Consider the following 128927-nt stretch of genomic DNA (forward strand, 5'->3'; position numbering starts at 1 on the left):
TAAAGGCCACTTTAGCCCAATCGGAAGGAAAATAGAGAGGGTAGGCCTTAAAGTGTAGCATGCATTGCTCCACAAATGCACGACACTGTCTTGGATCCCCATAGTAACGTGGCGGATCCGCAGGAACGAGAGCAGATAGATCCATCTGGACGGGTGCGTAATTCGCCTGGAACTCAGCTAAAGGGGGAAAAAAATTTATTTATTTTATTTTAATGCATGTATTCGCTGGAAAAACTTCTCAAAGAGCGAAGGCCGTGGGGCTCAACGGGAACCATGGCCTGAGCATGCTGTTATGCACACGCCCGGGCTAAGCGGCGTGTGCGTGTGATTGGTAGTGATTCCACTGGACCGTGCCGGAGAGTGAATGCCTGGAGGGGCGTGACTAAGTATTCACCCGATCCGACCAGGGTCGCACGACGGCATACGACGCCAGTGCACCAAGGAGGAACCGAGCAGAGGGACCAGGTGCTACTCCAGGACAGACCCCGGACACGGCTGTTGACCCACACAGGGGAATACAGGAACAGGCTGGTAGGCTGGCACACAGACTGGTGGGTATAGGCAGGCACGACTGGTATGCAGGCAGGCGGGTATGCAGGCAGGGGGGTAAAGGCAAGCACAGCTAGAGTGCAGACAGGGAGGCACTAGCAGGTAGGAACACAGGCGGGATAGGACCCAGTACACACCGGGACTCAGGAACAATACAGGCAGAGGGTTACAGGCAAGCACGGCTAGAGTGCAGACAAGGCTGAGCAGGGAGGACAGGGCTCTGTTCACACGGAACAGACAGGAAGGGAAAGACAGAGCCAGACACCCACAGGGTACTTGCAGTGAAGTAGCGAGTGGACCACAAACTCACAAACGGGAGTACAGAGACAACTGGCAGGAGTTAGGTACGAGTTCAGACTCTGCAGAAAAAGGAAGGGAACGGACATAGAGGCAAAACAGGTAAAGGATAGGAGAGAGTTCAGACTGGAACTGAGTGTACGGAGGAGACCGACACTGCAGCGGGATACAGGAGCGGGTCTGGGAATACTGCCCCCAGAGAGGCAGGACGAACAGGCAAGGAGCGTGTTCAGACAGGACAGACAAGATACAGGAGCGGGTCTAGGTAATCGGCCCCTAGAAGGCGGGAGGAACAGGCTAGGAGCGTGTTCAGACAGGACAGACAAGAGAACACAGAAAGGACTCAGTACAGACACGGGAACTAATACCGAAAAGCAGGAGACATACAGGACTCAGTTCAGACACGGGAGCTGATACCGCAAAGCAGGAGACATACAGGACTCAGTTCAGACACGGGAGCTGATACCGCAAAGCAGGAGACATACAGGACACAGTTCAGACACGGGAACTGATACAAAAAGCAGGAGACAAGAGACGGGACCTGGCACCTTCAGAGTGCAAGCACACACTGAAGGAAACACTATGCTCAGGCAGGGATAGAAGGGAGCTGCTGAGCTATATACCAAGTGACAGACAGCAATAGGCTGAGGACGCACAAGGGGTGTGACCCACAGCAGGTACAAAAGGCAGGAAGTGATCGGGCGCCGCCCTTAAGCAGCAGAAACAGACACAAACAGACAGCATGGAGGGAAGCCAGAGAGACATTCTGGACAGGAGATCAAGTGCGCCCTCTTGCACAGTGGGAGATGGACCACCATGCAAGGATGCCGCCAGGTATGTTACACCATGCTCCTGAACTGCCTGGGGTTTACCGAGCCCCTCACCTGGTGGACGCAGCACGGCTCGGGCGGTCATTGCTGACAGAAGTGACCCAGAGTACATGAACTGTGAGTAAAAGACATTGGACTGCAGTACGTTGTCTGTGTACTCTTTCGCTCCTCCAGCACTAACGGCACTGGGACTCTCTGCACCATCACCCCCACCATCCACTACACTGCCCTGGGGCTGCACTCTTCCCGTGGGGAGTCACACTACCTCAGCTGCATACATCATCAGCCCCAGCGGTCTGCCTTGCAGCGGCGGTTCATAATAACCGCAATCCACGGGTGGCGTAGTCGGACATCACTTAGGACTGCTAAAGGACTACCACTGGTCTGACCACCCTGAGCCACGGAACCGAGTCGCCACTACTACCCCCACCGTCTCCCTATTGCCCGGCTCCGAGTGCCCCACGGCCCAGGGGCGAGTCAAACACCCTTTAAAAAAATTATGTGGGTGTTGCATCATGGACCACGGTCACCCTGGTGATATGGTGGTGGAGGATGAGGAGAAGGAGGAGGACAAGAGCAAATAGCCAAAATCAGGAAGCGTATACCCATGTTTGGGTGTGAAAAGGTGCATGGGAATACACGCTGGCGGCAGGGCAGGGCAGGACATCCAAGGCATAGAGAGCCAGTTCATTCCACATATCTAGCTTGGATACCCAATATTTATAAGGCACAGAGGAATCACGGAGGACGTTGGTACGGTACGGCAAGGTACTCCCTCAGCATCTTCCCAAACTTTGCACTCCTTGTGAGTCAGAGCCTGTGCGATGGGAGGGTCTGAGAAAACTCTCCCAGAACTTTGACAGTGTTCCCCTGCCTCTGCTGGATTGAAGTTGTGTCTCTCTCGCCTGTACTCCTTGGTTGTCGAACGAAGTGTGCCCTCTGCCTCCAGCGTTTTCAGATGGGAATTTTTTTAATAGTTCTGCAACAAGGGCCTTCTGGTACTGCCTCATTTTTGTACACCTGTCCGCCTCAGGAATAAGAGATATAAAGTTCTCCTTGTAGAGTGGGTCTAGAAGTGTCACCAACCAGTAATGACCTAAAATTTTGAGAATGCGAGGGTCATGGGAAAGGCAGCATAACATAAACTCAGCCATGCGTGCCAAACTACTAACAGGCAAGACTTCCGTGTCCTCACCAAGAGGATGACTGACCATGCTCTCCTCCTCCTCCTCTCTGTCCTCTGGCCATCCACGCTGAACAGACGGTATGACAGCTGTGCAGATAGCACCGTCTATAGTGCATGAAACTAGTTCCTGTCCCTTCTCCTCCTCCTCTTCCTCATTGTCACCCAATCCACGTTGGGATGAGATGAGGCTTGGCTGTGTGTAATCACCCTGTATGGTTAATTGCTCCATCTTATCGTGCTCCGCCTGCAATGCATCATCTTTGATTGTGAGCAGACAGCGTTTCAGAAGACAGAGAAGCGGGATGGTGACGCTAATTATGGCGTCATTGCCGCTCACCATCTTGGTGGAGTCCTCAAAGTTTTGGAGGATGGTACATATGTCTGACATCCACGTCCACTACTGAGGTCTTATGTGTGGAGTCTGAACTGAATACCGATAGCCTTTTTGATGCTGGTACTCAACAACTGCCCTCTTCTGCTCACAAATCCTTCCCAACATCTGCAATGTAGAGTTCCAACGTGTGGGGACATCACACAACAGTCTGTAAGCCAGAAGCTGCAAACGCTGCTGAAACACTGCAAGGGCGGCGGAAGCTGTAGCTGACTTTCTAAAATGGGCACACAGGCGGCATACTTTAACAAGCAGATCCGGCTGCTCCGGGTAGGATTTGAGTAACCACTGAACCACAAGGTTAAGCACATGGGCCAGGCATGGTACGTGTGTGAGCTTGCCTCGCCTCAGAGCCGCCACCAGGTTCCGGCCATTGTCACACACGACCATGCCTGGCTGTAGGTTCAGCGGTTTGAGCCACAGATCTGCCTGCTCTTTCAGAGCTGTCCATAACTCTTCAGCATTGTGTGTTTTTTCACCTAAGCATATTAGCTTCAGCACAGCCTGTGTCACGCTGTCTCTGTATACTGGAGGTAGGGGGCCTAAGCTGACCCTAAGCTGGGGCCCTGACTAATCCCTCAACCTGGAGGTACTGTTAAAGGTACAGAGGTCCAGGCCGCCAGCGTAACCCCTACCTCCTGAGGATCCCTGCACCTAAGTAATCTAGTCCTGAGAAGGACCCCGATCACAACAAAAGAGGACAAGTAATAATATGCCCACACACAGTACTTAGACGAACGAGACAGTACAAGGGAAAAACCAAAACCACCTTGCATACAAAAACTACACAACTACAACAGAGGGAACACCAACGGGAAAGGAGATAAATGATAAAGCGAGGAAGGGAAAAAACACTCCAAATACACTTATCTCAGAAACTCCAAATACCACGATCCGCTCTGTAAGTCTGTATGAAATGCTTTCACCGACACTTCCCAAACAGACCAGCAGGCATTTGAAGGAGACTCACTACAGCAGCATTGATTGCAGCTGGGCGAGGCTGGACCTCGTCAAGCACAGAGAGAGAGAGAATTAACTCCCTCACTGCCGAAAACACAAAGCACCAAAAAGTCAGCTGCGAGAAGTCAGGCTGTGTAATCGTGACGATCTTCGTGGCGACACACCCGTGACAGTACCCCCCCTTCTACGAGGGGCCTCCGGACCCTCAGGGCCAGGTTTATCCGGGTGAGTCGTGTGGAAGGCCCGAACTAATCGGTCTGCGTTAATATCCGACGCAGGAACCCACATCCTCTCCTCAGGACCATACCCTTTCCAATGAACCAGGTACTGAAGGGACCGGCGATTAAAACGTGAATCGATGACCCTTGATACCTGGAACTCCAAGTTACCATTGACCACCACTGGAGGGGGAGGTAAAGGTGACGGTACCACCGGCGCCACATACCTCTTAAGCAACGATCTGTGGAACACGTTATGAATTTTAAACGTAGGGGGGAGGTCAAGACGGAATGCCACTGGATTAATAATAGAACTGATTCTGTACGGCCCGATGAACCTGGGACCCAGTTTCCAGGAGGGAACCTTAAGTTTAATATTCCTGGTAGACAACCATACCCGATCGTTCACACTTAGGTCCGGACTAGACACTCTCCTCCTATCAGCCATACGTATGTATCGGTTCCCCATAGTATTCAGATTCTTCAGCACCCCTCTCCATACTGAAGCGAGTGATGAGGAAAATCGTTCCTCCTCAGGAACCCCCGAAGAGCCCCCCCTACTGAAAGTACAAAACTGGGGGTGAAAACCATATGCCCCAAAAAACGGGGACTTACCAGTGGACTCGCTCCGCCTATTATTAAGAGCAAACTCTGCCAGAGGTAAGAAAGAAGCCCAGTCCTCCTGGTTCTCTGACACAAAACACCGGAGATATGTCTCCAAGCTCTGGTTCATACGTTCCGTCTGACCATTGGTCTGAGGGTGAAAAGCCGATGAGAATGACAAATGCATCCCCCGCTGTGCACAAAACGCCTTCCAGAACTTGGACACAAACTGAGACCCCCGATCAGACACCACATCGGAGGGTACCCCGTGAAGCCTCACAATCTCCCCAATGAACACCTGCGCAAGAGTTTTAGCATTAGGGAGAGCCGGAAGAGCGATAAAATGTGCCATCTTGCTGAACCTGTCCACTACAACGAGTATGACCGTTTTACCCGAAGACGGAGGGAGGTCCGTAATAAAGTCCATAGACAGATGAGTCCAAGGACGCTCCGGGATCTTCAAAGGTAAGAGGGCCCCAGACGGACGGGTATGTGAGGTCTTAGAGCGCGCACAAACCCCACAGGACGCGACAAAAGTTACCACCTCCTTATGTAAGTTAGGCCACCAAAACCGACGCGAGAGGAGATCCACAGTTGCTTTACTCCCCGGGTGTCCTGCCAAAACTGAGTTATGGTGTGCCTCGATCACCTTTTGTCGCAACTGATCTGGAACAAACAGTCTCCCCGGAGGTCCAACAGGGGCGTCCCCCTGAGCCTCCAATACCTCCTCCTCCAGCTCAGAGCAAACTGCCGAAACCACCACCCCCTCCTGAAGGATAGGAATCGGGTCGTCCGTATTCCCGGCCCCAGGGAAACTACGAGATAAGGCATCCGCCTTTACATTTTTTGACCCAGGACGATATGTAACGACAAAATTAAACCTGGTAAAAAACAATGACCACCTAGCTTGTCTGGGATTCAGACGTTTCGCGGACTCCAGATATAGCAGGTTCTTGTAATCGGTGATGACGGTGACCGGATGGACTGCCCCCTCCAAAAAATGGCGCCACTCCTCAAAAGCTAACTTAATGGCCAAGAGTTCCCTATTGCCGACATCGTAATTCCTCTCAGCGGACGACAATTTTTTAGAGAAAAAGGCGCACGGATGCCACTTACCAGGGGACGAACCTTGTGACAATACTGCTCCCACCCCTACCTCGGAAGCGTCTACCTCTACAATGAATGGCTGTGACGCATCAGGTTGAATGAGTATGGGTGCCGAGGCAAAACATTTTTTCAAGCAGGAGAATGCTTGACAAGCCTTGTCAGACCACCTAGAAAAATCCGTCCCCTTTTTAGTCATGTCTGTGAGAGGCTTAACCATGGACGAGAAATTACGAATGAACTTCCGGTAATAATTAGCAAACCCCAGGAAACGTTGTAGTGCCTTAAGATTCTCTGGCCGATCCCACTCAAGAACTGCCCGCACTTTCCCAGGGTCCATACGAAAACCGGACGCTGAAACCAGGAAGCCTAAAAACTGGAGTTCCTGTACGGCGAACACAGACTTTTCCCATTTGTCATACAGTTTATTATCCCGCAAGATCTGTAACACCTGCCTAACGTGCTCCTGATGAGACACCAGATCCGGCGAGTAAATTAAGATATCATCCAGATATATGACAACAAACTGTCCCACCAGGCGGCGAAAAATGTCATTAACAAAGTGTTGGAACACCGCCGGGGCATTAGTCAGACCGAATGGCATGACAAGGTTCTCATAATGCCCCTCCGGAGTGTTAAACGCCGTCTTCCACTCATCCCCCTCCTTCATCCTAATCAGATTGTACGCCCCCCTGAGATCCAACTTAGAGAACCATTTGGCGCCCACGATCTGATTAAAGAGATCGGGAATAAGTGGGAGTGGATACGGATCTCGGACCGTAATCCGATTAAGTTCACGGAAATCCAGGCAAGGGCGTAGGCCTCCATCTTTCTTCTTAACAAAGAAGAACCCCGTAGCCACCGGTGAAGATGAAGGTCTAATATGCCCCTTAGCCAGACTTTCTGAAATATAATCCTTCATGGCCTGCCTCTCAGGACCAGAAAGGTTATACAACCTAGCTTTAGGTAACTTGGCCTCAGGGAGCAGTTTTACAGAACAGTCATACTCGCGATGAGGAGGTAGTTCCTGACACCCTTTCTCCGAGAATACATCCTCAAAGTCCGCCAGAAATGGAGGTAAGACCCAAGGAGTAACCGCACAGATGACCGTGTTCATGCAGTTTTTATTACAGAATTTACTCCATTGGCTTATCTCTCTGGTTTGCCAATTAATAACCGGGTTATGCTTAGTTAACCAAGGAAGGCCCAACACTATAGGAGTGGGAAGACCCTCCAACACGTAGCAAGACAACAGTTCTTTATGTATCGCCCCCACTTGAAGTTTTACGTCATGCACAGCTTGCAAAAAACTTCCCTGACCGAGAGGCCTGGCATCGATCGAGAATATGGGGATGGGTTTAGCCAACTCACTCAATCGCATACCTTGAACCCGGGCAAACTGAGCATCAACCAGATTAGCCCCGGCCCCACTATCCAGAAGAACAGATATCCTCTCAGTTCTCGTACCCACCACCACCTCCGCCGGTACGAGAAACTGAGACGAACCTAGGGACAAAATACCTACTCCCAGATTGCCGTCCACCACACAACCTGGGATCAACAGTTTTCCGACGACTCTTCACTCTGCAAGGGACGGGATGGACACCCCCCAATAAAATGTCCCTTTCTCCCGCAGAAGAAACACCTTCCTGTCTTATGGCGCACCACCGGTCCCCTCCCCCGAAATGATGTCCCTCCTAATTGCATAGGCTCCTCTGGACTGACCAGGGGAACCACCATATGAGGGGACCTTGTAGGAGGTGGAGTCATCACAGGGGGTCGAGTTATCCCGCACCTCTCCCGAAGCCGTCTGTCAACGCGAATAGCCAGGGCCATAGCGGCTTCCAGTGACGCGGGAGAGTCATACTGTGCCAACACATCCTGTAATTTGTCGGATAAACCTTGACAAAACTGGCTCCTAAGAGCCGGGTCATTCCACTGGGTGTCCGTGGCCCACCTACGGAACTCCGAACAGAATTCCTCCGCCGGACGATCTCCCTGCTGGATCCTACGTAACTTAGACTCAGCAAGGGAGATCCGATCTGGGTCATCATATACGAGTCCCAGAGCAGCAAAAAACCTATCCACTGACTGGAGAGCCGGGGAGCCCGGGGGAAGAGAGAACGCCCAAGATTGTGGGTCCCCTTGTAGGAGCGAGATGACAATTCCCACCCTTTGTTCTTCACTCCCCGATGACCGAGGCCGCAGCCGAAAGTACAATTTGCATGCCTCCCGGAAAACAAAAAACTTGTCCCGCCCCCCAGTGAACCTGTCAGGGAGAGCTACTTTAGGTTCTGGTCCGGCTTGCTCCTGAGGATGCAAAACCTTGGACCTAACGTCCGCCAGCTCCATGGACAAACTCTGCAACTGCCGAGCTAGACCGGCTACTGGATCCATGGTAGCTGGAGAAAAACTAAGTGGGTCGGTGAAAATGTCACGCTGTCTCTGTATACTGGAGGTAGGGGGCCTAAGCTGACCCTAAGCTGGGGCCCTGACTAATCCCTCAACCTGGAGGTACTGTTAAAGGTACAGAGGTCCAGGCCGCCAGCGTAACCCCTACCTCCTGAGGATCCCTGCACCTAAGTAATCTAGTCCTGAGAAGGACCCCGATCACAACAAAAGAGGACAAGTAATAATATGCCCACACACAGTACAGTAAAAATTATTATTATTTTTTTATATAATCTAAAATATAGGGTGGTAGATGACAATATATCCTATGAAGTATTAAGATTATAGGATTCACAAGTTGTTGTTTTTTTACAGCGAATCCTTTTTATAAGAACCCTATATGCTTCATTAGGCATTATTTTATAACAATCCTTTTTACTCTATTGAGCATATATGAACTCAAGGGGTTAATATAGAGGTATTACTCTGTATCTGGCCCCGCCCCTTTTAAGTAATTGTATACCTAGTCAAATGTATATAAGGATCAATTGTTTGCTGCTTGTCACACCTGATGAAGGTGGCTGTGTCCACCGAAACGCGTTGTGTGTATATTAATAAATCAGTCCTTTTAATATTTTTGCCCTGTTATTGGCGCTCTGGTACCGCTATTCATATCCATTTATTGTCCCTTTCCCCCTGTTGGGGTGCGGTAGAGCTGCCTTTAACTTATTGTTCTTTCACCTGTGGGAGGAATTTAATTAGAATCACTACCCTGGTTTTCCAAGCTGCGCTGCCCTAACCCCTCCGGAACGCTGCCGGGGGGTTGGTGAAGCTGGGCGTCCATCTCGGCGTTACATGCAACTAACCTGACCACGTGATCCACCACCGAGAGATCAGGATCTGTGAACGCCGCTGGAAATAGATGACAGCCACCAACAGAGCGGAGCTTGTGGAGCTTTACACTGGGGTTGTGCAGAGGTGCACAACTTCATAAGGTTAGTAGCCATCCTGACACCCCTCTAACAATTGCAATACTGAGTCACCCATTGCGCCTTGTTCTCTCCTCTCTTTACAAGCTGCGAGAAGTCAGGCTGTGTAATCGTGACGATCTTCGTGGCGACACACCCGTGACAGCCTGTTGTCACTTGGCCGAGGCAGTGCTGCAGTGCTTCCAGCTTGTGACTGATGTGGTCATTTCGGAGATGGAGGCTGAGGAGGAGGAGGAGGCTGAGGAGCATGAGGTTCAGGAGCTGTAGACCGTGGGGGCAACCCTGATTGACCTAGGGCCTGCAATCCTTGGCGTCGGGAGGACGTGTTCCGTCCCAAGGTCCGACTGGGTCCCGGCTTCCACTATGTTAACCCAGTGTGCCATCAGCGAGATGTACCGTCCCTGCCCACAAGCACTTGTCCACGTGTCTGTGGTTAGGTGGATTTTACCGGTAACTGCGTTGTTGAGGGCACGGCTAATGTTTTGGGACACGTGCTTGTGTAATGCGGGGACGGCACACTGGGAGAAATAGTGGCGGCTGGGGACAGAGTACCGAGGGACGGCCGCCGCCATCAGGTTGCGGAATGCTTCTGTCTCCACAAGCCTAAAAGGCAATATTTCGAGCCAAGCAGTCGTGAATTGTGAGAATTTAGTAGTGTGACCTGTGGGACGTTGGCTGCATATTTGCGCTTGCATTCCAAGGACTGGAGTATGAACAACTGAACGCTGCGCTGGGACAAGGACATGGACGTGCTTCCTGATGCTGCTACTTGAGAGTGTGCAATGACAGGTGCAGGGCAGGAGGCATCTTTGCATGCATTATGGACAGGGGATTGACTTGCATGCACAACAGCAGAAGAAGCAATGGTGCCATCTGTAGACACTGTTCCTGGACCCTGGTGTTCGGCCCACAAAGTCGAGTATTTTGCTGCCATGTGCCTGATCATGCTGGTGGTGGTCAGGCTGGTCGTTTTGCCACCCCTGCTGATGCTGGTCTGGCTCGTGATGAAAATGGCCTTTTTGGAGTTATCGGCAGAGTCTTTAAAAAACAACCAGACTCGGGAAGACCTAACAGTTGTAGTGGCAACTTCCTTCGTGTTGGTGTTACGGGAAACGGTAGCCTGCCTTCTGTCTGCGGCCACCACACTGCTTCTTCCTGCCTGTTGGGGTGCTCTGCCTCCCTCCCCCTGTGTGCTGCTGTCCTTGCTCTGCATGTCCTCCTGCCAGGTTGGGTCAGTTACTATATCATCCACCACCTCGTCTCCCACTTCTGCACCCTGGTACTATTCCTGACTTTCTGCCAATTGTGTCTCATCATCGTCCACCTCTTGTGACAGTTTCCCACCGTCGCCTTCGTGTGACCGTGGCTGCTCAAATATTTGGGCATCGCTACACGTGATCTCCTCTTGCCCCGCTTCAAGTGGACCGGGCGAGAGGCCCGAATCTATAAATGGAAAAGTGAACAGCTCTTCAGATTGTCCAAGTGTGGGATCAGTTGTCTCTGGGTATTCGGCATGGTGGGAGGAAGGAGGATCAGGGTGAGGAATATGAGGTCCAGACTCATGGCTACTGAGACTTGACCGTGTGGAAGACAGGGTGGTGGTGGTGGTGGCTAAGTGACTGGAAGCATTATCCGCTATCCAACCAACAACCTTTTGACACTGATCTGGGTTCAATAGTGGTGTGCTGCGGTCCCCTAGAAATTGGGACAGGAAGGTCAGGCGAGAAGATGTGGGTGTTTGTTGTGGCACAATTTCGGCTTGCCCACGGCCTTGTCCTCGGCCTCTGCATGTACCATTACCATCACGTCTAGTTCCCCGTCCCTTGCCACGTGCCTTGCCCATTTTAAATGGAGGATAGTATCTTCCACGCTCACTACAAATGACTGAGTTTGAAGCGAAGTTATATGTGATCGGTGTGATGGAGAAAACAGAGTTTTAAATACCTGGCCTGTAGGTAAGTAGTGTGAACAGCAAACTGCTGTGAATTGCTTCACTGACACACTGAAAAAATGGAGGCCAGAAATGGCAGTATTTTCTGACAACGTATATGTGATCCGTGTGACGGAGAAAACACAGTTTTAAATAGCTGGATTTCTAGCGCTCTAATATGGAAAGGACCTGGCTGTATTCTGCAGTGCCAACAAGCAAATGGCGCCGAAAAACGGTGTTCTCTGGATTGCTTTATAAGCAAATAATGAGGATTAAGATCCAAAGAAAAGTATTCCTGGCCCCTGAGACCTGGGCCTTTGTATAGAAATATCTAACAGCAGCAGAAGGCAGAATTGGAATGGAGCCTCTTGTGCTATATGCACTGCAGTCTGCTATATACCCTGCCTGCCTATATACACTGCCTGCCTGATATCTCTGCAGATGGATTAGTCCTCAGAAGAACTGTTTGTTAGGATGGATATGTGTAATGTGCTGTTTTTCTCCCTACACTACCTAATGCACGATCAAATCTCTCCCTAACGCAGCAGCAGCTCTCCCTACACTGTCTGATCCGGAGTGACTGTGATGAGCATGGCGGCGCCAGGTCAGATATAGACCTGATGACGCTGTGCGGCCAGCCAATCACTGTAATGCCCACAACCCGCCCGACCAACCCGGAAATACTCGGTGAGCGCAGAACATCTCGAGCAGTGAGATACTCGGGCAAGCACCGAGCAGTAGCGAGCATGCTCACTCATCACTAGTTGTCATTAAGATTTAAAAAGAGAAAACACAGAAATGTGACAGTAAATGGCTTCACCCAACCAATAACCATGAGTGGAGAAAAAGTGTTTTTGTTATCATTCATTTTCTCTGAAACAAGGCCAAGAAAGGAAAAATTCTGCCGGGGTATGTAAACTTTTGAGAACTGTATATGCGCCAGCCCCAGTGTCTCCTATTATAAATACTCCAGCCCCAGTGTCTCCTATTCTATATACTCCAGCTTCTTCTGTGATGTATATGCTCTAGCCCCAATGTATCCTGTGATGAATATACGCCAGCCCCAGTGTCTCCTATTCTATATACTCCAGCTCCAGTGTCTTCTGTGACGTAGCTAATATAGCCCTAATGTCTCTTATGCAGAGGCGTCGCATGATAAAGCAGTGAGACACAAGCTCCCTGCCCTATCACTATCTCTTTCATATGCCACAGATCGCCATAGGCCTGTGGTTAACGAGATGTCAGCATACTCACGCAGGTGGCTCAGTGACATCATTGCATCGCTCTGCTCTGCTGTCCCGCCATGGAAGAGGAGACAGAGGCCGTGATGTAGGGAATCAGGATTAAGTGAGAATAAACTTTATTTTTTTAAATGATCGGGCAGTGGAGCCATCCTACTATATATCTGGAGTAGTGGGTCCATCATACTACATATGGAGTAGTGGGGCCATTATACTATAAGTATGTGGGGCAGTGGGAACATCATAGTATATACAGGTGCATCTCACTAAATTAGAATATCTTCAAAAAGTTAATTTATTCCAGTTCTTCAATACTGTTTCAGTATGCTCCACAATCATGAGGAAGACTGCTGACTTGACAGATGTCCAGAAGGCAGTCATTGACACACTCCACAAGGTCCTAGAGTTCCAATTTTCATTTGGAAATCAAGGTCCCAGAGTCTGGAGGAAGAGTGGAGAGTCCACAATCCAAGCTGCTTGAGGTCTAGTGTGAAGGCTCCACAATCAGTGATGGTTTGGGGGGCCATGTCATCTGCTGGTGTAGGTCCACTGGGTTTTATCAAGACCAAAGTCAGCACAGCCGGCTACCAGGACATTTTACAGCACTTCATGCTTCCCTCTGCCGACAAGCTTTTTGGAGATGGAAATGTCATTCTCCAGCAGGACTTGGCCCCTGTCCACACGGCCAAAAGTACCAATACCTGGTTTACACATAACAGTATCACTGTGCTTGATTGGCAGCAAACTCGCCTGACCTTAACCCCATAGAGAATCTATTATAGAGAATCTATGGGGTATTGTCAAGAGAAAGATGAGAGACACCAGACCCAACAATGCAGATGAGCTGAAAGACAGCTTTTGTATTGAAGAACTGAAATAAATTAACTTTTTGATGATATTCTAATTTAGTGAGATGCACCTGTATATGGAGCAGTGGGACCATCATGCTATATATATGGAGGAGTGGGGGCATCCTACTAAATATAGAGCAGTGTGTGTGTGTCACCCCAGGCCTGGATGCCACAAACAATAATCTGTTTCTGAAAGCAGGAGGGAGGTCCCCTGGTTAGGGACAATTAGCGCACAGCACCTCCTGTCCCAGGCCAGCAGGGGGAGCTGGCTGCCCCTATAAAAGCTGGAACTGGGGGCAGGGTTAGAGAAAACTGGACGACCTAGCTCAGGAGTGAGACTAGTCCCAGAGAAGGAGGGACAGTTCAGCTGTAGCTGAGGAGTCCGTGAGGCAGAGGAGAAACTGCAAGCCAGGGACAGAGGCGACGAGAGCCGGTCCTGGCAGAGAACCAATCTACCGGACATTGGGGTCCGAGGCTGTCAGGGTTACAAGCCCAGCAGCAGAGAACCAACCTGCGAGGGATTTCAGGTCCCTTGGCCTAAGAAGCCTGGAGGCTCCGCCACACAGAGGGACCAGTACATCGAGGAGCAAGCAACAGGTACCCAAGGCCTGAGTCGCAAGCCATACAGGAGAGAAGTACACGGCCAGTTCAGGGACGTGGGCTATTACACCACGAAAAGGGGGATAGTCAGAAAGAGCATAGAGAGAACGATAGGCCTACACACTCACCCTGACCAGTGGGGCTCGCCCGAATGCTCTCAGACACCCAGGTCCATTCCTAACCGGTACTGTTGGGTCATTAATAATATCTATAATAAAACCCTGAACTGTTTGAAGCGGACTCTGAACTCTTACTATTGCGACCTGCACTATCACCCCAAACATCCACCTACACTGCCCTGAGGCTACACTCTTCCCGTGGGGAGTTATCCTACCCCTGTGCTGCACACCAACACCAGCCTCAGCGGTCTGCCTTGCAGCGGCGGTTATCTCCAACCGTAATCCACGGGTGGCGTAGTCGGACATTCAAAACACTGATAAATAGACTGCCACCATTTGGTCTGACCACCCTGAGCCACGGGATCGGGTTGCCACTACTACCCCCATCAGCACCGTACACTAGAAGGCCCGGTTCCGGGTACCCCATGGCCCAGGGGGCGAGTCAGCTTTGGCATAGTCGGCAGAATTGTGACCAACCCGCCACAAACGGGTATTGCGTGCCTGGAAAAGACTCTATACATATCTGAGTGAAGTTTCCCGCCATTCGGGGCCATTTCCCGCCAATCGGAGCCGTTTCCCGCCATCGGGCGCCATCTTCGGGACGCCGCGCGGGAAGAAGAGGGGCGTGGATGTCCAAAAACGCGCGAGACCTGAAGCCCCGCCCTACGCTGAGACGCTGCGCAAGGTCCTGGAAGGAGATCCAGCGGATGCCGACGTCATCACCGAGCAACGCAAGGTCCTCGCCCAGAGCATCGCGAGCGGAGCCGCGGCCTACAGAAGAGGATCGCCAGAAGGTAGGCCACGGTTAACTAGGGGGGAGGAAGATGTCGGACGCGGAGGGACCCTCTACCACCAGCGTAGCCGCTGCAGCTGTGATGCCGTTTTCCATGCCCTATATTCATAGGCGGATTATAATGAGGGCAATCCGGGCGACCGCCCAGGGCCCCGAGCCTGCAGGGGGCCCGCGGCTCCAGGCGGGGTGTCTAATGCCGGATTGCCCTCATTATATGTGCAGGCCGCCGCGGCACATAGCGGTAGCAGTGGCGGGAGGGGGGGGCCCGGACTGCTCCCCTAGCAGCGGCCGCCGCTACTTCTTCATCGGCCGGGCCAGCACTGCAGCAGTTAACTTCCCTGTGCTGGCCCGGCCGCGTCACTGCTAGGAGACACGGCCCTGTGCGCGGCTGTGTCTCCTAGCTGTGACGTCATGCAGTGCTCCCCGGCCTGCAGTGCTGCACCGGAAAAGAGAGAGAGCAGGCAGGAGGAATTGAGCCGGGGGATGGTGAGTGTGTGTGTGTGTGGTCAGATGTGTGTGTGGGCAGGTGTGTGTGTGTTTGTGGGCAGGTGTCTGTGGGGGAAGGTGTCTGTGTGGGCAGGTGTGTGTGTGTGTGTGTATATATGTGTGTGTGTATATGTGTGTGTGTGTGTGTGGCGGGGGGGGGGGTGCAGAAATTCAATGAACAACTCAGGTAGCTAACAACTTTTATCTTGTATTTCTCTGCAGGATGTTTTGCTGATCTAACCATGGCCTCTACATCTCGCAGAAGACAGTGCTCAAATGATCCAAATATTTTTTGTTACATCTGTGGAAACTTTACTGTGAAGACTCAGAGGCGCAACATTACTGACTTTGTTAAGAGGGTGTATTTTGGGAACTTCAAAGTAAAACTTGGAGACCAAGACAAGCATTGGGCTCCTCACAAAGTGTGTAAAACCTGTATTGAGAGCTTGAGATCATGGTCTCAAGGAAAGAATGCTAAACTTCAGTTTGGAGTTCCTATGGTTTGGAGAGAACCAAGCAATCATTTAGAAGACTGCTATTTCTGCCTTGTTGATGTAAAAGGTTTCAATAAGAAAAACAAGCAATATTTGCAATACCCAAGTATGTCTTCAGCTATTCGACCAGTTGCCCATAGTGAAGACATACTTGTTCCAAAATTTACTGCGCTTCCAGAAAACGTTGACACAGATCGCTCCTCACATTGTTATACTGATGAAGAAGACAGTCCAGATATTTTTCAGCCATGTGATGAAGATTGTGACAAACCAATTCTGTTTACTCAGTCTGCTTTGAATGATCTGGTTAGAGATCTTTATCTACCAAAAGAGTCTGCTGAACTATTGGCTTCAAGACTACAAGAGAATCGAATGTTGAAACCTGGTACAAGTGTCTCATTTTATCGCAACAGGGAAGCAGAACTGCGGAAGTCCTTCCATTCAGATGGCCAGCTTGTCTATTGTACTGATGTTGAAGGGCTACTTCTCTTTATGGGACTTCCAGCATATGATTCAAGGGATTGGAGGCTTTTTATTGATAGTTCCAAAAGAAGTTTAAAATGTGTTCTGTTACACAATGGAAATAAGTATGGCTCTGTACCAATAGGTCATTCTGTAAAACGTAAAGAAGAATATAAAAACATCAAGATTATTCTAGAAAGGTTACAATATAATGTTCATGGGTGTTTAATTTGTGTTGATTTGGAAATGGTTAACTTTCTTTTGGGTCTGCAAGGAGGGTACACAAAACACCCTTGTTTTTTTGTGCTACTGGGACAGTAGAGCTACAGCAGAGCATTGGGTGAAAACTGAATGGCCTCAGCGACAGAGTTTGGCATCTGGCGATAAGCATGTCATCCATGATCCTCTAGTGGATAGGAAGAACATTGTCTTTCCTCCCTTGCACATAAAACTTGGATTGATGAAGCAGTTTGTCAAAGCTCTCAATCACAGTGGAGAATGCTTTAACTATATACGTTCAAGTTTTCCTGGTCTTAGTGAAGAGAAGAAAAAGGCTGGAATATTTGATGGACCTCAAATAAGAACACTTATGAGAGACCCAAATTTTATCACATCAATGAATGAGACAGAAGAAAGAGCTTGGAACGCATTTTGTAATGTGGTGCAGAATTTTCTAGGGAATAAGAAAGCAGACAACTATGAAGAGATTGTGGAAGAGCTACTAATGAGTCTGCGAAATCTTGGATGTAGAATGAGTATCAAGATTCACTATTTACACAGCCATTTGGACTTTTTTCCAGAGAAGCTTGGGGATGTGAGCGAGGAACAAGGTGAGCGTTTTCATCAGGACATTAAAACAATGGAAGAACGGTATCAAGGCCGGTGGGACTCACATATGATGGCTGACTATTGCTGGAGCTTGATGAGAGACAACCCAGAAGCTGTACATCACAGATCAGCCAAGATAGAAAGTTCAAATAACTGCCATTTGCCATTCATCTGTGTGCCATATATATGTGTTTTTATATTTTGTAGCTTCATTCTGTAAGTATATTTGATTTGCTGTACATAGACTTTGTAATCTTTGTTATTCCTTGATTAAAAATATACAAAATGTAGTACCAAAAATCACGTGTTTTTATCAAAAAACATTCAATAGGAGTAATTTTCATCAAAAATTGAAAATATCTCGAAATCCTGATGTGATAGCCAAAAACGGAGTTCGTATTCGTAATCAGCAGCCAAAATTGACTTAAAATAGGTTTTAAAACCTTTTGCCAGAAAAATTGCGTTGACCAGTGAATCAGTTATTTTTTTTATTACATTTTTTAAAGGGAAATTACAATAAAATGTCCCCAATCCCTTTTTCCCTTCTCCCAATCCATAATGCTGGGGTAAGATTATCTCTACAAAGACCCCTGTACAGGAATATTAGGGCTCCAGCGACATCACATCTATTATACAGAGAATAGCGCTATCTCCATAGCTCTGTACACAAGGACATAGAGACCAGACAAAGTCCTCATATTCAGGCAGCTTCTATTTTACTCCAACCCTCTTTATAAGAACAAGATCAGAGTCTCATTATACCGAGCAGAGAAGCTCCAGGGACAAAGACCCCGTCTGCTCCTAACACGCCGGGGGTCCGGAGTATCCAGCCACGGGGCCCGGATTCTCTCATTTGTGGCCCCAGCGTTTCTTGTAGAATAAATCCCTTTCTCATACAGTCCTGTAGTAATGACTTTGTTATCAGGTTTTGTAGGAGGGTTCGTCTGACTCCATCTTATGTTATCAATATCTGTGCGAGAAACAAGAGACGTCCGAGTGCAGTTTTACCGAGTGTCCAGTGTCAGTTTTTCTACATCTGATAAAGAGCCGCGGGGTCTCCCACCGAACCTAGGAGTATACAGCTGTATACAGCGTACACACACGGCTCCGCTCCATACACACGGCTCCGCTCCATACATACCCGGCTCTGTACACACACAGCTCCGCTCCGTACACACACGGCTCCGCTCCGTACACCTCATACACACAAGACTCCATATACACACGGCTCAGTACACACGCGGCTCCGCTCCGTACGCCTCGCACACACACGGCTCTGCTCCGTACGCCTCGTAAACACACGCGGCTCCGCTCCGTACGCCTCGTAAACACACGCGGCTCCGCTCCGTACGCCTCGTAAACACACGCGGCTCCGCTCCGTACACGCGCGGCTCCGCTCCGTACGCCTCGTACACGCGCGGCTCCGCTCCGTACGCCTCGTACACGCGCGGCTCCGCTCCGCACGCCTCGTACACGCGCGGCTCCGCTCCGCACGCCTCGTACACGCGCGGCTCCGCTCCGCACGCCTCGTACACGCGCGGCTCCGCTCCGCACGCCTCGTACACGCGCGGCTCCGCTCCGCACGCCTCGTACACGCGCGGCTCCGCTCCGCACGCCTCGTACACGCGCGGCTCCGCTCCGTACGCCTCGTACACGCGCGGCTCCGCTCCGTACGCCTCGTACACGCGCGGCTCCGCTCCGTACGCCTCGTACACGCGCGGCTCCGCTCCGCACGCCTCGTACACGCGCGGCTCCGCTCCGCACGCCTCGTACACGCGCGGCTCCGCTCCGCACGCCTCGTACACGCGCGGCTCCGCTCCGCACGCCTCGTACACGCGCGGCTCCGCTCCGTACGCCTCGTACACGCGCGGCTCCGCTCCGTACACCTCGTACACACGCGGCTCTGCTCCGTACACCTCGTACACACGCGGCTCTGCTCCGTACACCTCGTACACACGCGGCTCTGCTCCGTACACCTCGTACACACGCGGCTCTGCTACATCCACACTGTAAACCCCTCCTGACCCCACACATAAACTTCAGCTCATCCAGCACCATGACAACCAGCACAGCAGAGTCCTGCATCCACTGAGGCCCCTGATCATGTGACCCCTGACTCCTCCCCTCCTGTGACCTCATCACAGCTCCTGTGCGCACAGAGCAGCCATATATGTGGTGGCGGCTCTGCAGGTGGAGGTATGTGGAGGCCCCCATTACTGGGCGCAGGGGGCATTAACCCCTTCAGCACCGAGACTCTTTTGGGGTCTTGTGTTTTCCCTTTATAAGAATCATAAGGTTTTTGTTCTGTTTCCTGTAATAGATACATACGACCCAACTATGGAGACAGGAAGGAGGAAACGTATTGTTCTCATAGTACAGGACCCCTTTACTGCCCCCACAGTGTAATGCCCCCATTATGCCCCTTATGCAGGATGTATGATGCCCCCCACAGTGTAATGCCCCCATTATGCCCCTTATGCAGTATGTATGATGCCCCCACAGTGTAATGCCCCCATTATGCCCCTTATGCAGGATGTATGATGCCCCCCACAGTGTAATGCCCCCATTATGCCCCTTATGCAGTATGTATGATGCCCCCACAGTGTAATGCCCCCATTATGCCCCTTATGCAGGATGTATGATGCCCCCACACAGTGTAATGCCCCCATTATGCCCCTTATGCAGGATGTATGATGCCCCCACACAGTGTAATGCCCCCATTATGCCCCTTATGCAGGATGTATGATGCCCCCACAGTGTAATGCCCCCATTATGCCCCTTATGCAGGATGTATGATGCCCCCCACAGTGTAATGCCCCCATTATGCCCCTTATGCAGTATGTATGATGCCCCCACAGTGTAATGCCCCCATTATGCCCCTTATGCAGGATGTATGATGCCCCCCACAGTGTAATGCCCCCATTATGCCCCTTATGCAGGATGTATGATGCCCCCCACAGTGTAATGCCCCCATTATGCCCCTTATGCAGGATAGAGCCTAGAGAAAATGGAGTAGGACACCCAAACAATCAGAAACAAGGAAAAACTTATTTCAATTTAAAAACACTTTTATTAGATAGAAAAATTAAAAGAGTTTCCTTTTCAATATATATATGTGACACTAATAGAAAGAGGTCATACAGGGTAAGAGAAACACACATAGCAGTTACGGCAACTCGTTTGTGGGTCCCCCGGGAGAATAATGCAAAAAAACCCCGTCAAAGGGTACAAGATAGCATAGTGTGTATGCAATGTATACCATTATAGGGCGTAAGTAAGAGTTCAGAGTCAAAAAACAGGAGAAAAATGGCCACCACTCAGATAAGAGAAATAATGGCCAGGATACAGAGACAATGCATAGTATAGGACTCACCCATGGGGACTAGGGTAACCACGTGGCCGTACTGCAGCCCCGACGCGCGTTTCGCGTGGCTTCCTCGGGGGGCTGTGGTTGTGGATGGGGTGGGCACCTTTAAATATACCTCAGGATGCAGCGCTGATTAGTGCAGCGCATGTGGAGCGACAACATCCCCCCATACCGCGTCACGTCCGGCCAATTTCCCGGGGAAGCGCGGGCAGCGACATACTAAAATGACGTCACCGCCCACACCTCCCACGTACGGAAGCCCGACGGGACGCGACCAAGGGAGGGCGGCGCTGCACATGCGCGGCTCAGCCGCCGCCATGGCGGGTGAGGGCAAAGAAAAGGGCAAAAAACATACATTGCTGCGAGTTGGATGTGGGACAAGATATGGACACGGTGAGTGTCCCATTCATGCCTAAACAGCACAATAATATCACCATAAGTATGCATCAGTGTGAATAAAACAGGGAGCATATTTGCCCATACATAGCGCAGCAGTGGTTATCACATTTACACAGAACGACAGGGACAGGCAAGTTTAAATGTATAGTGTAGTATATATTGCCAAATTGAAGGCATGTGGAGAATCCAGTAGTTGCACAGTTGTCACCATTCACGGGAATCGTGTCATCAAGAGCTGGGGTGCATGATAAGTAACAATAAATTGGCTCCTAAAAATTATTTGTAACGATAAATATTCATAAGCACTATAGGTGCCCATCCCACATTCGTCCGAAACTCATCCTAAATAGTGCGGAGGTATAGATGGTGGTGCCTAAATATGAAGAAATGATAAAGAGAACAGAAAAATAAATAAAAAAATAGAAACATATATAATACTAAAATGAAAATCCACATTTAAAAACGAAGGAGAGGAGAACTCACAAGAATGAAGAGAAACTGTTGTATTCATTGAGACCGCCAGGGGTCACCGTATCCAAAATCGCAATCCAGCGGCACTCCAACTGCGCCAAGATGCGTTTGTAATCGCCTCCCCTAGTACCCAAATGTACCATATCGATACCAATAAACTTAAGGAGGGAGGGGTCGCAGTTATGGCGCAGTCTGAAGTGCCGCGGGACAGTCTTAAGTGTTGACACATCCAACACATCCTTTGCGGCCACCACATCCCTAACGTGTTCCCTAACACGAACCCGGAATTCACGAGACGTGAGTCCCACATAGTTCAAATTACATGGACAAGTGGCCATATAAATAACGTGTGTAGAACTGCAAGAGATGTGATGGGTGATTTTAAATTCCCTGCCATGATTGGTGGAAAAAGATTTAGCCCTAGTGATATTACGACAGGCCATGCATGATCCACAAGGATAACATCCCCATCGCGATTTAGTTATCCCAAATGGGGTTGGCGTAGGGACCACATAGTGGCTCCTGACTAGTGAGTCCTTCAAACTTTTTCCTCTTCTGGCTGTCATTAAAGGTCTGTCAGGTAGGATCCTGCCAAGCACCGGTTCCGTTTTGAGGATGGACCAGTGCTTCTCAAGGATCCCCCGAATGGTCTGCCAGTGGCTGTTATACGTTGATATAAATCTTAATGGAGGATCTCTTTCATACGATCTACCAACACTAGTCAAGAGGAGATCACGTGGGGTCCCCTTATCACGTCTGTAGCCTCTCTTAATGCTCCGTGCACTGTAGCCCCGTTCCTGAAATCTTTGGCGCAGGTCCCGAGACTGAGACTCAAACGCCATATCGGTAGAACAAATGCGTTTGGTTCTAAGATACTGTCCAACAGGAATGGCCCGAATAGTAGCCGGTGTATGGGCTGATGTTGCATGCAAAAGTGCATTGACCGATGTTTTCTTACGAAACACGTCGGTCTGAAGTAGGCCATCCTGCTGGACAGTAATACCGATATCCAAAAAGTCTATGTGGGTAGAGTTCCATGTATACGTAAGTCTGATGTTCATTTGATTAATATTAAGAAAAGTAATGAAGTTGTGAAGCTCAGCCTCGGAACCCTGCCAAATAATAAAAATGTCGTCTATGTATCTATACCAGCACTGCGCATGGGAGGCGGCGCACGCGCCATCGCCGAGAGCCTCCCTCTCCCAAAAACCGAGAAAGAGGTTGGCGTAAGATGGCGCACATGCCGCACCCATCGCAGTGCCACGTTTCTGAAGAAAAAAACGGTCTTTAAATGTGAAAAAGTTGTGGGTAAGTATGAATTCCAGTAGTTCAAGGACCAGTGCACGAAGTGAGGCATCCAGACTGCTAGTCTCAAGAAAAAAACTTTCTGCACGCAATCCATCTGGGTGGCCAATGCTGGTATATAATGATTCAACGTCAACAGCCACCAGCAGACTACCCGGATCAAGATATACACCATCAATTTTACCGAGGACATCTCCAGTGTCCCTGACATAGGAGGGCAACGTCTCCACAAGTGGATGTAAATAATGCTCAATAAATTTACAGATAGGGTCACATAGCCCTCCAATGCCAGAGACAATGGGACGTCCCGGTGGGTCCAAGAGATTTTTATGAACCTTAGGGAGTAGGTAGAACGTGGGAACTATTGGGTGTTTGGTACAAAGGCCATCAAAAACTTTTTTAGGGATAATGCCCTGTTCATATGCCCGCTCCAAAATGTCGAGAAGGTCGGCACTGAAGGATATCATGGGATTATTAGGTAAAGTATCATAGGACGCACGGTCCCTAAGGAGTTTGAAGGCCTCCTTTTCATACTTCACAACCGGCCAGATCACAACATTTCCCCCCTTGTCCGCAGGTTTAAAAACTACATCTTTAAAAGATTGTAGTTCTTTCAAAGCTTCTTTCTGTTGGATTGTAAGGTTGTGGTGTTTGGGTCCACCCGATAGGGCCCTAAGGTCCCTACTAACCAATTTATTAAATATCTCCACCTGTGGGCAGAGGGAGAAGGGGGGAAATGTGGTAGATCTGGCAAGAATAGAACACGGGAAAGTACCTGTGTTAACGGAGTTGCCCTCTCCCTCTAGCTCTTCCAGAGCCGATAGAGCCTCTCTCTCCAGGGTCGTGTCAGGATTCATATCAAACGTTGGTTTCATGTGTAATCTACGTAGAATTACTTTTCTAAGGAAAAGCTGTAAGTCCTTCAATACTGTGAAGAAATTATAACCGTTAGTCGGAACAAAAGTCAATCCCAAAGAGAGTACTTCAATCTGGCAGTCAGAAAGAGTGTGTGTGGACAAATTAATTACCTCTAATTTATTTGGTTTTGATTTTTTCTCCAGAGAGTGGGGGGGTGTCAATTTACGTTTTGAGTAGGTTTTACCCCTTAATTGTCCATGCTGTTTGTCATTCACAAATTTAGTGCCACCGACATTGGATTGATTACTTGTGGAGGTCCCTTCATCCATAGAGGATAATGATGACACTGAGTTCCACCGATTCTCCCTTGTTTGTCTATTGGGGCCCTTGTGTCCTCTCCACTTGTAGACCCGTTTGGAATTAAAATCAGAGAGATCCCTCTGATATTTTTTGGTTTTGGTAGCCACTATTTCCTTTTCCCACTTCACAAAATCAGAATCCAAATCAGTATTGAATTTATTCCATCCCTCAGGGGTCAATTTAGTAGATATCAAATTTTGGAGACGATCAATCTCTGTCTCAATAATTTGTAAAGAAGACTCATTAGATTTGATCAAAAGCTCCATAAAGCCCTTGGAGCATACCGAGGACAGTTTTTCCCATTGGGTCTTTAGTGCATCATCATCAAAGTTATGTGCTGGAAAAACCTGGATCCGTAGACCCCTGGGGATCAGTCCCCTAATGATGTAGCGCTCAAGAAACGCTTTGTTCCACCAAAGGCGGATTTTTTTGTTATACAGGGTTCTCAATTCATCAAGTAAGTCCTCATTCTCCCTCGTATTTAAAACCACGGTGGTTTCCTCCCCGAAGACCTTATTAAGTTGCGTGAGCCACGTCTGCTCACGTATTTTGTGATCCATCTGTTCAGATCCACACGCTGTGAAAAGACACAGTATCAGCAAATGACAAAAAATCCTGAGGTATATTTAAAGGTGCCCACCCCATCCACAACCACAGCCCCCCGAGGAAGCCACGCGAAACGCGCGTCGGGGCTGCAGTACGGCCACGTGGTTACCCTAGTCCCCATGGGTGAGTCCTATACTATGCATTGTCTCTGTATCCTGGCCATTATTTCTCTTATCTGAGTGGTGGCCATTTTTCTCCTGTTTTTTGACTCTGAACTCTTACTTACGCCCTATAATGGTATACATTGCATACACACTATGCTATCTTGTACCCTTTGACGGGGTTTTTTTGCATTATTCTCCCGGGGGACCCACAAACGAGTTGCCGTAACTGCTATGTGTGTTTCTCTTACCCTGTATGACCTCTTTCTATTAGTGTCACATATATATATTGAAAAGGAAACTCTTTTAATTTTTCTATCTAATAAAAGTGTTTTTAAATTGAAATAAGTTTTTCCTTGTTTCTGATTGTTTGGGTGTCCTACTCCATTTTCTCTAGGCTCTATGTTCGATTAAGGAGTACCCTGTTTATTGTACTATGCATCATGGTGTTTGATCCAATTTTTTGCCCTTATGCAGGATGTATGATGCCCCCACAGTGTAATGCCCCCATTATGCCCCTTATACAGGATGTATGATGCCCCCACACAGTGTAATGCCCCCATTATGCCCCTTATGCAGGATGTATGATGCTCCCACACAGTGTAATGCCCCCATTATGCCCCTCATGTAGGATGTATGATCCCCCCACACAGTGTAATGCCCCCATTATGCTTCTTATGTATTATGTATGATGCCCCCATTATGCCCCTCACAATGTGATGCCCCCATTATGCCCCTTATGCAGTATGTATGATTCCCCCCCACACAGTGTAATGCCACCATTATGCCCCTCACACAGTGTGATGCCTCCATTATGCCCCTTATACAGTACTAGATGGTGGCCCGATTCTAATGCATCGGGTATTCTAGAATAGGTATGCGGCCGACCGGGCGCAGTCAGCAGAGCTGTGTTTAAATTTTGAGCCAAAATCGCTGATTGGTCGAGGCCGGCAACCGTGACCAATCAACAAAGCGGTGTTAAAATTTGGCGCCTATATCGCTGATTGGTCGAGGCCGGCGGCCGCGACTAATCAGGAGAGCGGGATTTAAATTTGGCGCCAATAATGCTGATTGGTCGCGGCCAGTAAACGTGACCAATGAGCAGAGTGGTATTTAAATTTGGCGCCAATTATGGTGATTGGTCTCGGCCGAGACCAATTAGCACAGCGGTGTTTAAATTTGGCACTAGTAATGCTGATTATTCGAGACCGGTAACCGCGACCAATCAGCAGAGCGGTGTTTAAATTTGGCGCCAATTTCGCTGCTTGGTCGCGGCCGGCCACCGCGACCAATCATCGAAGCGGTGTTTAAATTTGGCACCAATATGGCTGATTGGTCACGGCCGGTGGTTGCGACCAATCAGCAGAGCGGTGTTTAAATTTTGCGCCAATACTGCTGATTGATCTCGGCCGGCGTCCTCGACCAATCAGCAGAGCGTTGCTTAAATTTGGCGCCAAAATCGCTGATTGGTCAAGGCCGCCGTCCGCGACCAATCAGCAATTTTGGCGCAAAATTTAAACAACGCTCTGCTGATTGATCGCGTCCGTCAGCCGCGACTAATCCACGATTTTGGGGCCAAATTTAAATTGGGCGCCAATAATGCTGATGGGTCGCGGCCGGCGACCGCGACCAATCAGCAGAGCGTTGTTTAAATTTGGCACAAAAAACGCAGATTGGTCACGGCCGGTGGTTGCGACCGATCAGCAGAGTGAGGTTTAAATTTGGCGCCAATACTGCTGATTGATCTCGGCCAGCGACCGCAATCGATCAACAGAGCGGTGTTTAAATTTGGGGCCAATCTCGCTGATTGGACGCGTCTGGCGTCCGCGACCAATCAGCAGAGCGTTGTTTACATTTTGCACCAATACTGCTGATTGATCTCGGCCAGCGACCGCAATCAATCAGCAGAGCGGTGTTTAAATTTGTCGCCAAAATCGCTGATTGGTCACAGCTGGAGTCCACGACCAATCAGCAGAGCGTTGTTTAAATTTGGCGCCAATCTCGCTAATTGGTCGCGGATGGTGTCCGCGACCAATCAGCAGAGCGTTGTTTAAATTTTGCGCCAAGCTCGCTGATTGGTCGCGGCTGGCGTCCGCGACCAATTAGCACAGCAGTGTTTAAATGTGGCGGTAAGATTGGTGATTGGTCGCGGCCGCTATTTAAATGTAGCGCCCAAATCGGTGATTGGTCGCGGGCAGCGGCCGCGACCAATCAGCAGAGCGGTGTTTAACTTAAGCGCCAAGATCCCTGATTGGTCGCGCTCTCCGCACGCGACCAATCCGCGAATCGTATTGGTGAGGAGCAGGGAGCGGAATCGTATTAGTGAGGACCGGGGAGCGCCGCTGCCTGTGCGGGTACTTCCGCTGCGAGAACCCGGGACATGAGCGGGCGCTCGGAGCAGAAGTATCCCGACCCGCAGCGCCGCTCCCCGGTACTCTCTTCACACCCTAGCCGCTGATGTCCCCACAGTATCCTCATGGTGTTACAAAGGTCCGGACATTTGTTTTAAAAATCGGTGATTGGTCGCGGGCGCTACCCGCGACCAATCACCGATTTGGGCGCCAAATTTAAATATCGGCCGCGACCAATCAGCACAGCGGTGTTTAAATGTGGAGCCAAGATCGGTGATTGGTCGCGGCCGATATTTAAATTTAGCGCCCAAATCGGTGATTGGTCGCGGGCCAAGACAGCGACCAATCACCGATTTGTGCGGCAGATTTAAATAGCGGCCGCTCCCCGGTCCTCCCTTCACACCCTAGCCGCCTGGATGTCAGCGGCGCTGCCTGTGCGGATACTTCCACTCCGAGAACCCGGGACATGAGCGAGCGCTCGGAGCAGAAGTATCCCGACCCGCAGCGCCGCTCCCCGGTCCTCCCTTCACGCCCTAGCCGCTGATGTCCCCACAGTATCCGCATGGTGTTACAAAGGTCCGGACATTTGTGTTAAAAATCGCTGATTGGTCGCAGGCGCTGCCCGCGACCAATCACCGATTTGGGCGCTAAATTTAAATATCGGCCGCGACCAATCGCTGATCTTGGCTCCACATTTAAACACCGCTGTGCTGATTGGTCGCCGACGCTGTGCGCGACCAATCACCGATTTTGGCGGCACATTTAAATAGCGTCTGCGACCAATCATTACAGCGGTGTTTAAATCTGGAGCCAAGATCGGTGATTGGTCGCGGCCGATATTTAAATTTGGCGCCCAAATCGGTGATTGGTCGCGGCCGATATTTAAAGTTAAGCACCCCTGTGCTGATTGGTCGCCGACGCTGCCCGCGACCAATCACCGATCTTGGCTCCACATTTAAACACCGCTGTGCTGATTGGTTGCGGCCGATATTTAAATTTGGCGCCCAAATCGGTGATTGGTCACGGGCAGCGTCGGCGACCAATCTGCACAGCGGTGCTTAACTCAGTGATTGGTCGGGTCCGAAGACCGCGACCAATCATCGAATCGTCTTGGTGAGGACCGGGGAGCGGCGCTGCCTGTGCGGCTACTTACGCTGCAAGAACCCGGGACATAGCGGGCGCTCGCAGCAGAAGTATCCTGACCCGCAGCGGCGGGTCAGCGGCGCCGGCGGTCCTTCTGCTGCTACCGGCCGGGAGATGAGCGCCTCGCAGCGCTCATCTCCCGGCTGCATCTCCGTCCCGCAGATGGGTCCAGCGGTCGGGTTCCTTCTGCTGTTGCCGGCCGGGAGATGAGCTCCTCGCGCCGGTCATCTCCCGGCTGCATCGCCGCTCAGCTCCGTCCCGCAGATGAGCCACTAACGGCCGCCATCTTTTTTCAGAAATCCCGCGGCGCTGATTGGCCGCTGGCGGACCAATGAGCGACGCGGGATTTCCTGGACAGACAGACAGACACACAGACAGACAGACGGGATAAGACAATTATATAGTAGATGTATGATGCACCCACACAGTGTAATGCCCCCATTATGCCCCTTATGCAGTATCTATGATGCCCCCACACAGTGTAATGCCCCCATTATGCCCTTTATGCAGTATGTATGATGTCCCCACACAGAGTAATGTTCCTATAGTACCACCTTCCCCCCACACACACAGTATAATGTTCCCATAATATCGCCTGAGGTCCTGCAGTTGGAATAAGTCCTGAGGTCCTGCACGTGGAATGATTCCTCTGGGATTGGTTTTCCCTTTGCCTGCTCCCCTACATGTAAACCCTCAAGCATGTATGCATGCATGTAGGGGAGCAGGCCTTACCAGATATCGAGGCTTTGTACAGTAATATACCGCATGAGGATGGTATCAGAGGAGTAAGACATTTCTTGAAATCGAGATCAATAGAGTGTAGCAGACATAATGACTTCATGGAGGATCTTTTAAAATTCACTCTTGTTCATAACTTCTTTCTTTTTGACAGGAAGTTATTCACTAGCTCAGGGGTACTGCGATGGGGAGCCCCTGTGCCCCCTCATATGCTAACCTAGTTTTGAGCTGGTGGGAGAAAACCACAATATTCTGGGATGATCATAAGTGGTGGCAACCATATATTGGGGTATGGTATAGATATATTCACGACATTTTTATCATCTGGTCAGGGACGAGTGAACAATTTCTTGAATTTGTCAAGGAACTCAATGTCAATAGCGATGGCCTTAGAGGTACATCAGAGGTTAATTATAACCAGTTGCTTTTCCTGGATGTACTAATCAAGAAAGAACTGGATGGGACCCTAGGGACATTCATCTACCATAAACCGACAAGCACTAATGGTCTATGGAAGTGGGATAGCCACCGCTCCATCCCCCTAAAAAAAGGAATACCCAAGGGCCAATTTTTACAGTTGAGAAGGCACTGTACTAATGTCACAGATATTAATATACAGGCAATAGACATGAACACCAAATTCAAGGAAAAAGGTACCCACAGTACATTTTGGATTTCACACAATTGTTTGCAGAAAATTGGGAGAGACAGACACTCCTCCATACCTAACCAAGAGACCAAGAAAAATTTAGGATAACACAATTAATAGGAAGTTGTGACAATCAGAGTGACCATATCTTTAACCCCTTAACAACATTAGACGTACTAATACGCATCTGTGCCCTGGGACTTAAGAGCCAGACCCCTATTAGTACGTCATCGCGATCACGCGCGCACACAGGCTGTGCGGGCGCGATCGCCGCTTGGTGTCAGCTGACACCCGGTACTATGTGCAGGGAGCGGTCCCGCACCGCTCCCAGCACATTAACCCCCGCAATGCTGCGATCGAAGTCAATCGCAGCATTGCGGTGGCAAGGGGAGGTGATCGCAGATACTCACCTCCTCTTCCGGCCTCCAGCTCTGTCTGCCGTGGCTTCCAGGATGTTGCCATGACGACCCGATGACAACATCCGGGTCACCAGACAACAGGAAGATTGTTTGGACATGCGCAGTGCATCTCCAAACTATCTTCTCCCTGTCCAGCGCTGACAGCCTGCATAGCACAGGGATGGTGCTGCATTCCTGTGCCATGCAGGCGATCAGAATGAAAAAAGTGAAAGTCCCAGAGTGGGACAAAGTAATAAAGTATAAAAACTATCAGAAAGTGAAAAAAAAAATAAAAAAAAATTGTAAAAATATATAAAAAAAAAATCCACCAAAAATAAAAATAGAATGTACCCATCAATAAATGTTATTATAAAAATAAAAAAAACAATAAAAGTACACATATTTGGTATTGCCGCGTCCGGAACAACCTGACCTATAAAACTTTCCCACTAGTTAACCCCTTCAGTGAACAAGGGAAAAAAAATAAATAAAAATGAAGCAAAAAACAATGCTTTATCATCATACCGCCAAACAAAAAATGGAATAACACGTAATCAAAAAGACGAATATAAATAAAAATGGTACCGCTGAAAACATCATCTCGTCCCGCAAAAAACAAGCCACCATACAGCTCCATCAGCCGAAAAATAAAAAAGTTATAGCTCTCAGAATAAAGCTATGCTAAAAAATATTTTTTTCTATAAAATTGCTTTTATTATGTAAAAGTGCAAAACATAGAAAAACGATATAAATGTGGTACAGCTGTAAACGTACTGACCCAAAGAATAAATCTACCTTATCAATTTTACCACACGCGGAACAGAATAAAAAAAAAAACAATTCCTGAATTGTTGGTTTTTGTTTGTTCTGCCTCCCAAAAATCGGAATAGAAAGCGATCAAAAAATGTCACGTGCCTGAAAATGGCACCAATAACAACGTCAACTCATCCCGCAAAAAACAAGCCGTCACATGACTGTCTGCCAAAATCTGGGAAAAATTATAGCTCTCAAAATATGGCGATGCAAAAACTAGATTTTACAAAAAATGCGTCTTTTAGTGTGTGACAGCTGTCAGTCATAAAAACTCCATATGATTCTGGTATCACTGTAATCGCACGGACCCGAAGAATAAAGTCGTCTAATCACTTATACCGCATGAAGAACGGCGTAAAAAATAAACTCTCGGGTTAGTGTTGGGCTAGGGTTAGGGCTGGGTTTGGGGTTAGGGTTGTGATGGGGTTGGGATTTTTTTCAAAAGTAAGAAAAAAAGATGACGATATGGCGACTAGTGTTGAGCTCAAGTGCTCGCTACTTGAGTTTGCATCGGGTGCTCGGGTATGCATTGAGTATCGTGGGTATTTGAGTGACATGCTCGAGTCTCCGCCCCATATGCTTCGCGGCCAAAAAAACTTCGTGGGGATTGCCTGCCATGCACGAGCGATCCCCGCATGTTTTTTTTTTGGGTGTCTAATAACATTGAAACATGCGGGGCAGGGACTCGAGCATGTCACTCGAGCACACACAGTACATGGTGCATACCTGAGTACCCGATGCAAACTCAAGTAGCGAGCACTTGCGCTCAAGACTAATGACAACTTATTCAATATGATGACCTAATGTTATCAAATTCTGTGTCGTACCTCTGGGTTCAAAATGTTCACTATACACCTTAACAAAATCCTTGAGGGGTATAGTTTCCAAAATGGGGTCACTTGGGGGGGAGCTCCACTGTTTAGTCACATCAGGGGCTCTCCAAACGCGACATGGTGTCCGCTAACAAATTGAATGGAAAATCGGCTCAAATTGTTAGCGGACACCATGTTGCGTTTGGAGAGCCCCTGTGTGCCCAAACATTGGAGCTCCCCCACAAGTGACCCCATTTTGGAAACTAGACCCCCCAAGGCACCTATCTAGATGCATAGTGAGCACTTGGAACCCCCAGGTGCTTCACAAATTGATTCGTAAAAATGAAAAAGTGAAAAAAAAACACTTTTTCATTTTTACGAATCAATTTGTAAAGCACCTGGGGGTTCCAAGTGCTCACTATGCATCTAGATAGGTGCCTTTGGGGGTCTAGTTTCCAAAATGGGGTCACTTGTGGGGGAGCTCCAATGTTTAGGCACATCAGGGGCTCTCCAAACGCAACATGGCGTCCGCTAATTATTCAAGCAAATTTTACAATCAAAAAGTCAAATGGCGCTCCTTCCCTTCCGAGCCCTGCCGAGCGCCCAAACAGTGTTTTTTCCCCACATATGGGGTATCTGCGTGCCCAGGGGAAATTGCACAACAAATTTTGGGGTCCATTTTTTCTTGTTACCCCTGTGAAAATAAAAAAAATTGGGTCTAAAGTAACATTTTTGTGAAAAAAGTTAAATGTTCATTTTTTTCTTCCACATTCCAAAAATTCCTGTGAAGCACCTGAAGGGTTAATAAAGTTCTTGAATGTGGTTTTGGGCACCTTGAGGGGAGCAGTTTTTAGAATGGTGTCACTTTTGGGTATTTTCTGTCATAAAGACCTCTCAAAGTGACCTCAAATGTGATGTGGTCCCTAAAATAAATGGTTTTGTAAATTTTGTTGGAAAAATGAGAAATCGCTGGTCAACTTTTAACCCTTTTAGCTCCCTAAGAAAAAAAAATTTTGTTTCCAAAATTGTGCTGATGTAAAGTAGACATGTGGGAAATGTTATTTATTAACTCTTTTGCGTGACATATCTCTCTGATTTAAGGGCATAAAAATTCAAAGTTTGAAAATTGCAAAATTTTCAAAATTTTTGCCAAATTTCCGTTTTTTTCACAAATAAACGCAAGTGATATCGAAGAAATTTTTCCACAATCATGAAGTACAATATGTCACGAAAAAACAGTCTCAGAATCAGGGGGATCCGTTGAAGCGTTCCAAAGTAATTACCGCATAAAGTGACAGTGGTCAGAATTGTAAAAATTGGCCTGGTCATTAACGTGCAAACCACCCTCGGGGGTTAAGTGGTTAATATCCTCAGAAAACACTGCTATATACTTGTGGTCGACCCGGACCTGAGGGTGCTGTGGGATGTACTGTCAAAACAACTTTCAGAAAGGGTCGTTTAATTAGGGACCGTTTAGTGCATAGTTTCTATAAAAAAAAACTCCACCGAAGGGGACTTGGCTAGATAGAACAGTTTGCGGTTTCTTTAGATGTGGAGAACGTTGTACATGTAATTGGATGAGACCATGTAAATCTTTCTCGAGCTCCTCCACGGGTAAAACCTTTTTTCAGAGGGATTATTCCAACTGTAAAACGTCAGGACTTATATATATGGCCACATGCACTTGCCCCCTAGATTATGTATGCAGGACCAAGAGGGAGTCTAGGAGGAGGGTGGGGGAGGGGGAATTTGGGTGATATACACCATGGTCGGGACACTCCATTAGTGAGACATATGAACAGTGTACATCGATGTGAAACCGGAGACATCTTATGTATCATTGAGATGGTTAAACCTAATGTGAGAGGAGGTGATCACAATAGATGTATCCTCAAAAGGGAAAGTGAATTTTTAGATGTTATTCACTAGCCACTCAATGAGCAAATTCCCTATGCCTGTTTTGTATGAATACAGCCCCATTCCGGATTACATTTTTGGATTTTATAGTCTACCCATTGCTACTCCGTTCCCTGTGAATGGGGTTCACATATTGTTGTACTTCATCGAGATATTTGAGCTTTTATATAAGAATTATTTCTTATCAGTTATATCACACACATATACTATTTAGTAACTAACAAGTGTGGTGTTCCTTGTGTATCTCTAATTATACAATAGGGATCAAATTTGACCATTTAGGAATATACTGTGGTCCATCATCCCTATTTTATGCAGTGATATTGTAGATCTACATGCTTATTGCATGATGGGAGGATGAGCTATTCTTGTTTTTAGTCTCCTATCATGCTGATCTCAGAGACAGGACTTTTCTATATTGCTGGAACGCAATCCAAATTCATTATGCACTCCAGCATGGAACTCATGCACAGTCATACATAGGAGACTGTAATGCTCTCCAGCATAGAATACACACATCCAGGCATGCGCAATCGCTGACAATGACCCTAGATGCGCTCTGGCATGCGCTCTGGCATGGAGTGCATAACTACGGCCATGCGCAGTGTTAGACGTCAGGCGTTTGCTGGATCTGAAATTGGGTCAGAATCATCAGTGGATTCTGTGGTCTCCCATTCTGGTCCAGCCAGGGCAGATGCTGCTCAGCATCACCATCAGTCCCAACACCTAGCTAGTGCACGAGATGTACAAGCTGTCTCTCGGGTCTTTGTTCCTAGTAGTGTTAAGAATAGGTTGCGGAGGGGAACATGGCTGCTACAGCCTAAGTCCAGGGTGCACTGCACTGAGCATGCCCGTGACATGGCTTACTGTGATTGGTGGTTGGATGTCAGGTGATCCGGTGACCTGGCACCGCCTGATTGGTCGCGGGTGACGTCATCAGTAGTGCGACCAATAATACGACTGTGGGCAGGGCTTAGTCTTTAAATAGCCCGACCACAAACATGGTGCGCTCTGATCATTCCATTTAGGTTGTGCTCTTGTGTGGACACTTGTCTGTTTGGGCTCCACGTGCTCCCTAGCTGCTCTCTCCGTGACCTTCCGATGCCAGAGTTCGCTCGGCTGATTAGCACAGGTCGCTTAGGCAGGCTTAGCTGTGTTTAGGGAGGTAGTTCCCGTTTGGCATTCTGGCTCCGGCAAGGGGGTTGCTATACACCCCGAGCAGACTGCGGGGTCCGTATCCCTGGCACTGCCTGCTAGCCACTTGGAGAGTTAATCCGCAGGCTGGTCACACACCGGCTGGGAGCACGTACACTCCGGCGTGAGTCATACACACCTCCTAGCGCCTGCTGCGTAGCCTCTGTGCAGTCAACAGAGCTACGGCTACGTTATTTGTCGCACATCTATCGTGCAGTTAACGGAGATAGTGCGAATCCCTTTTCCCGTCCCGGTGTGTAGTAACACTGGAGGGATTTATACTTTAGTTGGTTGTTTTACATTCTTACCCGGTAGGTGTTCGGCTGCAGTCTTCTAGGCTGCATCGCGGACCCCGGGTTCGGTTGCTTTCCATTTTAATAAAGTTGTTGCAACCGTCCCCTTAACATGCAGTCCCAGGTACGAGTGGCACGGAGGCAATCAGTTTATCTGGCGTTTCAGTGTAAAGTGCGTCACTTCCGGACATGAACACTAGGGGATGGACATTATCAGACCTCTAGCTCATGAGAAGTAGCGCAGGCGCTGTACATTATTGTAGACAGACTCCATTCTATATATCCTATGACAATTCACCTCTAGGAATGGGAATGGGTCTCCTAGTCTGGGGAGGGGTTTTGGATGAAGTGGGATATTTATACATGGACATATGGCTATTAGGCACACTATGCTGAACATCATGAATTATCATCCCTGTATCAAGCCTCCTGATGAAACTAGTGGGGAAATGCATCGAGGCGGATTATTGAAACATTCTCTGATGAGTATCATACCATTTCCATTTATATATAGCTTGAGACATATCTGATCCTATTTAATGTATCAGTGTATTTTTTATATATATCAGGGTTAACTAGGGCTTCTGAGGTACAGCCACCAGTGAGCAGAGGTGCCATTGTCGTTCCTTAGAGTGCCAACCTCCGTGGCTAGGCAGTATCAGCTTTGTTTGGGTACAGGATAGGGTAAGGTAGTGACTGTATCAATTATTCAGCAGCATCATTGCTTACATCTGTTTATATAGATCCACAACAGTATCTCGGACCTCCCTCTCCTTCCCCATCATCACAGTTTCAGCGAGATCCACATTCCCGTGACGGTGATACCATTGAATAGAATAGTGAATCAGGAGTTGAAAGCTCCCTGATCCACCATTCAGCATTTGTCTGTGAGTCTGAGACTCCGTGCACTGCAGCCACAAACACGTCACTACATCACGGCTGTATTGTGGAGACTCAGTTTGACCAAGGTTTCTGACCTTAATTAGCCGTTGTGTTTTTGCTGCCAAGAGATTCAGAAATGTTGCCGACATTTCTGCACCAAATACTCAATGTGCACACATACCTTAGGGTTATGGCTTGTTCACTATCATCATAAGGAAAGACCAGGTGATGCAAATTTCCCAGATTTATAAAAAGCCAGCCTCCTCTAACCTTGTGCCCAAAAAAACGCAGCCATGGGTTCTTCTAAGCAGCTGCCGAGCACTCTGAAAATGAAAATGGTGGAGGCCACAAAGCAGGAGAAGACCATAAGAAGATAGCAAAGCTTTTTCAATTTACCCTTTGTTACAGGGCGGTATTCCGTATATTAATTATTAATGCCGGCCTTGGCTATCAATAACCAATATCCGGCTAATACCTCACATGTTACGTACACTGATTCACATGCTATAAACTATACTGAACGGCGACTAACTGAGAAGAAACCGTGTATCAATGAAAGATATTTATTACACACAAGTCTTCAGTTATTATACTACTAATTACCGCACTAACACAGTACAAATAATAATATATAATTAGCCCCACAGTACCCTAATTATACTTCCCACCCACTTACCTAAAAACATACATACATTAATAAGAGTCCACCGCCCATCACTAACTATTCCTACAGAGAACAAGGGGTTAATAGCAGCGATATTTAACAGAGTCCAGGTACTGTGAGGCTGAAGATCCTGCTTGAGGGTGACCACAGTTGCTTGATGGTAGGAGAGTGGGTGCTGCAGCCTGAAGGAACGCTGGGGTCATGTGGGGTGAAGAGAGGCAGAAGATCAGGTCAGAAGGTGATCAGCAGAGTGTGACAGGCTGCCCGCTGCGGCACACAGGGGGGCCATGGATGAAGGGGCTGCTGCAGAGTACAGTGCAGGACGGGAGCAGGGCTGAGGCTGGAGAGCAGAGGAGATGAAGGGACTGCGGGCAGAGGATGACACAGAGAGGAGGAGGGGGCCATGGATGAAGGGGCTGCTGCAGAGTACAGTGCAGGATGGGAGCAGAGCTGAGTCTGCTGAGCAGAGGAGATGAAGGGACTGCGGGCAAAGGATGACACAGAGAGGAGGAGGGGGCCATGGATGAAGGGGCTGCTGCAGAGTACAGTGCAGGATGGGTGCAGGGCTGAGGCTGGAGAGCAGAGGAGATGAAGGGACTGCGGGCAAAGGATGACACAGAGAGGAGGAGGAGGCCATGGATGAAGGGGCTGCTGCAGAGTACAGTGCAGGATGGGAGCAGAGCTGAGTCTGCTGAGCAGAGGAGATGAAGGGACTGCGGGCAGAGGATGACACAGAGGAGGAGGGGGCTATTGATGAAGGGGCTGCTGCGGAGTACAGTGCAGGACGGGAGCAGGGCTGAGACTGGAGAGCAGAGGAGATAAAGGGACTGCAGGCAAAGGATGACACAGAGAGGAGGAGGGGGCCATGGATGAAGGGTCTGCTGCGGAGTACAGTGCAGGACGGGAGCAGGGCTGAGGCTGGAGAGCAGAGGAGATGAAGGGACTGCGGGCAGAGGATGACACAGAGGAGGAGGGGGCCATGGATGAAGGGTCTGCTGCGGAGTACAGTGCAGGACGGGAGCAGGGCTGAGGCTGGAGAGCAGAGGAGATGAAGGGACTGCGGGCAAAGGATGACACAGAGAGGAGGAGTGGGCCATGGATGAAGGGGCTGCTGTGGAGTACGGTGCAGGACGGGAGCAGGGCTGAGGCTGGAGAGCAGAGGAGATGAAGGGACTGCGGGCAGAGGATGACACAGAGAGGAGGAGTGGGCCATGGATGAAGGAGCTGCTGCGGAGTACGGTGCAGGACGGGAGCAGGGCTGAGGCTGGAGAGCAGAGGAGATAAAGGGACTGCAGGCAAAGGATGACACAGAGAGGAGGAGGGGGCCATGGATGAAGGGTCTGCTGCGGAGTACAGTGCAGGACGGGAGTAGGGCTGAGGCTGGAGAGCAGAGGAGATGAAGGGACTGCGGGCAGAGGATGACACAGAGAGGAGGAGGGGGCCATGGATGAAGGAGCTGCTGCGGAGTACAGTGCAGGACGGGAGCAGGGCTGAGGCTGGAGAGCAGAGGAGATGAAGGGACTGCGGGCAAAGGATGACACAGAGAGGAGGAGGGGGCCATGGATGAAGGGGCTGCTGCGGAGTACAGTGCAGGATGGGAGCAGGGCTGAGGCTGGAGAGCAGAGGAGATGAAGGGACTGCGGGCAGAGGATGACACAGAGAGGAGGAGGGGGCCATGGATGAAGGGTCTGCTGCGGAGTACAGTGCAGGATGGGAGCAGGGCTGAGGCTGGAGAGCAGAGGAGATGAAGCGACTGCAGGCAAAGGATGACACAGAGAGGAGGAGGAGGCCATGGATGAAGGGGCTGCTGCAGAGTACAGTGCAGGATGGGAGCAGAGCTGAGTCTGCTGAGCAGAGGAGATGAAGGGACTGCGGGCAGAGGATGACACAGAGAGGAGGAGGGGGCTATTGATGAAGGGGCTGCTGCGGAGTACAGTGCAGGACGGCAGCAGGGCTGAGGCTGGAGAGCAGAGGAGATAAAGGGACTGCAAGCAGAGGATGACACAGAGAGGAGGAGGGGGCCATGGATGAAGGGGCTGCTGCGGAGTACAGTGCAGGATGGGAGCAGGGCTGAGACTGGAGAGCAGAGGAGATGAAGGGACTGCGGGCAGAGGATGACACAGAGAGGAGGGGGCCATGGATGAAGGGGCTGCTGCGGAGTACAGTGCAGGATGGGAGCAGGGCTGAGGCTGGAGAGCAGAGGAGATGAAGGGACTGCGGGCAGAGGATGACACAGAGGAGGAGGGGGCCATGGATGAAGGGTCTGCTGCGGAGTACAGTGCAGGACGGGAGCAGGGCTGAGGCTGGAGAGCAGAGGAGATAAAGGGACTGCGGGCAGAGGATGACACAGAGAGGAGGAGTGGGCCATGGATGAAGGGGCTGCTGTGGAGTACAGTGCAGGACGGGAGCAGGGCTGAGGCTGGAGAGCAGAGGAGATGAAGGGACTGCGGGCAGAGGATGACACAGAGAGGAGGAGGGGGCCATGGATGAAGGAGCTGCTGCGGAGTACGGTGCAGGACGGGAGCAGGGCTGAGGCTGGAGAGCAGAGGAGATAAATGGACTGCAGGCAAAGGATGACACAGAGAGGAGGAGGAGGCCATGGATGAAGGGGCTGCTGCGGAGTACGGTGCAGGACGGGAGCAGGGCTGAGACTGGAGAGCAGAGGAGATGAAGGGACTGCGGGCAAAGGATGAGACAGAGAGGAGGAGGGGGCCATGGATGAAGGGGCTGCTGCGGAGTACAGTGCAGGACAGGAGCAGGGCTGAGGCTGGAGAGCAGAGGAGATGAAGGGACTGCGGGCAAAGGATGACACAGAGAGGAGAAGGGGGCCATGGATGAAGGGGCTGCTGCAGAGTACAGTGCAGGATGGGAGCAGAGCTGAGGCTGGAGAGCAGAGGAGATGAAGGGACTGCGGGCAGAGGATGACACAGAGAGGAGGAGGGGGACATGGATGAAGGGGCTGCTGCGGAGTACAGTGCAGGACGGGAGCAGGGCTGAGACTGGAGAGCAGAGGAGATGAAGGGACTGCGGGCAAAGGATGACACAGAGAGGAGGAGGGGGCCATGGATGAAGGGGCTGCTGTGGAGTACAGTGCAGGACAGGAGCAGGGCTGAGGCTGGAGAGCAGAGGAGATGAAGGGACTGCAAGCAGAGGATGACACAGAGAGGAGGAGGGGGCCATGGATGAAGGGGCTGCTGCGGAGTACAGTGCTGGATGGGAGCAGGGCTGAGGCTGGAGAGCAGAGGAGATGAAGGGACTGCGGGCAAAGGATTACACAGAGAGGAGGAGGGGGCCATGGATGAAGGGGCTGCTGCGGAGTACAGTGCAGGACGGGAGCAGGGCTGAGGCTGGAGAGCAGAGGAGATGAAGGGACTGCGGGCAGAGGATGACACAGAGGAGGAGGGGGCCACGGATGAAGGGGCTGCTGCGGAGTACAGTGCAGGACGGGAGCAGGGCTGAGGCTGGAGAGCAGAGGAGATGAAGGGACTGCGGGCAAAGGATGACAGAGAGGAGGAGGGGGCCATGGATGAAGGGGCTGCTGCGGAGTACAGTGCAGGACGGGAGCAGGGCTGAGGCTGGAGAGCAGAGGAGATGAAGGGACTGCAAGCAGAGGATGACACAGAGAGGAGGAGGGGGCCATGGATGAAGGGGCTGCTGCGGAGTACAGTGCAGGACGGGAGCAGAGCTGAGGCTGGAGAGCAGAGGAGATGAAGGGACTGCGGGCAAAGGATGACACAGAGAGGAGGAGGGGGCCATGGATGAAGGGGCTGCTGCGGAGTACAGTGCAGGATGGGAGCTTGGCTGAGGCTGGAGAGCAGAGGAGATGAAGGGACTGCAGGCAGAGGATGACACAGAGAGGAGGAGGAGGCCATGGATGAAGGGGCTGCTGCGGAGTACAGTGCAGGACGGGAGCAGGGCTGAGGCTGGAGAGCAGAGGAGATGAAGGGACAGCGGGCAGAGGATGACACAGAGAGGAGGAGGAGGCCATGGATGAAGGGGCTGCTGTGGAGTACAGTGCAGGGCGGGAGCAGGGCTGAGGCTGGAGAGCAGAGGAGATGAAGGGACTGCGGGCAAAGGATGACACAGAGAGGAGGAGGGGGCCATGGATGAAGGGGCTGCTGCGGAGTACAGTGCAGGACGGGAGCAGGGCTGAGGCTGGAGAGCAGAGGAGATGAAGGGACTGCGGGCAAAGGATGACACGTGGAGCTAGAGAGGAGGGGAACAGCGGCAGGTCAGGTGGAGGCAGGCAGGGAAGTAGAAGAGTAGAGCGTGCAAGCACTGCCATTTTGCGATGACCTCCGCCCTCCTCCTGCTATGCATGCTGGACACGAGTGCCAGCATGGCGTTATGATGACATTGCATGCACAGGCATCCCTGTATGCACCTGTGCGCACCCGGCAGGGTTCTTTGAAGTGCGGGGCGCCCACACTGATGTGATTATATCAGTGCTGGCGTCTGGACCCCTGCAGGCAGCGGCTATTGCCAGGACAAGGATCTCTTTGATCCTTTTATCCTAGCAGTGTGACTCTCTACTGACATGGTAATTAACCATGTCAGCCTATAGTCACAGGCAATAGATGGACATCTGTCCATCTTCTTTTGACATGCCCAGACTTTTCTTGTCCTGGGCATATCTGAACAGTGGGGGGATTATTATAAAGGGGGCCAACTATGTATGTGTGGAGGCACAATTATATTTATGTGCATGTGGACATATATAAGTGTGGGGACACATGGGGACATAGGCACATAAGGCAATACACTGTGTGCCAAATTATTAGGCAAATGAGTATTTTGATCACATGATATTTTTTATACATGTTGTTCTACTCCAAGCTGCATGGGCTTGAGAGCCAACTACCAATTAAGTAAATCTGGTGATGTGCATCTCTCTAATGAGGAGGGGTGTTGACTAATGACATCAACACCCTATATAAGGTGTGCTTAATTATTAGGCAACTTCCTTTCCTTTGGCAAAATGGGTCAGAAGAGAGATTTGACGGGCTCTGAAAAGTCCAAAATTGTGAGATGTCTTGCAGAGGGATGCAGCAGTCTTGAAATTTCCAAACTTTTGAAGCGTGATAACCGAACAATCATGGGTTTCATGGCAAATAGCCAACAGGGTCGCAAGAAGCGTGTTGGCCAAAAAAGGCGCAAAATAACTGCCCATGAATTGAGGAAAATCAAGCGTGAAGCTGCCAAGATGCCATTCGCCACCAGTTTTGCCATATTTCAGAGCTGCAACGTGTGCGATACTCAGGGACATGGCCACGGTAAGGAAGGCTGAAAAACGACCACTTTTGAACAAGAAACATAAGATAAAATGTCAAGAATGGGCAAAGAAATATCTTGACTGATCTTTCAAAGGTTTTATGGACTGATGAAATGAGAGTGACTCTGGATGGGCCAGAGGCTGGATCAGTAAAGGGCAAAGAACTCCACTCCGACTCAGACACCAGAAAGGTGTAGGTTGGGTACTGGTATGGGCTGGTATCATCAAAGATGAACTTGCGGGACCTTTTCGGGTTGAGGATGGAGTGAAGCTCAACTCCCAGACCTACTGCCAGTTTCTGGAAGACAACTTCTTCAAGCAGTGGTACAGGAAGAAGTCGGTATCGTTCAAGAAAAACATGATTTTCATGCAGGACAATGCTCCATCACATGCATCCAACTACTCCACGACGTGGCTGGCCAGTAAAGGTCTAAAAAAAGAAAAAATAATGACATGGCCCCCTTGTTCACCTGATCTGAACCCCATAGAGAACCTGTGGTCCATCATAAAATGTGAGATCTACAGGGAGGGAAAACAGTACACCTCTCGGAACAGTGTCTGGGAGGCTGTGGTGGCTGCTGCATGCAATGTTGATCGAAAACAGATCAAGCAACTGACAGAATCTATGGATGGAAGGCTGTTGAGTGTCATCATAAAGAAAGGTGGCTATACTGATCACTATTTTTTTGTTTTTGCATGTCAGAAATGTTTATTTCTAAATTTTGTGCACTGATATTGGTTTTCCTGGTGAAAATAAACAAGTGAGGTGGGATTATATTTGGTTTTTATTAAGTTTCCTAATAATTCTGCACAGTAATAGTTACTTGCACAAACAGATATCCTCCTAAGATAGCCAAATCTAAAAAAAAAACCACTCCAACTTCCAAAAATATTAAGCTTGGATATTTGAGTCTTTTGGGTTGATTGAGAACATAGTTGTTGATCAATAATAAAAATAATCCTCTAAAATACAACTTGCCTAATAATTCGGCACGCAGTGTATATGCACATGCATATACAGGTACTTCTCACTAAATTAGAATATCAAAAAGTTACTTTATTTCAGTTCTTCAATACAAAAAGTGAAACTCATATTATATAGCGTCATTACAAACAGAGTGATCTATTTCAAATGTTTATTTCAGTTAAGGTTGATTATGGCTTACAGCCAATGAAAACACACAAGTCATTATCTCAGTAAATTAGAATATTTTATAACACCAGCTTGAAAAATTATTTTAAAATCTGAATTGTTGGCCTACTGAAATGTATGTTCAGTAAATGCACTCAATACTTGGTCGGGGCTCCTTTTGCATCAATGCGGCGTGGCATGGAGGCGATCAACTGTGACACTGCTGAGGTGTTATGGAAGCCCAAGTTGCTTTGATAGCAGCCTTCAGCTCATCTGCATTGTTGCGTCTGGGGTCTTTCATCTTCTTCTTGACAATACCCCATAGATTCTCTATAGGGTTAAGGTCAGAAGAGTTTGCTGACCAATCAAGCCCAGTGATACTGTTGTTTGTGAACCAGGTATTGGTACTTTTGGCAGTGTGGACAGTTACCAAATCCTGCTGGAGAATGAAATTTCGATCTCCAAAAAGCTTGTCAGCGGAGGGAAGCTTGAACTGCTCTAAAATGTCCTGGTAGACGGCTGCGCTGACTTTGGTCTTGATAAAACACAGTGGACCTTCGCCAGCAGATGACATGGCTCCCCAAACCATCACTAATTGTGGAAACTTCACACTAGACCTCAAGCAGCTTGGATTGTGACCTCTCCATTCTTCCTCCAGACTCTGGGACCTTGATTTCCAACACCTTGGAACACTGAGCAAAAGTCCAGGTCTTTTTCTCCTTGGCCCAGGTAAGACGCTTCTGGCGTTGTCTGTTGGTCATGAGTGGCTTGACACAAGGAATGCGACACTTGTAGCCCATGTCCTGGATACGTTTGTGTGTGGTGGCTCTTGAAACAATGACTCCAGCAGCAGTCCACTCCTTGGGAATCTCCCCCACATTTTTGAATGGCCTTTTCTCAACAATCCTTTCAAAGTTGTGGTTATCCCGGTTGCTTGTGCACCTTTTTCTACCACACTTTTTCCTTCCACTCAACTTTCCATTAATATGCTTGGATACAGCACTCTGTGAACAGCCAGCTTCTTTAGCAATGGCCTTTTGTGGCTTAGCCTCCTTGTGTGGTGTGTCAATGACTGCCTTCTGGACATCTGTCAAGTCAGAAGTTTTCCCCATGATTGTGGAGCCTACTGAAACAGACTAAGGGACCTTTTTAAATGCTTAGGAAGCCTTTGCAGATGTTTTTTTGTTAATTATTCTAATTTTCTGAGATAATGACTATTTTTGTGTTTTCATTGGCTTTAAGCCATAATCATCAACATTAACAGAACTAAACAATTGAAATAGATCACCCTGTTTGTAATGACTCTATATAATGAGTTTCCTTTTTTTTTTATTGAAGAACTGAAATAAATTGACTTTTTGATGATATTCTAGTGAGATGCACCTGTGTATATATATGAATTCGCATACATGGTAGTATGAAAAAACATACAGTACAGACCAAAAGTTTGGACACACCTTCTCATTTAAATATTTTTCTGTATTTTCATGACTATGAAAATTGTACATTCACACTGAAGGCATCAAAACTATGAATTAACACATGTGGAATTATATACTTAACAAAAAAGTGTGAAACAACTGAAAATATGTCTTATATTCTAGGTTCTTCAAAGTACCCACCTTTTGCTTTCATGACTGCTTTGCACACTCTTGGCATTCTCTTGATGATCTTCAAGAGGTAGTCACCGGAAATGGTTTTCACTTCACAGGTGTGCACTGTCAGGTTTAATAAGTGGGATTTCTTGCCTTATAAATGGGGTTGGGACCATCAGTTGTGTTGTGCAGAAGTCTGGTGGATACACAGCTGATAGTCCTACTGAATAGACTGTTAGAATTTGTATTATGGCAAGAAAAAAGCAGCTAAGTAAAGAAAAACGATTGGCCATCATTACTTTAAGAAATGAAGGTCAGTCAGTGTGAAAAATTGGGCAAACTTTGAAAGTGTCCCCAAGTGCAGTTGCAAAAACCATCAAGCGCTACAAAGAAACTGGCTCACATGAGGACCGCCCCAGGAAAGGAAGACCAAGAGTCACCTCTGCTTCTGAGGATAAGTTTATCCGAGTCACCAGCCTCAGAAATCGCAGGTTAACAGCAGCTCAGGTTAGAGACCAGGTCAATGCCACACAGAGTTCTAGCAGCAGACACACCTCTTCAACAACTGTTAAGAGGAGACTTTGTGCAGCAGGCCTTCATGGTAAAATAGCTGCTAGGAAACCACTGCTAAGGACAGGCAACAAGCAGAAGAGACTTGTTTGGGCTAAAGAACACAAGGAATGGACATTAGACCAGTGGAAATCTGTGCTTTGGTCTGATGAGTTCAAATTTGAGATCTTTGGTTCCAACCACCGTGTGTTTGTGCGATGCAGAAAAGGTGAATGGATGGACTCTACATGCCTGGTTCCCACCGTGAGGCATGGAGGAGGAGGTGTGATGGTGTGGGGGTGCTTTGCTGGTGACACTGTTGGAGATTTATTCAAAATTGAAGGAATACTGAACCAGCATGGCTACCACAGCATCTTGCAGCGGCATGCTCTTCCATCCGGTTTGCGTTTAGTTGGACCATCATTCATTTTTCAACAGACAATGACCCCAAACACACCTCCAGGCTGTGTAAGGGCTATTTGACCAAGAAGGAGAGTGATGGGGTGCTACGCCAGATGACCTGGCCTCCACAGTCACCAGACCTGAACCCAATCGAGATGGATTGGGGTGAGCTGGACCGCAGAGTGAAGGCAACAGGGCAAACAAGTGCTAAGCACATCTGGGCACTCCTTCAAGATTGTTGGAAGACCATTTCTGGTGACTACCTCTTGAAGCTCATCAAGAGAATGCCAAGAGGGTGCAAAGCAGTCATCAAAGCAAAGGGTGGCTACTTTGAAGAACCTAGAATATAAGACATATTTTCAGTTGTTTCACACTTTTTTGTTAAGTATATAATTCCACATGTGTTAATTCATAGTTTTGATGCCTTCAGTGTGAATGTACAATTTTCATAGCATAGTCATGAAAATACGGAAAATCTTTAAATGAGAAGGTGTGTCCAAACTTTTGGTCTAATATATATATATATATATATATATGTGCATACATATTTTAGGACACTTATCTTTACACTCTTTCCTCAGTTCGAAATGTAATTAAGAAATGGCAGTTAACAGCAACAGCAAGGAAGACCAAGCTAAATTTCAGTGAGAGCTGCTCGTAGGATTGCTGGAGAGGCAAATCAGAAACCCCCCTTTACTGCAAAAGACCTTCAGAAAGATATAGAAGATTCTTTAGTTGTTGCACATTTTTCAACTGTTCAGAGACACCTGCTCAAATATGGCCTTCATGAAAGAGTCATCAGAAGAAAACCTCTCCTGAGTCCTCACCATAAAATTCTGTGTCAGAAGTATGCAAAACAACATCTAAATAAGCCTGATGCATTTTGGAAACATGTTCTGTGGACTGATGAGGTTAAAATAAAACTCTTTGGCCACAATGATCAAAGGTATATGTGGAGAAAAAAGGGCACAGAATTTCAAGAAAAGAACACCTTGCCAACCATTAAGCCTGGAGGTGGATCAATCATGCTTTAGGGTTGTGTTGCAGCCAATGGCATGGGATTATTTCATGGGTAGAGAGAAGAATGGATTCAATGAAGTTTCAACAAATTCTTAATGCAATAACACCATCTGTAAAAAAAGCTGATGTTGAAAAGAGGATGGCTTCTTCAAATGGATAATGGATTCTAAACACATTTCAAAATCCACAATAGACAACCTCAAAGGCACAAGATGAAGGTTTTACAATGGCCCTTGCAGTCCTCTGATCTGAACATCATTGAAAATCTGTGGCTAGACGTCAAAATAGCAGTGCATGCAAGACGACCCAGGAATCTCACAAAACTGGAAGAATTTTCCAAGGAAGAATGGATGAAAATCCCTCAAACAAGAATTTAAAACCTCTTGTCTGGTTACAAAAAGCGTTTACAAGCTGTGATGCTTGCAAAAGGTGGTGCTACTAGGTACTAACCAATCAGGGTGTCCAAACTTTTGCATCGGCCCATTTTCCGTTTTGTAATTTTGACCATGGATGTTTCAACCTTTACATGCCACTGTGAGTAAAGGGAATTAAGGAAGGATTCCTTATCTTAGACAAACAAGGGCTGTAACGACACATCTCAACCTGTATGGTCCTCACAGGGATGATGGACCTTCCCATAATGGCTTGCTATACTGTTGTAGCTTTTAACAAAAGTTATGTAACGCCACATGTAACCATAAAGTTCTTGACTGCATAATTCAGGAGAAACATTCATAAAGTGTTGTGCCTGTTATCTGATATATATACTTGTCATCAAGTTCTTGTTAAGTAAAGTAAAGTTTATTTTTGGACTTTGGTCTCCTTCATTTATCTCCATACCATCTGGACTGGGCCTGCCAAGTACAGTGGCAGCATACGGTCTTCAGAGTCGGGAAATATGACTCCACCAAATTAAAGTCTGTGTTGCAATGCGGCATTGGTGGATGGAACAAGACATGATGTCTCAGATGTGCTCGATTGGATTCAGGTCTGGGGAATGGACAGGCCATTCCAAAGCATCAATGCCTTCATCATGCAGGAACTGCTGACACACTCCAGCCACATGAGGTCTGGCATTGTCCTGCATTAGGAGGAATCCAGGGCCAACCGGACCAGCATATGGTCTCACAAGGGGTCTGAGGATCTCATCTCGGTAACTAATGGCAGTCAGGCTACCTCTGGCGAGCACATAGAAGGCTGTGTGGCCCTACAAGGAAATGCTTCCCCACACCATTATTGACTCACTGCCAAACCGGTCATGCTGGAGAACGTTCTCCACAGCATCTCCAGACTCTGTCACGTCTGTCACATGTGTGCAGTGTGAACCTGCTCTCATCCGTGAAGAACACAAGACGTCAATGTGGAATCTGCCAATCTTGGTGTTCTCTGGCAAATGCCAATGACCCTTTACCATGTTGTACTATAAGCACAACACCTACTTGTGGACTTCAAGCCTTCATACCACCCTCATGGAATCTGTTTCTGACAGTTTGAGCTGACAAATGTTAGTGGCCTGTTGAAGGTCATTTTGCAGGGATCTTCCACTGCTCCTCCTGTTCCTCCTTGCACAAAGGAGGAGGTAGCGGTCCTGATGCTGGGTTGTTGCCCTCCTACGGCCCCCTCCACATCTCCTCGTGTACTGACCTGTCTCCTGGTACAGTATATGCTCCATGCTTTGGACACTGTGCTGACACACAGTTACCCTTCTTGCCACAGCTCTCATTAATGTGCCATCCTGGATGAGCTGCACTACATGAGCAACTTCTGTGGGTTGTAGACACCGCCTCATGCTACTGTACCTCTAGGGGTGAGAGCAATGATAAAATGCAAAAGTGACCAAAACAGCCAAAAAGGATGAGAACAGAGAAATGTTTTGCAGAACCACTCCTTTATTGGGGGTATCTTGCTAATTGCCTATCATTTCTACCAGTTGTCTGTTCCATTTACACAACAGCAGGAGAAATTGATTCACAATCAGTGTTGCTTCATAACTGGACAGGTTGATTTCACAGAAGTGTGATTGACTTGGAGTTACATTGTGATGTTTAAGTGTTCCCTTTACATTTTTGAGTAGTGTACTTAACAGCCCCATACATGTGATAAGTGTTGGCTGAACGGTCATTTGGCAGATGGCTATTTTTCCCGACTCCCCCATACACACAAATATTCCAGCTTTCTTGGGGTCTGTATGAGAGAGTCACCTCCAGACTCCTCTAGCGGAGGATTATCTACAGGAAAAACAAACAATTAGCCTCCAAAATTGAGGATGCCAGATCCTTCTCTGCCCTGACATCATCTGTCGCGAGGCCCCCAAATACATTATATAGTCAGCCAACCCCCAATTCATTACATGCAACTTTAGTCTAATGTATATGGGGGCTTTAAAATGTAACTCATTTGACGCTGCCTCTGTCCCGGCCTAATAGACTTTCGTACATTGCAGGTTAAGACACCATTATTAGGTATTTAAGTATCATAGTAACTAGGCAGCCTTATACTATCGAGTACTTGGGGGAGGAGGGGCATTCAGCTGAACTCTGTCACACCTTCCGAGATGCCATGTTTGCTTTTGACAGCAGCAAGTGGTTAAACTGCCAGGGTTGGTGTAGCAGCCGTACCTGTGCCATCACTTCGGTGAACATCTATGTTCTGCTGCTCAAAGGATTTAATTATTTTAAAACAAATGTTTAATGTGTTAGAAAATAACAAAATTTGTCTTATGCTGTTTGCTTGTTTTTTCTTTTTATAAAAATTGTTGGTGCCAATTTTCTTTTGAAAAATTTTAATTTCTGCTTTTTTTCTGGTGTTTTTCTTGTAATATAGGAAAGCCTAAGGCCAGAAATAAACCCCATAAAAAACTGTACATGGAGACTTTGGTATCAAATAATTTCTGTCCGCAATATTTGTGTAAACAAAAAAGGTTTTCTAAATACATCAAACTTCTGTGTGTGAATCAGACATGAGATCTAACGTGATAGAAGATTACAGTCTGGGGAAGACGGGAAACATTCATATAGACGGCCGGTGGTGATGTAGTCAGTGACGGACTCTGGCCAAATATGTTTCTGGAGCCGTAGTAGAAGATGAAGATGTCGTCATCATCATGAAGTAGTTATTTCTCATGTCACGTGTAATGAATATCTCCTGCAGTATTGCTAATGCCGATTCCAGTGTCCGTAAATGAGATGACAATTAGCAATAAGGAAGATGAGTCTATAAGAAACGTGTTCAGCTGCAGACTCCGAGGAAGAAACTGCTTGTTGGCTGTGTTCTAAAATATATTTGTTTTATTAGCAGATATAAAGAAGAAAACTAAATAGTGTAAAATAATAAATCTCCTCATATGTTTCCCTAATTATCTCCAGTAATTGTATTATTAAACAGGATTTTTATGATGTTACATCTACTTATCTTCTTTTCATTCAGGTCTCTACAATATTCGATCTGCTTAGTGACAATCTTCTATATAAGAGAATTTTCCTTATGGACCCATCAAAACTGGATATGGATAAGGACAAGATGGCAGAGAAAATATTACACCTCACCCTAGAGATCCTCTTCCGGCTTACTGGAGAGGTGAGAGATTCTGATGACGTCACATTACATCATTCTTATCTATGGGAATAACAGATGGACAGAACTGGAGAGGTGAGGACTCTGGAAATGTCTGGAGGGAGATTTATTAATGTGTGTCTCCATAATCAGGATTACACAGTAGTGAAGAAGACCTCTAGTGAGCGCTGTCAGGACCCTGTGTCTGAGGAGTGGGCGAGACCCCTGAGCCCAATCACAGGACCTCCATCTCACCCCCTGATACATGAGGTCATCAATGACCAGAAGATCCTAGAACTCACCTACAAGATGATTGAGCTACTGACTGGAGAGGTGACACTGCTGGGACATTATACAGTAACGCTATGAAGGGATTGCAGTGATGACATTATTATTGTATGTGTCAGGTTCCTATAAGGTGTCAGGACGTCACCATCTATTTCTCTATGGAGGAGTGGGAGTATTTAGAGGGACACAAAAATCTGTACAAAGACATCATGATGGAGGTTCCCCAGCCCCTCACATCTCCAGGTAATAGACAGGACTAAATACACACGGCCTATAATTATCTGTATGTAAAGAATGAATTCAGTCCCTGTATGTGTTTCCTCCAGATCTATCCATTAAGAGGACAACACCAGAGAGATGTCCCCGTCCTCTTCTTCCACAGGACTGTAAACAAGAAGATCCCAATGTTCCTCAGGATCATCAGGTAGATGGAGAGAAGGTGTCATGAGATCTCCCCTATGATGTGTAGACGGCTGTGAAGGTCTTGTGCTCAGTCTTGTTTTATCCACCAGTATTATATGCAGGGCCGGCGTCAGCACCCAGCACACCCAGGCAAATGCCGGGGCCCTGAGCAGGCGGAGGGACCCACTCGCCGTCGGGCTCCCCGCTGCCCTATGGGAGCCGTGAACGGAGGAGAACGGTGTCAGCGCCTGCTCTCCCCCCGCTTGCTCAGGGCCCCGGCACAATACTTACCCCTCCCCTTGCCTCCGCAGCAGCTCCTGCATCCTCCGCAGCTGCTGCACTGTGGCGTCTCAGGTCAGAGGGCGCGGTGATGTCTCAGGTCAGAGGGCCCGGTGACATCTTTACACCGCACTCTCTCCTGCGCAGTCACAGCGCAGAGCGGGATGAGGCCGCTGACACTGGAGTCCGAAGCAGCGGCCGCAGGTGAGGAGTGAGGTGTGTATTTGATTTTTTTTTTTAATTGAATGGAGGCCTGTGGCAGTATAAGGGAGGGGGGTGAGGTGGGGGTGTGTGACATCCTGCATGGGGCATTATATGGGGAGGGTGAGGTGGGGGTGTGTGACATCCTGCATGGGGCATTATATGGGGAGGGTGAGGTGGGGGTGTGTGACATCCTGCATGGGGCATTATATGGGGGGGTGAGGTGGGGGTGTGTGACATCCTGCATGGGGCATTATATGGGGGACTGAGGTGGGTGTGTGTGACATCCTGCATGGGGCATTATATGAGGAGGGTGAGGTGGGGGTGTGTGACATCCTGCATGGGGCATTATGTGGGGGGGGGTGAGGTGGGGGTGTGTGACAACCTGCATGAGGCATTATATGGGGGGGTGTGGTGGGGGTGTGTGACATCCTGCATGGGGCATTATATGGGGGGGTGAGGTGGGGGTGTGTGACATCCTACATGGGGCAATATATAGGGGGGTGAGGTGGGGCTGTGTGACATCCTGCATGGGGCATTATATGGGGGGGTGAGGTGGGTGTGTGTGACATCCTGCATGGGGCATTATATGGGGAGGGTGAGGTGGGGGTGTGTGACATCCTGCATGGGGCATTATATGGGGGGGGTGAGGTGGGGGGGTGACATCCTGCATGGGGCATTATATGGGGAGGGTGAGGTGGGGGTGTGTGACATCCTGCATGGGGCATTATATGGGGGGGTGAGGTGGGGGTGTGTGACGTCCTGCATGGGGCATTATGTGGGGGGGGGGTGAAATGGGGGGGTCTGACATCCTGCATGGGGCATTATGTGGGGGGGGTGAGGTGGGGGGGTCTGACATCCTGCATGGGGCATTATATGGGGGGGTGAGGTGGGTGTGTGTGACATCCTACATGGGGCATTATATGGGGGGGGTGAGGTGGGTGTGTGTGACATCCTGCATGGGGCATTATAAGGGAGGGGGGTTGTGACAGCATGCATGGGGCATTATAAGAGAGGGGGTGTGTGTGACATCCTGCATGGGGCATTATAAGCGAGAGGGGTGTGTGACATCCTGCATGGAACATTATAAGGGAGGGGGGGTCTGACATCCTGCATGGGGCATTGTAAGCGAGGGGGGGTGACATCCTGCATGGGGCATTATAAGGGAGAGGGGGTGTGACATCCTGCATGGGGCATTATAAGGGAGGGGGGTGTATGACATCCTGCATGGGGCATTATAAGGGAGGGGGGGTGTATGACATCTTGCATGGGGCATTGTAAGGGAGGGGGTCTGTGTGACATCCTGCATGGGGTATTATAAGGGGGGGGTGACATTCTACATGGGGAATTATGTGGGGGGAACGGCCTGCGTGGGGCATTATATGGGGGGAACAGCCTGCATGGAGTGTTATATCGGGGCCAGTATTCTGTATGGAGCGTTATATGGGGGCCAGTATCCTGCATGGAGCGTTTCATGGGGGCCAGTATTCTGTATGGAGCATTTTATGGGGGCCAGTATGGAGCATTATATGGGGGCCAGTATTCTGTATGGAGCGTTATATAGGGGCCAGTATCCTGTATGGAGCGTTATATGGGGGCCAGTATCCTGTATGGAGCGTTGTATGGGGGCCAGTATTCTGTATGGAGCGTTATATAGGGGCCAGTATCCTGTATGGAGCGTTATATGGGGGCCAGTATCCTGTATGGAGCGTTGTATGGGGGCCAGTATTCTGTATGGAGCGTTATATGGGGACCAGTACCTGTATGGAGGGTTATATGGGCGCCAGTATTCCGTATGGAGCGTTATATGGGGACCAGTATTCCGTATGGAGCTTTATATGGGGGCCAGAATTCTGTATAGAGCATTTTATGGGGGCCAGTATTCTGTATGGAGCATTATATGGGGGCCAGTATTCTGTATGGAGCGTTATATGGGGGCCAGTATCCTGTATGGAGGGTTATATGGGCGCCAGTATTCCGTATGGAGCGTTATATGGGGACCAGTATTCTGTATGGAGTGTTATATGGGGGCCAGTATTCCTTATAGAGCTTTATATGGGGCCAGTATTCTGTATGGAGCATTTTATGGGGGCCAGTATTCTGTATGGAGCGTTATATGGGGGTCAGTATCCTGTATGGAGCGTTATATGGGGGCCAGTATCCTGTATGGAGCATTTTATGGGGGCCAGTATACTGTGTGGAGAGATTCACTGTTTTCTGAGCTATTGTGGAATTTACAATAGATATCACTCATGTAATGTAAGAAGTGAAATCTTCGGCATTGTACTATATATATATTTCTCTGCGGTATCTGTGCATCATGAATCGTGGTATGTATTAAAGGGGCCCACTGAGACTCTTTCCCCCGGGGCCCAGAAAAACCTGGAGCCGGCCCTGATTATATGTTTTATACTTGTGTAATGAGAACGGTGGAGATGGCAGGATTAGAGCTGATCATAGATGTGACTTCTCATCTGTCTGTGACTTTTACAATATTTGTTTTCAGGGTGAAGATCTGACCCATATTAATACTACAGAGACATATGTGAGGGGTGATGAGCGGTGTAAAGAGGAGATTCCTACATATGACTACACAGGTGAGTAGTAACCACTAAATGCAGAGAAGTCACAGTTTTATCTCAGTCACCGGCTGTGGCTGCTTTATCGGTGGTGTAGTCCGACCGTATCACAATCGTGTGATCACCATTCTTCCTCTAGACCACAACATTCTCCCCTACACAAAACTGTTAACCCCTTTCTGACATTGTCCTTAAGGTCCCTGTGCCCTGGACCTTATGGACCAGGTACGTATTATTACTACATGGCCATCGCACCCGCACACAGGCTGTGCGGGTGCAATCTCCGCCCGTGTCAGCTGATTCTGACAGCTGACACTCGGCACGCAGTGCCCGCACCGCTCCCAGCACTTTAACCCCCTAAATGCTGCAATCGATGTGATTGCAGCATTTAGCGAGTGAGCAGAGGGACAGCAGCGGGGTCACAACATCCGGGTCATGACAACATCCGGGTCACCAGCCCCAGCAAGTTAGTTTGATCATGCGCAGTGCATGATCAAAGTAACTTGTGTCTGCAGAGCTGACAGTTTATTAGTTATAGCAGTGATCCTGCACTGCTATGTCTTATAACTGCGATCAGCCTGTTGTAAAAATATATTTAAAAAATATATTTTTGCAACATATATTAAAAATAATATATGAAAAAAACCAAAACAATAAAAGCACACATATTTGGTATTTCAGCGTCCAGACGACCTGACCTATAAAGCTGTCCCACTAGTTAACCCCTTTAGTGAACACCGTAAAAGAAAAAAAAATAAGCAAAAAACGGTGCTTTATCATCATATTGCCAAACAAAAAATGGAATAAAACGCGATAAAAAAGCCGCCATACAGCTCCATCAGACGAAAAATAAAAAAGTTATAGCTCTCAGAATAAAGCGATGCAAAAAAAAAATCATTTTTATTGTGTAACAGCGCCAAAACCTAAAAAACAATATAAATGTAGTGCGGCTGTAAACGTACTGACCCGAATAATAATGCGATCTTATAAATTTTTCCACACGTGGAACGGCATAAAAAGAACTCCAATAAAACAATTCCCGAATTGGTGTTTTTTGTTTATTCTGCCTCCCAAAAATCGGAATAGAAAGCGATCAAAAAATGTCACGTGCCCAAAAATGGTACCAATAAAAACATCAACTTGTCCCGCAAAAAACAAGCCATCACATGACTCTGTTGGCCGAACTATGGAAAAATTATAGCTCTCAAAATATGGCGATGCAAAAACTTTCTGTGCTGCTGAATGTCCTCATATGGTCCCTACAAGACCAGGTCCAGTCTTTCTGGCCAAACTTCACATTTATGATCTACAACATTAAATGTGCAGTGACGGCCAACTACACAAAAAACATTACACCTGTGCCATGATATATCTCTAAGCTGTGCGTGGCTGATGGCTGTAATATACATTTATTCACGCCTGCAGGAGATGTGTTGGCTCCAGCCCTGGTTTCATGGATTCACTCCACATCATAAATTCCATTATGTTTCAATCCTAAGGAATTCAGATTACTGCACAATCTCTCCTGAAATGGGGGCGCTAATACTTTCTCTACTCTCCTGGTCAGGACTCATAGTAGCTCCAATGGTCCACCATAAATGAGTGCAATTCTGGTTTAATGTTGGAGTTCTCCCCTCATACATACGTTGTTGTTGGGGATGTAACATAGAATAAAAAAAGTCTTTTTTTTTTATAGGTTTATTCTGTATGAAAGTTTGATTTGTGGTTGCATCAGCCTGCCTCACTTATGTGAGTCTGTAACTCCCTGGTAGTCTTTAAAAAATAGATCTCCATTGTCTCTTCCAAATGCCCGAGATCTAAATTTAAGACACCTCAGCTCTGCAGTATTATAAAAAGTTATTTTTAAATGTCTAATATTTCTTCTTGAAACTCATCAGACAGAAAATATTGTCCCTTAGGCTGAGTTCACACGATGCGTTTTTAATGCGTTTCCGCGGCGTTTTTGCAGTTGCGGAAACGCATGAAAAACGCATGGTAGAAGGGCAGCAATGTTCCCCAATTGAAATCCGCATGTGCTGTGCCCATGATGAGGATTTTTCCGCAGCTTAAACGCTGCGCTCAAAAGTCCGCAGCATGTCAATTAATTTTGTGGAAACGCTGCTCTTTTGCCGCCATTGACTTGCATTAGACCGCATGGAATCCGCATCACTGTATATGTTGATGCGCTTTTCATGCGGTCTAATGTGCGGATGGTACCCAGGTGTGGATGAGAGGACTCGCATCCAGACCCAGGTACCATTAAAAAAAAAGAATAAAATAAAAAATATATATTCTCACCTTCTGACAGCCCGCGCAGCGCTCCTGCTTGGTTCCCGGCACTTTGCGGTTGAATGAAGAAGAACCTTCGCTGACGTCAGAGTCATGTGACGGGTCACGTGACGCTGACGTCGGCAGGTCCTTCAGTCTTCACTGCCTGTAGCCGGACCAAGCGAAGCAGGACACTGGGGGCCATCAGAGGGTAAAGTATATATTTATTTTTTGACATTCACACACTATATAAATCCATGCCGGTTGCCGGTTGCATGGATTTATATAGTGTGAAGTTGACAAGCACTTTCCAAGTGATGCTAAAATCGCTTGGGAAGCGCTTGTCAACCCGCATGCGGAAATGAAAGTGAACACCGCTTCATTTCCGCATGTCCCTGGCAGGAAACCGCATGTACAATCCGCATGTACAATCCGCATGCGTTTTTTCCTGCCAGAGAGATGCAGAAACGCTCAGGAAAAAATCCTGAGCATTTCTGCATCGTGTGCACATACCCTTACGATAGTTTAGATTCCCAAGAGCCACCGAGCCCCATACTCCAATTACCCCAGAGAGGTTTCACCACTAGTTACTCATTTTTCTCTGATGAAGACTATTGAGTTCGATCATTTCAGTAGATGTGTTATTGTCTATAGTCAGTTTTTGACTTCAGTAGTTAGTGCCCAAAATACTCTGATTTAACCCCTTCCTGCTGCCAGTTTTGTGTTCCTATCTGGGCCCATTTTTCAAATCTGACGTGTGTCACTTTATCTGGTGATAACTTTGGAATTCTTCTCAAAGGATAATAGGAAACAAATGGACCTTACAAATTATTTTCCTTGAATCCCACAATCCCCTATATACGGTTGTACACTACTATCTGGGCACATGGCAGGTTAAGAAGGGAAGGAGCGCCATTTAGCTATTTGAATGCAGATCTTGCTTGAATAGTTTGCAGACACAATGTATTGGGGAAACTGTTCATGGTCACCTGGCAGCTCAAAAGATGGCTACCACAAACAGGCTTGGCGCTATCTACTCCATTTTCCAGATCCCAGATATTGCCTTGCTCATCACCCTTTAACCCCTCTACATGGATCTGGACTTACACAGAGACCCCTAGGCTTGGGCCATGGTGTTACCTGCTGTTCTGTGGTGTGAGATGGGAAGAAGAATAGTCAGGTAGCCGGGTCGGAACCAGGAGGGCAGAGAAAATACAAAATCAGAAGACACAAGAGTAGTCAGTAAACGGGCCGAGGTCACAACAGAAACAAATACACAAGCCGGGAGCTGAGCACAGAGGACTGAACCAGAGGAGAACAAGGCTGTATCTGGCAGCTTCCGGCAATATGCTTCCAGCTTTAGTAGGGTGTGGTGCTCTCCAAATGGCTAAAGCAAGGAGCAGATTACTCCAGCTGGACAGCACACACACCCATACTGCCAGACTGGATGGTACTACAGGTCCCAGGCATCCTAATCTTAGTGGCTGGACAGAGCCTGTGCCTCCCAGAGCTTCTGGTTCTGACGTCTCCTCCATCACCAGCGCCGCCTGCAGGATGAATAAGGCGGCTCCTGGTGAGAGAAGCAGACTTCGCAGGAGCAGATCCCAGAGGAGATGGGACCCACCATTTATAGAAGCCCTAATATGACAAAATGTCAGAAAAACAGAGCAGTAGAAATCCACATAAAGTGACTCCATTTTGGAAATTATAACCTTGAATGATATAATCTTTAGAAGTAGTGTGATTATTTTGATTCCACATCCTAAAAAAAAAAAGAAGAAAAGAGAGGCGCTCCTGTGTATACCCGGTGATCTTTGAGGGGAGGAAACCGGAAAATAGATTGACTAACCTTGTGTGGTTGCGCACCGCTGCAAAACCACGGATTAAGGCTCCGGCGTGAACCGCACCCCGCACGGGTCTCAGGCTGACCGGCTGACAGAATCACATGGGGTGTGACATCACCGCGGGTCCTTGTAAACGGTTAATAAGCTGATATCTGCAGCCCCCAACCACCCACCCAAGAGGGAATCAAGAATACAAAGTTGCTGTGGATTTCAATGGGGCGCAAGGTGACGGCAGGCCGGGGTATTTGTTACTCCATCATTTTTTTTATTAATCAAATGGCTTCACAACATGTTTCGGCTAATGCCGCCTTCATCAGGTGATGGCCAATATTACCACACAAGCACTTTATATAGAAGTTTAACCAATTAACCAGCAGGTGCAAACAATTAACCAGTTAACCCTCAAATCCCCTTTCTAAGGGCCAACCTGACTTGGCTGATAACAGAGACAAAACATCAACACTAAAATAAAACTACATGAAAAAAACTATATATACAAATAAAAGAAGAATATAAAAAGAGTAAAAGCTGCATATATTCATAATTACACTCATATTAAAAACCTAATAAAAATAAATATCCACTAGATTTTTCAATTCTACATAAATTATATAACTTACTTAATAATATTTTCAAGTCAGAGATTCAGACCTTCCGGGGATAAAGTTCCCAACTTATAGATCCAATAATTTTCCCGGTTTACCAACCTTTTCTATCTATCATGCACCGTGTCAGATATATGATCAATAATCGTAAGGTGTAGATATTTTGGATCTTTCTGATCTTCTAAGAAGTGCTTTGACAACTATGGAACAAATCTCCATTTCTAATATTCTGCCGATGTTTATTTAGCCTGGCGCGCATTGGTTGTATGGTGCGACCTACATACTGTAGGCCACATGTGCACTCCAACAAATATATCACACTAGATGGTGGCCCGATTCTAACGCATCGGGTATTCTAGAATATGTATGCGGCCGACCGGGCGCAATCACCAAAGCAGTGTTTAAATTTGGCGGCAATATCGGTGATTGGTCGCAGGCGGCGGCCGCGACCAATCAGCAAGCCGTGTTAGTGAGGACTGGAGAGCGTGTTTAAATTTGGCACCAAAATCGCTGATTAGTCGCGGCCGGCAACCGTGACCAATCAGCAAAGCGGTGTTAAAATTTGGCGCCTATATCTCTGATTGGTCACGGCCGGTGGTCGCGACCAATCAGCAGAGCGGTATTTAAATTTGGCGCCAATAATGGTGATTAGTCGCGACCGGCAACCGCGACCAATCAGCAGAGCGGTGTTTAAATTTGGCGCCAATATCGCTGCTTGGTTGCGGCCGGCCACCGCGACCAATAAGCTAAGCGGTGTTTAAATTTGGCGCCAATAATGCTGATTGGTCGCGTTCGGCGACCGCGAGCAATCAGCAGAGCGGTGTTTAAATTTGGCGCCAATACTGCTGATTGGTCGCGGCCGGCGACCGCGACCAATCAGCAGAGCGGGGTTTAAATTTGGCGCCAATACTGCTGATTGTTTGCGGGCGGCGGCCGCAACCAATCAGCGAACCGTGTTAGTGAGTACTGGAGAGTGTGTTTAAATTTGGCGCCAAAATCGCTGATTAGTCGCGGCCGGTGGTTGCGACTAATCAGCAGAGCGGTGTTTAAATTTGGCCCCAATACTGCTGATTGTTCGCTGCCGGTGACCGGGACCAATCAGCAGAGCGGTGTTTAAATTTGGCGCCAATAATGCTGATTAGTCGCGACCAGCATCCGCGACCAATCAGCAGAGCGTTGTTTAAATTTGGCGCCAATCTCGCTGATTGGTCGCGGTCGGCTGGCACCGACCAATCAGCAGAGCGTTGTTTAAATTTTGCGCCAATCTCGCTGATTGGTCGCGGTCGGCTGGCGGCTGCGACCAATCAGCAGAGCGTTGTTTAAATTTGGCGCCAATAATGCTGATTGGTTGCGGCCGGCGACCGCGACCAATCAACACAGCAGTGTTTAAATTTGTTGGCAAGATCGCTGATTGGTCGCGAGCAGCGTCCGCGACCAATCAGCACAGCAGTGTTTAAATGTGGCGCCAAGATCGGTGATTGGTCGCGGCCGCTTTTTAAATGTTGCGCCCAAATCGGTGATTGGTCGCGAGCAGCGTCCGCGACCAATCAGCACAGCAGTGTTTAAATTTGTCGGCAAGATCGCTGATTGGTCGCGAGCAGCGTCCGCGACCAATCAGCACAGCGGTGTTTAACTTTTGCGCCAAGATCACTGATTGGTTGCGGCCGGAGAGCGCGACCAATCAGCGAATCATATTGGTGAGGACCGGGGAGCGGAATCGTATTGGTGAGGACCGGGGAGCGGAGCTGCCTGTGCAGCTACTTCCGCTGCGAGAAGCCGGGAGATGAGCGACTGCTCGCAGCAGAAGTATCCCGACCAGCAGCGCCGCTCCCCGGTCCTCCCTTGACACCCTAGCCGCATGGATGTCAGCGCCGCTGCCTGTGCGGCTACTTCCGCTGCGAGAAACCGGGATATGAGTGGCTGCTCGCAGCAGAAGTATCCCGACCCGCAGCGCCGCTCCCCGGTCCTCCCTTCCGCATGGAGGTCAGCGGCGCCGGCGGTCAAAGTCCTTCTGCTGCTACTGGCCGGGAGATGAATGCCTCGTGCCGGTCATCTCCCGGCTGCATCTCCGTCCCGCAGATGAGCCGCTAACGGCCACCATCTTTTTTCTGAAATCCCGCGTCGCTGATTGGCCTCTGCCGGACCAATGAGCGACGCGGGATTTCCTGGACAGACAGACAGATGGGATAAGACGATTATATATATAGATATGACGACTGGTAGTCTGTCCGGCATCTAATCTGAAAAGTCTCCCCCGTGGTGGGCAAACTAAAAGTTTTTGTTCCATTATTAATGATCCCACAACAGACACATCTTGATGTTCTACATCTAAAGCACCCATCCCCCCTTCCTTGGTTTATATTTTTATACTTTATATAATTCTTAGTCAATGATGTGGAGCTAGGCGCTAACACATTTTTCAGATTCTGACACCTCTAATATATAATCCTTGGTTTGGCCGGCAGTTGCTTGCCCAAAATCGGATCACCGGATAAAATGAACCAATACGTCTTCAATAGGTTATGAAGAATAACTATATTGGCTAAATGTTGTAACGAGACTATACTCAGCACTCAATGGTTTAATAGTCTCATTTTTTACCACAGTGGTAGGTCCGGCCAGATTCCCCTTATTGTTTATCATTTCCAAGCATTTTTCTTGGGATAAACATTTGGCTTTCTTATATGCATCACTTAATAATTTGTCAGGATATCCCTTTTCCCTGAATCTCATCTTTAAAATCCTAGATTCATTAATAAAATCCACATCTCTACTACAATTTTTCCTAATTCTCCAATACTGTCCATAGGGAATATTACGCACCCAGGCTGGAAGATGGCTGCTATCATATGCTAGGTAACTATTCACATCCACCTCTTTGAAATGCGTGGAGGTGATTATCTTTCCTTCTGGGTTTTTTTGAATCAGGACGTCAAGGAATTGAATACTTAAACTGGATATATTAGATGAAAAACTAAGACCCCGGGTATTATTATTTAATTCAGATACAAATATAGATGCTTCCTCATGGGTACCGGTCCTGACAAAGAAAAAATCATCTATAAATCTCCTATAGAGACATGTATGTCTAGTATATAGATGGGACTGTACGATGAAGACAGACTCAAACCTCCCCATAAATAAATTTGCATAGCTAGGGGCAAATCTCGTCCCCATCGCACAACCTCTCATCTGTTTATATGTGGTCCCTTCAAATGAAAAAATATTATTGTTTAAGATAAACTCAATACTTTCTAATAAGAACCTTTTCTGTTCCAAAAATATAGAGGTATCTGAACACAAATAATGATCAATAGCCTCTAAACCCAAAATATGTGTAATGTTGAAGTATAAGGAACTCACAAAAAACATAATAATGATAATCTTTTTATTTATATAGTGCCAGTATATTCCGCAGCACTTTATAACTCAGACAATTTACAGACATTATCATCACTGTCCCCATTGGGGCTCACAATCTACATTCCCTATCAGTCTTTGGAGTGTGGGAGGAAGCCGGAGAACCCGGAGGAAACCCACACAAACACCGGGAGAACATACAAACCCCTTGCAGATGTTGTCCTTGGTGGGATTTGAACCCAGGACCCCCGTGCTGCAGTGCTAACCACTGAGCCACCATTCCGCCCTCCTCCTAGGGAGGTAAATCCCTCAACAAGCTAATAAAATGTGAAGAATATTTTAAATAAGATTCAAGCCTAATCACATATTTTTGTAAAAAGAAATCGACATAATTTGATAAATTAGCTGTAATAGATTTTATCCCCGAAATGATGGGGCGACCAGGGGGATTGGTAGTACTTTTATGGATCTTGGGTCGGAAATAAAAATAAGGGGTCTGAAAAAATTATATATCCAAAAATCTTTTCTCTCTCACATCCAAGATCCCCTCCCTAAGGGCTCCCTTAGTTAAGTTTTTATATTCCATAAGATGGTGACAGAATTATCACAATCTAATTTATTATAATAATCAGTATCACTGAGTATCTGCAAACCTTCTCCAGTGTGCTAACCCCGATTCATCACCACAATACCACCGCCTTATCAGCTTCCTTAATAATTATTCCTTTATTCTTCCGTAAACTAGAGATGGCTTGTCTTTCTGGAGTCGTCAGGTTATCCCTCTTTTTAATACGAGTAAAAGTGCGAATGTCTTTTAAAATCAGTTGCTGAAAAGTCTCGAGATGACTTCCCTTATGGAGAGTAGGATAAAAATGAGATTTACCACCTAGTGGAACATGGTGGAAACCCATAGCGGGCACATGATTTTCGACTCCATTATTAGCAAGGGGTATACTGGCGTTTATTGATTTACGTTTTTCTTCAATAATAAAGTGACGTTTTAACATCAATTTCCTAAAGTACTCATTCAAATCTACATATAAATTGAAAACATTCAAACTTGAAACAGGTCAAAAAGAGAGTCCTCTACTCAATAGTGAGATCTGACCCTCAGATAAGGTGTGGTGAGACTGGTTAAAACTGCATACCATTTTCTGCTTCTCATCTTTTTCTCTTTCCTCAATATTTACCCTAATGGCTTTGTCTTTTTAATTAGCAAATCCTACAGGGCTGCTATTTTTTGGGATGGCTCTACCTCGCCCCCTACATCCCTGATATTTCTTTTTCTTTTTGGTTGGCGAGCTTGGGCCGGCTGAAAAAATTGGGATTTTTGTATCATAAAGGAGCGGTGTGTTTTTTTACCATTGAGAGGCGGTGCAGTTTCATTAGTTAATATTACAGCTGGTGATAACAATTCTATTGAAGAAGTTCTATTTTGTGGAGGTGGTAGCTTCGCTGATTTATCAGTGGAACCTTCCTCTAATGATGTATGCCCTACACTTAATGATTGAGATATTGTTGGTAAGGAATTTTGGGAATCAGGATGGATAGTTAAAATAGAAAAATCCAATGCACTCACACTCAGCGTTGAGGTTGCACCAATTTAATTCATTTAACCCAAAATCAACTAGTGATGATTGCTCTGTATCATTAGAAACACCACTATCCTTATTCACCACTGGTAAGATAGAATTACTAGCTCCACCAGTGTTTGCTTGATTCTCCCCAATAGGAGAAGGACACAAAGTAACTATTGCACTGTTAGTTTCCATATCCATAGTTTGATTCCACAGGCACTTTCTGCACTGTGGATGTTGGAGAGTGAAAATTGCAAATATTCCATTTTATTACCCAACACATTGTCTCCTGGAGCACAATCTGGGCACTCACATACCATAAATTAAGTGGGTTCTTCTCACTATAGTAATGCCAAATACATGGATGCTAAATGTGGTTTGGACACACTGCAAGGCTCATAAGCGAGGGGGAGATCTGACTTTGGGAGAGCGGATATTGCGGGATTGGTGTATGGAAGCCATGTTGCTTTTCTAGAACCTTTGAGCCACTAATAATGTGGAAACCTCTGTTATTACACTGGCAGATGATGGACCTGAGTTGGGGGCTTGTTTTTTGTGAGATGAGTAGAAGTTTTTATTGATATTATTTTCACCTACAATGGTGGAAATAAGTATTTGATACACTGCTGATTTTTCAAGTTTTCCCACCTACAAAGAATGGAGAAATCTGTAAATTTTATCGTAGGTACACTTCACCTGTGAGAGACAGAATCTAAAAAAAAATCCAGAAAATCACATTGCATGATTTTTACTTAATATTTGGTACAGAAACCTTTGTTTGAAATTACAGAGGTAAGATGTTTCCTTTAGTTCTTGAACAAGTTTGCACACACTGCAGCAGGGATTTTGGCCCACTCCCCCATACAAATCTTTTCCAGATCTTTCAGGTTTTGGGGCTGTCGCTGGGCAACATTGACCCTGAAATGCTTCTTATGATATCACTTCTTAGTTGCCCTGGCTGTGTGTTTCAAGTCATTGTCATGCTGGAAGAACCAGCCACGACCTATGTTCAAGGTTGTTGGCCAAAATCTTGCGATACATGACCCCATCCATCCTCCCTTCAATATAGTACAGTCGTCATGTTCTCTTTGCAGAAAATCACCCCCAAATTATGTTCTTGGGTTTGTACTCTTCCTTCTTCTTCCTCCAAACCCGGCGAGTGGAGTTGATACCAAAAAGTTCTATTTTGGCCTCATCTGACCACATTACCTTCTCCCATGCCTCCTCTGGATCATCCAGATGGTCATTGGAGAAGTTCAAACGGGCCTGGACATGTGCTGGTGTGAGCAGGGGGACCTTTTGTGCCATGCTGGATTTTAATCCATGACAGCGTAGTGTGTTACTAACGGTAATGTTTTAGACTGTGGTTCTAGCTCTCTTCAGGTCATTGACCAGGACCTCCCATGTAGTTCTGGGCTGATTCCTGACCTTTTTCAGAATCATCCTTACCCACGAGGTGAGATCCTGCATGGAGCCCTAGACCGAGGAAGATTCAGAGTCATCTTGTGTTTCTTCCATTTCTTAAGAATTGTGTCAATAGTTATTCCATTCTCGCTAAGCTGCTTGCCTATTGTCCTGTAGCCCATCCCAGCCTTGTGCTGATCTACAATTTTGTCCTTGGGATCTTTAGACAGCTATTTGGTCTTGGCCTTGGTGGAGAGGTTGGAGTGTGATTGATTGAGCGTGTGGACAGGTATCTTTTATACAGGTAACGAGTTCAAACAGGTGCAATTAATACAGGTAATGAGTGTAGAGTAGGAGGGCTTCTTAAAGAAAAACTTAACATGTCTGTGAGAGCCAGAATTCTTGCTGGTTGGTCGGTGATCAAATACTTATTTCATGCAATAAAATGCTAATTAATTATTTTAAAAATCATACAATGTGATTTTCTGGTTTTTATTTTTAGATTCTGTCTCTCACAGTTGAAGTGTACCTACGATAAATATTACAGTCCTCTCCCTTCTTTGTAGCTGGGAAAAATTGCAAAATCATTAGCGTATCAAATACTTATTTTCCCCACTGTACATAACATTGTTTGGCTTTTTATTTCATATTTGGGAGGCAGAATGAACAAACAGTTGAACACCACAGTTTACTGGTTCACGCTATGAGGTTTTCTATTAGACTGTGAACTGTCATTGTCTTGGTGAATAATTCAATATTTTTACAGACAGTTTAAGTAGAAATTTTCAAAACTATAAAATTCAAGGATATTTAATTCAAAAATAATAATTGGTTTTATTCTTGGTAGATGACTGTACTAGGAGATCAGACGGACAGCTGATATCTTCAATTTTTAAATCAGATGATCTTGAGATCCCACAGGATACAATTGAAGTGAATTCTATTACTCCAGATAAACCATCATCCCTTCACAGCAAAGATCTGTCATCTGATCCTTTGAAACACGTCCTGTCTTCTGATTCATTACCGACCACTCTGGAAAATCAAAGTCACAAAATAAGCATTAAAAAACGAGTTGCTCCTAAAGCAAAGAAGCCATTTTCACATTCTGAATATGGAAATAGTTTTCCTCTCAAAATGTCTCTTCTTAAACATCAAAAAATTCAATCAGCAGAGAATATATTTTCTTGTTCCAAGTGTGGGAAATGTTTTAACCAGAAATCAAATCTCGTTAGTCACCAGAGAACTCACACAGGGGAGAAGCCTTTTTCATGTTCAGAATGTGGAAAATGTTTTACAGAGAAATCGAGTCTTATCAAACATCAGAGAACTCACACAGGGGAGAAGCCTTTTTCCTGTTCAGAATGTGGGAAATGTTTTAACCAGAAATCAAATCTTGTTAGTCACCAAAGAACTCACACAGGGGAGAAGCCTTTTTCATGTTCAGAATGTGGAAAATGTTTTACTATAAAATCAAATTTTGTTAATCACCAAAGAACGCATACAGGGGAGAAGCCTTTTTCATGTTCAGAATGTGGAAAATGTTTTACACAGAAATCAAATTTTGTTAAGCACCAAAGAACTCACACAGGAGTGAAGCCATTTTCATGTTTAGAATGTGGGAAATGTTTTAACCGGAAATCAGATGTTGTTATACACCAAAAAACCCACACAGGGGAGAAGCCTTTTTCATGTTCAGATTGTGGGAAATGTTTTAACCGAAAATCAGATGTTGTTATACACCAGAGAACCCACACAGGGGAGAAGCCTTTTTCATGTTCAGAATGTGGGAAATGTTTTTACCGGAAATCAGATGTTGTTATACACCAGAGAACTCACACAGGGGAGAAGCCTTTTTCATGTTCAGAATGTGGGAAATGTTTTAACCAGAAATCAGATGTTGTTATACACAAGAGAACCCACACAGGGGAGAAGCCTTTTTCATGTTCAGAATGTGGGAAATGTTTTAACCAGAAATCAAATCTTGTTAGTCACCAAAGAACTCACACAGGGGAGAAGCCTTTTTCATGTACAGAATGTGGGAAATGTTTTAACCGGAAAGCAGATGTTGTTATGCACCAGAGAACCCACACAGGGGAGAAGCCTTTTTCATGTTCAGAATGTGGGAAATGTTTTAACCGGAAATCAGATGTTGTTATACACCAGAGAACCCACACAGGGGAGAAGCCTTTTTCATGTACAGAATGTGGGAAATGTTTTAACCGGAAATCAGATGTTGTTATACACCAGAGAACCCACACAAGGGAGAAGCCTTTTTCATGTTCAGAATGTGGAAAATGTTTTACCAAGAAATCAACTCTTGTTACACATCAGAGAACTCACACAGGGGAGAAGCCATTTTCATGAAAAATGTTTTGCAAATAAATCATCTCTTCTTACTCACCAGAGCAGTCACACAAGGAAGAAGCCTTTTTTATATTCTTAATGTGGGAAATATTTAATTTGGAAAGACACACTTAGGCTGTGTGCCCACTATGCGTTTTTGGTGCGTTTTTTGGTGCAGATTTGCAGCGCGGAAACGCTCCAGAAATGCATTGCATACCTTATCCCATGACTTCCTATGACATTCTGCAAGTTCTGTGGACATGGTCAGGATTTTTTCTGCACAGATTTTACTCGCAGAAAAAATCCGGACATGACCAATTCTTGTGCGTTTCCACATGCGTATTTGCCTATACAATGCATTGTAAAAACGCAAGGCAAATCCGCATGCAAAAACGCATCAAATACGCGTCAAAAACGCATATAAAAACCGCATGCGTTTTTCTGCCAAGGAGGTGCAGAAATGCTCAGGAAAATTTCTGGTTCATTTCTGCATCGTGGGCACTAAGCCTCATTAGCAAGAAAAAATCTTTCTAATAAGTGAGTGCGTCTTAGGGTATGTGCACACGATGCAGAAATGAAGCAGAAATTTCTGCATCATTTCTGCATCTCCCTGGCAGAAAAAACGCATGCAGATTGTGCATGCGTTTTTCCTGCAGAATACATGCGGATCCACATGCAGATTGACATGCGTTTCCGCATGCAGATTGACAAGCGCTTTCCAGGCGATTTTAGCATCACCTGGAAAGTGCTTGACAACTAGGTCACACTATATAAATCCATGCAAACAGCATGGATTTATATAGTGTGACCCGAGAGAGTGTATATACTTACCTCTGATGGCCCGCGCTGTCCTGCTTTACAAAGTTCCCGGCTGCCGGCAACTTTGAATTGAAAGACCTGCCGACGTCAGCGTCACGTGACCCGTCACATGACTCTGACGTCACCGCAGGTCCTACAACTCACTGCAAGTGCCGGGAACCAAGCGGGAGCGCTGCGCGGGCCGACAGAAGGTAAGAATACATTTATTTTTTATTTTATTCTTTTTTTTACAGCTTTTTTAATGGTACCTGGGTGTGGATGAGACTCTCCTCTCCTCCACACTCGGGTACCATCCGCATATTAGAACAGCACCCTATACAAGCCTTTTTGTGTGCAATTCAAATACTAAGCAGTCACCCCTCCATGAAATGGTAGGTTGTGATTGTCTCATCAGTATTCTGCACCTGTGTAGCCACCATCTTTATGTGGGTTTGCTGCACCCTGCACCTTAGCTATTTGGAATTCCAAATTTCCATCCACAATGACCAGAGATGGCGGTAGCGCTGATGGTACAGAGGACGCAACATATTTTTGGGGTAGAGACTGATGAAACATTATGGATCCTAAAGGTGGGCAGCAAAGCAAGGTGGAATGCTACGGGATTGATGACTGCCACAATCTTATAAGAACCAGTGAACCTGGGACCCAGTTTCCAAGATGGAATCTTCAACTTAATGTTCCTTGAGGACAACCACACCAAGTTGTCATCACACAGGTCCGGACCCACCACAAGTCTCCAATCAGCCACACTCTTATATTTGGACCCCATCTTCTTCAAGCAATCAAGAACCCTTTGCCACACAGACATAATTGAAGATGGAAAACATTCTTCAGGTATTCCTGAAGAATGATTTCCGTTAAATGAGCTGAACTGAGGATGAAACCCGTATGCCCCGAAGAACGGGGACTTACCAGTGGATTCATAACAACGATTATTCACTACGAATTCAGCAAGAGGCAAGTAAGTAACCCTATCCTCCTGATTCTCAGACATAAAACCCCTAAGATAAGTCTCAAGATTCTTGTAAACATGTTCAGTTTGCCCATTAGACTGCGGAAGACTGCTGAAGAGAACAACAGATGGATCCTCAAATGAGTGCAATATGCCAGTCAAAATTTGGAAATAAACTGCACCCTTCAATCAGAAAAAATATCAGTAGGGATCCCATGTAATTTTACGATCTCTCTGATGAAAATCTGCATCAAAGTCTTGGTGTTAGGTAATGCGGGTAGCGCAATGAAATGTGACATCTTACTGAATCTGTCCTCCACCACCAAAATTACAATATTACCTACTGACACGGGTAGATTAGTGATAAAATCGACCAATAAATGAATCCACGGTCTACTGGGAATCGCCAATGGATGGAGAGACCCAGATGAACAAGTATCATAGAGCTTAGAACACGCTCAGACACTGCAGGTGGCTACATACTCGTGAACATCCTGAAAACGCAGAGTAAGGAGATCTGTAGTGTCTTTATTACCGGGATGTCTGGCCAAGACCGAATCATGATGTTCACTGAGAACTCTAAGATGGAGGTTCACATGTACAAACTGTTTACCTAATGAACAGGCAGGTGCATCCACCTGAGCCTCAACAACCTCCTTCTCAAGATAGGAGCATATAGATGCAGTAACCACCCATTTTTGCAGTATAGGAACCGGTTCACAATTATCTCCACCCCCGGAAAAGGCATCCACCTTATTGTTCTTGTTCCCTGGCCTATATGTAACGAAAAAGTTAAACTTGGTGAAGAATAACGGCCATCTTGCCTGTCTAGGTGTTAGACACTCTAGATATACCAGATTCTTATGGTCCGTGATTACCATAATCGGATAAACTGCCCCTTCCATAAAATGACGCCACTCTCCAAAAGCCCACTTGATTACCAAGAGTTCCCTGTTACCAATGTCATAATTTCTCTCAGCAGGTGACAGTTTTTTTAGAAAAGTATGCACATGGATGCCATTTACCAGGAGACGCACCCTGCGACAAAACAGCCCCCACACACACTTCTGACACGTCAACTTCTGCAATTAATGGCTGAGTGACGTCAGGCTGCATGAGAATCAGCACAGATGCAAAACACTCCTTAAGGTATTGAATGCCTCCCTGGCCGGACTGTACCATTTAGAAAAGTCATATCCGCCAGAGGTTTGGCCACTACCGAAAAGTTTTTATGAATTTGCGGCAGTAGTTGGCTAAACCCAAATACCTTTGTAACGCCTTTAAATCCTCAGGACAATCCCAATCCTGTTCCGCCTGGACTTTTGCTGGATCCATGTGAAAATCGTTGGACGATAAAATATTGCCTAGAAAAGGGATCTCCTCGAGAGAACATACACTTCTCTGGTTTAACAAATCATTTATTGCCTCTGATTATCTGTAAGACCTGCCTGACATGTACCTGATGTGACTCAAGATCAGGCGCATAAATTAATGTAATCTAGATAGATCATAACAAATATACCTGCCAGGTGACTAAAGATGACATTTACAAAATGCTGAAAGACGGCAGGAGCATCACTCAACCCAAATGGCATGACAAGGTTCTCATAGTGTCCCTCAGGCATATTGAAAGCTGTTTTTCACTCATCCCCCCCTTTAATACAAATGAGATTATATGCCCCCCTGAGAACCAGTTTAGAAAACCATTTTGCTGCCACGATCTGATTAAATAGGTCCGGGATGAGAGGGATCAGATACTGTTCCCAGACCATGATCGGATTTAGTTTGCGGAAATCTAGATAGGGGCGTAACCCCCCTGTCTTTCTTTACAAAGAAAACTCCCGCAGCAACGGGGGATGACAATGGTGTGATATGACCCTTTGCCGAAGTTTCCGCGATATAGTCCTTCATGGCCCGCTTCTATGGACCAGAGATTTTACAAAGTCTGCTCTTAGGCAGCTTGGCCCCAGAAAAAAGATTAACGGCACAGTCATAAGGTCGATGGGGAGGGAGTTCTTGACACCCTTGCTCCGAGAACACATCCTCAAAGTCAGATAGGTGCCCAAACAGTGTCCTTGACAATACTTGATCCAATTTGCTACCTCCCGAGTCTGCCAATCTACCACAGCGTTGTGCAGCACGAGCGTCTCAGAACTACAGGAGAGGGCAGACCTTCTAGTACATAAAAGTCAATACATTCTGAGTGCATGGCCAACCTGTAGATGTAACCCTTGGATGACTTGAGTAAAACACCCCTGGCTCAAGGATGCAGAGTTGATGGTGATTATAGGTATGTATCTGGACAATGTATGTGGTTTGAGGCCCTGGACCTGGACGAAACTAGCGTTTTTCAAATTAAACCCGCCCCACTGTCCAGAAAGGCAGAAATGATCACCTTATTTTTGCCCAGATGGATTTCATACTCCCCTTTTACGCTGAACTCGAGTTTGATCCACAGAACGAGTCACCCCACCCAACTGCATAGGCTCCTCAGATGACTCAGACCAGGGTTCCCTTGGAGCTGGACCTCTCACATATTGGGGTGTTTCTTTATGTCTCTGGTGAAGACTGTGATCCACCCGGATAGCCAGAGACATGGCTGCTTCAAGAGAAACTGGAGTCTCCTATACGACAAGGGCATCAGTCACCCGTACTGATAGCCCTTGACAAAACTGGATACGTAGTGCGGGATCATTCCACTGAGTGTCAGTGTATCACCTCCGAAACTCAGAGTAACTAACCTCCGCTGGCTGGTCTCCCTGCTGAAGCTGACGTAGCATGGTCTCAGCCAGGGAGATGCGGTTGGGATCGTTGTATATATGACTCAGGACTAGAAGAAATTCCACCACCGTCCGGAGCAATTGGGAGTCTGGCGGGAGAGAAAATGCTCATGCTTGGGGGTCACCCTGAAAAAGCGAGATTACTATCCCCACCCATTGCTCCTCGGTTCCTAAGGAGATAGGACATAACCTGAAGTACAGCTTACAGGCCTCCCTGAAGAAAACAAACATGTCACGCCCCCCAAAGAACCTGTCAGGCAAAGCAAACCGGGGGTTGCCTGGGAGTCATGGTCCCCGGACCCAGGGCCGGCTCAAGGTTTTTCTGGGCCCCGGGCGAAAGAGTCTCAGTGGGCCCCTGTAACACATACCACGATTCATGATGCAGAGATACCGCAGAGAAATATAGGTACAGTACAATGCAAAGATTTCACTTCTTACATTACATGAGATATATCTATTGTAAATTCCACAATAGCACAGAAACCGGCGAATCGCTCCACACAGTATACTGGCCCCCATAAAATGCTCCATACAGAATACTGTCCCCCATATAACGCTCCATACGGAATACTGGCCCCCATATAACGCTCCATACAGAATACTGGCCCCCATATAATGTTCCATACAGAATACTGTCCCCCATATAATGCTCCGTACAGGCTGTTCCCCCCCACATAATGCCCTATGCAGGCTGTTCCCCCCTTATAATGCCCCATGCAGGATGTCACCCCCCATATAATGCCCCATGCAGGATGTCACTCCCTCCCCATATAATGCCCCATGCAGGATATCACTTCTCCCCCCATATAATGCCCCATGCAGGATGTCACCCCTCATATAATGCCCTATGCAGGATGTCCCCCCCCCCATATAATGCCCCATGCAGGATGTCCCTTCCCCCCCATATAATGCCCCATGCAGGATGTCACCCCTCATATAATGCCCCATGCAGGATGTCACTCACCCCCATATAATGCCCCATGCAGGGTGTCACTTCTCCTCCCCCATATAATGCTCCATGCAGGATATCACTTCCCCCCATATAATGCCCCATGCAGGATGTCACCCCTCATATAATGCCCTATGCAGGATGTCCCTCCCCCCCCATATAATGCCCCATGCAGGATGTCCCTTCCCCCCCTTATAATGCCCCATGCAGGATGTCACCCCTCATATAATGCCCCATGCAGGATGTCACTCACCCCCATATAATGCCCCATGCAGGGTGTCACTTCTCCCCCATATAATGCTCCATGCAGGATATCACTTCCCCCCATATAATGCCCCATGCAGGATGTCACCCCTCATATAATGCCCTATGCAGGATGTCCCTCCCCCCCATATAATGCCCCATGCAGGATGTCCCTTCCCCCCCATATAATGCCCCATGCAGGATGTCACCCCTCATATAATGCCCCATGCAGGATGTCACACCCCCATATAATGCCCCATGCAGGGTGTCACTTCTCCTCCCCCATATAATGCTCCATGCAGGATATCACTTCCCCCCATATAATGCCCCATGCAGGATGTCACTTCTCCCCCCCATATAATGCCCCATGCAGGATGTCACTTCTCCCCCCCACATATAATGCCTCATGCAGGATGTCACTTCTCCCACCCATATGATGCCCCATGCAGGATGTCATCTCTTCCCCCCCATATAATGCCCCATGCAGGATGTCACCCCCCCATATAATGCCCCATGCAGGCTGTCACCCACCCATATAATGCCCCATGCAGGATGTCACCCCCCATATAATGCCCCATGCATTATGTCACCCCCCATGTAATGCCCCATGCCTCCATACATTAAAAAAAAAAATTAAATACTCACCTCACTTCTCACCTGCTGCCACTGCTCAGATCCAGACTCCAGGGTTGCCGGCGTCTTCCCACTCTGCGCTGCCTGTGATGGCTCAGGGGAGGGCGCGGTGGAAAAATGTCACCGCACCCTCTGACCTGAGACGTCACATGGAGCGCACAGCAGGAAGACAGCGGATCTGCGGAGGCACGGGGAGCGGTAAGTATCCAGCTGCCGGGTCCCTGAGCAAGCAGGGGGAAGCGGGTGCTGACACCCTCTCCTCTGCCCATAGCCCGGCGGGGTGCCCGACCGCGAGTGGGCCCCCCGCCTGCTCAGGGCCCCGACACTTGCCCGGGTGCTGATGCCGGCCCAGCCCGGACATGATGTGTTAGGGAGCTGCAACACGACAGTGCGTAGATCTACAACCTCTAGGCTAAGTTGCTGCAGTTGCCCTGTCAGAGCTGTGATAGGATTCATGATGGATCAGAAAACAGTTTCGGCCAGAGCTAATGTCATGACTCTGTTGTCGGGTATCCCAGTACCAGGGCCTCCTTCCCTGTTCCTATCGCTAGGGGCGTCCTAGCTTGCCCATGTTCCCCGAATTACTTCTGAAGGTGAAAATGCAAGGAATTGATAATGCCAGTCAGCAGCGTTCAAACTGTGATTAACAAATGGAAAATTAGGGGCTCTGTAAAAACCAAACCATGCTCAGGTAGACCAAAAAAAATTTCGGCCACAACTGCCAGGAAAATTCAGGACTCTCTGTAAACTAGCGGTGTGGCTGTTTCAAGATGCACAATAAGGAGGCACTTGAAGAAAAATGGGCTGCATGATCGAGTCGCCAGAAGAAAGCCATTACTGCGCAAATGCCACAAAGTATCTCGCCTACAATACGCCAAACAGCACAGAGACAAGCCTCAAAACTTCTGGAACAAGGTAATTTGGAGTGATGAGATCAAAATGTAACTTTTTGGCCACAACCATAAACGTTACATTTGGAGAGAGGTCAACAAGGCCTACGATGAAAGGAACACCATTCCTACTGTAAAGTAAGGAGGTGGATCGCTGATGTTTTGGGAATATGTGAGCTACAAAGGCACAGGAAACTTGGTAAAAGTTGAAGGAAAGATGAATGCAGCACATTATCAGCAAATACTGGAGGCAAATTTGCACTCATCAGCCCGGAAGATGTGCTTGGGACGTACTTGGACGTTCCAACATGACAACAATCCAAAACACAAGTCCAAGTCAACCTGTCATTGGCTACAGCAGAACAAAGTGAAGGTTCTGGAGTGGCCATCTCAGTCTCCTGACCTCAATATCATTGAGCTACTCTGGGGAGATCTCAGGCACGCAGTTCATGCTAGACAGCCTAGGAATTTACAGGAACTGGAGGCTTTTTGCCAAGAAGAATGGGCAGCTTTACCATCTGAGAAAATAAAGAACCTCATCCACAACTACCACAAAAGACTTCAAGCTGTCATTGATGTTAGAGGGGGCCATACATGGTATTAAGAACTGGGGTATGTGAACTTTTGATCAGGGTCATTTGGATGTTTTTGGTCATTAAGATTTAAAAAGAGAAAACACAGTAGTTTGACAATAAATGGCTTCACCCAACCAATAACCATGAGTGGAGAAAAAGTTTTTTGTTATCATTCATATTCTCTGAAACAAGGCCAAGAAAGCAAAAATTCTGCCGGGGTATGTAAACTTTTGAGCACAGCTGTATAGAAGCATGGAGTGGCTAACAGTGAACAGCTGCGAGCATTAGGGCAGGAAATCTTCCAGGAGCTCTCAACTGCGCAGATTAACCCCTGCACTGCTAGAAAAAACCTGCACCTTATAACATTAAGGTGAAAGTCTTAAAGAGTGCAGGAGTTGGAGGAATCATGTTGCAGTCTTCTGGATCCTGTCTGTAGGACTAGAGAAAGAAAAACTACTATATACCAACTATCCTTGTGTTTTTTTCCTGTTCTTTTAAAGAATACACATACTGTTTTATGTTGTGAATATAGCAGTTTTTAAAGTTTTTCTTTCTCTAGTCCTACAGTGCCTCACCGAGAAATAAATTCATTACCTTCTCTCCCCCTTTTTTCTGCTTTCAAAGTATTCAGTTTCATTTGACTGGTACTTGGCATATCTACCTCACATCCACATCTATAATTTGATAGTCACTTGTCACTGTGACATAGCATCATATGATCTCAGGGGTCCGTTACGGAGCGCCTTTTTTTTAAAATTGTCCATATATTCCAGTACTTTTGAATTGTAATCCTTACTGTGGTTTTGTCCTGATGAAGAGGTTTGTAGACCTTGAAACACGTTGACGCAATAAACTGCAATCATACCACATCTGCGTCTATGATCACACTTTGGATACTTGGCAGCGTGGATTTTGAATCAACAGATTCCATATTCTATTGCATCAAACCCCATTGGTGATCCTGCAGCAGCCTTCACATGCTTTACACAGCGATTGTGACTGTCACAACCCCATCAGGTGAGCGGATTTCTTAACTCCCTACACCCTTTTCCGACAAGATAAGACCCTATCTTGTATTTCTTGTCTTTCCAGTTTATCCATTTTTATTTACCAAAAGGACCTAGAAAGAGATCTCCAAATGGCAGAAGAGACCGGGTACTTAGCTAAAATGGAATCGTGTATTTCATTAAGAAGATCTACACTTAAGAAGGTGGAACATAAAGTTTATTTATAGATAAACCTTCCGGCACACTGAATGCGCTGGCTGATATCTACCCCCAAAGCACTAAACACCACCCCCTCAATAAGAATCTAGACTGGACTTTCGTCCATCAACTCTGCGACTAGACTAAGTGACAAAGCTTCAGCCTTGACATTCTTGGATTTGGGGAGATAAGTAATGGCAAAAGCAAACCAGGCAAAATGGTCCCACCAAGCCTGTCTGGTGCTTAAGCACTTAGCAGCGTCACTATGCAACAGGTTCTTATGATCGGTAGAGACAGTCACCTCATGTCTTGCCCCCTCCAACCAATTTCTCCATTCCTCAAAGGCTCTTTTAACTGCCAGAAGCTCTCGGTCACCTATATCATGAATAGACTCTGCTTGAGTGAACTTCTGGGAAAGAAAAGCACAAGGATGTAGATACCCAATTTTTTTTCTGTGAAAGAACAGCTCACATACTAATAGCGGAAGCTTCTACCACGACAAAGAAAAGCAGATTGACCTTAGGTTGGCTCAGAACAGGAGCCCTAGAGAAAGCTGTTTGAGAGGATGAAAAGCATTTACCGCCTCAGCTGACCAAGAAGAAAAACCTATTCCTTTCTTAGTCTGTCAGTAAAAGGCTTGAGAAGGCAGAGCACTTACTGACTGCTCCACTGACTCAGCTAGCCGAGGCTGGAAAGCAGTGTCAAGTAAGGTGGACAGCAAGAGACGTGGGAGGAGAAATCAGCAATGGAAGAGGTAGGGGAGGCCGACCAGTGGGAGGCGAGAAGGAGATGAATTAGTAAAGCCATCAGTAATTTCTTTCTCTTCTCTGTCAAATTATTTTTATTGAGTTTTTTTAGAACGGGAGGATATACATTACACACAAAAGGATCTATATAATATACTAACAGCCTGAAGAAAATAGGGGAAAGGGAACAGGGGAAAGAATAAAGAATTATAAAGAGTAAAGTATACATAGTTACACGTCCTCTGCTGTCTGGTTGTCTCGTACGTCTTTTGCATAAGATGAGACATCGGTGTATTCACCGGGACTTTTTGATACAAATTTAAGGATTTCATCCTTTATTTTTTTTATCAGGATCTGAGGAAGTGTCTTCAGAAATATTGCTTTCTTCATCCACAGGCAAATGACAGTAAATGTTATTGGAGTAAAACTCACTATATGATTATCAGGTGATCGGGATTCCTTCATCATTAATGGCAGTGTAGGACTCCTTGTATACTGGTCCTCTGTATTGTACTCACAGATATTGTAATCATATGTGTTACACGCACTCCGCCTAAGTTCAGATAGGGGCGAGACCGGTTACATGAATTTGTTGGAATCCTGGGGGAATCATTATTCCAGGTTACCATAGGCTGCGGCTTCTCTCAGGCACAGGAAAGATTCAATTGCTGACCAGACACATTTGACAAGAGTCCTCATAAACGGTAGAACAGTAACATTTAATGAGGCACAGCCAGTGCAATGTAAATGTCTCATTGAGCAAGAGGCTCCAGTAATAACAGTACAGTCTCCTTTGCAGCACAGCAGTACACAGTCTATTATCCGGTAGCACAGTACAGCACAGTTTTAATGCATACACAACCACAGGCTTTTCCTTCACAAGGACTCAATTGTACACAGCATTCTTTATCCTGCATGGAGATGGAGGGGAGGTGGGTTTGATGAGGAAGATGATCTCTGTGACACAATTCCTTCCAGTCCTTATCTTCCTGCCCAATGATAGACTTCCTGAACTAACAGTGCAGGGTATCTGACCTGAGTTGAGCTTCACCCTGGACTTGAATCCTGTTCTCTTTCCTGCACTTCTGTGAGATACAGATCACACACACCACTTCTTTCTTTGGCTGCAGCCAGAATAGTAAACAAGTTCCCCACAATCCTCCTGGGGCTCTGCTAACCACTCCCTGTCTCTTGTGATTGTGTTAACCCCTCTAGATGCTTTTGAAGCAACAGCACTACTTCTGCATGCCACATATGATTATCAGGTGATATGGATTCCTTCATCATAAATGGCGGTGTAGGACTCCTCGTATACTGGTCCTCTGTATTGCACTCACAGATATTGTAATCCCGTGTCTGCAGTCATTATTACTGGATGAGGGGACATAGATGTAAAGTTGTTTCCTATTGTTATCTGTGTCCCTGAGAGAGGTGTTATCCTCTACCTGGGTTCACATTCTGCACTTTCCCAGCCCTGGTTTACATGTGGCTTATGAATATTCCTGTCACTCATTGACTGCAGGGAAGGTCTGAGACATACCTGTGCTGGAGCCAGAATTGCTGGTGACCTGTCCTGTATGTCTGTGGGAGGACAATGTCCTAAATCTGTGCGTTCCTCCATGTATTATCAGGATTAGAGCCAACACTCAGCTGTTTTCCAGCAGCCGCCATTGATAGAAAACACCTGCCTGAGTGAGGACAGCCGAGGCAAAGGGACTTCACACTTCACAGCGGCTGTTAGTCAGCTGGATGAGATCCGGCAGGCTGACGGGCGGAGGGATCCAACCTGCATTGGAGAGGGAAAAGCGCATGCTCGGCCTCTAGAGATGGCTAGAAGGATGGACATAAATACCAGTAATGCTATCACTAGGGGGCGCCATACTGATCATCAGAGGAACATATATTTTGAATGTGGCATCATCTGTAATAGGTTTAATTTACAAAAGCATTTCTTTACATGATACTTACAGGATTACCTATATGTTCTATGGTGGCACCACCCCTTTAAGGAGACAGCTTTAATTGCTCTTTGGAGAGTCCGTCCTCCTAATGTATACCAATACTCCTGTTTTTCGTCCACATTCTCTTCTTTGTGGAGAAATGATTTGTCTCTTGGAAATGAACTGATGCAGGGTCTTATATCTGACATCAGCTCCTGCCCAGAGCGCTATCCCATCATTCTCCTCTGTGTCTCCCTAAGCTTAATCCCCCAATGCAGTACAGACCCACAGGGAAATTAACCCCTTTTGGTTACAAGTTATAGACCTTAAGGGGAAAATTAAAGGGGAACTAAAGAAGTATCTTGTGATTAATAAAAATACAACTTCTATTTTCTATGTATGGGAAGCCATGAAGGCCGACCTTAGAGGAATATTTATAACAGAAATCTCAGCAGCTAAATCCCGAACTAAGCAGCAGGATCCATTGGTGTTTCAGGAATTGGGAGATGCAGAGAGTGCGATGATTACAGATCCAACGCCGGCTGCGCAAAACAGGCTGAAACCAGCTCAGGACCTGCTGAATCAGGGAACATTGCAGCTGCAGGAAGGAAGAAGCTGTTTCATAAGGTACAATATTGTGAAGAGGGGGATAAAGCAGGTCACGTATAATCTGTGATAGCTGCCGCCCAGAGGGACTACGCTTTTATATCCAGTCTGCAGACTAGGGAGGGTAATGTGGTACAGTCCACAGTGGACATACTGAAAGTGTTGGAGGAATACTATGCAAGCTGTATACTTCTCAGGTTCAACCCTCAGAAGAACAGACCCAGACCTTCCTAGATAAAGCTCAGCTCCTGGTCCTTTCCTTAAACTCTCGGAATTTATTAGATGAACCGCTTGATGTAGAAGAGCTAGAATGGGAACTGGCTCAATGGCCAACGATAAAGCATCGGGAATAGATGGTCTTCCAGTGGAAGTATATAAGAGATATAAGGAAATATTACTACCAGTGTTATTGGATGTATACAATTTATGTTTTGAAGGTGGATCATTGCCCACGTCCATGCAGGAAGCCATAATTACAGTGTTACCTAAACAAGGCAAGACCCCCAGCTTGCTGGCATCATATAGACTCATCTCTCTTTTAACAGTAGACGTCAAACTTCTTGCTAACAGACTCTCAAAAGTAATCTCAATAATACAGCCCAATCAGTCTGGGATTATGCCAAATAAGTCCACAGCGATCAATCTCAGAAGGCTTTATATTAATATACAAGCAAGGACTGATAATATTGGTCAGAGAGTGATCCTGTCTTTGGTCCCAGCTAAGGCCTTTGACAGTGTAGAATGGCCATATTTGTGACCTACATTGCGGCAGATGGGCTTTGGTGACAAATTTATATAATGGGTGCAATTGCTTTATTCGGACTCAAAGGCCAAAATAAGAGCGAATGGCTCTATGGCTAACCGATTTTTGTTGTACAGAGGTACAAGACAAGGGTTCCCCCTGTCTCTTATTGTTTTCAATAGCAACTGAACCTCTTGCGGCAGTAATTAGTAAAATGTCTGAGATAAATGGATTTAAATATGGGACCAAGGAAAAGAAGGTGGCATTGTTTGCCCATGATTTACGATTATTCCTTGGGGATGCTCGGGGGTCTCTGGAGAGCATGATGGCGACTATCTCTAGCTGACTTATTCCTTCCAAAGACCATACTAAGGACTAGGTAGCACTTATTAAGGGTGGAGAAATGGCCATTTGGGCAAACAGGAAAAAGAAAGGAAAATTCAAAATAATGGGGATGATCACCATAATTACAATAAAACGGCGAGGTTCCAGCAGACTGACTGATCCAACTGTTAGGCCACGGCCCCACTATCAGTATTTGGTCAGTATTTTTCCTCAGGAGTGGGAGCCAAAACCAGGTGAGGAACAACCAGAGAAAAGGTATAATAGAAACAAGTCACCAATTCTACATTTATCACCCACTCCTGGTTTTGGCTCCCACTCCTGAGAAACAATACTGCCCAAATAGTAATAGTGGGGCGGTGGCCTGAAAGGCAAACTCAGCAAGAAGTAAGAATGAAGTCGCAACAAAACACTGAGCTGCAACAAAACACCTTAAAATTTGATATTGATTAGTCCTTTCTGTCTGACCATTGGTTTCAGGGTGGCAGGCACAGGAAAATAAATGAATTCCCAGTTTATTACAAAAAGCTCTGCAGAATTTGGAGACAAATTACACTCCCCTATCAAACACAATGTTAATAGGGATCCCATGTAGCCGTACTTTATGAGAAATAAAAAACCTGGAGAATGTCTCTGCATTAGGTAATCCTCTGACAAAGGAACAAAATGAGCCCGTTTAATGAATCGGTCAACAGCCACCCAAAGACAGTCTTCCCACCAGACAGAGGCAAATCTGTGATGAAATCCATGGACAGATGACTTCACTGTCTTTCTGGAATTGCAATGGAGCCAATACTCCACCTGGACTGTTAAGACAGACTTTAGCGTGTGCGTAAACTACACAAGCAGATACAAAATCTGTAAATAATTATTCATAGATGGCCACCAAAAAAGCCTAGTAATAGCTTTCTGCATAGCTGTGAACCGCGGATGACCACTCATGATTAAATCATGAAGCTCCTGCAACAGACGCAATCTTAGGTACCCAACTACAAATAATTTGGACCTAGGCATGGCGAAAGGAGACGATTGGACTTTACAGATCTCAGCTTCAACCTCCAAGGATATCACAGAAACCACAATGCCCTCAGGGAGAATGGAGGTTTTGGAGGAGAAACAGAACTAAAACTGCTTGGACCCCGGCCTGAAAGTGATAGAGAAATTGAATCTAGAGAAAAATAAGGACCCTCTGGCCTGTCTAGAAGTTAGCCATTTACCTGATTCAATATACGCTAAATTCTTCTGGTCAGTGACCACAGTGATTTGATGAGCTTCTCCCTCCAGAAAATGTCTTCAAACCTTAAAGGACAATATAATAGTGAGTAACTCACAATTCCCAACAGCATAATTTCTTTCAGCAGATGAAAATTTTTTCGAGAAAAAAGCACATGACCCCAGATTGGTCAGAGTTTTGGAACCCTGAGATAAAACGGCCCTTACCCCGACCTCCGAAACATCCACCTCCACAATGAATGGTTCTTGGACATCGAGTTGGATTAGAAAAGGAGCAGACATAAAACACTTCTTCAATTTTTCAAAAGCCCCAATAGCATCCGGTGGCGAAACCTTGAGATCTGCACCCTTACGTGTGAGGCCAGTAATCTGAGAAAAAAAACCCTAAAGAATTTCCTATAATAGTTGGCGAATCCTACAAAATGTTGCAACACTTTCAGGTCACTAGGTTGGACCCAATCTATTATGGCTTTCACCTTCCCAGGATCCATCGTAAACCCATCAGCCGATAAAATGACCCGGGAATGAAACTTCCTGAACAGAAAAAAAAACATTTCTCAATTGTAACAAAGAAAGAATTCTCCCTCAACCTTTCTAATACAACACGGACATGTTCCTGGTGAGAATCCAAATCAGGAGAGAAAATTCTATATCATCAAGGAAAATCACAAGAAATCTCCCAATGTAATCAGAGAAATATCATTCAGAGTTGTGAAATCCTGTTGGTGCATTGGAGAATCCAAATGGCAGAACAAGATTATCAAATTAAACCTCCGCTCCGTACACCTCGTACACACACGGCTCCGCTCCGTACACCTCGTGCACGCGGCTCTGCTCCGTACACCTCGTACACGTGCGGCTCCGCTCCGTACACCTCGTACACACGCGGCTCTGCTCCGTACAACTCGTACACGGGCGGCTCTGCTCCGTACACCTCGTACACGCGCGGCTCTGCTCCGTACACCTCGTACACGCGCGGCTCTGCTCCGTACACCTGCGGCTCTGCTCCGTACACCTCGTACACGCGCGGCTCTGCTCCGTACACCTCGTACACGCGCGGCTCTGCTCCGTAAACCTTGTACACGCGCGGCTCTGCTCCGTACGCCTCGTACACGCGCGGCTCCGCTCCGTACGCCTCGTACACGCGCGGCTCCGCTCCGTACGCCTCGTACACGCGCGGTTCCGCTCCGTACGCCTCGTACACGCGCGGCTCCGCTCCGTACACCTCGTACACGCGCGGCTCCGCTCCGTACACCTCGTACACACGCGGCTCCGCTCCGTACACCTCGTACACACACGGCTCCGCTCCGTACACCTCGTACATGCCCGGCTCTGCTCCGTACACCTCGTACACACACAGCTCCGCTCCGTACACCTCGTACACGCGCGGCTCTGCTCCGTACACCTCGTACACACGCGGCTCCGCTCCGTACACCTCGTACACACGCGGCTCTGCTCCGTACACCTCGTACACACGTGGCTCTGCTCCGTACACCTCGTACACACGGCTCTGCTCCGTACACCTCGTACACGCGCGGCTCTGCTCCGTACACCTCGTACACACGCGGCTCCGCTCCGTACACCTCGTACACACGCGGCTCTGCTACATCCACACTGTAAACCCCTCCTGACCCCACACATAAACTTCAGCTCATCCAGCACCATGACAACCAGCACAGCAGAGTCCTGCATCCACTGAGGCCCCTGATCATGTGACCCCTGACTCCTCCCCTCCTGTGACCTCATCACAGCTCCTGTGCGCACAGAGCAGCCATATATGTGGTGGCGGCTCTGGAGGTGGAGGTATGTGGAGACCCCATTACTGGGCGCAGGGGGCATTAACCCCTTCAGCACCGAGACTCTTTTGGGGTCTTGTGTTGCCCCTTTATAAGAATCATAAGGTTTTTGTTCTGTTTCCTGTAATAGATACATACGACCCAACTATGGAGACAGGAAGGGAGGAAACGTATTGTTCTCATAGTACAGGACCCCTTTACTGCCCCCACAGTGTAATACCCCCATTATGCCCCTTATGCAGGATGTATGATGCCCCCCACACAGTGTAATGCCTCCATTATGCCCCTTATACAGGATGTATGATGCCCCCCACACAGTGAAATGCCCCCATTATGCCCCTTATGCAGTATGTATGATGCCCCCACACAGTGTAATGCCCCCATTATGCCCCTTATGCGGGATGTATGATGCCCCCCATACAGTGTAATACCCCCATTATGCCCCTTATGCAGTATGTATGATGCCCCCACACAGTGTAATGCCCCCATTATGCCCCTTATGCAGGATGTATGATGCCCCCACAGTGTAATGCCCCCATTATGGCCCTTATGCGGGATGTATGATGCCCCCCACACAGTGTAATACCCCCATTATGCCCCTTATGCAGTATGTATGATGCCCCCACACAGTGTAATGCCCCCATTATGCCCCTTATGCGGGATGTATGATGCCCCCCACACAGTGTAATACCCCCATTATGCCCCTTATGCAGTATGTATGATGCCCCCACACAGTGTAATACCCCCATTATGCCCCTTATGCGGGATGTATGATGCCCCCCACACAGTGTAATGCCCCCATTATGCCCCTTATGTAGTATGTATGATGCCCCCCACACAGTGTAATGCCCCCATTATGCCCCTTATGCGGGATGTATGATGCCCCCACACAGTGTAATGCCCCCATTATGCCCCTTATGCGGTATGTATGATGCCCCCACACAGTGTAATGCCCCCATTATGCCCCTTATGCGGGATGTATGATGCCCCCACACAGTGTAATGCCCCCATTACACCCCTTATGCAGTATGTATGATCCCCCACACAGTGTAATGCCCCCATTACACCCCTTATGCAGGATGTATGATGCCCCCACACAGTGTAATGCCCCCATTATGCCCCTTATGCAGTATGTATGATGCCCCCACACAGTGTAATGCCCCCATTATGCCCCTTATGCAGGATGTATGATGCCCCCACACAGTGTAATGCCCCCATTATGCCCCTTATGCAGGATGTATGATGCCTCCACACAGTGTAATGCCCCCATTATGCCCCTTATGCAGGACGTATGATGCCCCCACACAGTGTAATGCCCCCATTATGCCCCTTATGCAGGATGTATGATGCCCCCACACAGTGTAATGCCCCCATTATGCCCCTTATGCAGGATGTATGATGTCCCACACAGTGTAATGCCCCCATTACGCCCCTTATGCAGTATGTATGATCCCCCCCACACAGTGTAATGCCCCATTATGCCCCTTATGCAGTATGTATGATCCCCCCCACACAGTGTAATGCCCCATTATGCCCCTTATGCAGGATGTATGATGTCCCCACACAGTGTAATGCCCCCATTACACCCCTTATGCAGGATGTATGATGCCCCCATTATGCCCCTTATGCAGGATGTATGATGCCCCCACACAGTGTAATGCCCCCATTATGCCCCTTATGCAGGATGTATGATGTCCTCACACAGTGTAATGCCCCCATTATGCCCCTTGTACAGTATGTATGATGCCCCACACAGTGTAATGCCCCCATTATGCCCCTTATGCAGGATGTATGATGCCCCCACACAGTGTAATGCCCCCATTATGCCCCTTATGCAGGATGTATGATGCCCCCACACAGTGTAATGCCCTCATTATGCCCCTAATGCAGGATGTATGATGCCCCCCACACAGTGTAATGCCCACATCATGCCCCTTATGTAGGATGTATGATGCCCCCACAGTGTAATGCCCCCATTATGCCCCTTATGCAGGATGTATGATGCCCACACCATGTAATGCCCCCATTATCCCCTTATACAGGATGTATGATGCACCCACACAGTGTAATGCCGCCATTATGCCCCTTATGTAGGATGTATGATGCCCCCACAGTGTAATGCTCCCATTATGCCCCTTATGCAGGATGTATGATGCCCCCACACAGTGTAATGCCCCCATTATGCCCCTTATGCAGGATGTATGATGCCCCCACACAGTGTAATGCCCCCATTATGCCCCTTATGCAGGATGTATGATGCCCCCACACAGTGTAATGCCCCCATTATGCCCCTTATTCAGGATGTATGATGCCCCCACACAGTGTAATGCCCCCATTATGCCCCTTATACAGTGTGTATGATGCCCCCACACAGTGTAATGCCCCCATTATGCCCCTTATACAGTGTGTATGATGCCCCCACACAGTGTGATGCCCCCATTATGCCCCTTATACAGTGTGTATGATGCCCCCACACAGTGTAATGCCCCCATTATGCCCCTTATGCAGGATGTATGATGCCCCACACAGTGTAATGCCCCCATTACGCCCCTTATGCATTATGTATGATCCCCCCCACACAGTGTAATGCCCCCATTATGCCCCTTATGCAGGATGTATGATGCCCCCCACAGTGTAATGCCCCCATTATGCCACTTATGCAGGATGTATGATGCCCCCCACACAGTGTAATGCCCCCATTATGCCCCTTATGCAGTATGTATGATGCCCCCACACAGTGTAATGCCCCCGTTATGCCCCTTATGCGGGATGTATGATGCCCCCCACACAGTGTAATACCCCCATTATGCCCCTTATGCAGTATGTATGATGCCCCCACACAGTGTAATGCCCCCATTATGCCCCTTATGCGGGATGTATGATGCCCCCCACACAGTGTAATGCCCCCATTATGCCCCTTATGTAGTATGTATGATGCCCCCCACACAGTGTAATGCCCCCATTATGCCCCTTATGTGGGATGTATGATGCCCCCACACAGTGTAATGCCCCCATTATGCCCCTTATGCGGGATGTATGATGCCCCACACAGTGTAATGCCCCCATTACACCCCTTATACAGTATGTATGATCCCCCACACAGTGTAATGCCCCCATTACACCCCTTATGCAGGATGTATGATGCCCCCACACAGTGTAATGCCCCCATTATGCCCCTTATGCAGTATGTATGATGTCCCCACACAGTGTAATGCCCCCATTATGCCCCTTATGCAGGATGTATGATGCCCCCACACAGTGTAATGCCCCCATTATGCCCCTTATGCAGGATGTATGATGCCCCCACACAGTGTAATGCCCCCATTATGCCCCTTATGCAGGATGTATGATGCCCCCACACAGTGTAATGCCCCCATTATGCCCCTTATGCAGGATGTATGATGCCCCCACACAGTGTAATGCCCCCATTATGCCCCTTATGCAGGATGTATGATGCCCCACACAGTGTAATGCCCCCATTATGCCCCTTATGCAGGATGTATGATTCCCCACACAGTGTAATGCCCCCATTATGCCCCTTATGCAGGATGTATGATGCCCCACACAGTGTAATGCCCCCATTACGCCCCTTATGCATTATGTATGACCCCCCCCACACAGTGTAATGCCCCCATTATGCCCCTTATGCAGGATGTATGATGTCCCCACACAGTGTAATGCCCCCATTACACCCCTTATGCAGGATGTATGATGCCCTCACACAGTGTAATGCCCCCATTATGCCCCTTATGCAGGATGTATGATGCCCCCACACAGTGTAATGCCCCCATTATGCCCCTTATGTAGGATGTATGATGCCCCCACAGTGTAATGCCCCCATTATGCCCCTTATTCAGGATGTATGATGCCCCCACAGTGTAATGCCCCCATTATGCCCCTTATACAGTGTGTATGATGCCCCCACACAGTGTAATGTCCCCATTATGCCCCTTATGCAGGATGTATGATGCCCCCCACACAGTGTAATGCCCACATCATGCCCCTTATGTAGGATGTATGATGCCCCCACAGTGTAATGTCCCCATTATGCCCCTTATGTAGGATGTATGATGCCCCCACGCAGTGTAATGCTCCCATCATGCCCCTTATGTAGGATGTATGATGCCCCCACACAGTGTAATGCTCCCATCATGCCCCTTATGTAGGATGTATGATGCCCCCACAGTGTAATGTCCCCATTATGCCCCTTATGTAGGATGTATGATGCCCCCACACAGTGTAATGCTCCCATCATGCCCCTTATGCAGGATGTATGATGCCCCCACGCAGTGTAATGCTCCCATCATGCCCCTTATGTAGGATGTATGATGCCCCCACACAGTGTAATGCCCCCATTATGCCCTTATGCAGGATGTATGATGTCCTCACACAGTGTTATGCCCCTTATGCAGGATGTATGATGCCCCCACACCGTGTAATGCCCCCATTATGCCCCTTATGCAGGATGTATGATGCCCCCATTATGCCCCTTATGCAGGATGTATGATGTCCTCACACAGTGTAATGCTCTCATTATGCCCCTTATGCAGTATGTATGATGGTCCCACACAGTGTAATGCCCTCATTATGCCCCTTATGCTGGATGTATGATGCCCCCACACAGTGTAATGCCCCCATTATGCCCCTTATGCAGGATGTATGATGTCCTCACACAGTATAATGCCCCCATTATGCCCCTTATGCAGGATGTATGATGCCCCCACACAGTGTAATGCCCCCATTATGCCCCTTATGCAGGATGTATGATGCCCCCACAGTGTAATGCCCCCATTATGCCCCTTATGCAGGATGTATGATGTCCTCACACAGTGTAATGCCCCCATTATGCCCCTTATGCAGGATGTATGATGTCCTCACACAGTGTAATGCCTCCATTATGCTCCTTATGCAGTATGTATGATGCTCCCACACAGTGTAATGCACTCATTATGCCCCTTATGCAGGATGTATGATGCCCCCCACACAGTGTAATGCCCCCATTATCCCCTTATGCAGGATGTATGATGCCCCCACACAGTGTAATGCCCCCATCATGCCCCTTATGTAGGATGTATGATGCCCCCACACAGTGTAATGCCCCCATTATGCCCCTTATGCAGGATGTATGATGTCCTCACACGGTGTAATGCTCTCATTATGCCCCTTATGCAGTATGTATGATGCTCCCACACAGTGTAATGCCCCCATTATGCCCCTTATGCAGGATGTATGATTCCCCCACAGTGTAATGCCCCCATTATGCCCCTTATGTAGGATGTATGATGCCCCCACAGTGTAATGCCCCCATTATGCCCCTTATTCAGGATGTATGATGCCCCCACACAGTGTAATGCCCCCATTATGCCCCTTATACAGTGTGTATTATGCCCCTTATGCAGGATGTATGATGCCCCCCACACAGTGTAATGCCCCCATTATGCCCCTTATGCAGTATGTATGATGCCCCCACACAGTGTAATGCCCCCATTATGCCCTTTATGCAGGATGTATGATGCCCCCACACAGTGTAATGCCCCCATTATGCCCCTTATGCAGGATGTATGATGCCCCCACACAGTGTAATGCCCCCATTATGCCACTTATGCAGGATGTATGATGTCCCCACACAGTGTAATGCCCCCATTATGCCCCTTATGCAGGATGTATGATGCCCCCACACAGTGTAATGCTCCCATCATGCCCCTTATGTAGGATGTATGATGCCCCCACACAGTGTAATGCCCCCATTATGCCCCTTATGCAGTATGTATGATGTCCTCACACAGTGTTATGCCCCTTATGCAGGATGTATGATGCCCCCACACCGTGTAATGCCCCCATTATGCCCCTTATGCAGGATGTATGATGCCCCCATTATGCCCCTTATGCAGTATGTATGATGTCCCCACACAGTGTAATGCCCCCATTATGCCCCTTATGTAGGATGTATGATGCCCCCACAGTGTAATGCCCCCATTATGCCCCTTATGCAGGATGTGTGATGCCCCCACACTGTGTAATGCCCCCATTATGCCCCTTATGCAGTATGTATGATGCCCCCACACAGTGTAATGCCCCCATTATGCCCCCTATGCAGGATGTATGATGCCCCCACACAGTGTAATGCCCCCATTATGCCCCTTATGCAGGATGTATGATGCCCCCACAGTGTAATGCCCCCATTATGCCCCTTATGCAGGATGTATGATGTCCTCACACAGTGTAATGCCCCCATTATGCCCCTTATGCAGGATGTATGATGTCCTCACACAGTGTAATGCCTCCATTATGCCCCTTATGCAGGATGTGTGATGCTCCCACACAGTGTAATGCCCTCATTATGCCCCTTATGCAGGATGTATGATGCCCCCACACAGTGTAATGCCCCCATTATCCCCTTATGCAGAATGTATGTTGCCCCCACACAGTGTATTGCCCCCATCATGCCCCTTATGTAGGATGTATGATGCCCCCACACAGTGTAATGCCCCCATTATGCCCCTTATGCAGGATGTATGATGTCCTCACACAGTGTAATGCTCTCATTATGCCCCTTATGCAGGATGTATGATGCCCCCACAGTGTAATGCCCCCATCATGCCCCTTATGTAGGATGTATGATGCCCCCACAGTGTAATGCCCCCATTATGCCCCTTATACAGTGTGTATGATGCCCCCACACAGTGTAATGTCCCCATTATGCCCCTTATGCAGGATGTATGATGCTCCCCACTCAGTGTAATGCCCACATCATGCCCCTTATGTAGGATGTATGATGCCCCCACAGTGTAATGTCCCCATTATGCCCCTTATGTAGGATGTATGATGCCCCCACACAGTGTAATGCTCCCATCATGCCCCTTATGCAGGATGTATGATGCCCCCACGCAGTGTAATGCTCCCATCATGCCCCTTATGTAGGATGAATGATGCCCCCACAGTGTAATGCCCCCATTATGCCCCTTATGCAGGATGTATGATGCCCCCACACTGTGTAATGCCCCCATTATGCCCCTTATGCAGTATGTATGATGCCCCCACACAGTGTAATGCCCCCATTATGCCCCCTATGCAGGATGTATGATGCCCCCACACAGTGTAATGCCCCCATTATGCCCCTTATGCAGGATGTATGATGCCCCCACAGTGTAATGCCCCCATTATGCCCCTTATGCAGGATGTATGATGTCCTCACACAGTGTAATGCCCCCATTATGCCCCTTATGCAGGATGTATGATGTCCTCACACAGTGTAATGCCTCCATTATGCCCCTTATGCAGGATGTGTGATGCTCCCACACAGTGTAATGCCCTCATTATGCCCCTTATGCAGGATGTATGATGCCCCCCACACAGTGTAATGCCCCCATTATCCCCTTATGCAGAATGTATGTTGCCCCCACACAGTGTATTGCCCCCATCATGCCCCTTATGTAGGATGTATGATGCCCCCACACAGTGTAATGCCCCCATTATGCCCCTTATGCAGGATGTATGATGTCCTCACACAGTGTAATGCTCTCATTATGCCCCTTATGCAGGATGTATGATGCCCCCACAGTGTAATGCCCCCATCATGCCCCTTATGTAGGATGTATGATGCCCCCACAGTGTAATGCCCCCATTATGCCCCTTATACAGTGTGTATGATGCCCCCACACAGTGTAATGTCCCCATTATGCCCCTTATGCAGGATGTATGATGCTCCCCACTCAGTGTAATGCCCACATCATGCCCCTTATGTAGGATGTATGATGCCCCCACAGTGTAATGTCCCCATTATGCCCCTTATGTAGGATGTATGATGCCCCCACACAGTGTAATGCTCCCATCATGCCCCTTATGCAGGATGTATGATGCCCCCACGCAGTGTAATGCTCCCATCATGCCCCTTATGTAGGATGTATGATGCCCCCACACAGTGTAATGCCCCCATTATGCCCTTATGCAGGATGTATGATGTCCTCACACAGTGTTATGCCCCTTATGCAGGATGTATGATGCCCCCACACCGTGTAATGCCCCCATTATGCCCCTTATGCAGGATGTATGATGCCCCCATTATGCCCCTTATGCAGGATGTATGATGTCCTCACACAGTGTAATGCTCTCATTATGCCCCTTATGCAGTATGTATGATGGTCCCACACAGTGTAATGCCCTCATTATGCCCCTTATGCTGGATGTATGATGCCCCCACACAGTGTAATGCCCCCATTATGCCCCTTATGCAGGATGTATGATGTCCTCACACAGTATAATGCCCCCATTATGCCCCTTATGCAGGATGTATGATGCCCCCACACAGTGTAATGCCCCCATTATGCCCCTTATGCAGGATGTATGATGCCCCCACAGTGTAATGCCCCCATTATGCCCCTTATGCAGGATGTATGATGTCCTCAGACAGTGTAATGCCCCCATTATGCCCCTTATGCAGGATGTATGATGTCCTCACACAGTGTAATGCCTCCATTATGCCCCTTATGCAGTATGTATGGTGCTCCCACACAGTGTAATGCACTCATTATGCCCCTTATGCAGGATGTATGATGCCCCCCACACAGTGTAATGCCCCCATTATCCCCTTATGCAGTATGTATGATGCCCCCACACAGTGTAATGCCCCCATCATGCCCCTTATGTAGGATGTATGATGCCCCCACACAGTGTAATGCCCCCATTATGCCCCTTAAGCAGGATGTATGATGTCCTCACACAGTGTAATGCTCTCATTATGCCCCTTATGCAGTATGTATGATGCTCCCACACAGTGTAATGCCCCCATTATGCCCCTTATGCAGGATGTATGATGCCCCCACAGTGTAATGCCCCCATTATGCCCCTTATGTAGGATGTATGATGCCCCCCACAGTGTAATGCCCCCATTATGCCCCTTATTCAGGATGTATGATGCCCCCACACAGTGTAATGCCCCCATTATGCCCCTTATACAGTGTGTATTATGCCCCTTATGCAGGATGTATGATGCCCCCCACACAGTGTAATGCCCCCATTATGCCCCTTATGCAGTATGTATGATGCCCCCACACAGTGTAATGCCCCCATTATGCCCCTTATGCAGGATGTATGATGCCCCCACACAGTGTAATGCCCCCATTATGCCCCTTATGCAGGATGTATGATGCCCCCACACAGTGTAATGCCCCCATTATGCCCCTTATGCAGGATGTATGATGCCCCCACACAGTGTAATGCCCCCATTATGCCCCTTATGCAGGATGTATGATGCCCCCACACAGTGTAATGCTCCCATCATGCCCCTTATGTAGGATGTATGATGCCCCCACACAGTGTAATGCCCCCATTATGCCCCTTATGCAGGATGTATGATGTCCTCACACAGTGTTATGCCCCTTATGCAGGATGTATGATGCCCCCACACCGTGTAATGCCCCCATTATGCCCCTTATGCAGGATGTATGATGCCCCCATTATGCCCCTTATGCAGTATGTATGATGTCCCCACACAGTGTAATGCCCCCATTATGCCCCTTATGTAGGATGTATGATGCCCCCACAGTGTAATGCCCCCATTATGCCCCTTATGCAGGATGTATGATGCCCCCATTATGCCCCTTATGCAGGATGTATGATGCCCCCACACTGTGTAATGCCCCCATTATGCCCCTTATGCAGTATGTATGATGCCCCCACACAGTGTAATGCCCCCATTATGCCCCCTATGCAGGATGTATGATGCCCCCACACAGTGTAATGCCCCCATTATGCCCCCTATGCAGGATGTATGATGCCCCCACACAGTTTAATGCCCCCATTATGCCCCTTATGCAGGATGTATGATGCCCCCACACAGTGTAATGTCCCCATTATCCCCTTATGCAGAATGTATGATGCCCCCACACAGTGTAATGCCCCCATCATGCCCCTTATGTAGGATGTATAATGCCCCCACACAGTGAAATGCCCCCATTATGCCCCTTATGCAGGATGTATGATGTCCTCACACAGTGTAATGCTCTCATTATGCCCCTTATGCAGGATGTATGATGCCCCCACAGTGTAATGCCCCCATTATGCCCCTTATGTAGGATGTATGATGCCCCCACAGTGTAATGCCCCTTATTCAGGATGTATGATGCCCCCACAGTGTAATGCCCCCATTATGCCCCTTATACAGTGTGTATGATGCCCCCACACAGTGTAATGTCCCCATTATGCCCCTTATGCAGGATGTGTGATGCCCCCCACACAGTGTAATGCCCACATCATGCCCCTTATGTAGGATGTATGATGCCCCCACAGTGTAATGTCCCCATTATGCCCCTTATGTAGGATGTATGATGCCCCCACACAGTGTAATGCTCCCATCATGCCCCTTATGCAGGATGTATGATGCCCCCACGCAGTGTAATGCTCCCATCATGCCCCTTATGTAGGATGTATGATGCCCCCACACAGTGTAATGCCCCCATTATGCCCTTATGCAGGATGTATGATGTCCTCACACAGTGTTATGCCCCTTATGCAGGATGTATGATGCCCCCACACCGTGTAATGCCCCCATTATGCCCCTTATGCAGGATGTATGATGCCCCCATTATGCCCCTTATGCAGGATGTATGATGTCCTCACACAGTGTAATGCCCTCATTATGCCCCTTATGCTGGATGTATGATGCCCCCACACAGTATAATGCCCCCATTATTCCCCTTATGCAGGATGTATGATGTCCTCACACAGTATAATGCCCCCATTATTCCCCTTATGCAGGATGTATGATGCCCCCACACAGTGTAATGCCCCCATTATGCCCCTTATGCAGGATGTATGATGCCCCCACAGTGTAATGCCCCCATTATGCCCCTTATGCAGGATGTATGATGTCCTCACACAGTGTAATGCCCCCATTATGCCCCTTATGCAGGATGTATGATGTCCTCACACAGTGTAATGCCTCCATTATGCCCCTTATGCAGTATGTATGATGCTCCCACACAGTGTAATGCCCCCATCATGCCCCTTATGTAGGATGTATGATGCCCCCACACAGTGTAATGCCCCCATTATGCCCCTTATGCAGGATGTATGATGTCCTCACACAGTGTAATGCTCTCATTATGCCCCTTATGCAGTATGTATGATGCTCCCACACAGTGTAATGCCCCCATTATGCCCCTTATGCAGGATGTATGATGCCCCCACAGTGTAATGCCCCCATTATGCCCCTTATGTAGGATGTATGATGCCCCCACAGTGTAATGCCCCCATTATGCCCCTTATGTAGGATGTATGATGCCCCCACAGTGTAATGCCCCCATTATGCCCCTTATTCAGGATGTATGATGCCCCCACACAGTGTAATGCCCCCATTATGCCCCTTATACAGTGTGTATTATGCCCCTTATGCAGGATGTGTAATGCCCCCATCATGCCCCTTATGCAGTATGTATGATGCCCCCACACAGTGTAATGCCCCTTATGCAGGATGTATGATGCCCCCACACAGTGTAATGCCCCCATTATGCCCCTTATGCAGGATGTATGATGCCCCCACACAGTGTAATGCCCCCATTATGCCCCTTATGCAGGATGTATGATGCCCCCACACAGTGTAATGCTCCCATCATGCCCCTTATGTAGGATGTATGATGCCCCCACACAGTGTAATGCCCCCATTATGCCCCTTATGCAGGATGTATGATGTCCTCACACAGTGTTATGCCCCTTATGCAGGATGTATGATGTCCCCACACCGTGTAATGCCCCCATTATGCCCCTTATGCAGGATGTATGATGCCCCCATTATGCCCCTTATGCAGTATGTATGATGTCCCCACACAGTGTAATGCCCCCATTATGCCCCTTATGTAGGATGTATGATGCCCCCACAGTGTAATGCCCCCATTATGACCCTTATGCAGGATGTATGATGCCCCCACAGTGTAATGCCCCCATTATGCCCCTTATGCAGGATGTATGATGCCCCCTATGCAGGATGTATGATGCCCCCACGCAGTGTAATGCCCCCATTATGCCCCTTATGCAGGATGTATGATGCCCCCACGCAGTGTAATGCTCCTATCATGCCCCTTATGTAGGATGTATGATGCCCCCACACAGTGTAATGCCCCCATTATGCCCTTATGCAGGATGTATGATGTCCTCACACAGTGTTATGCCCCTTATGCAGGATGTATGATGCCCCCACACCGTGTAATGCCCCCATTATGCCCCTTATGCAGGATGTATGATGCCCCCATTATGCCCCTTATGCAGGATGTATGATGTCCTCACACAGTGTAATGCTCTCATTATGCCCCTTATGCAGTATGTATGATGCTCCCACACAGTGTAATGCCCTCATTATGCCCCTTATGCTGGATGTATGATGCCCACACAGTGTAATGCCCCCATTATGCCCCTTATGCAGGATGTATGATGCCCCCACACAGTGTAGTGCCCCCATTATGCCCCTTATGCAGGATGTATGATGTCCTCACACAGTATAATGCCCCCATTATGCCCCTTATGCAGGATGTATGATGCCCCCACACAGTGTAATGCCCCCATTATGCCCCTTATGCAGGATGTATGATGTCCTCACACAGTGTAATGCCCCCATTATGCCCCTTATGCAGAATGTATGATGTCCTCACACAGTGTAATGCCTCCATTATGCCCCTTATGCAGTATGTATGATGCTCCCACACAGTGTAATGCCCTCATTATGCCCCTTATACAGGATGTATGATGCCCCCCACACAGTGTAATGCCCCCATTATCCCCTTATGCAGTATGTATGATGCCCCCACACAGTATAATGCCCCCATTATGCCCCTTATGCAGTATGTATGATGCCCCCACACAGTGTAATGCCCCCATTATCCCCTTATGCAGTATGTATGATGCCCTCCACACAGTGTAATGCCCCCATTATGCCCCTTATGTAGGATGTATGATGCCCCCACAGTGTAATGCCCCTTAAGCAGGATGTATGATGCCCCCACACAGTGTAATGCCCCCATTATGCCCCTTATGCAGTATGTATGATGCCCCCACACAGTGTAATGCCCCCATTATGCCCCTTATGCAGGATGTATGATGCCCCCACACAGTGTAATGTTTCCATTATGCCCCTTATGCAGGATGTATGATGCCCCCCACACAGTGTAATGCCCCCATTATGCCCCTTATGCAGTATGTATGATGCCCCCACACATTGTAATGTCTCCATTATGCCCCTTATGCAGGATGTATGATGTCCTCACACAGTGTAATGCCCCCATTATGCCCCTTATGCAGGATGTATGATGCCCCCACACAGTGTAATGCCCCCATTATGCCCCTTATGCAGGATGTATGATGTCCTCACACAGTGTAATGCCCCCATTATGCCCCTTATGCAGGATGTATGATGCCCCCACACAGTGTAATGCCCCCATTATGCCCCTTATGCAGGATGTATGATGTCCTCACACAGTGTTATGCCCCTTATGCAGGATGTATGATGTCCCCACACCGTGTAATGCCCCCATTATGCCCCTTATGCAGGATGTATGATGCCCCCATTATGCCCCTTATGCAGTATGTATGATGTCCCCACACAGTGTAATGCCCCCATTATGCCCCTTATGTAGGATGTATGATGCCCCCACAGTGTAATGCCCCCATTATGACCCTTATGCAGGATGTATGATGCCCCCACAGTGTAATGCCCCCATTATGCCCCTTATGCAGGATGTATGATGCCCCCTATGCAGGATGTATGATGCCCCCACGCAGTGTAATGCCCCCATTATGCCCCTTATGCAGGATGTATGATGCCCCCACGCAGTGTAATGCTCCTATCATGCCCCTTATGTAGGATGTATGATGCCCCCACACAGTGTAATGCCCCCATTATGCCCTTATGCAGGATGTATGATGTCCTCACACAGTGTTATGCCCCTTATGCAGGATGTATGATGCCCCCACACCGTGTAATGCCCCCATTATGCCCCTTATGCAGGATGTATGATGCCCCCATTATGCCCCTTATGCAGGATGTATGATGTCCTCACACAGTGTAATGCTCTCATTATGCCCCTTATGCAGTATGTATGATGCTCCCACACAGTGTAATGCCCTCATTATGCCCCTTATGCTGGATGTATGATGCCCACACAGTGTAATGCCCCCATTATGCCCCTTATGCAGGATGTATGATGCCCCCACACAGTGTAGTGCCCCCATTATGCCCCTTATGCAGGATGTATGATGTCCTCACACAGTATAATGCCCCCATTATGCCCCTTATGCAGGATGTATGATGCCCCCACACAGTGTAATGCCCCCATTATGCCCCTTATGCAGGATGTATGATGTCCTCACACAGTGTAATGCCCCCATTATGCCCCTTATGCAGAATGTATGATGTCCTCACACAGTGTAATGCCTCCATTATGCCCCTTATGCAGTATGTATGATGCTCCCACACAGTGTAATGCCCTCATTATGCCCCTTATACAGGATGTATGATGCCCCCCACACAGTGTAATGCCCCCATTATCCCCTTATGCAGTATGTATGATGCCCCCACACAGTATAATGCCCCCATTATGCCCCTTATGCAGTATGTATGATGCCCCCACACAGTGTAATGCCCCCATTATCCCCTTATGCAGTATGTATGATGCCCTCCACACAGTGTAATGCCCCCATTATGCCCCTTATGTAGGATGTATGATGCCCCCACAGTGTAATGCCCCTTAAGCAGGATGTATGATGCCCCCACACAGTGTAATGCCCCCATTATGCCCCTTATGCAGTATGTATGATGCCCCCACACAGTGTAATGCCCCCATTATGCCCCTTATGCAGGATGTATGATGCCCCCACACAGTGTAATGTTTCCATTATGCCCCTTATGCAGGATGTATGATGCCCCCCACACAGTGTAATGCCCCCATTATGCCCCTTATGCAGTATGTATGATGCCCCCACACATTGTAATGTCTCCATTATGCCCCTTATGCAGGATGTATGATGTCCTCACACAGTGTAATGCCCCCATTATGCCCCTTATGCAGGATGTATGATGCCCCCACACAGTGTAATGCCCCCATTATGCCCCTTATGCAGGATGTATGATGTCCTCACACAGTGTAATGCCCCCATTATGCCCCTTATGCAGGATGTATGATGCCCCCACACAGTGTAATGCCCCCATTATGCCCCTTATGCAGGATGTATGATGCCCCCACACAGTGTAATGCCCCCATCATGCCCCTTATGAAGGATGTATGATGCCCCCACACAGTGTAATGCCCCCATTATGCCCCTTATGCAGGATGTATGATGTCCTCACACAGTGTAATGCCCCCATTATGCCCCTTATGCAGGATGTATGATGCCCCCACACAGTGTAATGCCCCCATTATGCCCCTTATGCAGTATGTATTATGCTCCCACACAGTGTAATGCCCCCATCATGCCCCTTATGCAGGATGTATGATGCCCCCACACAGTGTAATGCCCCCATTATGCCCCTTATGCAGTGTGTATGATGCTCCCACACAGTGTAATGCCCCCATTATACCCCTTATGCAGGATGTATGATGCCTCCACAAAGTGTAATGCCCCCTTTATGCCCCTTATGCAGTATGTATGTCCATCCCTATGCTATACAGGCGATCAGAGTAAAAAAAGTGAAAGTCCCATAGTGGGAAATAGTATAAAAGTAAAAGAAAGTGTTTAAAAAATGAAAAAAAAAAAAATTTTTGTAAAATATTTTAAAAAATCAAAAAAGAATCCACCAAAAATAAAAATATAATGTCCCTATCAATAAATATTATTATGAAAAAAAACAAACATAAAAGTTCACATATTTGGTATCGCCGCGTCCGGAACGACCTGACCTATAAAACTGTCCCACTAGTTAACCCCTTTAGTGAACACGGTAGAAAAAATAAATAAAAAACTAAGCAAAAAACAATGCTTTATCATCATGCTGCAAAAACAAAAATTGGAATAACACACGATCGAAAAGACGAATATAAATAATAATGGTACCGCTGAAAAGGTCATCTTGTCCCACAAAAAATAAGCCACCATACAGCTCCATCAGCTGAAAAATAAAAAAGTTATAGCTCTCAGAATAAAGCGATGCAAAAAAATGTTATTTCTATAAAATAGTTTTTATTGTGTAAAAGCGCCAAAACATAGAAAAACGATATAAATGTGGTACCGCTGTAAACGTACTGACCTGAAGAATAAAGCTGCCTTATCAATTTTACCACATGCGAAACGGCATAATTTTTTTTTTAAAAAAAAACAATTCCTTGCGCTCAAGACTAATGACAACTTATTCAATATGATGACCTAATGTTATCAAATTCTGTCGTACCTCTGGGTTCAAAATGTTCACTATACCCCTTGAGGGGTGTAGTTGCCAAAATGGGGTCACTTGTGGGGGGTTTCCACTATTTAGGCACCCTACTATTTAGGCATCCGCTCTCAATTCCAGCCAATTTTGCGTTCAAAAGGACACGCACTGCTCCTTCCCTTCTGAACTCTGTCGTGCGCCCAAACACTGTATTTTCCCCACATATGGGGTATTGGCGTACTCAGGAGAAATTGCAGAAAAGTTTTTGGGGTCCATTTTCTCCTCTTAACCTTGTGAAAATAAAAAAATGGGGTTAAAACACAATTTTTGTGGAAAAAGTTTGATTTTTTTATTTTCACGGCTCCATGTTATAAACTTCTGTAAAGCACTTGGGGGTTCAGGGTGCTCACCACACATCTAGATAAGTTCCATGAGGGGTCTAGTTTCCAAAATGGTGTCACTTGTGGGGGGTTTCCACTGTTTAGGCACATCAGGGGCTCTCCAAATGCAACATGGCGTCCGCTAATTATTCAAGCAAATTTTACATTCAAAAAGTCAAATGGCACTCCTTCCCTTCCTGCCATGAGCCAAAACAGTGGTTTTTCCCCACATATGGGGGAAATTGCACAACAAATTTTGGGGTCTATTTTTTCCTATTACCCTTGCGAAAATAAAAAAAATTGGGTCTAAAGTAACATTTTTGTGAAAGAAGTTAAATGTTAATTTTTTTCTTCCACATTCCAAAAATTCATGTGAAGCACATGAAGGGTTAATAAAGTTCTTGAATGTGGTTTTGAGCACCTTGAGGGGTGCAGTTTTTAGAATGGTGTCACTTTTGGGTATTTTCTGGCATAAAGACCACTCAAATTTACTTCAAATGTGATGTGGTCCCTAAAAAAATGGTTTTGTAAATTTTGTTGGAAAAATGAGAAATCGCTGGTCAACTTTTAACCGTTATAGCTCCATAATAAAAATAAATACATTTTGGTTTCAAAATTGTGCAGATGTAAAGTAGACATGTGGGAAATGTTATTTATTAACTATTTTGTGTGACATATCTCTCTGATTTAAGGGCATAAAAATTCAAATTTTGAAAATTGAAAAATTTTCAAAATTTTCACCAAATTTCCATTTTTTTCACAAATAAACGCAAGTGATATCGAAGAAATTTTACCACAATCATGAAGTACAACATGTCACGAAAAAACAATCTCAGAATCAGGGGGATCCGTTGAAGCGTTCCAGAGTAATTGCCTCATAAAGTGACAGTGGTCAGAATTGTAAAAATTGGCCTAGTCATTAACGTGCAAACCACCTTGGGTTGTAAAGGGGTTAATGAGAAAAAAATAAACTTTTTAGAATTTACCAAATGGCTGCAATGAAACAAAGAGTGAACACTTTAAAGGGGTCTGAATACTTTCCGTACCCACTGTATATGTATGTCCCTTATCCTAGGCCCCATCCTGATATATGTCCTCCGTTCTGCCTCTGTTCTTTAGTGTATAGAAAAAAAATAAACTATTACACTCACCAGGGGCAAACATAGAAGTAATGGGGCCCCATAACAGAAGTATAATGCACTCCCCATAATCCTCCATACAGTATAATGCACAGCCTATAGTCATCCATGTAGTATAATGCACAGCCCATAGTCATCCATACAGTATAATGCACAGCCCATAGTCCGTACATGTAGCGTAATGCACAGCCCATAGTCTGTACATGTAGCGTAATGCACAGCCCATAGTCCATACATGTAGTATAATGCACAGCCCATAGTCCGTACATGTAGCGTAATGCACAGCCCATAGTCCGTACATGTAGTGTAATGCACAGCCCATAGTCCGTACATGTAGTGTAATGCACAGCCCATAGTCCGTACATGTAGTATAATGCACAGCCCATAGTCCGTACATGTAGTGTAATGCACAGCCCATAGTCCGTACATGTAGTGTAATGCACAGCCCATAGTCCGTACATGTAGCGTAATGCACAGCCCATAGTCCGTACATGTAGTATAATGCACAGCCCATAGTCCGTACATGTAGTATAATGCACAGCCCATAGTCCGTACATGTAGTGTAATGCACAGCCCATAGTCCGTACATGTAGCGTAATGCACAGCCCATAGTCCGTACATGTAGCGTAATGCACAGCCCATAGTCCGTACATGTAGTATAATGCACAGCCCATAGTCCTTACATGTAGTATAATGCACAGCCCATAGTCCGTACATGTAGTATAATGCACTGCCCATAGTCCGTACATGTAGCGTAATGCACAGCCCATAGTCCGTACATGTAGCGTAATGCACAGCCCATAGTCCGTACATGTAGCGTAATGCACAGCCCATAGTCCGTACATGTAGCGTAATGCACAGCCCATAGTCCGTACATGTAGCGTAATGCACAGCCCATAGTCCGTACATGTAGCGTAATGCACAGCCCATAGTCCGTACATGTAGTGTAATGCACAGCCCATAGTCCGTACATGTAGTGTAATGCACAGCCCATAGTCTGTACATGTAGCGTAATGCACAGCCCATAGTCCGTACATGTAGCGTAATGCACAGCCCATAGTCCGTACATGTAGCGTAATGCACAGCCCATAGTCCGTACATGTAGCGTAATGCACAGCCCATAGTCCGTACATGTAGCGTAATGCACAGCCCATAGTCCGTACATGTAGTATAATGCACAGCCCATAGTCCGTACATGTAGCGTAATGCACAGCCCATAGTCCGTACATGTAGTATAATGCATAGCCCATCCTCTTACATGTAGTAGTATGGCCAAGGGCTCCATGTACTCGCTGATTTAAAAAAAAACCATTATACTCCCTTTCACTCCGCTCCCTCGCCGCGTGGTGTCTTTTTTTCTGGAAGCGACAGGAGAGGATGATGTCACTTCCACGCGCCCCCTAATGACGTACATGCCGATGTCAGCTGCTGGCCTCTGATTGGTCGGCAGCGTGTATTGTGGCACTAAGCTGAATGTCAGTCCGAGAACACACATCCAGCTGCAGCAGGGGCTGGTGTTGGCTGGGCCCGGTCACAGGAGCGACTGTGGTCATTAAGCCTCTCAATATAATGCTCTCATAGTACCTCTATTTCCCCACACTCTATAATGTTCTCACAGTCCCGCCATCTTCCCACATACAGTATAATGTTCTCACAATACCACCATCCCCCCCACATACAGTATAATGATCCCACAGTGCCGCCAACCCCAATTTTATTTTATGTTTTAACACTTGGTTTTCTTTTTTTGGTGTTTTTCATGTAATATATGGAAGCCTACAGGAAAATGCTAAAAGAAACATAATATCCAGGAAAAAAAACACTGTACATGGAGACATTCGCATCAAATAACTCCTGTCTGTGTTCTTACAAACAAGCTCTTATAAATGAGATCTAACGTGATAAACGATTATAACCTGGGAAAGACGGGAAACATTCATGTAGACAGTCGGTGATGATGTAGTTAGTGACGGACTCTGTCCAAATTTGTTTCTAGAGCCGTATTAGAAGATTAAGATGTCGTCGTCATTATGAAGTTGTTTTTTCTCATGCCACGTGTAATGTATATGACGAGAATTAGCGTTATGGAAGATGAGTCTATAAGACACGTATTTAGCTGCAGACTCCGAGGAAGAAACTGCTTGTTGTCTGTGGCCTAAAATATATAGGTTTTATTAGTACTTCAGGGACAAAAGCAGAATGTTGTAAAATAATAAAAATACCATTGCTGCGTGGGTTTCTGGGTGATTCTTACTGAAGCAGTGGCCAACTTAGCCAGTGATTGGAAGTATGGAGGAGATGTCTAAGTCATCAATTCAACTTGTGTTCCAGTCCATAAAAGACTAGAGAATACAACATCTACACATTCTATCTCCTGATATATTTCCCTTATTGTCTCCAGTAATTGTATTAATACACAGAATTCTTTATGATGTTATATCGGCTCATCTTCTTCTCATTCAGGTCTCTACAATATCGGATCCTCTCAGTGAAGATCTTCTATATTAAGAGAATTTTTCTGAATCACCTATTAAGGATGGATATGGACAGAGACAAGATGGTGGAGAGGTTATTACACCTCACCCTAGAGATCCTCTTCCGGCTTACTGGAGAGGTGAGAGATTCTGATGACGTCACATTACATCATTCTTATCTATGGAAATAACAGATGGACAGAACTGGAGAGGTGAGGACTCTGGAAATGTCTGGAGTGAGATTTATTAATGTGTTTCTCCATTATCAGGATTACACAGTAGTGAAGAAGACCTCTAGTGAGCGCTGTCAGGACCCTGTGTCTGAGGGATGGGGAAGACCCCTGAGCCCAATCACAGGACCTCCATCTCACCCCCTGATACATGAGGACATCAATGACCAGAAGATCCTAGAACTCGCCTACAAGATGATTGAGCTGCTGACTGGAGAGGTGACACTGCTGGGAATGCTGGGACATTATACTGCTATGAAGGGATCGGGGGATGACTGTATCATTGTATGTGTCAGGTTCCTATAAGGTGTCAGGATGTCGCTGTCTATTTCTCCATGGAGGAGTGGGAGTATTTAGAAGGATACAAAGATCTGTACAAAGACGTCATGATGGAGGTTCCCCAGCCCTTCACATCACCAGGTAATAGACAGGACTAAATACACACAGCCTATAATTATCTTATCTAATTATGTGTAAAAAATGAATTCAGTCCCTGTATGTGTTTCCTCCAGATCTATCCAGTAAGAGGACAACACCAGAGAGATGTCCCCGTCCTCTTCTTCCACAGGACTGTAAACAAGAAGATCCCAATGTTCCTCAGGATCATCAGGTAGATGGAGAGAAGGTGTCATGAGATCTCCCCTATGATGTGTAGACGGCTGTGAAGGTCTTGTGCTCAGTCTTGTTTTATCCACCAGTATTATATGTTTTATATTTGTGTAATGAGAACGGTGGAGATGGCAGGATTAGAGCTGATCATACATGTGACTTCTCCATCTGTCTGTGACTTTTACAATATTTGTTTCAGGGTGAAGATCAGACCCATATTAATACTACAGAGACATATGTGAGGGGTGATGAGTGGTGTAAAGAGGAGATTCTTACATATGACTACCCAGGTGAGTAGTAACCACTAAATGCAGAGAAGTCACAGATTCTTCTCTGTCACCGGCTGTGGCTGCTTTATCGGTTGTGTAGTCCGGCCATATCACAATCGTGTGATCACCATTTTGCTTCCAGATCACAACATTCTCATCCACCCAAAACTGTTCAAATGACTTTGGGTAATGAAAGCCCTTTTCTACAGAACTTACAACCTGGAGGATCCACCTACCCCCTGGAATTAGGAGACGCTGACCCTTACCTGTCTATATCTATAAAATACAAAGCCAAATGACAGCTTATGCAGAATGTGCTAACAAGTGAGAAAATCACTTGCAGAAAAATATTCTGATGGGCCTCTAATAGAAAGCGGAGAGTAATGATACTGTTGGCTTCCTAGATCCCTGATATCTCTCCTTTCTGTGCCGCTGAATGTCCTCATATGGTCCCTACAAGACCAGGTCCAGTCTTTCTGGCCAAACTTCACTTTTATGATTGAAAATATTAAATGTGCAGTGAGGCCAAGTGTGAATTTCTGTACAATAACAGCAGAGTTTCCCTTTATCCTGACTTTTCAATTTCTTTTTAAACCAACTAACTTTAAACAGGATTGTGATAAACTATACAGAAAACATTACACCTGTGCCATGATATATCTCTAAGCTGTGCGTGGCTGATGGCTGTAATATACAATTATTCACGCCTGCAGGAGATGTGTTGGCTCCAGCCCTGGTTTCATGGATTCACTCAACGTCATAAATTCCATTATGTTTTCAATCCTAAGGAATTCAGATTACTGCTCAATCTCTCCTGAAATGGGGGCGCTAATACTTTCTTTACTCTTTTGGTCAGGACTCATAGTAGCTCCAATGGTTTATCATAAATGAGTGCAACTCCGGTTTAGTGTTGGCATTCTCCCCCCAAACATACGTTCTTGTTGAGGATGTATCATATTTTTTTATGTCTTTTTTTAACAGGTTCATTCTGTATGATAGCTTGATTGTGATGGGATCGGCCGGCCTCACTTATGTGAGTCTGTAACTCCCTGGTAGTCTTTAAAAAAGGTCTCCATTTCCTCTTCCAAATGCCCAAGATTTAAATTTAAGACATCTCAGCTCTGCAGTATTATAAAAAGTTCTCTTTAAATGTCTAATATTTCTTCTTAAAACTCATCTGATAGAAAATATTGGCCCTTACAATGGTTTACATTGCTAAGAGCCACCGAGCCCCATACTCTTAATTACCCCAAAAAGGTTTCACCACTAGTTACTCTTTTTTTTTCTGAAGAATACAGTTGAGCTTCATCATTTCAGTAGTTATGTTATTGGGTTTGGTCACAGTTTTGCCCATCATCCTTTAACTTTTTTAACCCCTCCATATGGATCTGGATTTACTCAGAGACCCCTACACTTGGGCCATGGTGCTACCTGATGTTCTGTGGAGTGAGATGGGAAGAAGAATAATCAAGTAGACGGGTCGTTACCAGGAGGGCAGAGAAAATACAAACTCAGAAGACACAAGAGTAGTCAGTAAACGGGCCGAGGTCACAACAGGGAACAAATACACAAGCCGGGAGCTGAGCACAGAGGACTGAACCAGAGGAGAACAAGGCTGCATCTGGTAGCTTCTAGCAATATGCTTTGAGATTTAGTAGGGTGCGGTGCTTTCCCATTGGCTGAAGTAGGGAGCAGATTACTTCAGCGGACAGCACATACTGCCAGACTGGATGGTACTACTGGTCCCAGCAACCCTAATCTTAGGGGATGAAGGGAGCCCGTCTTGCCCAGAGCTTTTGATTCTGTCTTCTCCTCTATCACCAATGCCGTCTGCTGAGAGAAGCAGACGTCGCAGGAGCTGATCCCAGAGAAAATGGGACACACCAATTGCTGAAGTTCTAATACAACAAAATGGCAGAAAACCAGAGCAGTAGAAATCCCCATAGAGTAGTGACGAATTTGACTTCACAGCCACTTTCCGGAAATTAGCACGCCATGGATGTTGGAGAGTGAAAATAGCAAATCTGCCATTTTATTACCCAACACATAGTGCCCAGATTGTGCTCCAGGAGACACACACCATAAATTAAGTGGGTTCTTCTCACTACATCAATGCCAAATACATGGTTGCTAAATGTTCTTTGGACACAGTCTATTAGACTGTGAACTGTCATTGTCTTGGTGAATAATACAATATTTTTACATAACTTGCCATTTCTACGGACAATTTAAGTAGAAATGTTCAAAAATATAAAATTCAAGGATATTTTATTAAAAAAAATAACAATTGGTTTTATTCTTAGCAGATGTCTGTGCCAGGAGACCAGAGGGACAGCTGACATCTTCATCATCATCATGTTGGGATGAGCTTGATATCACACAGGATACAACTGAAGTGAATGCCATTACTCCAGATATACCATCGTCCCTTCACAGCAAAGATCTGTCTTCTGATTCATTAGCGACTACTAAGGAAATTCAAAGTCACAAAATAAGCATTAAAAAACAAACTACTCCTAAAGCAAAGAAGCCATTTTTATGTTCAGAATATGGAAATAGTTTTCCCATCGAAAAGTCTTTACTTAAACATCAAAAAATTCACACAGCGGACAATAGATTTTCTTGTTCCAGGTGTGGGAGATGTTTTAACCAGAAATCAGATCTTGTTAAGCACCAGAGAATTCACTCAGGGGAGAAGCCATTTTCATGTTCAGAATGTGGGAAATATTTTACCCAGAAATGGAATCTTGTCATACACCAGAGAACTCACACAGGGGAGAAGCCTTTTTCATGTTCAGAATGTGGGAAATGTTTTAACCATAAATCAGTTTTGGTTAATCACCAGAGAACTCACACAGGGGAGAAGCCTTTTTACTGTTCAGAATGTGGGAAATGTTTTAACCAAAAATCCGCTTTGGTTAAGCACCAGAGAACCCACACGGGGGAGAAGCCTTTTTCCTGTTCAGAATGTGGGAAATGTTTTAACCAGAAATCAGATTTGGTTAGTCACCAGAGAACCCACACAGGGGAGAAGCCTTTTTCATGTTCAGAATGTGGGAAATGTTTTGTATGCAAATTACACCTCGTTAGTCACCAGAGAACTCACACAGGAGAGAAGCCTTTTTCATGTTTGGAATGTGGGAAATGTTTTGGATGCAAATCCCACCTTGCTAGTCACCATAGAACTCACACAGGGGAGAAGCCATTTTCATGTTCAGAGTGTGGGAAAAGTTTTAATCAGAAGTCAGATTACATTAAGCACCAGAGAACCCACACAGGGGAGAAGCCTTTTTCATGTTCAGAATGTGGGAAATGTTTTGTATGCAAATCACACCTTGTTAGTCACCAGAGGACTCACACAGGAGAGAAGCCTTTTTCATGTTCAGAATGTGGGAAATGTTTTGTATGCAAATCACACCTTGTTAGTCACCAGAGAACTCACACAGGGGAGAAGCCATTTTTATGTTCAGAGTGTGGGAAAAGTTTTAACCAGAAGTCAGATTTCATTAAGCACCAGAGAACCCACACAGGGGAAAAGCCTTTTTCTTGTTCAGAATGTGGAAAATGTTTTAACCAGAAAGCGCATCTTGATAGCCACCAGAGAACCCACACAGGTAAGAAGTCTTTTCCATGTTCAGAATGTGGGACATGTTTTAACGACAAATCAGATTTTGTTAAGCACCAGAGAACCCACACAGGGAAGAAGCTTTTTTCATGTTCAGAATGTGGGAAATGTTTTATCCAGAAATGGAATCTTGTTATACACCAGAGAACCCACACAGGAGAGAAGCCTTTTTCATGTTTAGAATGTGGGAAATGTTTTAACCAGAAATCGCATTTTGTTAGACACCAGAGGACCCACACAGGAAAAAAGCCGTTTTCCTGTTCATAAAATCATAGAATGTTAGAGTTGGAAGGGACCTCCAGGGTCATCGTGTCCAGCCTCCTGCTCATTGCAGGATTTACTAAACCAGCTCAGACAGATGTCTGTCCAGACTCTGTTTTGAAGACTTCCATTGAAGGAGAGCTCACCATCTCTTGTGGCAGCCTGTTCCACTCATTGAACACCCTCACTGTCAAAATGTTTTTTCTAATATCTAGTCAGTATCCTCTCCCTTTCAGTTTCATTCCATTGCTTCTCGTGTTTCCATGTGCAAATGAGTGTAAGGATGTTCCTGCTACATTCTGACATCCCTTCACATATTTGTAGACCGCTATTAAGACTCGTCTTAGCCTTTTTTGCTAGCTAAACATTCCTAAATCCTTTAACCTTTCCTCATAGGACATAGTTTGTAGTCCTCTCGCCATTTTGGTCGCTCTTCTTTGAACTTGCTCCAGTTTTTCAATGTCTTTTTTAAAATGTGGTTCCCAGAGCTGGACACTATTCCAGATGAGGCCTGACCAATGAGGAGTACAGAGTGATAACTACTTCACGTGATCTAGACTATGCTTCTCTTAATACATCCCAGAACTGTATTTGCCTTTTTTTGCTGCTGCAGCAAAATGTTGACTCAAGTGTTAAAAAAGCGCTGTTGCTTAGTTCTATTTCTCCAGATCTGTAACTGTAATTTTCCTTTTTCTTGCCCAGATGTTGGATCTTGCATTTCTCCCTGTTAATTACCATTTTATTAGTCGCTGTCCATTGTTCAAACTTATCTAGATCCTTCAGAATCCTTTCTCTGTCTTCTGTAGTGTTAGCTATCCCTCCTAGCTTTGCATCATCTGCAAATTTGATTAGTTTACCTTCAGTTCCCTTATCTAGATCATTTATAAAAATGTTGAACAACATTGGGGCCAGGACAGAGCCTTGTGGTACCCAACTTGAAACACTCTTCCAATTGGATGACCAACCATTTATTACCACTCTTTGCGTAAGATCACTGAGCCAATTATGAATCCACCTAACTGTAGCCTTGTCAATCTCATAATTGGTCATTTTTCAATAAGGATAGTATGAGATACTTTATCAAATGGTTTGCTGCAGTCGAGATTTACTATATCTACCGCATTTCCCTGATCCAGCTTCTCAGTGATTTCATCATAGTAGGAAATTAGATTAATCTGGCATGACTTGGTTGCTACAATCCATGCTGGCTCTGGTTAATTACTGTATTCTTATCCAAGTACTTGCATACATGCTGTTTAATTATTTGTTCAAAGATCTTTGCTGGTATAGAAGTAAGGCTCACTGGCCTGTGATTTCCAGGCTCCATCTTCTTTTCTTTTTTGAAGATAGGAACAACATTTGCCCTTCTCCAATCTTCTGGGATGTCTCCTCCAGGATTTTTCAAAGATTCTGGCTAGTGGTTCTGCAATTTCCTCTGCTAATTCTTTAATACCCTAGGATGTAATTTATCTGGACAACTAGATTTATATTCGTATAACTTAGCTAAGTGTTCCCTCACTGTGATGACACAGCTTCTAATCTTAATTAGCCAGACGTTAAGATTTGTTAAGCCAGGAGAAATACAATATTATCTTTGACTTTTGAATGTGTGTGTTTGTTTGGTTAATAATAACAATAATTTTTATTTATATAGCGCCAACATATTTCACAGCGCTTTACAATTCAGTAGGGACATGTACAGACAATAAAACAATACAATGTATCATAATTCAACAGTACAGGAGAAGTGAGGGCCTTGCTCGCAAGCTTGCAATCTATATGGAAATAGGGGGACACAATAGATAGAACATTGTCTTCCTTCAGCCAGTATCAGTATCTAGGTGCAGTTACTGTGTGCTATTGGGTGCATGAAGGATGTGGAGACAGAGGAATAGGCAGGAGCAGATTAAGACTAACATTTAGGAGGGAACAGGGGAGAGTTATGTTAGTGAGCTGAGGTCATAGGCTTGTCTAAACAGATGTGTTTTTAAATCACGTTAAAAACATGGGGGCTAGATATTAGTCAAATTGTTTGAGGTAGTGCATTCCAGAAAACTGGCGCAGCATGAGAGAAGTCTTGGAGACGGAGTAAGCGAGGTTCGGATTAAGGAGGATGTTAGTCTTGGATCAGTTGCAGAACGAAGGGCACGGGAAGGGTGATAGACAGAAATGAGGGAAGAGATAAAGGGCGGTGCAGAATTGTGGAGAGCTTTGTGGGTGAGAGAGATGAGTTTGTATTGTATTCTGTAGTAAATGGGTAACCAGTGCAATGACTGGCACAGGGTAGAGGCATCGGTGAAGCGGCCTGATAGAAATACGACCCTGGCTGCCGCATTCAGAATGGACTGGAGAAGAGCAAGTTTGTTTAGAGGGAGGGTTGGTCAAGAAGGACAGTGACTCAGTGTTTGGGACACTGATGTTTGTTACTATGCTAATTGAATATTGTACTAACCCAGCTAGTTTATTTACAAGAGCAGAGGGATTAGCTCAAACAGTGAGACCTGAGTGAGCCCTGCACCTTCCCCCCCCAACTTGTGACTAATAACCTTAGCCACATATGTAAATATAAAAAGGGTTTTCTATGCTGCTGCAAAGAGAATCAAGGAGAATCAGAGAGACCTTCCTCGGGACAGAAGATGGATAGCATCCTCAGATTTGGATTCTACACAATAGGGACACAATAGGTTTCCAGCCTAAAAGTATATAGTTCTGACTGGAAGGATACAGATCGGCTTCATTGACCATCAGAGAATTCATGGATACAACTAGGTATCAGGGTTGCTACAATGAGGTCACCTGGCACTGTGGCTATTTTGTTTGGGGTTGCCAGGTGGGACCCTCCATCGCCTGGAAACCATGGAGACATTCGGAGAAGCCAGATTGGGACCAGCCTGTCATCTGGCCCAATAGAAACTCTCGGAGAGGCCAGGGTGGGACCCTCGGGTCTCCTGGCCTTGTACCTCGATGGACTGTCAGCTTCATAAGCTTACCGCTACCTCTTCTCTGTGGGGACCCGCCAAAAGTGAGGGGCCACTAGTTGAGGTAGTTGACGCTGGAAGTCCCAAAGTCGCAGCTGCTCTAATCTTGAAAGGCCAGCGGAAGGGTGAGACTGTAATTTTGCACCATCTCGGATATTTTCTCAGACTGTTCTATATGTTTATTGTCTGTTTAGTGGTTCAATAAAATATTGCCACACTGTTTTACCCTCACCCTGTCTTGTCTGAGTAGTATTATGCCCACGGAAGACCCTCGGGTCTTCACACTCACCATCTTTCTGTTTATAGATAATGTGGATTCTTGTATTCCTTCGATAGCACCATGAAGATCAGTTGATGTTGCAATTTCTTTCTTAAAGAAGACAGCCTTCTCAATGTAATTTTTGACCAATTCACCCTGTTCATCCTGTAAAAATTCTATAGCATCTGACTTTTCTTTTGCTTTTGACATCCCCCCCCAAAATCCATTTTTATTGATTTTGGTCTCCCTTGCAAGCCTCACTTCATTACTGGCTTTAACTCTTCTAATTCTTGCTCTGCATTACCTGCAAACAGCATTACATTCTTCTTTAAATATGCCCCCCTCTTTCCATTTAATATACACTTCTTTTTTCCTTTTTAACAAGTGTTTCAGTTCTGTGTATATCCATCCTGGTCTCTTTAAATGCTTCCAATTCTTCCTTCTTTTCGGGATTGTTACTGTGCAGTGAGAATTTCATTTAGCAAAATCTCCCCTCATTGGACATTTGTCCTTTAGAACATGGAGTCATTGAACCTTCCATTAAAATCTGCCTTTCTGATGTCCAACCTTAAAGTCTGAGTCCTCGCTGTATTCCATTCATGTGTATCATCCCACCAACTTTCAGTGATGTCTATGACATCATATCTCTCTCCCTTTGTTAGCAGCTCCAATTCTCCTTGTTTGTTACTCATGCTCTGTGTATTTGTATAGACACATTTTAGTTTGTAGTCGGTTTCTCTTGCTCTTCTATTTTCATTCAGAATTTGTTGTTTTTGTTCTTTATTTCCATTTCTAATAGCAGGTTCTCAAAAGAATTCTTATACTGCATATTTTTTTCTGGTCATGTATTCCCCATCCCATATTAGGTTAGAATGTGGAAAATGTTTTGTGAAGAAATCATCTCTTTCTAGTCACACAGGGGAGAAGCCATTTTCATGTTCAGAATGTTGGAAATGTTTTACCTGAAAATTGTACCTTCTTAAATGAGTTGCCCACTTCTAGGACAACCCTTTGTCATTCCTCATATTTGTCATTGTTGAAAGTGATGCTAGCGATGATTGAGCGCAGGGCTCATATGGCGTAACAACTTAACATGAGCCCTGGGAAGACACATGCTGATACCGCTGGAACGGCACCAGCATTGCAGGATTATAATAATAATAATCGTTATTTTTATATAGCGCCATCATATTCTGCAGCGCTTTACATACAAATTATTGTTAGAATTATGATAAGGTGTTAAAAGAATATTATTTATCCATTATGAATATATTCAATGTGTTCAATACTAGAGATTTAAAACCTTAGTTATATATAAATTATAAATATGTTTACCAAAAGATCATAGCATGACTGAAAAGTAGACAGATGTTATCTTTGCGGTCAGAAACAATTGACATTCTGAGATGTGTAGAAGCAGTAACCGTATCTTTTAAAACACAGTATGCTTAGAATATTATCTATAGTCGGCAGCGAGTATTAGTTTTAACTGCCTCTCATATCTGATTGTGTATATTTTGCATTGCCTATGTAAATATTATCAAAATATATTTGCATCAGACAGCCTGCTGAGTATCTCACTTGTTGTCTCTTTGTTAACAAACAAAATAAACAGTTTTACGGCAGAATTCAGATGATCTCCTATCTCACATGGTAAAAGGTGAAATTCTCCTGTCAAGAATTTTTATTTTAAAGGGAATCTGGCACCACTTTGGAGTTATCAGACCTCTACTACAGGCATACAGGGAATAGAAAAGTAAATCTATACATACCTGTATGGCCCATGGTAGAGGTCTGAATGCAGAGAAATGTAGTTTCATCTCCTTGGTTTTTCACAGGCTTGGTGTCCCCCGGACGCCAAGCTATCCCCGTCCATCTGCTTATTATTCCACCAATTCCCCGTCTTTGTCCACGTTTACCATATTTTCCCCCCTCCCTGCACGTCACAGGTCCCTGTGATGTGCGCTTTTTTCCCTCCCCTCCCGGTGCATGCGCAAAGTGCGGCTCACAGGGAGCGCGCTTTGTTTTCTCCCGGGCCCGTTTGGCTGAGCACAGTGCTGCAGTGTTCTATTGCGCAGGTGCCGGGGAGTTCACAGTGCCTCCCCGGCGCCTGCACAATACAGCACTGTGGCACTGTGCTCAGCCAAATGGGCCCAAGAGGAAACAAAGCGAGCTCCCTGTGAGCTACGCTTTGCGCATGTGCCGGAAGGTGAGGGAAGAAAAGGTCCCTGTGACGTGCGGGGAGGGGGGTAAATAAGGTAAACGTGAACATAAGTGGGGAATTGGTGGAATAATAAGCAGATGGGCGGGGATAGCTGGGCGTCCGTAGGACGCCAAGCCTGTGAAAAACCAAGGAGATAAAACTATATATCTCTGCATTCCGACCTCTACCATGGGCCATACAGGTATGTTTAGATTTACTTTTCTATACCCTGTATGCCCATAGTAGAGGTCTGATAACTCCAAAGTGGTGACAGATTCCTTTTAACAGGATCAAACATATAAAAATGTTTGTCCACTACTTAGACAACACCTTTAAACATCAATAATCCCACACAGGGAGCCATTAACATACCAAGAGTGTGAAAAATTAATTATTGGAAAATCGTATTTTGTTGACCATCAAAATTAACTCAGACTGGGAGAATCTATATGTTATTGACAAATTGTACAAAAACATACAACAAACAGTCATACAATTAAATGAGAAAGGGAAATTACTTTAGAACTTACCATATTTGTTGGACTTTAAGACACACTTTTAGCAAGAAAAAAGTGCATCTTATTGACTTGAGACAGCTTACTGTGACAGTGGCGAACGCTGAGACAGTGTCCTTCCTGATCACTGAGATAAGTTCGCTCTCTCCTTCAGCCTTATGCTTATCTGATTGGTGCAGAGCAGGAGAGAAAGGTACCTGGACCTGCACAGAGGCTGCACATCCTGAGTGAGCAGCTGAAAAACCTTCCACCTGACCAATTACTCCAACCAGAAGCCCCCTCTTTTGGTGGGCATCTACAAAGAGGAGGTAGTGGCAAGCTTAGGAAGCTGACCGAGCACAGCGAGCTATGTGGCCAGGTGACCGAATTGTCCCAACCTGGATCATCCAAATTAATTTGTGGGCTCTGTGTTGGGCAGTGGAGGAGTTCTGTAATCCAGCAGCTGGAACCATGGTCCCTAGGCTGAAGTCCTGTGAAATCACAGAGGTGACAGGACCAGACCCTTTTTATAACCGTCAGCTTCCATAGCAGTTCATAGCCCTACAGGAATGGGGGATGGGTGGGGTGGTCATGGCTATTCCTTCATTGTTCAATTGTTTAATTAGACTGAATTATTGTCCTCCAAATGATGCAGTCTAGTACACCGCCAGGCGACGATATTCCACCAATTAGCATACAAAAAGGGGCACCGGACAGTCTTGCATGAAACAACGGTTCATGTCCCTTGACTTACTGAACAAAAGAATAGTACCTCTGGCATAATTAAGAGTTCACACCCCTCCACCTACAAGTGGCCAGATTTTAATTTGTCGTCACACACAAGTACACACACCAGTACTACACTTAACACCATCAGTTAAGATTTAATTAGTAGAAAAAATGTTTTTCCTTTTTTCTGCTGTCTAAACTTTCTATGCGTCTTATGATTAGGTGTGTTTTACAGTCTGAAAAATATAGTATATTAGAATTAAAAATATATGCAGTTACTAAATTATTTAATTCAAATAATAATAAAAAGCAATATTTAATGTGCAGTTAATATTTCACATTATTATACTGCGGGTGAAATAAGTATTAAACACGTCACCAATTTTCTAAGTAGATATATATCTAAAGGTGCTATTGACAAGAAATTCCCACCAGAATTCCACAAAGGAAGCATCTTGATGGGTATAACCAGTGAGCTGTCTCAAGACCTTTGCAGCCTTATTATTGCAAAACATACTGATTGCATTGGTAACAGAAGAATTTCTAAACTGCTGAAGGTTTTAGTGAGTCCTGTTGAGGCAATTATCCGGTAGTTGAAAGAACATAATTTCACCAAAAACCGGCCACAACCAGGTTTTAGACAATTTTAGACAGAGGAGTAAAAAGAATTATCCAAAAAATTGCCCTAAAGAAAGGGATACCTGAGAGCTACAGAAAGACCTGGAATCAGTAGGTACAATTGTTTCAAAGAAAACTATAAGTAATGCATTCAACCTCCATGGCTTGTATGCACACTTGCCACGCAAGACTCCATTGCTGAACAAAAAGCTTGTTCAAGTGCGTTAAAGTTTGTTCAACAACATTTAGACAAGAATGTGAAATACTGGAAAAATATAGTCTTGTCAGATGAAACTAAAAATTGAACTCTTTGGATACCATAATACACACCTTGCTTGGAGGCCAAAAGGCACTGCATATCACCCCAAAACCACCATACCAATAGTGAAGTTTGGAAGTGGGAACACCATGATGTGGGGCTGTCAAACGGTAAACTTCATATAATTGAAGGAAGGTGTGAAGACACGGAGTCTTCTGTGGGCAGAACACTACTCAGACAACACAGGGTGATGGTAAACAGTGTGGCAATAATTTATTGAACCACCAGCAATTAATAACATAAGACAGTACCAGCAAATACACAAGATGGAGCAAAATTACACAGTCTCACCCTTCCGCTGGCCTGCCGGGATTAGAGTCATGAGATATGTGGCCAGGTGACCTGATTGTCCCAACTTGGATTCTTCACATCATCTCAGAGTTCAGCAATGATCAATGGAACAGTTCTGTATCTTTCCAGCCAGGGCTGTGGTCCCTTAGGCTCTCATCCTGTAATGTCTCCCCTAAACAGATGCAGAGACCCCTTTTTGTAGTTCACATTTGTCCTTTCAAGCCATCATTCACAGGTCAAGGGTCAGAGATCATGATATTAATTTACAATGCTCGAATATCCACAGCTCATCCCCCCCAATGTTGGCTGTAAAACACCCTACAATGGTATTTAACATATCTTAGCAAACATTCATTGTTCAGAGCAGGGCTGTAGAGTCGGAGTCGGTGTCCATTTTGGTGGAGTCGGAGTCGGTGTAAAATGGACCGACTCCAACTCCTAAAATATATAATAAATTGGGTACAGCAGTTCAATGCAGTGGGGAATATTTTTTCATAAGAATTTGGGAAAGTTATGAAATGTCCTATAAATGTCTGTCCTATTCCTGATCTAAGGGTCTAGACTTTTAGATGAGATGAATCTGTACAGTAAATTTATCACTTAAACATGAGCCATGTATGAGGGAGTAGGAGTCATGGAAATTGAGGTGTCGGAGTCAGAGGTTTGACTTACTGACTCCACAGCACTGGTTAAGAGTCCCTGTTTGGCAGACGATACATTGTAAAAGCTCATAAAAGATGTAGATAACAGACATTCATCAATCACCAATATCACCTCAAATGGTCAGCATTCAGATTTATACAAACAATAGTCTGTAAATTGGGAAGAAGAAGTGAAAGCCAGCACCAAGTACTGTTATAGAGTCTATAATCAGTTGCCGTTTAAGGTAAACTGAGGCACCTCATCCTGTGGAGACCGGGTGCTACTCCAAATACAAAAAGTGAGTACAACAAGCAACAATACGGAGAAAAACGAGAGCACTCACCAGTCTAAAAAAGCCTCCTTTATTTCATCAGTTAAAAATCCATAGTAGGGGGGTCGGTGGTACGCATTAAAGGACAATGTGTACCATCAACCCCCCTGCTATGGATTTTTAACAGATGAAATAAAGGAGGATTTTTACCTGTTAAACAATAGTCTGTGTTGAGCAACCAAAGAAGAACACAGGTTAAAAAAAGTCAACATAAAAATATAGGTATATTGCTCTTGGCCATCAGAAAGTATGTCTGGCATAATTAAGAAAAAAAGCTGTGTCGTCACAGAAGGATGAATGGACAAATGTACTGAGACATTCTTGATAAAAGTCTGCTGCCATCTACCAGGATGTTGAATCTGAAATAAGGATATGTTCACACATGTTGGGTTTTGCAGCGTATTTTGCTGCAGATTTTTATGCAAATTTTAAGCTGCATTTTGCAATACCAGCAAATTCTATGAGAAACCAGAATTCTCTGTTCACGCATGTTTTTTTTTTTACTGCGTATTTTGTGACTTGGTTGTGTTTTTGGAAAATAGAGCATGTCACTTCTTTCAGTGTTTTGCAGCAGAAAATGAACCTATGTTTTTTGCTGCATTTTTGCATTGTTTTTTCACCCATAGGAAGTTATGGGTGGTCAAAAAAACGCAGGAAAAATGCAACAAAAAACGCACCAAAACCTGCGTTTTTTACGCAGCTGTTTTCCTGCCAGAGAAATAATAGCAGCAGATTTGCAGCAGAAAAAAAAAACACAACGTGTGTGAACATAGCCTAAGGGTTTACATTTCAGCAATTCAATGATTCCAAACACACAGCCAAGGAAACTCTCAATTGGTTTCAGATAAAAAATAAAGCTGCTAGAATGACCCAGCCAATCACTTGACCTTAATCCAATAGAAAATTTATGGAAGTAACTATAACTCAGAGTTCATAGAAATAGCACACGGGACCTTCAGGATGTGAATAGTGCTTGTGTGGAAGAATGGGCCAAAATCACACCTGAGCAATGCATGCGACTAGTTTCTCCATACAGAAGGCGTCTTGAAGCTGTCATCACCAACAAAGGATTTTGTACGAAGAATTAAAAAAAATTGCAGACAGCGAGTTCAATACTCTTTCCCTGTGTCATTTCTCATAACTTAATTTACGGACATCTATGGTTTGATTTCTTTGCCTGTTTGGATTGCATTGGTTGTTATTGTCATCTGCTGAGAATTTCATGTCAATAGCACTTTTAGATAGTTGGGTCCGCTAAATATTTGGACAGTGACACAAGTTTTGTCATTTTAGCTGTTTACCAAAACATATTGAAGATACATATGTACAAGAGAGGAGGAATCCAGCAGTGACACATCATTCCAGGTAAGCATATAAAGCTTTACTTGTATTTCACCATTAAAAACATCCAGAAGCAGTACCTGGCTGGTCAGCAAGATAAAATAGGTATCGGGACGGACCTTTGCGTTTTGGCAATAAGCCTTATTCATGGTCTGAACATGATACTTCTAGCTCCCTATATATGATATGTCTATGCACTCTTTGAATGTGACCCATGTCATCGGCTAATTGGAGATTAATCGTCAGCTGGTACCTAAAATTAAAAACACAAAAAATATATACCCAAAAATAGAATATATAGATGACTGGGATGACAATGATCCCAGTCATCTATTCATGAACATTAGGGATTTTTTACAGAGACAAGCAGTTGGCAACGGAGACAAATTTTCACCTTCCCAGGCTAATATAGCCATGTACAAATGGGATGAACAATTTTTATATGGAGACTGTAATTTTCAATCAAGTATCATATGGTACGTCTGTTTTATTGACGACATTTTGATATTCTGGTAGGGTACACGAGAGGAAATAGAGAACTTTGGTCACTACATTAATAACAATCCTTTCAATTGAAGGTTCACTAATTTTTCTCATTAAAAAAAAAAAAATAATTTTCTTGATATTAATCTTACTGTTAAACAAGGTAGTAGTAGAATATATTTCGCACCATACAGAAAACTTGTGAATATTCACATAAATCTAAAAACATTTATCCCCTTAGTGACAGAGCCCATTTTCACCTTCCTAACCAGGTGAAATTTTTGAAATCTGACCAGTGTCACTTCATATGATAACTCTGGAACGCTTCAACGGATCCCAGTGATTCTGAGACGGTTTTCCATGACACATTTTACTTTATGTTAATGGTAAATTTGGGTCCATATATTTTTGCGCTTATTTGTGAAAATATCGGAAGTTTGGGGAAAATTTCCAAACTTTCAATTTTTATATCCTTAAACCAGTTAGTTCTGCCGTACAAAATAATTAATAAATAACATTTCCAATATGTCTACTTTACATCTGCATCATTTTTCAAACGTCACTTTAATTTGTTAGAATGTTAGAAAGGTTAAAAGTTTAGCAGCAATTTCTCATTTTTGCAAGAAATTTTCAAAACCTTTTTTTTAAGGGCCTATTCAGATTTCAAAGAACTTTAAGGGGCCTATATACCGTAAACTCCCCAAAAGTGATGCCATTTTAAGAACCACATCCCTCAAATATTTCAAAATCGCTGTCAAGAAATTTTTTAACCCTTCAGGTGCTACACAGGAATTAATGCAAAGTGGAATTAAAAAAATATTAATTTAAATCTTGCCTCTGAAATGTTACTTTAGCCCCAATTTTTTTACTTTACAAGGGATAGCACGACAAAATGGACACCAAAATTTGATTTGTTACACAGTTTATGTGGGCAAAAACCTCTGTTTGGACAAATGGCCGGGTTTGGAAGGGAAGGAGCACTATTTGAATTTTGGAACACAAATTTGGGTGAAATAAATTATGGGCACTGTGTCGCATTTGCAGGGCCCCTGAGGTGCCCAAACAGCAGAAACCCCCCACAAGTGACCCCATTTTGGAAACTACACACCTCAAACATTTTTTTACAGGGGTATAGTGAGCATTTTGAACCCACAGGTACCACACAGATAACATTAGGTCGACATATTGAAAATTTTCATTTTAATTTTTTCAATGTTGTTTTAGTTCCAAATTTGTAATTTTCACAATGGATAACAGGAGAAAACGGACCCCATAATTTGTAATGCAATTTCTACTGAACTCGATGATACCCCATATGTGGTCAAAAACTACTGTTTGGGCATATGGCAGGGCTAGGAAAGGAAAGAGAGCTATTTGTCTGGAATAGATGAATGCCATGTCGCATTTGGAGAGCCCCTGGCATAGAAAAACAGAAGAAACCTCCCAATGAATTCATCTAGGGGTGTGCTGAGCATTTCTAACCTACAAGTGATTCACAAAACTTCATAACATTTAGGTGTGAGAACAAAAAATATATTTTTTCCACTAAAATACTGTTTTAGCACCAAATTTATAATTTACACAAGGGATAATGGGAGAAACTGGACCCCACAATTTGTTAAGCAATTTCTCCCAAATGTGGTTGCACACTAGTGTTTGAGCACACGGCAGGGATCGGATGGGAAGAAGCGCAACTTGGCTTTTAAAACAATAAAAACAAAAAAACGGAGCAAATAATATATATCAAACCAAAGGAAAGTATCTACGTATCAGACAATTGTCTAGTACCAATAAGATGGTGGCATATCTATGCTAGGATATGAATGGCAGACCATTTGGGAATAATCAGAAACCCAAAGCAGAAACACCAATCATGAGGTCAGTCAAAAACCTTTATTTCACAAGCAATTGGTTACATGGTGGCACTGCAGAAGCGGGTGCCCACACTATATATATATATATATATATATATATATATATATATATATATATATATATATATATTTAGACACACAAGTATCCTGAACCAAAAAGGAGCAAGTATGTACAAGTAGAATGAGGCCAAGTGTATAAAGCAATAGACCTAGTGCAGCATGTCAATGATCCTGGGGTAGCCTAAAAATAATAACATATAGATGAGCTTAACTGTGTAGCATAAGAGGATTGTAGATATAAAGTGACCCTACACAGGCGGCGAGTCAACTGATGGGACCAGGGAATGAATCCCTCTTGTGAAGATACAGAGACAGAGTCAATGATGAATGAAGGAAGTGTAATGTAAGGTACGGAGTATTCCAAAGAGAGGGAAGGGGGAGGGGAAACAATGGACACAACACCAGATCAATGGCAGACAGCGTTATATATAAGAAAGGGGCTTAATGACTGGCTGTGGAGAGAAGTGCCCAGAAGATGCTGGTTAGATGTTAGAGGACGTGTTCAACATGAGGGCCAGGTCAAAACTTGTAGACAAGCAGACAAGATAGGTAATATGCCTTATACTTCTGCTCTAAGTGGTCCAGGGTACCGAGTGTGGCGCAAAAGCCAAAACCTAAAAGCCAAAACCAAGATAACGCCTTCCATGACGTCATGTTCAGTGTTTCTGCTTTGGGTTTTGGCTTTTAGAATGCAGATTTCTAAAAGCCACCCTGAGGTGGCAGAACCATCCCCCCTCCTCATGTGACACCATTTTGGAAACTTCACTGCCTATGAAATCCATCTAGGAGTGTAGTGAGTATTGTGAACCCATAGGTGCCTTACAGAATTTTATAACATTGAGTTGTGGAAATATGACATTTTAGTGGTAAAAATGTAATTTTTGTATTTGCTGCAAATTTGTCAGGTACACAAGGGTTAATAGGTGAAACTGAACCCCATAACTTATTGCACAATTTCTCCTGAAAGCGGTGATGTCCCATATGTCATCAGAAACTAGTTACCTCAGGGGCCGATCATTGCCATGGTGACTCGATGTCGTCATGATGACATCCGGGTGACCAGAGCTAACAAGTTATTTAGGTCATATGCACAGTGCATGATCTACCTAACTTGTGTCAGTGCAGCACCGACAGTTATAAAGCATAGCAAAGCTCTTACATTGCTGCTATGCTTTATAACTGCAATCAGAGCTGTGAAAGTGAACATCACATAGTGGGACTAAGTAAAAAAAAAAAGTACAATACAAAATAGTAAAAACTTTTTTAAAAAAATGACAAAATAATAGTAATATATATATATATATATTATATATATATACACACTGTACCGATAAATATTTTTTATGGAAAAAAATATATAAAAAAGTACACACATTTGGTATCGTTGCATCCAGAATGACCCGACCTATAAAACGGTCCTACTAGTTAACCCCTTCAGTGAACACCGTAAAAAATAATTAAAAAACAAGGCAGGGGGCATGGCCTGAGGCTTGATGTGAGCAGACACACAGACTGAGAGCTCCCGCTCATAATCCTGTAATCCCAGCCTACACCGACAGAAAACAGATTTATACCGCTGATCCTACCTCCTAACACACTCCAGGACCTGTAAGGAGTTGATTTTGGGGGCCCCCCGAGGAGAATGACCCATCAAAAGAGCCGCACTGGCAAGGAGGACAGCCAGCCCAACATGGCGCCGGCCGAAGAAGCACAACAGGGAAATAAGATGTTGGAGGCTGCATCTCGTCTGAGACGCTTTGCCCGGGTGACAGAGGCGACTGTAGAGGATTCTCCTAAAGGTCAGCGTGGGGAGGAACAGGAGGAGCAGGGAGAAGCATGTGCTCCTGATAAAGAGCAGCTGACGCAGCAAAAAATTCAGCAGCAACTTTCCTGGGTATCTAGTGAAGGAATTTACTTGGTGCCGGCAGTAAACTTAGTGCATACCACAGATCAGGAACCCACCATGAGGGATGTGCTATCTGAGGTCAATATGTCCAACAAGTCCCTGACCAGCATTACCACCCATACGGGATTTATGAAGGAAGATATGTCATCTATAAGGAGAGACATTCAAAGGGCGTTTGAAAGAATTAAAGAAACAGAGGCCAGAATTAGTAATATTGAGGATCAATTGTCTCCTATACAGGATATTGAAACATACAAGCAAAATCTGATTAATAAAACAGATGACTTGGAAATGAAACCCTGTAGAAACAATCTACTCCTTATAGAAGTCTCAGCAAGATCTGAAGACAAAAACCCGGTTGAATTTATGGAGACCTGGTTCAGGGATGTGTTTGGAAGAGAGGTTCTGTCTCCTATGTTGGCAATAGAGCATGCTCATAGGGTGGCTTTCAGACCCCCTCCACCAGGAGCTCCGCCACCACCCTTTGTATTGAAGTTACTGCATTATAGAGATACAATCACGTGACTATCCTAACTTATCCAAGACCAAAGGTGGCCATCTTTCCTGACTTCTCTGCTGAAGTGCACAAACGCAGAGCACCATTTATATCTGTAAAGAAAAGGATGCGAGACTTACTACTCCCATATTCTGTGATGTATCCGGCACACCTGAGGATTGTAGTCTCAGGAAAGGTGCTCATCCATGAATCTCCCCGGGAAACTACACAATGGCTGGACATCAGCGAAGGTAAATTGAAAGCGGATAAATCCGGACCTCCATAAAAATCAAAACACTTTTGCTTTGGTGGCTTTTGAATCTTGATGCCATTTGATATGGACAGCGGGAATCTCTGAAAAGGTTTTGAAGACGAGCTTTTCTTTTTAAGTCAGGCTTTGGACTTATAAAGGCTCCCAATCTCTCCTCCGGGGAGAAATGTCTGTAATGTTTGATTGGTTGTATTGCAATGTTAGAAGTTATTTATGTTATGTGTTAAAAAGGGGTACATGCAAAAAAAGAAGGGAGGGTGGAGGAACAGCTCAAAACGGTCTACTGGTTATTCTGTTTCCCTGCGCACATATGGCTGAGCTTGTAAATACTATAGCGTGAAATGTGCGGGACATGGGAGAACCAACTAAGAGGTGGCTGTATATACTTGGCTACATCAATACCAACCAGCTATTGTCTGCTTGTTAGAAACACATTTGACCCATGAAACAAAACAAATTCATAGGTCGTGGATAGGCCATGTTTTTCATTCAGTATTTTCTTCTCATGCCAGAGCGGTATCTGTTTTGATTTATAAATCAATCCCATTTAAATGCCTTAAAACTGTCATGGATACTGAAGGACGGTATATTGGTATATTAGGCTATATATACGGAAACAAATAATTTTGGTAGCTTTATATAAACCCCCTCCATTTATAAGGATAATTATTAAAAAAAATATTATACTTTACATTGGAATTTCCTACGACTCCAGTTTTGTTGGTTGGAGATTTCAATAATTATTTCCACCCACATTGGGATAGACTACATATGGGTAACATACCTGACTCGGCCTCCTCTACGGGGATGGCTAGATTATTTTCAGAAATTGGGTATGTGGATATTTGGAGACAGAGAAATCCTTCAATTAGACAATATTCATACTACTCAATGTCACACCATTCCTTGTCAAGGACTGACTTGGCAATTGGAACAGAATCTCTGAATCCGTTAATTCACAAAGTAAAATATTTTCACAGGGGAATCTTAGACCATTCTCCGATATGTGCGCAATTGAGAACAGGGGGAATAAAGGGGGCAATGAAATGCCCGTGATGATTGAACCATATTGGCTAATGTTGGTGGGTAATTCTTTAAAATAGGATCTGATATAATTTTTTTAAATAAACGAGGGATCAACATCAAAAATCAAGATGGATAAGTGGATTGAGAAATTTCATTTAAGCCCGAATCAGACATTACAATTTGAACACATTAGACGCTCTATCCTGAGTCATCTGAAAGACACCTCCCTAGAAATTATTACTAATGACTTTGATTGCTTAGTGAGGGCCACGAGGACTTCATCATCTATCTCTTCCTTATACAACGCAATGAGGGATGTGATGTTGGGAGTAAATCCTGACATTTTTTTCAAACACTGGGAAAAATTTTTTAAATGATCAAGACATTGGAGTTAAGATAAGAGAAGGTTGGGGAAAAACCTGTAAAGCAATAACTAATGAGATGTGGAGGGAAACCCAATTTAAGATCATTCATAAAGCAAGATACGCCTTTGATCTCCCCAAAATGCCCCTTAAAAGTGATAGAATTACTTATTGTCCTAAATGTAAAACCCCTTCTACGGACTTATCACATGGGCTTTGGCTGTGTCCAAAACTACGCATCTTCTGGGGGCTATGCATTAAAGAAATGTGGAACTTTAAAACACAACTCCCTCTTACGATGATATTGTTTCACTACTGGCCTAGAGATAAAACAAAAGAAGGAAGGTCTCCATTTAAGATCCCCCCATTATTCTATGTTTTGGTTCTATTGGCAAAGCGTATGTTACTAGGCTGCTGGTTGGAACCTTCAATCCCGACTTTACAGGATTTCATCTCACAATTAAAAAATCCATTATATCTAGAAAGAATAAAAGCAGGAAAAAATAAGAAACTCACGAGCAAATACTTTGTGAAATGGAAAAACTTTTATTGGAAAACACTGTAATCACGAAGAAATCACATATTGTAACGTCGTTTGTTAACTCTGTTTGGTGTCACACTGAGAGATTGAGAGGGTCCCTAAGAAAACTCCTACAAGACCCAACAGTTGATTCTGCAAATATTGTTTGATACATACGAATCTATTGGGAAAAGTAATCGATATTAGAACTCATAATGAGAAACCAACTTGCATAAAGGTGTGAAATGGTTACAGAAAGATTAATAATGAATAGCATGTAGATCAGGGAAAGGAAGGAGGATGAGAATAAGAACAAATTAGAAAGGAAGGATTGGTCTATGTCACAACGTATGGCTGAAAGCTCAAGAATCAACAGCAAGACCCATCTGGATTGATTTTTTCTTGTGTTTGGATGTGTTTTGATTTATCTTTACAAAAATACTAATAAAATATGTTTAAAAAATAATAATAATACTATGGGATGCCATGAAGGCCTATGGTACAGGAACACTTAAGAGATATTATTAGATATAAAGCTAAAACTAAAGAATTCACACAAGATTTCCAAAACGGGGTACAACAGGCTGAGGTGCAATACATCCTAAACCCATCAGCTGGTAATGGCCGGGAGTAAGAGGCAGCTCAGAGATTATTTCATGATCATCTTATCTCTAAGGCGGAAAACAAGCAGTTCTTTACAAAGAAAAATATTTTGAACAGGGGGAAAGTGTGAGGCATCTTCTTTCTAGCGTAGATAAATCACAGGAGGGTCCATCTTATGTCACGGAAAATGGAGACACCACATCAGGAAACAATGTGCTAAATGCCTTTCATACTTACTATTCTAATATTTATGAATCAAGATTTAGAGGAAATGAGGATGAACTTGGATTGTTTCTTGAAAATATAAAATTACCTAAGTTTGAAGAGGAAAGTAGCTCCTACCTAGGAAACCCACTGACAATGTCTGAACTTGAGGACGCATTACAGTCCCTTGGTAATGAAAAGGCCCCCAGCTCTGATGGACTGCCATGTGAGTTTTTTAAAAAATATAAGGATCTCCGAATCCCTAAACTATGAGATACTTTTAATGAAGCATTAGAATAGGGTCACATACCAAAATCTACGAATGAGGCAATTGTAGTGGTCCTTTTGAAACCAGGGAAAGACCTGCTGTCATATCGACCCATTTCTCTTCCATCTGTAGACACTAAAATTATTGCAAAGGCCTGGCAAATAGATTATTTCACATTATTACAGAGGTTATTCATCAGGATCAATCAGGCTTTGTGCAAAACTGGTCCACAGCAATGAATTTATTATAAGGCTTTTTTTTGAATATTCAGAAATCAGATGTAATAATAGGACATAAAGCTATTCTTTCTTTCTCTCTCTATGCGGCTAAAGCATTTGATGGCGTAGAATGGATATACCTGTGGGAGGTTCTGAAAAGGTTTGGGGTGGGTCCCAAATTCCTATCATACATACAGGTTTTGTACTCTGGACCTCAGACTAAAATAAGAACTAACGGTCTCTTATCTGCTACAATCACGTTGGGGAGGGGCACACAGCAGGGATGCCCCCTGTCCCCTCCTTCTCGCGATGGCCATTGAACCTTTGGCCTGTATGTTGAGTGCTAGTCCGGATATTGTAGGCTTTAAATATGGTATCTTAGATGAATGAGTTCACTCTATGCTGACGATTTACTGATATATATACAGTTGAAACCAGAAGTATACACTATATAAAAAGACACATATGCATACTTTTCTCAATATCTGACATTAGTGATGAGTGAGCATGCTTGTTTAACCCTTTAAACGAGCACGCTCGGGTACTCGGCGAATAGTTTTGGCGTGCTCGGCATTTCAGTTGAAGCAACCGCGTCTGCATGTGTCGCGGCTGTTACACAGCTGTGACATATGCAGGGATTGCCTGTTTGTTAGGCAATCCCTTCATGTGTCACACCTGTATAACAGCAGCGGATGATGGTGGAAGCTGGTAAGATTGTGTCAATATCCACCATGAAACGTGTACTGTATCAACATGGGCTGAAAGGCCACTCTGCCAGGAAGAAGCCATTACTCCAAAAGAAACATAAATAAGGCAGATTAATGTTTGCAAATGCACACAGGAACACAGACCTTAATTTTTGTGGACATGTCCTGTGGTCTGGTGAAACTAAAATTAAGCTTTTTGGGCATAATGACCATTGTTGCATTTGGAAGAAATGCAACAATGTTTTGCTGAAGGAGGGACTGGTGCACTTCACAAAATAGCTGTTATCATGAGAAAAGAACATTATGTGGCAATACTGAAGCAACATCTGAAACATCAGCCAGGAAGTTAAAGCTTGGGCGGAAATGGGTCTTCCAAATGGACAATGACCGAAAGCATACTGCCAAAATGGTAACAAAGTGGCTTAAGGATAACAAAGTCAATGTTTTTTAGTGGCCATCACAAAGCCCTGATCTCAATCCTATTGAAAATTTATGGGCAGAGCTGAAAAGGCAGGTGTAAGCAAGGTGACCTATAAACCTGGATCAGTTACACCAGTTTTATCAGGAGGAATCGGCCCAAATTCTGACCAACTATTGTGAGAAGCTTGTGGAAGGATATC

The 128927-nt window shown here is 45.9% G+C and overlaps 1 pseudogene; it reads left to right on the forward strand.

Annotated features, from left to right (window-relative positions):
- Nucleotides 1–50042: 50042 nt before the first annotated feature.
- On the forward strand, nucleotides 50043–113984 carry LOC141192440 (uncharacterized; annotated as a pseudogene).
- The last annotated feature ends 14943 nt before the right edge of the window (nucleotides 113985–128927 follow it).

Source organism: Phyllobates terribilis, unplaced genomic scaffold, assembly GCF_046119375.1.
Source record: "Phyllobates terribilis strain yellow unplaced genomic scaffold, ASM4611937v1 Scaffold_61__1_contigs__length_8056638, whole genome shotgun sequence".
NCBI lineage: Eukaryota > Metazoa > Chordata > Amphibia > Anura > Dendrobatidae > Phyllobates > Phyllobates terribilis.